The sequence below is a fragment of the Alosa pseudoharengus genome, unplaced genomic scaffold (assembly GCF_046254945.1).
Source record: "Alosa pseudoharengus isolate Yale_2024_CS ecotype anadromous, Long Island Sound unplaced genomic scaffold, YU_APseudo_1.1 YU_APseudo_1.1_scf_13, whole genome shotgun sequence".
Taxonomy (NCBI): Eukaryota; Metazoa; Chordata; class Actinopteri; order Clupeiformes; family Clupeidae; genus Alosa; species Alosa pseudoharengus.
In genome coordinates, this window is record NW_027468598.1 from 3795307 (window position 1) to 3939485 (window position 144179).

The 144179-nt window shown below is 39.5% G+C and overlaps 2 protein-coding genes and 4 long non-coding RNA genes across 8 annotated transcripts; 4 read left to right on the forward strand and 2 right to left on the reverse strand.

Moving 5' to 3' along the window:
• The first annotated feature begins 18914 nt into the window (after positions 1 to 18914).
• Positions 18915 to 19808, forward strand: LOC143122203 (olfactory receptor 10A5-like). The gene has a single exon (XM_076283060.1). It carries the CDS (start codon positions 18915 to 18917, stop codon positions 19806 to 19808), a length of 894 nt encoding a protein of 297 aa, XP_076139175.1.
• A 10591-nt stretch (positions 19809 to 30399) lies between these two features.
• LOC143121040 (uncharacterized) lies at positions 30400 to 31278 on the forward strand. The gene is made up of 3 exons (XR_012986379.1): positions 30400 to 30468; positions 30570 to 30694; positions 30856 to 31278. It is a non-coding gene; the product is annotated as an uncharacterized LOC143121040 (long non-coding RNA).
• A 3428-nt stretch (positions 31279 to 34706) lies between these two features.
• Positions 34707 to 41139, forward strand: LOC143121041 (uncharacterized). Of its 2 annotated transcripts, none has more exons than XR_012986380.1 (4): positions 34707 to 34786; positions 40207 to 40378; positions 40630 to 40717; positions 40954 to 41139. It is a non-coding gene; the product is annotated as an uncharacterized LOC143121041 (long non-coding RNA). The 2 variants fall into 2 exon arrangements; XR_012986381.1 differs by lacking the exon at positions 34707 to 34786 and adding an exon at positions 39213 to 39428.
• Positions 41140 to 41223: 84 nt separating this feature from the next.
• Positions 41224 to 42256, forward strand: LOC143121042 (uncharacterized). The gene is made up of 3 exons (XR_012986382.1): positions 41224 to 41416; positions 41730 to 41803; positions 41922 to 42256. It is a non-coding gene; the product is annotated as an uncharacterized LOC143121042 (long non-coding RNA).
• Positions 42257 to 46522: 4266 nt separating this feature from the next.
• Positions 46523 to 50526, reverse strand: LOC143121476 (uncharacterized). The gene is made up of 3 exons (XR_012986495.1): positions 48453 to 50526; positions 47714 to 47777; positions 46523 to 47295 (listed from the first exon to the last, which is right to left on the reverse strand). It is a non-coding gene; the product is annotated as an uncharacterized LOC143121476 (long non-coding RNA).
• A 5736-nt stretch (positions 50527 to 56262) lies between these two features.
• Positions 56263 to 115788, reverse strand: LOC143121477 (delta(14)-sterol reductase TM7SF2). 2 transcript variants are annotated; one of them, XM_076281842.1, is made up of 12 exons: positions 115742 to 115788; positions 92767 to 92824; positions 92545 to 92656; positions 92252 to 92439; positions 90903 to 90957; positions 89201 to 89395; positions 89005 to 89105; positions 88782 to 88901; positions 87731 to 87899; positions 87513 to 87593; positions 87297 to 87419; positions 56263 to 56658 (listed from the first exon to the last, which is right to left on the reverse strand). In XM_076281842.1, exons 2-12 carry the CDS (start codon positions 92791 to 92793, stop codon positions 56498 to 56500), a joined length of 1332 nt encoding a protein of 443 aa, XP_076137957.1. In that variant the 5' UTR covers positions 92794 to 92824; positions 115742 to 115788; the 3' UTR covers positions 56263 to 56497. The 2 variants fall into 2 exon arrangements, with proteins under 2 accessions (XP_076137957.1, XP_076137958.1); XM_076281843.1 differs by lacking the exon at positions 115742 to 115788 and adding an exon at positions 114567 to 114664.
• Between the last annotated feature and the right edge of the window lie 28391 nt (positions 115789 to 144179).

Sequence of the window (144179 nt, forward strand, 5' to 3'; positions counted from 1 at the left end):
ATGAGTTTTCCTGAATAAATACACACACACACACACACACACACACACATATATATATATATATATATATATATATATATGTTGGGCAAAGTCTAAATTCTAAGTAAAACTAACTTAAGTTATACAAAATGTATTTGCAAATGGCCCCATGTATTAATGTAACGCAAGTACTAACTATTATGTGAATTTTCTTATGTTGTTATGTTACTTTCTCTACTTTTATTTCCTTGCTATTCTGGAATTGCTTCCGTTTCTGAATAGATTAAATGTTGATCCAACAACTTTAATGAAATGGAAAACGTCACAGAAGAGTTTATGTTTGTGCTTAACGGTCTGAATGAGACAGCTACTAAGAAACATATCTACTTTGGCTTTGTGCTGACCGCTTACCTGTTTACTGTTTTTGTTAATTCAACCTTGATCCTTACCATTTTCTTGGAAAAAGTGTTTCATGAACCAAAATATTTACAGATAAATTGGTGTAAAATGACAATATCTTTCTCTAGGATAACATTTTGTACTAAGGGAAAATATGAAGTGAAATGCTTGTGTATATATAAATGTTAAATGTTGGACTTAAAGCTACCTTGTGTAAAAACTTCTCCCATCTAGCGGTGAAATTCTGTATGACAACCAACTGATTACTTTCTAGCCCCTCCCATTCCGAGCGTATTTTAACTCCTACGGTGGCAAGGTTAACATGGCTTCCAGTACGACTTTGTCCAGTATTCCTTCCAGTGATGAGGTTACTTTAGAAAACAATTACACGTTGCATTTAATTATATAGCCAGTAAACATGTTGGTTATGACCTCTAAAGTGAATAACAGTTTTACGTTTTCGTTATTTTGGTAGGCTACTATTTCATTGCTAGCATCAGCTATCAGGTTCCCAAACGAATGCATGCTAGTGTTAGTACAGTATCAGTGCTATCGTTATTATTTTGTATGTAGTCTACGAGATTAATAGTGTAAGACAATGTTTACAGCGTAGCCTAGCCTACTAGCTGCTATTTTTCTCAGTGAGCAGAGTCAGAGATCTGTCGATGTTACGGAGGTGCGAGGGAAAGGTAAAGAACAGGCCAAAAGAGCCGGTGGCAGAGGATCGGTGAGACCTCCTAGGCAAAGAAAAAGTAAGACTCTCCAAATATGACGAGGAGAGAGTGGAAGAACAAAGACAAAGTCAGAATTTTTTTTTTTTTCCTTCTTTAATTTGTTTATTGTTTTTCCAAGTACAAATATAAACAAACGTGATACTGAAATGTGGTATATATCTATGGCACAACAGGGAAAAAAAAAAAATCAAGAAATTGAATTAAGAAGTTATACCACACATTGTTGTATGAAAACAATGATACACAGAACCCCCCACCCACCCATACATACATACATACATATATTTACCACAAAAAAAAAACACAATTAAAATAATAATAAAAAAAAAATAATAATAATAAAAAAATAAATAAATAAAATAAAAACACACAAAGCCTGCATTCTACAGAGAAATGTCACTACAGTGGTTTGTCTGTTATCTATTTAATTAAACAGTGTGTACCCAGCTCTAGTCCGTCACAGAGGAAAGGTTCAAATTGTCTATGTAATGAGAAAGACAACCCCATGTTTTATAGAACCTGCAGGTAGAGCCCTTGATGGTATGTCCTATTTTTTCTAACTTCATAAAAGAAAGGATATCTTTAATCAAGGAGCTGAATGAGGGGGCATTTGGAGACTTCCACCTCAGCAAGATTAAACGTCTTGCCACAAGTGTGATGAATGCAACGAAGTCAGCTTTATATGAAGAGAGGGGTACTGTAGGAGGGAGAACACCAAACAAAGCAGTAAAAGGAGAGGGAGAAATTGTCACTTCCAAGACATCTGATAGGATTTCAAAGACCTTGGACCAGTACTCATATAGATTTGGACAAAACCAGAGTGTATGTGCCAAGGATGCAGGTGATGAGTGACACCGCTCACATGTGGGGTCAACATCTGGGAAAAACTGGCTTAATTTGACCTTAGTCCAATGGATACGGTGTACAATCTTGCATTGGATCAGGCCATGTTTAGCGCATATTGATGAAGAATGTACGCGGTGTAAAATTGAGTCCCATAGTTCGTTTGAAATCTCATCCCCCAGGTCCCCCTCCCATTGAGTTTTAATTAAGTTGAGACTTATTGGTCGAAAGGTGTACATGGGTCAATGACGTGACGTGCAGATTTTCGTGTCCGAGTGCACTAATTTGGTTTAAAATATTTTTTAATGATTTATAATAAGCATTATTTTATTCTATAAAACCTGTTTAATTTGAACATATTTCCAGTTTGTCATAAAAATGATACATATTTTATGTTTTGCCATCTCAAACCCTCAAAATGTCAGGTGGCGCAACCGTCCGAGCAAGTTAACACTATGTAAAATGCATTATATATGTAATTTTAAATATCAATTAATATAATATTAATATGGTGGCATAATTTTATATTGAAAACCTTTCAAATAATCAAAGTTTAATAGTTACATTGTTCTTAAATTGTTTGGAATATTGAAAGCAACTTTGTCCGGAAATGTGCATATCTGAAATGTCAGGGCGGCGCAACCGCATTCATACAACTTTTATTTTGAATTGAAGAGAGAGATGAGTTAACAGGATATTGCATCATCAAAAGGACCCCAAGTGACCTTTACTGATGAGTGAAAGGTTTGTAAATCTCTCTCAAATATTGATAAAAATAGCTGTTTTTTCTTCATAGTTAGACTTGTACAGTTTCACATGTCAGGTGGTACAACCAATGTAAAGCTGTGAAAAAGTTATTTTAATCTAAAACTCTTTATTGTTTTGTAAAAATGAATGAATGAACTAGCTAGCAAAGTCAAAAGGTTATATAGGTGTCCAAGTAGATGCCTGAATAATTGGGAATTAGTAGCAATGTCAGGCAGCGCAACCAGTAAGTCAGGTGGCACAACCAGAAGAAATGTCCTTTCTTGATGAAATAAACATGTTAACCTGATATATACTATTGAATATTTTAAAAAATATTAATTAAATGTACATTAATAGTAACTATATACATTAAATATATTTATATTATTACATTTTTTAAATATCCTTTTCAATGATTTTAGATGCCACTATCAAGCAAAGAAAAAGCAGCACGCTACAGGCAGCGCATTAAAAATGATCCAGCTGCAAGAGAAAGATATCTTGCAAGAAGGAAAGAAAGGTAATACATGTAGATAAGCCAGTTTTTGTGTAGTTGTTATTTTGTACAGCAGTCAGTCAGACTTAACATTAGAACATTTCAGTTAACCTTAGTTTTTGTTTTTATAGTTATCAAAAGAGGAAGAGAGAGGGAAAATGTGTGAAGCCTCCAATTAGCCAGCTGTCTAGAGCAGAACAGGATAAAGTGAGGAAACAGTGGAAGGAAGATCAGAGAAAGAACAGGGAAAGGAAAAGGGCTATGGAGGAAATCTTGAATTTTACACCAGAGTCACTGGATACAACTCCCATAGCAGTAACACCTGAGTCAGTGGATCCCCCGCCAATAGCACAACTTCAGCCTGACCCCCCTAACATTCATGCAGAGAACAGTTTAGATGATCAGCAACCAAGAGCATCTTCCACACCAATGAGAGCAAGCAGCTTTAGATGGAAAAGAGAGAGAGCAAAGTTGCGCCGTGATATGAACAAGATGAAAAGGGAAATGGAGGCTGCCAGACAAGAAACAGAAAAATTTAGAAAACGCCTAGAAAGATTAAGACAGAACAGAGCTAGGAGTCAGGAAAATGTTAAATCTACAAAAAGGGGTGCAAAAAAACTGGCTCTACAAAGGAAAGAAACAGTTGTGGAGTTCCTCTGTCGTGATGAGAACAGTCGTTTGCTGCCAGGGAAAAAAGATACAGTGACAAAGAACAAAAACAAACAGCAACGCCGTGTTCTTGTTAAACCCCTAGCGGAACTCCATATCTCATATAATTCTGAAATGGAGAAGTCCCGCATGCTCTCTTACAGACAATTCGTCAGATATTGTCCTTTCTATGTGACTCAGCCAAAAGCATCTGACAGGAATACATGTGCCTGCATGGACCATGAAAATGTGAAACTGTTGTCTGAAAAACTGCAGCAGAAAGGTCTTCTGAAAACATCTAGTGTTTCTAAGCTGTTGTCTGCAATTGTATGTGATCCAGACAACAAGGCCTGTATGTACAGAATCTGTGCAAAATGCTGCTATACTGAGGTTGAAGTTTCACAACCCCAGACAGAGGAGATGATGGTGTGGTCTCAGTGGGTGAGAAAACCGGTCACAGAGGAGCAAAGGACATTCATGAACTTTGTGAGAGAGACACAACATGGTACATCATCTGAAATGTTGGAGCTTTTCAACCGAAAGCTTGATGGTCTTGCAAAGCACCATTTTAATTGGCTCCACCAGGCCAAAGAGTGCAGGGCATCCTTAGAGATGATGAGATAGTTGTGCATGTTGATTTTGCAGAAAATTTCGGCTGCAAACTCAACAGGGAAGTGCAGGCTTTCCACTTTGGAGGAAACAGAAGGCAGGCCACTGTACACTCCTGTGTTGCCTACTCCTCAGGTGGAGTGCAATCCTTTGCCACTATCTCTGGGTCCCTCCGGCACGATGAGAGAGCTGTGTGGGCCCACCTTGAGCCTGTGATTAAAGATATTATGGACAATCGCAACCCACGTCCTACTACTCTCCATGTGATGAGCGATGGACCGGTCACCCAGTACCGTAATAAAAAGAACTTTTACCTGCTGAGCACCATCCCCTTCCTATCAGGATTCAAGCAGGTCACTTGGAACTTTTCTGAGAAGTCTCACGGGAAAGGTGCACCAGACGGGGTTGGGGGTGCTGTTAAAAGGATGGCTGACTCTTCTGTCAACATGGGAGTAGACATTCAAACCCCAGAGGAGTTCTACCAATTTTTGAAGGAGAGACAGGAATCAAGTGCAATTAAGTTTTTCTGGGTGTGTGAGGAGGACATCAGGAAGTATGATGAGTCTGTCCCTGAAGTTGTGCCCCTGGTAAAGGGAACTATGGGCATACACCAGATCCTGTCAACTGAACCAGGGACAATTCTACATCGAGAGCTGTCCTGTTTCTGTAGCAGGCCTGACATCTGCCAATGCTACAAACCCACCATGATAAGCTTTCCAGCGAGCAGTGCCGAGGCAAGTGTAAATGTTCAACAGGGTCTTACTGGAAAATTTGTCTTGGTAAGGTATGAGGAACAGCCATTTGTGGGGCAGGTTATTCAGGTGTTTGATGAAGAGCTAGAGGTCAGCTGCATGCAGCAGTTTGGCTCCAAGAATGCATTCACTTGGCCCCATCCTGCAGATGTTACCTTATATTACCACACTGATGTCATAAAGGTAATATCCGAACCAGAGCCACTTAATTCAAGGCACACGCGTCTTACCAATGCCGACTGGGACTGCTTTAGTAGGCCCGCCTAACATGAATCAATTCCATTCATTGGAGCCTGTTCACTTTATAATGAATATGATGTGTCATTTTGTTATGTAATGTTGCTCAAACAGTGTTCTTTCTGATCAGTTTAGTACAGTTTACTTAAATGGAATAACCAGTTTTTATCTGTACCAATTAGTGCTTCATTCAAGCCTATTCAGTTTCTAATGAATATAAAGTGATATTTTGTCATGTAATGTTGCTCACACAATGTTCTTTCTGATCAGTTTAGTACAGTTTACTTAAATGGAATAACCTGTTTTTATCTGTACCAATTAGTGCTTCATTCAAGCCTATTCAGTTTCTAATGAATATGAAGTGATATTTTGCCATGTAATGTTGTTTCTGATCTGTTTAGTTTCTTTAAATAGAATGATAACAAGTTGTTATCTTTACCAATTAATACTTGAATAGACCCAAGACACCTGAGATTGTTTTATTCTGTGAAATAAAAATGAAATTATTCAACATATGTGTTGTTATTATGAATCTTGTCAGACGGCGCAACCGCATCGTCAGGTGGTGCAACCAGGTAAAATACTAATTTAAACCAAGAAATGGGAGATTGAAGTGAACAAATGTTTGGAAATTGTGTTGTAAATAATCATTCTATGCAACAATATACTTTTAAAATGTATAGAGTATTTATTCACATTTTAAATCTAAAGTTTGATGTTGGAAACCCAAAATACCTGCCCCCTACAATAAAGAATCCATAAGTTACTTTTAATACCCAGCTCAACTACAAAATAATAATGTGTTGGGCACTGTAGACACTTTCAGGTATACTTACTAAAATATTTACTTAGGAAAAAAAAAAAGGAAGTGAGTTTTTTTTTCAAGAAACTTTCGGTTGTACCACCTGACATTTTTTTGCTGGTGAAATTGCAAATACAGTCTAAAACTCTATTTAAACCTTGTAAATGTTGTGCAACCATTAAGACTTGTTTAAACACACTCTTCCAACTTCAAATAAATGTATTCTGTCCATTTTTACAGATTTTTAAAAATATATACTTTTTGAAGGCTTATTTGTCATTGACCCACATACTATTATAAATATAAGATATCATTCCTCTAATATTTGGGAGAGGCATAAAGAGGGAGTCAGTAGGGCTGGCAGGTGGTGCGTTAGGAAAATTAGGATATAAGGATCTAACAAGGCTACGTATCTGTACTGCCCTACAAAGGCTAAGAGCAGTATCTGCACTTTTTCAAAAAAAATGTTTTTGCACAAATAAGAAGTACATGATCTGCTCTTCAATCTGTTAAAATTTCATATGGCTACCTAATACATTTCTTAGCTAAATTTACATTTTTAGTTTGCAGTTTGTATAGAAAAGTAGAGTGAAACCAAGGCAAAGTGCAGTATCTGCCCTTACTGCCTTGATTTCACTTGCCATTACTGCATTCTGCCTTTGTTTCACTTGCCCTTACTCTAATAGGGTGTGTGTGTGTGTGTGTGTGTGTGTGTGTGTGTGTGTGTGTGTGTGTGTGTGTGTGCGCGCAGGGACAGACTGGGACTAAAAAAAGGCCCTGGACTTTCTTCTAAAAAGGCACACTACCATTCACACTCACACACACATTAGGTGTCTATCATGATACAGTCTCACAATATTAAATGCCAGTGAAAGTATCATATTCAAAATAGTCAGTCAGCTTTTACAAAAAGTAATTAACATGTACTTTCACAAATATAAGCAGCAGTGTGCAAAGGTGTCAAAGGTTAGGTTTTGGTGTGCAGCAATGCAATATTGCTTGACATGAAAGTCTACAAGAATACCCGATTGATTTTGTTCCATTTTTACATAAATGTTTATAAATGACAGAGTTGCCATTGTTAAGGCATCAAGCAGTATATCTTCACTAAAAATGTAGTAAGTACCTCCTCAATTAATTTTAAAACTGAGTGATTATGATCACTTGCTACACTTACTGCAAAATGTTATTGTATGGCCATGTAAGTATAAGCAGTAATGCAAAGGCAAAGCGCAGTATAGCCTATAAAACTACCAAATTTTGCCTAAATGTCAAAAAACAAAATGTTTAATATCCACCTCACTTTTATCTATCTAATGATACCCCTTGTTGTCGAATATAATTTGATGCTTATACTTGGTGTAAGAAAAACACAAAAAGCTGTTTTTCTCAGTTTGGCATTTTTGCAGATACTGCTCTTAGCCTTTGTAGGGCAGTGTAGGTATCTAAAGAACTGCGGCTTGGTCAATTTATATTTTTCAGACAGTTGTTGGAATGATGCAAATAAGCCATCTATATACAAGTCATTAATTGTCTTGATACCTAACTTAGACCATACCGACCATGCTCCGTCAATCAGGGAGGGTGGAAAAACAGGATTTGTAGTAAGAGGAGAATGGATGGACAGAGTTTTTAGGTTGAAATGTTTTCTAAACTGGTTCCATATTCTCAGTGATGCTTTAACACATACATTTTTAGTATATGGGCACAGAGGGAATCCAAGGGGGGAGTACATTAAGGCCTTCAAAGATGCGGGTTTACAGGACAAGGCTTCCATCTGCAACCATGTGGGGGGTGGACTGAGTATGTCTGAATGCAGCCAGTAATGTAAGGCTCTAATATTGGCTGCCCAATAATAATATTGAAAATTTGGTAATGCCATGCCCCCGAGTTTTTTGGGGCTTTGGAGAAATGATTTGCGAATTCTAGGTGTTTTCCTATTCCAGATGAACTCTGTGACCAAACGGTCAATCTTGTGAAAAAATGTTTGCGGAAGAAAAATTGGGATACTCTGAAAAAGGTAGGAGAATTTAGGAAGGGTGTTCATTTTAACAGAATTGATTCTAGCTGGCAGTGATAGGGGCAGTAAAGACCACCGTTCAAAGTCTTTCTGTATGCGGGACAGCAGACTGGCAAAATTTAATTTGAATAAGTCCTGGAACTTGTCTGTGATCTGTACTCCTAGGTAGGTAAATCTGTGGGTTGCTATCTTAAATGGGAAAGAGTGGGTAGGGTATGCTCTAGCTGCAGCATTTAATGGGAACAACTCACTTTTGCTCAAGTTTAATTTGTAGCCTGATATAGAGCCAAATGTTGCAAGAGATTGAAGTGCTGCAGGTATAGATGTGGACAGGTTTGATATATACAGCAAAAGATTGTCCGCATAAAGCGACACCCTATGTTCTATACCTGATCTAAATACGCCTGTAATTCCCTGATTGGATCTAAGGAGAACAGCCAGTGGTTCAATTGCTATAGCAAATAGAAGAGGGCTCAATGGGCATCCTTGTCTAGTGGAGCGGTGTAGGCAGAAATATTCAGAAAAGTTGTTATTAGTTCTGACTGAGGCCTTTGGGTCAGAATATAATAGTTGAGCCCATGTAATAAATGTATGTCCAAGGCCAAATTTCTGCATTGTGTAAAAGAGGTATGCCCATTCCACCCGGTCAAATGCTTTCTCCGCATCAAGGGAGATCAAGGCTTCAGGGGTACTAGATGAGGGTTGGTTATATATTATATTATAAAGCCGCCTCAGGTTGTAGAATGAATACCTATTTCTAATAAATCCTGTCTGATCTGAGGATATGATGGTCGGCAGTATAGGGTCTAAGCGGAGCGCTAATAATTTAGAAAGTAACTTTAAATCCACATTCAACAAACTAATAGGTCTATAAGAAGCACAGTCCAAAGGGTCTTTATTCTTTTTAAGAATTAAAGATATGGTGGCTTGAGTGAGAGTTGATGGAAGGGTATGCTTTGTATATGATTCATTATACATATCGACCAGTAAGGGAGCCAATAGTGGAAAAAAAATTCTGTAAAACTCTATGGGGTAACCATCAGGTCCTGGACACTTTCCAGACTGCATTGAGGCCATAGCAGTCCCAAGTTCTACTACAGACAAAGGCTGATCCAATCGGCTAGCGGCCCCCTCATCCACCTTTGGGATGTCCAGTGAATCAAAAAAAAGGTCAAAGGCGGTATGATCGGGAGGGTGTTCAGATGCATATAACGAGCTGTAGTAGTCCTTAAAGTGATCATTAATTTGTTTTGGATCTGTTGTCGTACCTAGAGGGGTCCTAATTTGAAGAATCTGGTGAGAGGAGGATTCCTGTTTGAGTTGGTGTGCAAGCAGACGACCTGCCATATCCCCCTGTTCATAATACTTATACCTAGGTCTGAGTAGCAGTTCTTCCTCTGTCTGCGTAGAACAAATGTTAAAGTTTGCTTGAAGGGCCAGGCGTTCTTTATATAGATCAGGGGAGGGGTTGGCTGCATATATTACATCAAGTTGACCAATTTTCTGCATCAGGCTAGACAATTCTTCCTCCCTCATCTTCCTTTCAAACGCATTGTATGAAATAATGCTCCCTCTGAGATATGCTTTCAATGCCTCCCATAGAGTTGATGCAGATATATCAGGAGTTTTATTAACTCTATAAAGGTGTTGATCTGATTGGAGATGAATTGGATAAAGTCATCACTAGATAGTAGGCGAGTGTTAAAGCGCCAAGGTGGCCGTGTTGAATGAAGCCCATCAAAACCTATTGTCAAGAAGATTGGCGCGTGGTCGGATATTACTATGGGATTATATGTCACGGACTGAACTGAAGGTAATAAATTGTTATTTATTAAAAAATAATCAATGCGTGTGAATGTTTGATGGACATTAGAGAAAAAAGAGTATTGTTTACTGTTTGGGTGTAGAAAACGCCATGGATCAGATATGTTGAATTCCTCCATGAAGGATTGAATTGCTTTTGCAGATTTGGATGGAGAGTGAGCTTTGGTTGATGATCGATCAAGGGTTGGGTTGATCCAGCAATTAAAGTCCCCCCCAAGTATGAGAGAATGTGTTGCAATGTCTGTGAGCTTGGAAAAAAAAGTTCTGAAAAAATTATAGTCATCCCAATTAGGTGCATAAATATTTGCAAGAATAATTGGAATACTATGAATTTTCCCAGTTACAACAATATATCTCCCATTTGGATCAGCTAGGACATTAGAACAAATGAAGGGGACTGATTTATGTATGAGGATAGCTGTACCCCTGGCTTTGGCCTGAAATGTTGAGTGATATATTTTACCTATCCAATTCTTTCTCAACCTAGCGTGATCCACAACCTTTAGATGTGTCTCTTGCAAATAAATTATATGTGCCTCTAATTTACGAAGATGGCTCAAGACTTTGTTACGTTTAACTGGTGCATTTAATCCCCTGCAATTCCAGCTGACAAAATTCAACTTATTCCTATGAGACTGCGACATGCACTGTTTGATAAAGAGTCTGAGTCACGTTAACTACTGTGAATTGTAAACACGGACGAAAAGCTATTTTAGCAGGCATAATGATCGACAAATACATACAACATAAAAATTGAAAAAGTAGATTACAAGACAAAACACATTTATCCCTTGCTAAAGCGTCCGTTGAACAGGACGCGCGCATATTCCCTTTTAACATTGACGAACAGTCTGAAATAGCACCGTTGCTCATTCAAGAGAGCCGCCGACGTGCTACCAGAAACTAGTGACTTAGCCTAAATTAACAGTATAAGAGCGGCAAATACAAATAATATAACATCAGCTCAAAGTGCAGACTATTAGGTTACCCAGATAGCAAAGGGGCGTTGAATCCACGTTTGTTTGAAGCGGCGGAGGTTGATTCAACGTGGATTCAACGCCCCTGTGCTATCAGGGTATTTCAAAAAACAGAGTAGACAGACCAAGAATGGCCAGAAAACGAGGCAAATCAACATGTCGCTAAGCTATCTGGAGATGGAAAGAGAAGGGAAAATAGCAAGGACGCTCAAGCTTAGCAGTCCATCAGTAGGCTAGCCCAAATAGACAGTCAATTTACTTGGCCACCGTTAGCTCACCGCATCTGTATCCTGAAGTTAGGCTGGTGTACTACCCGCAGGTGTTATGTTCTTGATGAAATCCACTGCTGCAGAGGGGTCTTCGAATTTGTGCAGTGTTCCATCGGGCAACGTAATTTTCAGCAGGGCAGGGAACAACAACCTGAACTTCACTCCTTTGATAGGACGAAGGAGACGCTTCGCCTCCCCGAACTGTGCACGTTTCTTGGCCACAGCAGTTGTGTAGTCAGGGAAGATCGAGACTCTTTTCTCTTGATAACTTAGGGGGAAAGCCTCTTCGGCCCTGCGTAGAATCCGGTCCCGATCCTGGTAGTAGTGTAGGCGAATGAATAACGGTCTGGGTGGTTTGTCCTTACCGGGCTTCTCGCGCAAACTACGGTGGGCTCTGTCCAGGATAGGTTTTTGGTCAAGACTCAGAATGTCCTGCAAAAGCCCAGAGGCAAATTCGGTCGGATTAGAGCCCTCCACGTCTTCCAGTATCCCTATCAGACGAATGTTGTTTCTTCTTGAGCGCCCCTCTAGATCCTCGCACTTAGCATTCAGCTGATCCACCTGCGTTCTCAGAGTCTGTACGATGTTTCCCAACTCATCAAGTGGTCACCTTGCAGGGTGTCCGCGCGGTAGTAAAAGGTAGTAAATAGAATCTACCAAAATTAAGGCCCTTGAAAGGTAGTAAAAGGTAATAAATGCAATTTGACTTGGTAGTAAATTTTTCATCACCACCTCAATATATGAGTTTACATTTTTTGCTTAATATTTGTGTCTACATGTTTTAACTTCATCTTGCCTAATTAAAAAATATATACGTGCTAACAGGACCTGAGTGAGTCGGAGTCGATAGCAATGACGTAGAAGTAAACTGTGTAGAGTTCCGTGGTTGACAGCCAACAAACAACATTTTCGCCTTTTAGCTTCAGTTGATATTACAGGGATACAAACAACACGCTTTTCGGTGTCTCCTTCACGTTGCTTTGGGCGACTTATATGAATCGTGCAGATCCGAAGAGTTTTTTAGGGGCCAGGGATGCAGGGATGCTTTTCGGCGACTCTCGCGTTTTTCACGTCATCTAGGCCCTACCGCAGGCTACCAGAGCTGCGTTTATCATATGGGCCTGCTGGTCTGGTGTCCGGTGTTCCAGTTTAGATGGTGAGCAGTTTAACTGGTGATATTTGCATAAAATCAGTGAATATTCAACAAGACCCTGCCTACTTCTTAATCTGCTCTGCCTCCGATAGTGCAGGTTTATATTAGGCTACATTTGTTCGCAAGTGAGACAATATAATGGATATCGCTGAAAACATCACCAGTGTATGTCTAATACATGTCCGTTTAAGCATTATCCACAAATATGACACATACTAAAAGAATGGAAAAAAATAAAACTAGCGATCTAGCTGGGATTCGAACCACGCATGGACAAGAAAGTTGATTGGATTAGCTTCTAGGTCTATACCACTACACTACGAGCCACTGAAATTGAAGTCAGATTTCTATGTATATATTGAACTGTTAGTCAAAGTTAACACAGGTTAACATAAGTGAGAAATATACGCCCATGTTAACTGGTGCCATCACAATTTAACATGGGCATATGCAAGCCTCAAAACAACAAAATAGGTTCATCTTTGCCTCACATACCAAAACCTAACTGATGTACAACAAACTGGCATGTCCCACTAACACTTTATTCCGTTTTGGGGGTTAATAATATGAAATACGTCAGTCATGTGCAAAAATTATCATAACTTAGTGTCATGTCTCGGTGAAGTTATGCAGTGAGCTGTCTAATGATTTGAAGTGAACACATGAAACTTATTTTCTCCAGTTAAATATTATTTAATTTGTTGGTAATTTGACGACACAAAATGGTTATCATGGTAGCATATATTACAAAACTTTGATGTAGCTAGAGAGTTTGATGACAGATGTTGCTGTTTCAGATTCCCACGTAGCCTAAATTAGAAAATAGTTTAGCCTACTTACTGCTCGTTCAGCAGCCTGTTGCAAAACATTCACTTAGCCTAGATGTTTGCTATAATGAATATCTTGATCGATTGACAAATAAGCTGTCACAAGACAACATAGACCTACATTCATTTAATACGAACACCATGCTATTGCATAGATACAAAATAACCAGTGGTGCAATTGGTTAGCAGGGTGGACTATTACTGCTAGCTTGCTATTTTAGTGAGCAGTTCGAGGCCCAAGTGATCTTCATAATTTTTGCGCATTATAATCACGATGTGTGTTTCTGCACAAAAAATGAGCAACGTCTGATGGGGTCATTTGTTACTGTTTGTGATGCAAAATTACTGAGGCAAAATTAATCTGCATTATTCAAGGCATGCATTCGCTGTGTTTCCTCATGTTATAGGCTATCACCAGTTAACATGGACATCAGGATAGCTAGTAAGCTAGTAGACTAGTCTAATAGACTAATGACAAGCGTTGCTCTCTGTGGCGTAGTGGTGATAGTGCTTACTGCTTGGAACATTTTGCCTCAGTGAGACTCATGTTCGAAACCCAACAAAACCTTCACTAATTTACTTTGACACATTTCCTGTTTGCACAACATTATGCAGACATGCATTATACATAGCGATTCCCGCATGTTTTCGGCAAGATCTTGCTTCATATTCGGTCACGCACTGTAGGCTTGTGAAAATGTGAATCTCCAGCACTGGAAGGGCAGAGGCAGAGCAAAGCATTGTTAACAAGTAGGCAGGGTCTTGTTGAATATTCACGTATTTTATGCAAATATCACAAGTTAACCTGCTCACCATCTAAACTGGAACACCGGTGCTTCTGTCACTCATCTAATAATATTTGTTCATGTAGCAAAGGAGCGGTAGATGTAGGCCTAGGCTAGCCTATCACTCGGATAGCAGCTAAAAAATATATAGGCTACACTCCAACTCTCAAAGTTTACACTAGGCTACTTCAGCTGGAAGTTTTAACAATTGTGGACTTGACTAGTGTAAGCTTTCGTTCAGCTGACGGTAGCGCTGCCATCTGACTGTGATCATCCAGAACCGTGCAATAAAATTCCACCTATCCCATCAGTAACAAAGTTCGAACTAGTCACTGACATAGTAACCGACAACATTTTTTAACGTAACCTAGACCTAGTATCTAATGTTACGGAATTGCAAGAAAACGAGTGAAAACAATTCCTTACTTTTAACCACGCAAGTGCGCGTGTCATTTATTAAAACGGTAGAAAACTGAATCAAAGACGGAACTGTCCATCAACAAAAACAGCATGCAGTTTAAGTCCCGTTATTTAAAGTCCCAGACATTTAAAGGGACAGCGGTCACTCAAGACAGACCTACACCACAACTGAGTGATGAACGTGAAATTCTTTGAATAGCCTACAAAACACTGCATTTAGATGACAACTGCGTGAAGAACCACGCGAATCTAGTTAATGGCGAATTAAGTTTATGGCATTCACATTTAAATCATTCAATAGCCTATGAAAACTTGATCAGTTAAATTGTTCTCATAAAAGGAACAGCAAATTATACAAAATATTCCAAATAGGCTAGTTTTATTGCAGTGACAGAAAACTGCAACATATGAGTTTAAAACCATGTTAAATTTGAAAGCATCTAGCTAGTGACAGGAGGTTTTAGGGGGGGAAAGAAACTCTGTAACCTACTTGATTCCACAGTCAATGTTCAGTATTTGGCCTATAATTTAGCCTATAATATTGGCATTTGAATCCATGAAAACTAACCAAAATCTATCATTTCCTATCGACAACAGACCAGTAACGCATCGAATCGCATTGCTACACATTTTGAAGTATTGAAAATAATCAAATCATTGGCTTAAAGAATCTATATTTTATCAAATTGTGATTAAACTTGATTTACACTCCTAAATGGCATCCTTACCTACCTACCTAACTGTTGTTTTGGGAAGTATTTATCATGCAAGCATCGTGCATCCATGCTGAGTAATGCAATGAAATCATAGTTTTCAATTTTGCATTAAAGCAGTCCACTGATGTGCATGTTTTCACGGACTGCTTTGTGTCAAATGTGCAACAACAATACCATACCAATAATAATGGCTTTATATATCCATATAAATAGATTTCTGGGCCTATCCTTAGACTAGAGTTGTTTCGGTGGTGTTTGTTCTTCATTTTTCACCACACATGTTTGGTGTTTTAGCGTCATTTGTGCCAAGGTTATCATTCACCTTATTAGGGCTAAGGGCTGGTTAGGATAACTCAAGGGCTAGGGTTAAGGTAAGGACAACTGAAACTGAACTCCTCGACACTACAAAAAAACATTGTCATTGACAATGACCATACTTAATGATCACAATTAGAAATTATTAGTGTACCTAATATGTATGATTTATACCTTATAGCAAGTAGTAAGTGGTACCCCCCCCCCCCCCCAAAAAAAAGGGCTGCTGCTTGATGTCGTGTTGGTAGTAAAAAATATTGTGGAGGTAGTAAAAAAGGTAGTAAAAAGTAGTAAATTCAACTCTATGATTCCTGCATATACCCTGTATGGGCCAGGAACGGCAGTCCCTCCTCAACTCCCTCCACCCCCACACCAGCCCTCAACGTGCAGCGAACAGAGGAGCTTTGTAAGTCATGTTTCTTTTTAAATTTAATCTCCTTATCTCATATATTGTATTGTGTAAGCATACTTGGCTTTGGATGCTACATACCATAAACATAAACATATCTGTCTGTTTGATTACAGGTGCTGTGAGGAAAAACATGGTGACACGGTCTGCCACGGACACAGAGGTCACCAAACACGCAATCAGGTGTTTCAATTGGCGGTGGATCGGGCACAGAGGAGATGTGTTCCGCCTCCATCCACACAAATGGAGTAATAGGAGAAATAAGCATTAAACAATCTTTTTATTGAACTTCTTGTCATTCACCAGTTATTCATTTTCTGATATTTTAGCTGTGCATCGCGCAGTATTTCATTGAAGTTGTAGCCTATTAGATAAAATATTTCATGTCTGCACTGATCTAGGCCTATAAAGCACTAAATTAGGTTTTGACCACAAAATGAATGTAAAGTAGCCTAGGCAATGTAGGCTACTTAACAAAAACAGAATAGCTTATAACCTGTAACTTTCCATAAATGTCCATTTTATATTTCCATTGAGTAGTGATCACGTTTGTACAGTAAATTGATGTCTTGACTTAAACCTTTTCTGTTAGGTTTATTGACAGAATTGTTAAGTTAAAAATACGAGGCAATGCAGATTAATCGTAGGCCTATATTGCTGTAGTAGCCTAGGCTAGGCCTAGTGATAGTTTTACTTTTATCCTACAGCCAGAACAGAAGGAATTTTGAAAATGAGATAAACGGGTCCAAAACGGACCCGGGCCAGATGAGCCTTTGAGTCCGTTGCGGGTCCGCGGCGGATGTATGTATCAATTTGCGGATCCCAAACGGACCCGCCCCGGAGGTAACGTTTTAATCGCGGATGCGGAGTGGATGCAGTGCGGAGCCACGGCGGGTCCGCGATCCGCCTTCGTAGCGGATCCGTTCCTGAGAGCATCTGGACTCCGATACGGGTCCGTTTCGCGGGTCCGTTCCGGAAGCCGTCATACCTCCGCGGCGGATCCGCCGCGGAGTCCTTTTGCTGTGTGGGTACCAGTGAGCCGCAGGAGACGCTGCGCTTCAGCTTCACTTCACTACAAGGCATATGAAGTGCGTCCAAATTCATCCATTCTTCTCTGTTGAACTCCTCGAGTAGGCTACTCATCACACATGTGTCACATGAAAGAGCCTTTTCTCAGCTTTTAAACGGTGCTATAGCCACTATTTGCTGTGATAAACAGTTCGCGAGAAAAATTAACTTCAAGAGATTTAATAATTATTCTCTGTGCCCATCTCCACATCCATTCGTCTCGGTGGAATATCGTAGGCCTACACACTCTTTACGCAACACATGACAACCCATATATCAGAATAAACAGCAGACCTTTACCGAACACAAAGGTGTAAAGCATTCCCGTGTATAGTTAGCTGTTCCAGAGTAATCCGGTTTTGAAATAAATTGTAGAAAAATTCAACATGGTCTTTCGGCTTTAAGCATTTCTTAAAACTGAGCTGTGCTTACATCGCCTAGATATCTGTAAATAGGCCTATTAGAGAATATACAGGCAGCTTATGGTTAAGAGTTGTCAATGTAGCCTTAATGATTCTTTTCACAAAATGCTAAGCATGCATGTATTTAAGTTTCTTAAAACTGAGCTGTGCTTAAATGGGTCAAAGCATGATTTCATAACAGACCAAATAGAAGATAAATGTTAAATATAGCCTACATATGTATACATATTAAAATCAGATTATGTGCTACACAGTATAGATCAAGTTGGACAGTAGCACATTTTAATCATGGGTAGTTGGACAGTAGCACATTTTAATCATTGTATATATCTATAGTGGCTGGTGAAAGAGTTGAGTGGCTTTTCCTTTTTTTTTTTCGGGGGAATTAGTGGGTAGTGTCCCCACCAAAGCTCAGACCGAACATAGCAAATAACTCAAGTCGTTATATTGTAGCCTATTTCTGGAGGTTTCTTTGGAAAGTTGAATCCGCAAGTTAAGTGTCTGTAGGCCTTATACTAAGGCTGTGTATTGATGTTGTGACAAACTATGTTGTTGAAAGAATGTGAAATGAATAAATATCAGAACAAGAGGCTTTTGCGCAATAGCCAAAAGATAATGCGCTTTTACTGTAGCCTAGTAGAGTTTGCGAGGTGGAAAACAAGATTAAATAATAGCTTTTAAAATGTCAATTTAAATTGTAGCCTTATATAATGCACTGGTGTGCATTTTAAATCCGAAATAATAAGGAATGTGAGTGAGGAGGCTGCTATTAACTTTAAAGAGTGCATCTACAATTGAAACTATCAGCCTTTGACGCAAATTTAATAGCCATGCCCGGTACAGGATGTGTGCTTTAGTTGACAGCATGGTAACTAGATTTTAATCGGTCAACAGAAGCAGCTGTCCGTTAATGTTCATGCTGATTTTGCAACTGCGAGGTCCATGGCAGGCGCCCCACAGAAATGTTTCATTTTGCGAGTGAGATGCACGATGCCCCCTCTGCGGCGCGTTCGCCCCTAGTTTCAGAGCTATTCTAGGGCCGTGACTGTGGTAAACAAACTATATCCTAATAGAAAACTGATAGCTTTCCTGGTTAAATGGTATAAGCTAGGCCTATTAGCCTACACAACATAAATTGTGCTGGCGACCCAAATAAAATCTCCTGCGACCCACCCGTGGGTCGCGACCCAGTATTTGGGAACCAATGGCCTATTAAAGCACACACGGTTTGCCAGTGGCTATAGCCTATCTAGCCCTTTGGGAAAACTAGTGGGTATAAAAACTGTTTGTTTGTTGCCTTCACCAATAGAGGTCTTCTAATTAATAGGCCTAATACGTTTTTCTCTTGTTGTCTACTTCTCTGAAGAGAGAAGAAGGAACAGTCCATAACAATGGAAAACACTTCCACTTTTAAGTTTTTCATTTTATATGAAGTTCAGGAATTGGGGAGAACAAATAGGGCTATGTATTTTTTCTGGACATTTGTTTTGTACATTGTAATTATTACACTTAATTTAACTTTAATCATAACTGTTGTAGTGGAAAAAAGCCTCCATGATCCTATGTATATTTTCCTTTCTAATTTATGTGTTAATGGACTGTATGGTGCTGTTGGTTTCTACCCAAAATTTCTGTTGGACTTATTCTCAGATATGGCAATGATTTCCTACACACTGTGTGTCACTCAAGCCTTTATAATATATACATCTGCCATGTGTGAAATTGCTATTTTGACAGTGATGGCTTATGACAGATATGTTGCAATATGCAGACCACTACAATACCACAGCATTCTTACTCCCCGAACTGTTTCAAAATTATTGTTACTTGCTTGGTTTTATCCATTCTCAATGGCAGTTATATCACTTGTTCTTTCAGTTAGGATACCTATTTGTGGATCATTCATTGGCAAGTTATTTTGTGACAATCCTTCAATACTGAAACAGGGATGTTATTCAGCTGCCGCAAACCGTGTGTGGAGTATAATTATGCTTGTTGGTCAGAGTATTCAAGCAGTTTTGATTTTTGTTTCATATGCTCAGATTGTGCACATTTGTATAGAATCCAGTGAGGGCAGAACCAAGTTCACTCAAACCTGTTTACCACATATATTGGCAATCTTCATTTCCACCCTTGCTGTGGTGTTTGATCTTTCATATAGTTGGGATGGTTCTGCAAATCTTCCTCCTGATGTACGCAATGCATTGGGGTTACAATTTGTAATCCTCCCTCCTTTTTTAAATCCACTTATTTATGGTTTACAACTCCCTAGGATCCGAGCAAGAGTCTTTGGAAGTTGTGGATGTTCTATGATCAAACCCAAGAAAAGAAAAGTGAGAGGCAGCAGGCCTCCCTGAGCTAATAAATTCAGTTTTATTATTATTTTAGAAATCATCTATACGTTTAAAATTAAGATTTTACTATTCATATTTGTTTCATCAAGCATCAAAGTTTATTATACATTTTAAGTGAATGTTGCATCAAATATACAGTACCCTCCATAATTATTAGCACCTCTGCTAAAGTTGACTAAAACATATATTTACAAATAATCTGTTGGTGATTTATTGTAATCTCACCATGAAAACAATGAGGCAGAATCCAACCTTGAAGGGAAGCAAATTTATTCTGAGAAAAAGGAAAATCTCATAAATAAATAAATATTTGTAACAAAAACAGGTTGCCCACAATTATTGCCCCCCCCCCCCCCCCCCCCTGTTTATAATACCTTCTTAAGCCTCCATTTGACAATAAAACAGCTATTTATATTTTTCTATGACACCCTGTTGGAGAATACAAAGCAAAGGATTTATGACCATTCATCTTTACAAAATCTCCCCAGATGGTCCAGATTCTTAGGTCCACACTTATGCATTCTGCTCTTTCACCCCACTATTTTTCTATGGAGTTTAGATCAGGGGACTGTGATGGCAATGGAAGAAGCTTGATTTTGTGTTCAGTAAACCATTTTTGTTTTGATCTGGACGTTTGCTTTGGTTCATTGACCTGATGAATGAATCATTGTGGGACTACAATATATCAAAAGATTGTTTTGTATACCTGTTTTTAATCAACTTTACCGAGGGTGTCAATGATTATGGAGGGCACTGTATTTATCTGCTGTCCTCTGTAGATGGAAAAATGTTTTATACTTAAGCAATATAGCATGAGTGAGACTGGGATTGGTAATGGGTGACACCCACAGGTGTTGTTCGGCAGTAGCCACGAGGCCGGTGAAGCGCGCTGAGGCCCTGAGCCTCTCTGCTCTCTGTGTCATGTAACTTGAAGGCCAATAGACAGCATCTTGGTCGCCACGTAACCAACATTCCAGATCCCTCTCCAGTGGGTTTTTCGTGTCTTTGTTGATAGACATTGTAAAATAAGGACAGCCGTTTTCATCCTGTTTTACAATGAATGAGTCGGGCTGAAATGATTTACTCATGCCCGAAGTCCGGCACAGCCAATACCTTTGGTTCTAATGGTGGCGTTGCGCCAAGTCGGATTTGGCAATGGTTTTCAAATGAATATCTCTCTTCGTTCGCCTACAAAAAAGCTGCCATCTTTGAGATCCGGTATCTTGCGGTATCCGGTATCTTGCAATCTTAAATTATCCTGTTAAACTCTTGCGGGGACTAAGAAGCCTGAAATGCAGACTTTTTGCTCAACATACTTTTGCCCTCTGCCTTTGAGTGGCTCCTGTGATCTTCGGTATGTTAAGACGGCAAACTTAGATTTTTGCTACCCCAGAGCTAACTTGCAATGCAACTTGCCATAGGTAGTTAGCTTCAATTAACACCAACAGAATCTCCTTATATGGGCAAAGATTGCAGCTTTGGTTCTTTTTTGTTAGCAAACTTCAGAGGTCTATTGGTAATAAATGAGTTCCTCTCCCAGATAGGCTAAATGCAAATAAATGGATAAAGATACACACCAATGCCTCCAGAAGGGGCTGTCTTACCCATGGAGGTATTATATATAATTGGAGAGAGTGACTAAGTCCGGCCCCCATTCATTTCAATGGCCCATGCTAAGCTAGCTACTTCAGCCAAAAAAAGTTTGAAATTGACCGCAGCCATCTTTATGAAAATTGCGTATAATTGGCACTCATTTCCAGCACCAGCTAGACAGAGACAACGTAAGGTACAACGGTGTGTCGTTGATGCAGATTTGATATTCTCATCTTCTCTCAGAGGAAAAATAAGTTGTTCGGCGCTAGCGAAGCGCTTCACCTACTCTCGCTATAGGCACAAATGTATTTCATTGGTTGTGATAACATTTTGGGGATGGTGGTGTAGAAGTTTGCCTCCTGTCTTGAAATCCTATAATGTGATGGTCATATGTGATAACAGCGAGTCAATATTGAGTAAGGATTCACTTTAGGCTATACAAATAATGACCCCTAAATGCTTTTGATTGGCTCTATTAGTCTATTAAGTGCACAATATGTAGGCTATCCAACGAAAATTACTGAAATTAAGTAGACACAGGACTAAGAAACTTTGAATTTGCAGCTTGTTAAACCTAAATTTGCAGGCAGACGAAATGAAGCCAATGCAAATTAATCTTACCGATAGAAGCGCACACCCCTCAGACGTATTGTGGTTCAAGCAACCAGGCATTTCAAGAGTCTGCAACTGCCAGCCTATTGATACCATTTGCACTAGTTTTGCACCAATTTTGGGGGAGCCTGTTTATTTTGTAACCTGGGATAGGCCCCAATACACAGGATCTACACACTTACGATAAGTAGAAGTACACTAAACACTGGTGACAGCTACCTAGTACTTCTGAGGCTATCGAAGTAAATGGATGCAAACAAGAAGGCTGTTACGATCAATAAATATTTTATTTATGTCTGCGTGTCTTGGTGACTTAGATTTATAACAGTGGCAAGGGTACAAAACATGGATGAGAACACAAAAGAAAAGAAACAAACAAACATCATAAGCAAACATTAGGGCTGTCAATCAATTAAAAAAAAAAATCGAATTAATTACATACTCTGTGATTAATTAATCTAAATTAAACGCATATATATAACTTTTGCTGTGAAAGTATTTTAAATATTTAAATTCAAATGAATCATTGAATAATCAGCATTAGTGACAAAGTTCAAAAACTCTTTTATTATTATTTTCACTGTTCAAATAATTGCCATAATAATCTATGATATGACCTAATATGCTGAGGAAATAAATTCAAAAGTGCTTCGGGAAGAAGTTTTTTTTTTCACATACAAGGCATTTCATTGCAGAGGACTTTATTTTCAACACTATTTTTTATCAACACCATCAGGCCGTTTTTTAAAAGTAAATGTTCCAATCAATGATCCAGGCAGCACGTTTTCTTCTCTCTCCTTCATTTTACAGTCTAATTTTTACTGACTAGAATGGCTCGGGGTCAAATGTCATACGGAATCGATTAATCTGCACTAATTTTTTTAATCAGTTATTTTTTCTCAAATAAATTAATCGAAATTAATCAGTTATTTTGACAGCCCTAGTAAACATACATGAGGCAAGGTGCCAATCCCACCAACTGTCCCGTATGTCCAACCTCTTACGTGTATGTGTCACTTAATATTCATTTCTATACAAACCAAGACGGTGGATTCCTAAAGAAACGCAAGCACCCATACCATAAGTGTATCTAAATTTTACCGTGACTCGAAGAGCTGTAAAGTCTTGTAAGGCTGTGTGTGCAAATCCCCTTGGAGCTCCAGTGGAATTTTGAATTGCGACGAGAATTCTCGGGCTAAACGTTGATGTGCCGTGAGAAGGTTGGGAATATGCACCCACCAGCCCAGCACTAAACTCCGAGCGTGGTACACAAAATCGGATATTTCAGGCAGTAAAAGCCCCGGTAAGAACCAAACTAGATTTTGTTCAAATCTACTGCACACACCTAGCCTGGTGTTACCATCCTACGTACTTCCGGCCAAAATTTGATTTCAGCCTCGCACGTAGTCTGGCCCAACAGACAGTATGCGGTTCGCGTACAACCGCGCCAATCAGCGAACAGTTGAGTGATGACGCGGAACTTGCCTGCCGAGTTGCTTGTTGTAGTCCAGCGAAGCTTGTAGTTCAACATTATAGCAACAATGGCGACGGAGGAAGAGACGCTAGAAGCTATCCGCGAAGTTGTCTCAACTCTCGAGGGCATCACTGGAACAAGAGGCTTGTCTTGTCAATTTTATAAATGGCAAGGACGTCGTAAAACTCTCCTTCCAACTGGCTTTGGAAAAAAAGTTTGATTTATCAGATGGTGATTACTAAACCTAAACGCACAAGTGTAGGCTACTACATGCATCACTACTTTTCATGTTTTCAAATAAACGTTTGCTGCTCGTTATTCTCCCCCCTACTCTCAAATTACCTTTACAAAATCAATGCGGCCTACTTAAGGAATGGAATGATAGCTACTAGCCTACCGAGCGGGGCTCAAGGCGAGGCTGTGTGTTTTGACTTGAGCTAGCCGGTTACCAAGCGGGGCTCAAGGAAAGGCTGCTGTGATTGTGCTTGACTGGGACTAGCGGTTACCGAGCTGGGCTCAAGGTAAACCACTCCGTGTTTGTGTTTGACAGAGGCCTGTGGCTGAGCTGGGCTCCAGGCGAGGCTACCGTGCTTGTGGACAGTAACGTTAGCCAGTCACGGAGCATGGCTCAAGGTGAGGCTGCGTTGTTTTATGCCGAACAACTGTTAGTTTAACTGAGCAAGCTCCAGGTTAAATAACACGTAGGTCATCAGTACAATCCAACTTATCCAAGAGTGTAGTCTGAACAGCCCGTGTAGGACGAAGTAAAAGCTCCGTAGCTCCGACGAAGTCACCGGGCTGCGTAGAACAACAATCGTCTGATAAGCGGCGAGAAGAGATAAGAGGAAAACTGGCGTGTGACAAGAGCAGATATAATCTCGGTGACATGACGCTTTTGGTATACAACTCTCGGTCTGTGGCTGGCGCAAGTTAGGGATATATCCACTACTAGTGATGTGCCCAATAAAGCGAGGCTTCGGAGCTTGTGTCGAGCAGAAAGGGGCGTGCCAGATGAAGCCCCGGTTCGAGGCTTGTGTCGTTTCCATAAAAATCATGTGACTGATGACAAACGAGGCCTCGGTTTGTGAGTGTGACGTCTGAAGCTTCGTTTGGGACACACACCCACGTGACTGCTTCGGAATCTGACTCAAAAGCATTGCGCGAACCAGGGCACCCGCTCTAGTGTCGGAATGAGTTGTGTTGTATTGCAAGTCAGGCGAAATTTGTGGGTAGCCCTGTTTTATATAGGATGCTTTCTCTGTTTGGGAATTTACGTTCTTTTCTTTCCGGAAAATGTCCATAATCCATAATATCATGCACATAGAAATAAAGAAGAAATAGCCTAGGCCTAGCCTAAAGCTTTGCCATTTAGAACAATGACATTAAAACGTGTCTGTGTTGCAATCTTGTCTCAACTTCAATCATGTAATTTAAAAGCAATACAGGCTAATAATTTCTATGTAGGCTTAACAATAATGGCTGACATAATATTTTCCTTTTATTGAAAGTTTGATTCATGAAACGTCAATGTCGGGCCATATTGGTTTAATTAGGTGCCTGGTCGTTTCCTTTTCACTCTCGTCCATAGCGTGTTGAGGTTGATAACACTTCGTCCTGGTTCAGAAGCTAAGTAGTGTCTACTGCGGGCGTTAAGTGGATGGTAGACCGATTGGATCATTGACTGGGATAACACATGATTTCACGCCTCCACGGAAATACCAATCTCCACGTGATGGCATTATGTTGCCTAATCGTATTTTATTGTATTGAATTGAGACAAACATAAATGCAAATTTCTTGCAACACTTTTAATGTAATGAATGAGAACATTTCGAAGCTTTGGCATTGTGTTGAACGTTGTAGGCATTCTTTTCAATAGTTCGTGGCTGCGATAATTTATGCAAACCACCAGATGTCGCTGTGTTTTCCTTGTCTTCCATGTTTCGAAGCTTCGGCACATTACTCGGCACATTAGGGAAATGTGTCGAGTAGCGCTCGAGGCTTCATTTACCCATCACTATCCACTACGAAGAGACTGCACTGGCGGTCAGGTAGCCTACATACTAGCCAGCGGTCTGTTTACTACTGAGAGCAGAAGTGGGAAGCGTAATAGCCTGAACTCCGGCGCACAGCATACGTCATTACCAAACGTTGCTGATTGGTTAAGGGAACTCCAATTATTTTAAACCTCGAAATAAGCATCCGCCCATTACGGAGACGGATTCTTACCTAGCGTTCATGGGCTTCGTAAAAACCTTTCTCCGAGTGAAAACATCATCACTCCGCGTCATTCACGTCACGTAATGTGTGAGTCAGAGGTCGGAAACTGGGGCTAGATTTTGCTAACAGAGTTGCCCAGTTAGGGGCTCGTCATCACTTTTGTCGTCACGTTGTAGTTCGTTTGTAGTCCATGTGGCCTTTCATGTCCAACAGTTTTAATGTGAACTTGGGAATTTGCCCTTTTTATCACTTGAAAAGCTGCATATCCTTCTTTCACGAGCATCTTACACTATATTTTAAGCAAATACAGTTGTTTGTTTAGGATTAGTGAGTGTATGTTTTAGCCTTTGTTGTGGCATCCGTGTTTGTCACACATTCGATGGCAAAGCACTTGAACACTTGCTGTCGGAAAAACAAAGTAGCCATGGGGGCGGTCCTTGTCATTCCGAGGTGCTCTGAATGCACCATTATTACTTTGTTCCAGACTGTATGACGAAGAGAATTCGTAGTCACAGGCGGTAAGGGCCAGGCTAGTACACACCAGGGGCGATTCTAGATCTAGAGCTTTGCTGGGGCACAGGCCCCCAACTCCCAGCCTACATAATAAAAAAAAATGTGCGCGCAATATGAAATAAATGGCTAGCCTACGGATAGGCTACAAGCTTCAAAATCATAATTGTCACTGTCATACTGTAGGACCAGCACTCTCCCTCAATTGTTGTAGCAGCCACTATCCAGCAACATTCAAACACATAGGTATAAGTAGGCCTAAACTCACTGCATGAATTTAATAGGCTTTCTTACTAACACAAGGGAAGCTTATTTTTTTGTCAAAATTGAGATATACTTCCCTCCCAGGCAAGGGTATAGTCATCCTGGCAATACTGCAGTTCTTTGTAGCTTAAATAGCCTACTAAAGCCTTCATACTGACTTGGTGATAATTTCCAAATGTAGCCTATAATCAGACTCTGATTCTGTGTAGATTATTATAGGCCAGTGTTTTTCAACCTTTTTTGTGCCACGGCACACTTTTGACACTTAAAATGTCCCACGGCACACTAACATCCTGTGTGAAGAAAAAAATAAACATACCATAGCCTAAAATTTAAAAAAAATACACGATATGGCCTTATTATGGCTTCTATGCAAGACCTGCTCAATAAAACAAGCGCCCTCTGTTTCATTTGTAGGTGACTATATCTATTTTAATTGTTGTTATGAACTGGATATGTGATGATTCTGTGAATACTGGATATGGGGGCCCCGTTGTACAACCACAAATAGTGCAATCATACCATCAATTAGAGCATGTGGTTATAAATTATTTGATGCAACAGTTGCTTTTCTGGACCAGTGAGTGACATTTGGGTAATTTTCTGCGGCACACCTGATGATCTCTCACGGCACACTAGTGTGCCCCGGCACAGTGGTTGAAAAACACTGTATAGGCTACATTTGCAAATGCAGCAAACTTATTTAAGGTTGCCATTAAACCATATATCAAATCACAGCACTGGCTACCAACATAAATGTTAATGTTACCGTTAATGTGGGCAATTATCATACCTCCCTCATCCTCCTCATCTCTCCTCACTGTTCCTCTCCCTCTGCCTCTGTTCAGGAAGAATTTTCTAATGTCCATCTCTGAATAGTTTATCAGAAGGCTATGTTTAGTTTTACAGTAGGACAGCTTCACAAACAGTAGGATACGCTACTTTTACAGGACTCTCTCTCCAGTAGGCTATACGTAAATCATTATTAATTCTCCGCATGTCTGCATGCAGCCTACGCATGGTGTGAGTGTGTGTGTGAGGGAGAGAGCACAAGCTGGTAAACTGTTGCTAAATTTAGGCTACAATGACTAAGCATTGAAAAACAGATACTAATTATGTGGGCAACATTCTCTAACAGCGATCAACTTGTCATTTTTTTCTGTCAAACAAGCTGTGAATTTGTTGTAACATTAAAACAGGGGACGAATTATTCTGCGCTCAAAGTGATGTGATGAGCTCCAGCAGTTTCCACAATACAACGAAACACTCGGCAGAATCATGTGAACGATTTTCATTGGTTGTTGCGTTCAATCTTACCCAGCTACAGAGGTGCTATTTTCTGATTGGCTATTATGGCCCCTTTCTTTTTTTCCTTTTTTATTGTTATTGGCTGGTAAGTGACAGGCTCGACTCATGACTAAAGCACGCACGGAGATGCGCTCATGAATGCCGTTTCCAGCGAGAGCAGCGCTAGACTTTTACTGGGGCACTGGAGACTTTTACTAAGGCACGTGCCCCAGTGAATAAGGTCTAGTGACGCCCCTGGTACACACCTATGGCTACTGAAAAATGTAAGGTTAATTTATCAAATGTTATTTTGAAGTATTAAAAAACATCGTTGTTTTAGATTTTTTGAACAAAATGGTTTGTAATTAGTACTTTTACGATACTTTTGTTCTTTACCACAAAGGCTGGTATAAACCATGTAGGCATTAGGTCAAGTATCCGTAGCTTAATCAAAGTAGGCAGTTGTTTTATTTGTCGTTTTCCAGAAATTCTTTACCAACATGGACACGCGAGGACGTTCGTGACCAACACTAAACTTGTGCATGAGCTGTCATCTACCAATCAGCATGTAAAAACTGGTGCTGAAAGTGGCAATCATGTAACAGCATGTTTTAAAAAATGTCGGCCAAATGCAGTGCTAATTGGCTGAAGCTAAGCCTTCAAATCCTGACCCTCCTGGTTTTACCCATGGAGGTATTAGAACTAGAGAGAGTGATGAAGTACCAGCCCCATTCATGGGGCACATTTCCAGCACCCGCTAGAGTTAACCAGTTTGGTTCTATGCGATCATGGGTTAAATCACTTCAAGACCAGTTCAACCATTCTGAAAGATCTGAAGTGTGTTCTTGGATGTAGCCTACACTCTCAAAAATGATGTGTTAAATAATTACACATTTTTTGTGTTATCACAATTTTAACACAATTTGTGTTATTTTGTGTTGTTACTGTGTTATATTACTGGAATATACTGCCCAACACAAAATGTGTTAAATTATTGGCCAATCCCTGGTGTCCTGGATGAGCCGTTACCCTGAGAGGAGAGGTTCTTTTCTCAGCACTTCATTTTGGCGCACTGGAAGAAGTTGCAAGTGGCACATAGAGTGGAATTAAATGTCTGAATAAAAGGTAAGGTAGACCCATGTCTTCAGACGTATTTGTTATGTTTATTTTAAAGACTGTTGCAACTTGCAATATTGTAAAGGTTAAATGATAATAAAGTCCAGCATCGATTGTTAGCCAAGTAGCTCTAGCAGCTAACGTTAGGTTATTGATTAGCAATCGTTATGCTAGTCCATGTTAAGTCAATCCTGACCTTACATTAACACACTCTGAAAAACACTGGCATACATGTAGAAACTAAAATATTGTAACGTTACGTCATCTCGTATTACTATGTGGGTAAATCCGCATTTTGGGTAGCTGCTAAAGTTTTAGCTATGGACAGCTAACGTTAGCAAGGTTTGTGGGAACTGGTATGACCTTGTAGCTAGTGCTAACAAGGTATTAAATGCTAACGGTATGGCTCAGGATGTCAAAACTACAAACTACTATCTACGTTACAAATTACGATAAGTTACAACACTATCTAACTTACTATAACTACTATAAATCATGATAACCACCGTTATTTATTTAGAAGCTGATTTACTTTTACTTGCATAGATAACGGTGACCGTTTTATTCTGAACAATCGGTGGTTAACGTTACAAGCCATAATAGACATAAGGTCAGGTAACGTGAATGTAGTCGTTTTTGTTATAGGCCTATGCAGTTATATCTCTTCTGCTCCACGACATAACATTAGAACATGTTCACAAATAGTCTAGCAAGTTAACAATGATGAATGAACTTAATGCATTTAGAAGCTACCACGCTGCCAAGGGAAAACACATTTGCATTCCGAACGCGACACTAACGTTAGTGAACACGGTTTGATGAAACGATATTGCATGCAGTTAGTAGACCCAGTGTTGAACTAGCTTCTACATCTATGCACAACGTTATGATGATCTTTTATAGTTTATAGAGTGTGTAGTTTGCTTTTTTGGGGTGCAGTTTAAGCAATAATGTGACGCATTAATGAAACAGTAATCAATGCTGCCATTTTGATAATAACCTAAAGTAACATTTCGTTTCTGACCAGTTCGCTAACGTTAGTCACCCAGATTGTGTGTTCTTATTTTGGAAATGCTGAATGATTTAAAAAATAAACAGTATGGAAGTTGAAATAAGTTATGTGTTCACAATATGGTGTGAAATCAAATTTATAATAATCTATTTTGTTGCAGCTACAAGGTTGTGGATTGCTGCTAGACATCCAACGTTGGAGGTTTTTGCAGAGTTTACACGCTTTGTGGACATGCCATATATGGTGAGTGCATATTGTTTTGGGACAATGAAAATAATGAAAGTTGGATGAATTGTCTTTAATCCCTCTGATATCATTCTAATTTTTCAAATGACCTATTTGTAATAAAAATAGTAAAATAAAGATGAAAATAATGATAGTTGGATGAACTGTCTTTAACCCCTTCTGATATCATTCTAATTATTCAAATGACTGTATTTTGTCCATTTATGTACTTTGACACAGAATTTGGAAAGATGTTTCCTGGAAAAGATGCTGTTCATCCGAAAATGGGAGAGAATGTCTACAAGTGAACCTGCAGCTGCCTTGCCACCAGTTCCTGAGCATGATTGATGGTAGGAGGAATTATCTCTATTAAGCTTTTGTGCTACAGTGAATGAATGCAATTGATTTTAACAAGAAAGTAAGAGTTTACTAAATTTGTTTGTTTTTATAGTTTCATGTTACAGAGCTCTTCATAAGCTTGTCCATCTGCTGCCCCCCACTGCATCAGGCAGGGGCAAAGGGAACACCAAATGCAGTGTGAAGTCAGCTTCGGGCTACCTTTTGGATATAAAACCGGTAGGCCCCTCCTATAGTAAATGTTTCTTTTGTGTGCTTATAGTACGGAACGCCTATATCTGGTATAATGTAAAATGAGTATTGTCAATTTGTAAATGGTTTGAAACCCTGCACATGTCTAATGACTTGTTTATGTTCTTGTTCTTTCTTTAAAATAACAGACTGGAACCAGCATTTCCAGTGTGCTGAACAATCCTCCTGATAGATCAGTAGAACATCGCCAGCCCCACTTGGTGTGCATTGCAGATCCCTCCGCCTCCGCCCAATACATCATTGTTGCAGAAAACGACAAACTTGCCATTCCTCTTAAGGAAAACGGTTTGAGAAGTTATGCACATTTCACCAGAAAGTGAAAATCAAAATGTTTTTCTTAAGGATACTTGTTACAAAGTTTTTCCATAACCATTTCCATGCAATTGCTGTCCAGAGAACAGAGGACTTTAAACTAATTAGTATAAGAGATTTAATTGATTTTAGACCAATACATTTGATATTTTTTAACAATGATATTTTTGTAAACCCTCGTTATGAACTTGTGTAATGTTTATGTGTACAATATTTGTAATAAATAATACATAATTTCACATTAGGCTGTCAGGAATTCATCTTTATTGCACACACTATTTGGTTTAAATAATTTCATAATTGTCTTATCTGCTAAGATCCATAAATATACTAAAAATATAAATAAAACGGCAACATGCACTTCATTATGCTGTGATTGAATTGACATTGTTGTTTATTATTGCTATTATCCTTCTAATAGTCTGACCAACATCTTAATTTGCTCCCTGTTAAATTTAAGTATTATATTGTCTTGTATTTGTATGTGGCTTTGGACAAAAGCATAACCATAACCAAATGAAAGTAACAATAACCAAATTGACACAAATTGTGTCAACTATAACACACAGGTGTGTTAAAATATAAACACAGTAACTGTGTTAACCATTACCAAATTGTGTCAACTATAACACACAGGTGTGTTAAAATATCAACACAGTAACTGTGTTACATGGGTTTAACACAAAAAATAACACAACATGTGTTGTCCTTACCTAAACACATTGATGTGTTAAAAATGTGTTGTTTCCAACACATCCTTTTTGAGAGTGTACACAACTGAAAGGCTGGTAGTGATACCAGTTAGGTAGAAACATCCAATGCCATTATTGACAATTTAGTCAGCTGTTTAGTCTTGGACAACCTGGGGCCTCATGTACAAAGCTTGCTACACACAAAAATGCTGCGAACGCCACTTCTCACGATCACGTCCGGATGTATAAAGACTGACTTGAATGTGAGAATGTGCGGTCCTCCAAGCAAACTTCATGTCTGGCGTATGCACATTTCCAATGTGTATCGTCAGTTGGTGACACTTAGAGGCAATGCAGCGCAACAACATTGATCGCGAGTCTAGGCCTTTAGCACTGGTTAGCACTCTGGACTTGTAACCGGAGGGTTGCCGGTTCGAGGCCCCGACCAGTGGGCCGCGGCTGAAGGGCCTTGAGCAAGGCACCTAAGATTCTCACTGCTCCCTGAGCGCCGCCGTTAAAGCAGGCAGCTCACTGCGCCGGGATTAGTGTGTGCTTCACCTCACTGTGTGTTCACTGTATGCTGTTTGTGTTTCACTAATTCACCGATTGGGTTAAATGCAGAGACCAAATTTCCCTCACGGGATCAAAAAAGTATATATACTTATATACTTATATAAGCTATTTCCCTTAGTGTGATTGACTGCATAGGGGTGGGTCGCGAAATCTGTAGTGTTTAGATTGGATATGTGCAGCAAACAAGTGACTCTCTTACTCTTCCATTGACTTCCATTGTATTAAAAGAGCACCACATGTGGTGTAAAGTGGTACTGCAGATAAAGTACAAATTCAGTGGATTTATAGACAATATTTGTAAAAAATCTTATCTCAATGAAGAAACTCAGCAACAAGCCGAAATTTTGGGCAGATGATCCTCACATACAGAACGATATATGGTAAAATTTAAAAAAATCCTGTTAACTGTCCACGTGGTGAAATGAGAATATGAAAACAGGCTTTTTGAAAATCAAGCCCAATTTAATAAAAATGCTCTGACAATATGATAATGTTAACAACCAAAGTTAATGCATGGACATGACCTTATAATCCATACATGAGTGGGAAAAAAATCTGATGAATTTGTGTCACATACTTTTTGAATGACAAGCCCTCAAAGGTGGTGATGTTTTTTCACATAATGAATTTATAGCCATTTTCAGAGCTTACACCAAGATACACCTGATTTGATTGGATTGTTTAATTCAACAGGAAAATGTACTTCTATTCACATAGTTTCACTAATGTGTGTGAAATACCAAAAGAGCCAATAATGTTGAAAGTTGAACAAAAAGGATTGTTCACCACGATGCTTAAAATGACTTGAAACTTCAAAGGGCTGTAGTTTTGGAACCATTAGTGATACAGATATACTATTTAAGATTTATGCATAGGTTTGGTCTACAAACACCTGTGATTTTTTTCAGATTTTTTGGGAGAGGGTGACCTGCCAGCCACTGGGTGATTTGACACGGAATGACCCTATATAGAACTGGACAGTGTGGCTGCATTCTGCAGTGTTCTATGGCAGTGGTTCTCAACCCCCTAACCAGCGCACAAGAATTACCGCTATACGCTTCAACCACGACTCCATCGTTTGAGTTTTGACAGTGATTGACAGGTGATGGCAGGTGGCATGTGACAGGTTGGGTCGAACCATCCTGGTATGGGGGGGACTCTGGGTTTTTAGGATAATGAAATTGAATAGCCTGCTGAAATATTAAATTAATTTTATAAACTTATATTTTCCTGAAATATTTATTAAATAATTGTTTTTAAAGTATTTTTAAATAAATGTATATTTTAATTTTTTCATGTTTTAGTACTAGCATTGATTTTATTTTGATTTTTAAAGAATTAAAATATAAAAAGCGTATTATAAAAATTATTATATTTTTACATGTATCTCACCACAGCAAGCACACAGCTTTACGTGCATTTCATGTGTGTGTAGGGCAGACTGTCCTGAATATGGCAATATCATTGCCATGGTGGAGGGATTCTCTGGTGCTGAGCAATTTACAGACATATGTGGTGTGCGCCTTACAAAAATAAATGAAATGTTTTATTTAGTGATTAAAAATGACCTTTCTGCGCTCCATATCTGTGACAGAACTGATCTGACCTGACTTGACCCGAGTTTAGCCTGTGGTGTGCCTATGGTGTCTGCACCTATGATTCTCTACAACTTTTTACTGCATTGCCATGAACAAAGCAAAGGCAAAAAAGGTGTTTTTTGTCGAAGAAATTGGGATGCAATGTGAGCTTTGAATTGGATGCCATGCAGGAATTTGCTAGGATCTCAAAACCGGATTATGAACATTATTTGGCATAGAGAAACACACAATAGCGTTGGATTATAAACATGCTTTGCCACAAAAGCAGACAAAAACGTGAGGTAAGTCGAGCTATATGAAGTTATTATTTTGCTGCCACTTCGTCTGTTTTATAACCCAGAAGGATGTACTTGGTATCAAATGATAGCCCTGTGTCTCCTCTTTCATCTGACATGCATGGCATATCTATGCGATCACAGGTCCGCGAGTAATTCAATCTCATTGGAAAGCCCCACATCTGCTGAACAGTTGTGGAGCAATGTAACAGAGAAGAAAGGGTGTGTTTTTTGACGCACTTTGCGTCAATCGGGTTCTAAGGGTTAAAATCTCACGTACCCCCTGGAGTGCCTTCACGTACCCCCAGGGGTACGCGTACCCCCATTTGAGAACCACTGTTCTATGGAATTTAAGCCGCCGAGGCGACGCCATCTTGGAAAATTTAGAGCTAATTTGAAGTGCGGTTGCGCAACAGAAGTTGAAGCATGCGCAGTGAAGAGGAGTCGCGGTCAGGCACGCCCCTTGTCAAGTGAAATCTGCCCCCTACTCCTTTCCACAACGCAGGTCGACCATGAGGTCGACTCGGCGCCGAAGGCTAGCTGGCTGGATGAATTTTGCGGCTGTGAGTTAGCTAAACAGTACAACAATCTTTGGTTTGTTCTTGTCTGGTAAGTGTTGCATATCAACGGAAAAGTTTTTTTGTCTATTGTTGTTTTTAAATACGTCTAAGAGGGCTTATTATGTTGATTATAGACTGTGACAATTTAGTATGGTGAATACTAATGAGCTAACAACAGAAATACGGACAGCGAATTACATGCTAACGTTAGCAGCTACATTAATGTTACCGTCAACGGTAGGCTAAGTTAGTCGTTGAAGTGAAGATTAGCACACAGCTCCCGTAACAGTCGATGCATGATTTACTCGGTTTTATTAGTTTTTGCTGTTTTCAAATATCTCAATCTTAATGTATGCCATCTCAACATGGAGTAACCATTGACTGTACATGGGGATTACTAACACTAGACAGTCAGTACAGTTATGATGTGATAAAGCAACGTAAGTTAACGTTAACGTAATGTGAAGCATTGACCTTATCAACCTGTCATGTCAATGTGCCAGCGTTGCAATTCTTAACGTTAACGACAAAGACATCTCCGTTAGAGCTACTTCTGTGATGGTAGGTCGGTAGCATAGACTGTAAAAAATAGAACGGTAGGTCGGTAGTTGTAGACCGCATAAGTAAATGATCGATAAATGAAACGCCTGCATTTAACACTACGCCAAGAACCAGTCACTTCCCAGCGATACCAGTGAACATTTGAGAAAGAAACACCTTAGTTTGTCATCTAACGTCCATGATCAGTCATACTGATAACGTTATTTTTCATGCTGACGCAAGTTAATAACATTCACACCGCATATTTAAATGTGTAGTTAACATTAGGTAGGTATCCTGGGCTATTGGCTCAATTGTTAGCCCGCTCGCCTCCCGATCCAAGGTGCTGTTGTTCACGGGTTCGAGTCCGGGCATGTTCAGGGCTGAATCGCGCAGGTTCAACACAACGCAGGTTACATACACATCACTTTTTTCTATTTTCTTTATTGATGTTACCCAAACTTCAACTTTCTGTATGCCCCTGAACTCACACAAATTGTAAATGGCAATGCCCCATTTAACCAGTGGTGTAGTCTAGTTAGCTGCACGGGCGGTCTTAACATAGAGGCATAGGTAGGCGGCTGCTTGGGGCCCCCTACCAGTAGTCTTTGTAGGGGGGCCCCCAACCAACCTAAAAAAAATAAAAATAAAAAAATAAAAACCCCTTATCATCATGAACGCTTCAAAATTGTAATAATATTCTTAAGAAATACTTAAAGGAATACGCCACCCCTAGGTGAAATTGGGTCTCTCCCCGCAGTCCCTAGAGTTGGATGAGTGAGCCAAAGCGTTTTATAGCCGACCCAGCCATTGTCCTAATCTAGAAACGGCCCGGTTAGCTTTAGCTTAGCGTAGTCGCTGTAATCCGGCGCTGCCAGCTAGCATGTCGTTGCAAAAGTGAATCAAATAACTCAAGATTTTTTATAATTATTTCTCGTAACCTGTACATTCACATCGAGTACAAATATCAATGCAAATTAACACGAAGGGATTTACTAGACCAATTTAGATTTGGAACTATTTTCGGGCATAGCACCGGCAAAGCACCGCTGCCAGGCGCAAAGACATCACGCAGCATCTGTAAACCCTCAACTTCCGGCAATACACCAGCATGACTAGCTGCTACCAAGTTCTCTGCTACTAGGCTGACACTGACAGGTGGGCTTTCTCTAAGAGTTCTAATGCCGATGAATATGGAAGATTACACGATAGACGAAGATGATGACTTCGACTACCAAGATCCAAGACCCTACCTTTTCGAACCTGAGTTCACTGAAGAGGAGTTGCGAGCTTTGGATCTGTGAAGAGAGGACGTTACGACTGGTCAAGGCGAGTCGGATGAGCGAACGAGAGCAAACACGAACAGGTGGTGTGAGTGTGGAGTGTGCCAACCCATGCCGACTGATAGGTAACGGTAAAAGGTAAAGTCGTCATATTGTCAATAGGGTGAAACGGCAGCCTAATGAAGTTATACAATAAAACTGGAAGCGACAATGTGAGTCAGACTAACGTTTCAGTTATAACGTTAGCAACGTACAACCTAAAGAAGGATAGAAATTATACTTACAGGCATGGATGATGAACACTGTTCTGCCTCTGTACTGAAAATGGATGGGACGGCCGTATCCTTCAGATGTAACAGCATTTTTCTCGTAGCATAGGCCTACTGCATTTTGTCTTTGTAGTCCTCCGGTTTGAAATGCTCCTCGCAAACACGATACTGATTGATTATATCCACTGGAGTTGTTGCAGGAATGCCGAGGGCAGCAAGCCAAAGATTTCTTCGTTCCACTGGGTTTGGAATTCTGTGAAACATTATGTTCGTGTCCTCTGCTTGTTACCGCAGCCCTTCACACAGCAAGTAGGCATTTTTCACCAGTAGATGTGAAACCAAAGTCCATCGGTGAAACTAACTTCAAAATACTAACACTGGTGTATTGCGTGAAGTTGAGGGTTTTCAGATGCTGCGTGATGTCTTTGCGCCTGGCAGCGGTGCTTTGCTGGTGCTATGCCTGAAAATAGTTCCAAATCTAAATTGGTCTAGTAAATCCCTTCGTGTTAATTTGCATTGATATTTGTACTCGATGTGAATGTACAGGTTACGAGAAATAATTATAAAAAATCTTGAGTTATTTGATTCACTTTTGCAACGACATGCTAGCTGGCAGCGCCGGATTACAGCGACTACGCTAAGCTAAAGCTAACCGGGCCGTTTCTAGATTAGGACAATGGCTGGGTCGGCTATAAAACGCTTTGGCTCACTCATCCAACTCTAGGGACTGCGGGGAGAGACCCAATTTCACCTAGGGGTGGCGTATTCCTTTAAAACATTGACGTAGTAGTTAAAATGTCCAATTAATGGTTATGTCCCTACACATAGGCCTACATCCCCTACTTCCACAATGAAATGGACTAGTCTGTACGGAGCCCCAGATATGTCATGGGAAAAAAAAATAATAAGTTGTGGCCACGAAATAGCAATTCGTTCCCACAAAATAATAAGTTGTGCCCACGAAATAGCAATTCGTTCCCACAAAGTACTAATTTGTGGCCACGAAATATTAATTAGTTCCCACGAAATAGGTAATTTGTGGCCACGAAATATTAATTCGTTCCCACGAAATAGTAATTTGTGGCAACGAAATAGGTAAGCCTATAGGCTGTGCACTGGACAGCTGAATGAGCAAATTAAGCGCAACTCCTCAAACAGGAACAGTCGCTGTTACACAATGGACAGGGATAGCATGGTAGAGTGCAGAGTCACAGACTAGAGCCAGGTCGCTGCACCGGCGTAGGTACGACTTGAACGTGTCTCTCTCGTTTGCGTTTTTTTATAAGGCGGCCGTGAACATTTCCATTAAAACATGCATCAGATAGCTGGAGGTGAATCTTCATCCCCCCCCCTCCTCACTCTCACTTTTTCCCCATCCTCGTCTCATCTCACGCCTTCTTCCCACACACCCATCACTGTTCCATTTCTTTGTTATTATTTGCATACGCCGCGCGCTGATGAAATCATATCTCGGGCACTTCTATCTTTTGTAAAACGTCGCGTCGCAGAGGTGCACTGACCCGAGGACCTGTGCCGAGATAGATGGACAGTCAGGAGCAACGCCAAGGCTGATGGAGAACCGGGACAAATTAAACACTTTTTAATGAAACATAATTTACAAAGACATTGTAAAACACTGAAAGTTAATATTTTGTCACTAGCAACCTACATCTGTCCTCTGTCAAATACAGTTGCATTTACAGCTCTGAACAAAACCGTTCAAGAGTTATTTAAGGAGAAGTCGAACGTGCCGAAGTCACAGAAGTCGATGTTTCATTCGTCCCTCCTGGCTGGGACAAATGAAACAGCATGGGGGACGAATGAAACATACAGCTTACACTATGTAAACTTCCCACAACTTCAATATTTTACAACATACCATGAATGGTACTTCAAGTACACTCTCAGAAAAAAAGGTACGCAGGGGTACAAGTATTAAACCTTCAGGTACCAAATTGTTCCTTTCAGTTTGTTGTACCTTGAAAGATACAGGACTGAACCTCTGTGATACAATGTTGTACCTTTCAAAGTACAAGATTTGTGAAAGTACATGTTTGTACCATATGATTTTGTACCCATGAACTAGAGCTATTAGTCATGCGTCAGCCAATCAGATCGCCAGTCCTGCTAGAACTCTCGACCTCGCCAAAAATAAAAACATGGAGGATGATTCTGAGAAATGGTAGAGGATTATACATTTATTTAAAAAGTTGGGCTAGATTATGATTTTGTTTTGAAAATGAGATGAGAAATATGGATTGAATAGTCTAAAAATCCTGTTTTTACAACAAACAAATTTGTCAGGAGTGAGGTTGACGATGTGTGTACTGTACCAGCTAATAAGTTAGCAAGCTATCGTCAGCGGTCATCAGTCAACGCAACGGACAGTGCTGCGTACTGCAGGCGCCGTAGCGTCGGCACGGGCGTCAGTGTTTGGAGTGTTCCATAAAGATTTTAACGGTCGGTGCCGTGGGTCGGGCTGAGCTGAGGCAGGGAATCTGAATGATGTCTCTTGCTGCGCTGACAACCGAAGACCTTCTGCAGCAACTTTCTAAAGGTGGATTGGACGTAACCGTAAATGAGAGAAAAAAATTCATAGGTGACTAAAGTAGCTTTTTTAATAATTGTCAATAGCGTTAAACTTTTAACAGGACTTCGTGTGGTATAATATCTATCTAGCTAACGTTACTAGATGGAACCTAGAAGCTAGGACGAGCTGCTAAGGTCTCTTAGCTCCCTGTCAATCTGATTTATGCATGCATTAAGTAACATTACTTAGTGCTTTGGTGACATTTTAGCGGATTTGGGATCATGTCAAGTGTTAATTTAAGCCAATGTTAGAGCTAGCTAGTTGGCTAGGTAATCAGTCGTGGTCAATGGTAGAAAAGTTATAGCTAACTTGGGAAGCTATAGCGCTACATTGGCTACCAGGCTGGTTAGCTAGCTGACGCCACATGCTTTTGGTAGAATTAACGTCAACTTCCCAGGCTTTATGTAACGTTAGTTTCCTGTTTTGGCTCTGAGAAAGATGTTGAAATAACTGCTATACAATACAAACGGTAACACAATGGCAATATAGCTGCTAATATTGTTTAGTTAAACATCAGTCATACATTGAGAACTTATGATTGCATTTGTATAACTTAGTGTTGGTAGCATCAAGGCCGTTTCAGTTCATCAGTTAGCCAGCCACGTGGTTGGTGAAGGCTAGCGCTGACCTTGCTGACTTGATGGTTTAAGTTCAATGGTGAATTAATGGTAATTTTTCACAGGTTAGTTTAGGTTCTGTTCGTGCAAGGGATGTGAGTTTGTAGTGTCTAACTAGTTATATTAAATGCTGTTTTGTTTTTGAAATTGTTTTGTTTTTTCTTTTTCAGAATATGAAGTGGATGGGGAAACTGTTAATGGTGGCCTGACGAACCTTATGATTTCCCAGCTCTTTGAGGGGTTCTTCAAAAAGCAAGTAGCAGTAAAGTTCATCAACCTGATCTCTCAGCCGAAAACAGAAATTTGCGATGTTGCAGCTCCTGCTTCAATGTCTGAATCAAGGTGGGTTTTTAACTTTTTTATCTTTGGATTCTTTGCAACAGACTGGATTTCAATAAACATATTAACTGTAGAGAGCAATAATTGTGTCTAACTATGGTGTGGTGTATTTACAAGCCTTGCACATGCAAAATGGTGCCCTTTTTTGCTGTAAACACCCTTTTTTTGGTTTTGTTTGAATGCAGGTATTTGGATGTATGCAGTATGATCTAATAACTTTGTGCAATTGTAAACATTTTAAATGAATTTGTTAGGTATCCTTCCGGTGAAGATTATGTGAAGGCTGCCAAGGCACTTGTTGCCAAATACCCTTTCTTGAAGGACGTGGAGGGGAATGGATATGTAAGTGTTTGACATTGAAGTGCTTTAGGAATGCTTTCAATATATTCTGATGTTTTCTGTTACTATTCAATAGTCTGTTGTCACTGTGCTACTAATGAAATGATATGTTTATGTTTACGGTATATATATATATATATATATATATATATATATATATATATATATATATACTTGCAACAAAATATCATCTTGTCATGCAATGTAAAGTAACCCTTGACAATCATTGTTTTGCATAGCATACGTTGCACATGTCATTAAAAAGGAAGTTCAAAACTGAACGATCACCTCTTGGTGAAGAACAGGTCAAACAGTTCAAAGCGAAATTTGGTCATCGCAAGGGCAAGTCCAAACAGACACCAAGCCAGATAACATGTGAAAGAAGATGCGAAATGGTAGGCCTCCTGTGGTACAACAGTATTTGCAGCAGTGGTAGGACTCTAGGTTATAGAGCATCCCAGTAATGTGTGTGTTTGTGTGTTTGTGAACTTGTACACAATAGGATCGATCATGAGTCTGAAGGTCCTGTTGGCGAAGATGCAGTCTCAAATGATGCCCATGTAAAAGTCTCAACCAGATAGTGCCATTGTGGAGGAAAAAATGAGGCGCACATTTCTCTGGAGAAGATGCGAGTTGCTACAGGGTGGAATGTCAGCTGTTAAAGCCGCCAACAAGTATCCCTTCCTGAAAACACCTTTTGGGGTATGTTTGAAATAGTTTGGTCCTTCATACACTGTGCCCTATAACAACTCTTTTGTAGTTCACTTTAGAAGTGTTAAATATCTGAAAAGGAAAAGACCAAAAAGAGTAAATAACATATAAGGAATGCATTAATAGTAATATTTGAAAAAGATCGAAAATTGAATCGAATCGTGACTTTAAAATCGAAAATTACATCGAATCGAGGATTTGGAGAATCGTGACACCCCTAAAAGTAACCTCTTGTCATATTGTGTGATATGTTTGCCATTGTTAATCCATTGTATTTATACCTCTTCTCGTTTGTAAAACCTAGAATTCTGAGCTGCCTTGGTGCTCTTACCAACCATCTTCAGAGAAAAACTTGAGCACTACATTTCACTGAATGATGTAAGTTTTACCATTCATCTTCATTTCCGAACTTTCAGTTGTACAAAGTTAATATGAAATTCCAAAAGGAGAACATTTTCTTTACTCATTTTAGTTGTGTTGTGTTTTGTCTGTTTAGGGAGATCCAGCTACACCTTATCCGACTGCAGATGCCTGGCACATCAAACTGGAGACAGGTTTTCAGCGAGCGGCGACTCCCTGCAACTATCAAGGTGGATGGAACGGAAGTCTGCACTCTCCACTCTCTCGCTCTCTCCACACACTCTCTCTCTCCACACACTCTCTCTCCACTCTCGCTCTCCACACTCTCTCGCTCTCCACACTCTCTCTCTCTATACACTCTCTCTATACTCTCTCTCTCTCCACTCTCTCTATACTCTCTCTCTCTCCACTCTCTTTATACACTCTCTCTCTCTCCACTCTCTCCACACTCTCTCTCTCTCCACTCTCTCTATACACACTCTCTCTCTCTCCACTCTCTCTATACACTCTCTCTCTCTCTCCACTCTCTCTCCACACTCTCCTCTCTCTCTCTCTCTCTACACTCTCTTTCCTCTCTCTGTACACACACTCTCTCTCTCTTTCTTTCTTTCTCTCTCTCTCTCCCCACACACACACACCAGCCCTACTGTATCAAACAAAATTAAACTTGTTGTAAGTAAACTTGCAAAATGTATGTCTTAATGTCGTAAGTGGCCAGAATGCATCTGATTTAAAAAAAAAAAAAAAGCTCTCTGTCTGTACCCTGTGATGAAATCAGATTTACTGTTTTGTATTTTTATACAATAAATCTGTTTTTTTAAAGAAAGTGTTGTTTTTATTATTTATTTACAGTATGTCCAGTAAGGGAACATATAAGTACCTTTAAAGGTACAAATCCACTTGTCTAAGGGAACTTATAGGTACCTTTAAAGGTACAAATGGACTTGTCTCTGTGGTGGTACCTTAATGGTACAAATACTGTACCCTCAATGATGATACAAACCTGTACCATAGAGAAAAGGTACAAAATAGTTCCTGAAGGTACAGATGGGACCATTGAAGGTACAAAACATGAGGGTACAAATATGTGCCCCTTTTGTAAGGTACTGCTCTGTACCCTCTAAAGGTACTGCCACAGAGACAAGCGTTTGTACCTTTTAAGGTACTGAGCGGTACCATTTTTTCCGAGAGTGTATGTGTTATTTCAGATAGATTGCTGCTGGGCTATATGTCTTGGTTCATGTCTGTTAACAACTCATTGCCGTCATGGTGATGCGCGTATTTCGCGGTTATGGAAATAGCATGCACTATGCCATTAATATAGCTAGAATAATGCATGTTTCAAATTATATAATGTTTCTATAGTACAAAATGTTATTTCACTCTGTTTTTATGTGGTTAAAGCCACCACACATCCAAATAAGTGCCCTTCATGACCCACAGGCCGTCAGTCTCCATAGGTTAACATGGCAAAACTCGACCCCCTACCTGATAGCCCCAAATATATTTGCATCTTTCTAAAACTGCTTTTCCATGTCTCACCTGCATAAAATATAGTATAAACACAGATACGTGTGCATTGACTTAGAATAAGGTTTACTGCCTGGTCGGGACAAATGAAATAGGTGTTTCAATCGTCCCCCCATAGACATTTAGCATTATAGGCTGTTTTGCATCCATTACAAACAAACATGCAATGTGAACGTCTGGGATTGGGGAGAGCACTAAATGCTCTACTGAATAAGCATGAAGTCAAACCTTTAAATGAAAACACTCTTTAATAATCAAAAAAAATAAACCGCTAATGAAGTAAACTTGTGACCATCAGAAATAGTTTATCGCCTGTAACTCTGTGATAACAGGACGTAACAAGATGGCATTTGGCTGAGCAACGGAGGTTAATATGCTCTATGTTTTGTCCAAATGATGTCTGTCTATCATCGTTGCACTCGGAGAAAACCGGAATGTTTCATTCGTCCCCCGTTTCAATCGTCCCGGTTGTACCCTACTGCAAACCAGAGAATTGAGAGCTGGTGGGGAGTGATGAGAAAAGACACGAGGCTTCTACTGGCGCTCGATTTGCTCACCCAGCAGTGCACGTTAGACTATACATATTTCGTGGCCACATATTACTAATTTGTGGGTACGAATTAATATTTCGTGGCCACAAATTACCTATTTCGTGGGAACGAATTAATATTTCGTGGCCACAAATGAGTACTTTGTGGGAACGAATTGCTATTTTTGCTTATTTATTTTTTTTTCCCCATGACATATCCGGGGCTCCGTAAGTCTGTAACGTGCGAAAGATAAACACAAAGGACGACTGGGAAAGTGTTGACAATTTAGCGACTCTGTCGCTAGATTAAGTTTTGGCCATCCCTAGCGAGAAAAATGGCATCTAGCGACTAGCGACAAATTTGCTTATTTCTTCCAACGATGGCAAACTCTGTTTCGTTGTTGAAACGTCAGAAAATCTCCCCTCTCATGCCTGTTTCGTTAGTGAATTAGGCCTACATCGCGAATTCGCCAAAAGCGTTAGCTACCCCACGATAATAAAAGTTACGACTGGCTTATGTGGTATCAGCCCATGTTATTACACGGAAGTAGATGTTCTATATAAATCTTAACAGCTCAGAAAACTTCACTGGAAGGTTCAGCAAAAACGAGACGAGAGCAATGACATGATGACAGGGAAACAGGGACACGCTTGCCAGCATCGTTCAACAAGCACATTGAACAAAGGAAAGTAGGCTACAACTTCATTCACAAAGTAGATAGTTCAAAATCGAGCATACAAGTAAAAAAAAGTAGAAACTTAAGCCTTGTTTAGGCTATGTAGCATGTTGTCAATGCAGGACAGACTGTTGGCTGGAGTAGCCTAAAAAAAAACAATTCTGTCCGCCTGTCCGAGTGACATTTAAGTCTATATAGCCTAAACATATATCCCAAATATAGCCATTGCCTACAATTGTGTAGGCTACCCTATGGTGAAATTATAATCAGATGTCATGCAGTGCAAAGCAGATGCAGCAGCTGGGAATAGGTTGGAAATGACTGCATTTTTTTTACAGAAATGTAAAGTGTAGACCTACCAATTAATATATAAGTATTAAAACAAAAAAATGATTTCTAGAAGTTGCCTATGAGTAGGAGAAAAGCAAACAGGCGTAAAGGGGAATTAAAGGGCCATCACAAGGGTTTTTTAGGTGGTGGTGGGGGGGTCGAGTTCTCTGTTGTGCTTTTGTGACTATTAGTTTGTGTAGTGCTACACTTTGTGTGTTCTCTGCTTTCCATCTTCATTTTGGAGTAAAGAAGTGTATGCAGGGTTTAAAGGTCTCATCTCATCGTTTTTTCATTAATTTTGCAGTGGTCTGTAGTATTGATGAATGCCCTGTGAGCCGGTTTTGGTGAAAAAAATGCTGTCCTGCGTCTGTTTCATGTTGTTCTAGTTTGGTGGGGAAGGTGGGCGGGGAGGAACGATTGGATTTTGCCTCTAGTCATGAATATTAATGACATGCTAATGAATTCACCTCTGATTGGCTAACAGTACTGTGACGCTTCCTTCAGTGCGTCCTCATCCGATTCTGCCTGTGCTATGCTCCATATTCAACTTTACAGTGCTAAAACCTGGCTAAAACTCGAGTCAAAACTGTTGCACAAAATGTCTTCGGAGATACAACTTCATGTGTTTGATCCTAGTATTCGAGTAGGAAGAAGAACCGCTTCCTGATCGTTTGTCGGTGAACGTTGGTTTAATAGAATGGTAACTTGCCTGTCAGCTTAAAATTTCTCCTTAAAGAGGTAACGTTAGCAGCTAAACGTTTGTGACAATCGTCATCTTGCTTTCAAGTAATAAACAGTTGGAAACGTTTTAAAATAAAGACCTATTTCTTTACACAGTCAAAAGTCTTTGCAATTTTCCTAGTAGATATTTTACTTCACAACACAGGTAAGCACCCTAAATGCAGTTCAGCCACTGACCTAGCCTGCTAATGCTATCGGAATAGATAGTTATGGTTTGAATTCCATGATACTATCATTGAAAGACCACTTGGTCATAGCCCAATATATATATAGATCTAAATGCAAACACACCTACCTAGCTATATTTTGCTGGAATTGTACCAGAATGCCTACAGAAGCAGAGAATGTGTGCTGCATGACTTCTCCGGTAATGAGAACTATGGCTTTGATAGCCTGACATTGGCAGAGGTTAGCCTACTCAAGTTGTTTTCTGTCACGTATGACAGAAAAAGTAGCCTACTATAGGAATCTTATAGTATTTTGGGACTAAATATTACAGTAATCTTATAGGAATACTATAGTATTTGGACATACTATAGGTACTATAAGACTACTATAGAAAAACTATAGCGGTTACAGAATATTATAGTTATTAGTAGTACTTCTACAGTATGTCCCAATTATTCCTATAAGATTACTTTAATATTTTGTCCCAAATACTATAAGATTCCTATACTACTTTTTCGTAAGGGGATTGCTCATGTGGTTAGAAAAATGGGCAACACCCGTACCCCTGTTGTCTGTATGACCCTGTACCCAGGATTAGAACCAGTCTGCCTTAGCATAATGTACTCCCTTCAAAATGCACTAAACATTCGACTATGACGACTATGGCCCTCTGTGAGACAGAAGATATGAAAGGTAAGATAAACCTTTAGCTTAAAAGGGACAAAAACTGATGAAACTCCTAAAACAAATATACAAAACAGGTCAATTTTCAATAAATAACTTTATTATATTTACATACAGCAGTGGTACTCAAAAGTGTGGTCCGCAAGCTCTCAAGTGTTCCACAAGTAGATGTGGTAAAATATAATAGATGAGTTGTTTGCAATATTGAACCAACTTGTATTTAAATCCAAACAGTTCTGCAACACTGATGTTTAAATCATATGAATCCTCTGACACCATAAGCAAGGTGCAAAGACAATAATCAAGGTGGTTCAGTGAGAAGGCCTATTGTGTAATATACTGTTGAAGTAGGTCTACTGGTTTTTTTTTTTTTTGCTAGGTGGTCCGTGAAACACTGACAAATAGTAATATTGCAGTCTATTAAAATAATGCAAACACAAAACAAGAACATCCAAACTATGCACAGAATTAACAATGTCCTCTTTTTGCCAGACGATGCAGACATCTGGCCTACAGATCCTTTGTAAAATGGTGCTGGGATTATTTAGGCAAAAAGGTCTGTTGTTGTTTCGGCTTGTATTGTCCTGGGGATCCGAAGGGACAACACACAAAACACATTCGTTGGCTGTGATGATTCTATTACATTGCTCTTTGATTGCGCTGGGCCATAGGTGTTATTGTGGAGATGTCGCTTTCATCCTCCTCCTCCTCTTGATCAACCCGAGGTCTTGTAGCTGGCCTTGGATGAACAGGCTTGATGGCAGTAGAGGTAGCAGGCCCCCATGCCCATGGTGTATCCGAAGTGCTTGTATCAATACTCATACTTTTCATGAAGTATTCTGTTTGGGTACCTAAAGTAAATAAATGTGTATTACTGTCAAGTTACAAGATACTAATAGTACACAGGACACTCACTATCTCACACAAAACTGTACTGGCACAATGGAAACAAAAATATTTTAGTGACTGGTAAGGTGTATGATGTACTAAGTAGCACACCCACAAGAAGACATTCGGTAATATCAATTCTATCTGTTATGCAATTCATGGGTTTCATCAGGTCCATTTACACAGGTGTATTAATCAAGCACCATGCAGTCTGCATTCATAATCGAGGTGCTTGATTTTATACACCTGTGGAAAATGACCTGAAGAAACCCATGAATTGACTTTCCCAAACATTGACGAGCACATAAGAACCTGTATTAGCCTACTAGAAAAAGACTTCTAGAAACTAACTAGCACAACAATAAAAGTTAGATCACAAACCTTTGCTTAACGTGATGACCTAATGTAGGCTAGAAAGCTGTGTAGCCTGACATGAGGATGTGCTCTGGAAGACATACAAAACACTAAGTAAACAGCAACAAAACATCATTGTAGGCCTACAAAGGTCAATGTAATAATGGCAAGAATACATAAATTAGACTGAAGTGTAAATACCCGAGCTCTATAGTGATAGCAACCTAATAGTGCACGGGTATTGTGTTTTTGATTTTCCCTGTTTAGACTAGAACAATACCCGTACTTAATTGAGCATAATATATTGTTGCTAATATTATTATTTGTGGTTTAACGCTTAGGTTAGAAGATTATAGGTTCAACAAGCTAAATCTCGAGTAGTGTGGTCAGTTTCTTATGAGTGTAGCTACACCAGGCACGTAACTGAAGCATTCCATTCGCGTTATGTAGCCTACTGCAACAATTAGCTTCCAATAGGCCTAATCAATGGAAGTAGCTACACCTGGCGTGTTAGTGGCCTGTAGGCTATGTTCGGGAAAATAGACCATTCCTCTAATGGATTTTACCAGAGCCCTTCCTATTAGACATTCTCTGATTTTACACGTCGCGAACAGAACACTTCAGTTACGTGCCTGGTGTAGCTTCCTGTAATATAGGCTAGCCTAAGCCTAGCTTGTAGCCTACCCTTTTCATGCATGCTAACGTGAAGAATATGAACATGCTATTTTGTAACAGACGTTAGGTGGAAAAGTTTGTTTGTACTTACAGCCTGTGAGCCTGGTGGTCGATCGTCATGACGGTACAGAACCAGGTTTTCAGAACATCGATGCAAAACCACTTTCTAACTGTAGGCAGTGAGTGTGGTCGAAATGATTGGAACACAGAACTAATGTTGCACTACTTCGGTGGTGGTGTTCCAACGATAAATCCGAACCATTTCTTCCTCAACTCTTGTTTCTAAGGCAAGACATGCAACATTGATGTGTTATTGCCACAAATAACACAGGCACGATTTTTTTCGCCATGTTAGCAACTTGCTGTTAGCTCCTACTAGCTGCAGAGAGACAATCCCCTAGCCGCAAAATCTTCCAGTCTTCCTGTAGGCGGTCACAAGCCAAGGTGGGCGAGGCCATGAATAATCAGTTTCCCTTCGGCGTCATTGGGAAGGGCTCGTTCTGATTCGCTTGTTTTTCTGTGTATTTTCTTTCATTGGTTAATGCGGGCAATGGGGGTAGAAGATCATTTTCACGTGCAGCATGCATATGCAACTTGGAGTGAGCTATAGTATTTCGAAAGTAACAAGTATTAAACGGTTTCTCAGTGAATGAGACCTTTAAAGGGGTAGGGTTTTTTCTCCTCTCAAACCGTTACTTTCCCGTAGATTAGCTTTACCTGCCTATCCACCATTCAGCCGGTAGTTTACATTTTTTTCATTCTCTTTTAAAGATCGGATTGGGGGGCCCCATACATACCTTCGCCTTGGGCCCCCAATTTGCTAAATCCGCCACTGGTTAGCTGTAGTGGTGGGTATACTGTGAGCAACCCCAAATGTTATTAAATACGTATCCTTGGCTATTTTAAATGGGTACACTGAGATGATGATGCTTTTTAAATGGGTTTACTGTGCAGTCCTGTGTATCACGTAGACTATACCACTGCATTTACCGGTAACTGCTTTGGTATTTAAAAGTCAGAGGCCATTGCTTAGTATTTAACAGTAATATCAGAATAATTATTGTTTGATACTAAATCAATATTGAATGTTCTTTTGTTTGATATATCATTCAGAATGCTGCAACACGACTGGTCCTCAATCAGCCAAAGAGGACACATTGTAACTCCTCCTAGTTACTCTCCATTGGCTCCCTACAGTAGCCAGAATTAACTTTAAATCTCTCACTTTGGCCTATAGGACACTGACTGGATCTGCTCCTTGTTATTTTAATTCAATGATCAAGATGTACATTCCCAACCGCCCACTGCGGTCTTCTGATGAGCGTCTGTTGTGTCGACCAGTTTTAAACGCTAGGTCAAATTCAAGACTCTTTTCCTCAGTGGTTCAATGTTGGTGGAATGATTTGCCCAGTGCTCTTCGTTCTTATGATAGTTTTTGGTCTTTTAAGCACTTATGCGTTATGGTTTGTATGCAGTAGTACTGTTTTATTTTCATTAGGCTGTTGATTCATTTGACATTGTGCATTATTGATATTCTCCTTGATGTGGTCTTACCATGTTATTGTATTATTGATTGAATGGGCATTATTACAGTGCATGAAAATGCACTGTATTCTTCCTAGGCTTCTTATTACAGTGCATGAAAATGCACTGTACTGTTATTCCAAGGCTTTTTAGAGTGCGTTATCCGAATTCTTCTTATTATAGTGCATGAAAATGCACTATACTGTTCTTCCTAGGCTTCTTTTTACAGTGCATGAAAATGCACTGTACTGTTCTTCCTAGGCTTCTTATTCTTATTCTTCCTTCTAACGCACTTAATGCAGCTTCAACCGTTTAACGTAGAAACTTCATTCAAACTATGTTACGTAGGTCTTACTTAGGACATAGGTGCTTTGTATTTTTCAGCTTTGTAACTTTTATACTTTTTAAACTATTAATTAAAAACTGTTCAAAATGTCCCCATAGACTTAACATGGGCTGATGACATCACAATAGAGCCGTTGAGCAATTAGAATCCTATGGCAGGTGTTCGGGCCACCTGGATCTCAACTGCCATTCTCAGGCTTTAAGCATACAAACTGGCCCTATTAAGACTACACATCCTGTTCAACTGCTTCCTCTGCCAAAAACTGTCCTCACTACAATATTTCACTGCTAAACAATTTAAGCCTTTAAACTACTGAACTGTAGCTAGTTAGCTAAGTTAGCTAAGTAACATGGTTAGCATAGTTAGCATGCTAGCATGTAAGCATGCTAGTTAGCATTTTTAGCAAAACTGCTAAAAATGGTTAGCTAAGTAACATGGTTAGCATAGTTAGCATGCTAGCATGTTAGTTAGCATTTTTAGCAAAACTGCTAAAAATGATTAGCTAAGTTAGCTAAGTCACATGGTTAGCATAGTTAGCATGCTAACATGTTAGCATGCTAGTTAGCATTTTTAGCAAAACTACTAAAAATGATTAGCTAAGTTAGCTAAGTCACATGGTTAGCATAGTTAGCATGCTAGTTAGCATTTTTTAAAACTGCTAAAAATAATTAGCTAAGTCACATGGTTAGCATAGTTAGCATGCTAACATGTTAACATGCTAGTTAGCATAGTTAGCATAACTGTTAAAAATGATTAGCTAGGTTAGCTAAGTCATATGGTTAGCATAGTTAACATTTTAACATTGTTAGCATGTTAGTTAGCATAGTTACCTGGTTAACATTATTATCTTTGTTAACATAGTTAGCATAACTACTAGCAAACATTGGAGCCATTCCAACTGTTAGTTATCGTCAACTATCTGCCTAAATAATTTAACCATTTCAATTATCAACCTATTTAACTGTTCAGTCATTCCAACTATAGTAAACCCTATCTACCAAGCAAATAATTTAACCATATGAACTCATCATATTTTTGCATTTTCATGCACTGTATTTCCTTCAGGAAATGCTTTTCTAGTTCTTATTTTTCTTCTTCTAACGCAGTTAATGCAGCTTCAACCATTTAACGTAGAAACTTCATTCAAACTTTGTTACGTAGGTCTTACTTATGACATCCGGGCTTTGTATTTTTCATCTTTCTAACTTTTATACTTTTTAAACTATTAATTATTAACTTTTAAAAAATCCCCATTGACTTAACATTGGGCCTTTATGACATCATAGCAATTCGAATCTTCTGCCAGGTGTTGCGGCCACCTGCATCAACTGTCAGTTTCTCAGGCTTTAAGCATAGTCTCATTCTATTAAGACTACACATCATGTTCAACTGTTTCCTCTGTCCACAACTGTTTCAAAATAAAAGTCCTCGCTACAATAATTCCCTATTAAATAATTTAACCATTTAAACTATCCACCTATTTAACTGTTCAGTCATTCCAACTATATTAAACCTCATCTAGGCTACCTATTTCAGTCAATCCAACTATATTAAACCTCATCTGCCTAGCAAATAATTTAACCTTTTAAACTGTCCACCTATTTAACTGTTCAGTCATTCCAACTATATTAAACCTCATCTACCTAGTTCAGTCATTCCAACTATATTAAACCTCTTCTACCTAGCAAATCATTTAACCTTTTACACTATCCACCTATTTAACTGTTCAGTCATTCCAATTATATTAAACCTCATCTACCTAGTTCAGTCATTCCAACTATATTAAACCTCATCTACCTAGCAAATAATTTAACCTTTTACACTATCCACCTATTTAACTGTCCAGTCATTCCAACTATATTAAACCTCATCTAGGCTACCTAGTTCAGTCATTCCAACTATATTAAACCTTATATACCTAGTTCAGTCATTCCAACTATATTAAACCTCATCTACCTAGCAAATAATTTAACCTTTTACACTATCCACCTATTTAACTGTTCAGTCATTCCAACTATATTAAACCTCATCTACCTAGTTCAGTCATTCCAACTATATTAAACCTCTTCTACCTAGCAAATCATTTAACCTTTTACACTATCCACCTATTTAACTGTTCAGTCATTCCAATTATATTAAACCTCATCTACCTAGTTCAGTCATTCCAACTATATTAAACCTCATCTACCTAGCAAATAATTTAACCTTTTACACTATCCACCTATTTAACTGTCCAGTCATTCCAACTATATTAAACCTCATCTAGGCTACCTAGTTCAGTCATTCCAACTATATTAAACCTTATCTACCTAGTTCAGTCATTCCAACTATATTAAACCTCATCTACCTAGCAAATAATTTAACCTTTTACACTATCCACCTATTTAACTGTCCAGTCATTCCAACTATATTAAACCTCATCTAGGCTACCTAGTTCAGTCATTCCAACTATATTAAACCTTATCTACCTAGTTCAGTCATTCCAACTATATTAAACCTCATCTACCTAGCAAATAATTTAACCTTTTACACTATCCACCTATTTAACTGTCCAGTCATTCCAACTATATTAAACCTCATCTAGGCTACCTAGTTCAGTCATTCCAACTATATTAAACCTTATATACCTAGTTCAGTCATTCCAACTATATTAAACCTCATCTACCTAGCAAATAATTTAACCTTTTACACTATCCACCTATTTAACTGTTCAGCCATTCCAACTATATTAAACCTCATCTACCTAGTTCAGTCATTCCAACTATATTAAACCTCTTCTACCTAGCAAATCATTTAACCTTTTACACTATCCACCTATTTAACTGTTCAGTCATTCCAATTATATTAAACCTCATCTACCTAGTTCAGTCATTCCAACTATATTAAACCTCATCTACCTAGCAAATAATTTAACCTTTTACACTATCCACCTATTTAACTGTCCAGTCATTCCAACTATATTAAACCTCATCTAGGCTACCTAGTTCAGTCATTCCAACTATATTAAACCTTATCTACCTAGTTCAGTCATTCCAACTATATTAAACCTCATCTACCTAGCAAATAATTTAACCTTTTACACTATCCACCTATTTAACTGTCCAGTCATTCCAACTATATTAAACCTCATCTAGGCTACCTAGTTCAGTCATTCCAACTATATTAAACCTTATCTACCTAGTTCAGTCATTCCAACTATATTAAACCTCATCATGTTGGTTACCAATTAGCACATCATCTGTTTTAACAATATATTTCACACCATATGTTTAGCATTTTCATGCACTAGTAATTCCCTGGAATTGCTTTTTCTAGTTACTTATTATTGCTTTCCCCCCCTCATTTTCATTGTTTATTTTATTAGGCTTTTGATTGATCCCTGTTTTAAGTATTATATTGTTTTGTATTTGTATGTCGCTTTGGAGCGTTACCATAACCATCATCATCATAATGTGGTATTTTCTTGTGCACTTGAAACAAAGAATAAAAATAAGTTTCTTTAAATGTAGTACCACTTTAACACATCACACACTGAACAGCAAAGTAGCTTCCTGATTATGTGTAAAATGTTTACAGAGTATCCTGATGTAGTAGGTCCATGTTCTCATATTTTTACAGGTGACATGAAGGCTGCAATATTACATTTTTGATTTATCTCTGGTGAAAGACTAGCAAGCCTGTGGTATTATTCAAAACCTGCGCAGATCAACTTGCTCCTGTATTCACGAAATATTCAACCTCTCTTTGGCTCAGTCAACTGTACCAACATGTTTTAAAAGATAAACAATTGTTCCTGTTCCTATAGCCATGAAGTGCTTTGAGAGGTTGGTCAAAAATTACATCTGCTCATCATTGCCCCTAAATCTAGATCCCTTGCAGTTTGCATACCGGACTAATAGATCTACTGATGATGCCATCAATTGTATACTGCATACTGCATTAACCCACCTTGATGACAGGGCAGGGAATTATGTGAGAATGCTGTTTATAGATTTTAGCTCAGCATTTAATACAATCAAACCTGTATTACTACTCACAGTTGGAAGATCTTGGACTGAATTCATCTCTGTGTAAATGGATTTTTAACTTCCTGAATGGTAGACCCCAGGCCGTGCGGGTGGGTAGTCTCTTCATCCCTTACTCTCAATACAGGAGCACCACAGGTATGTGTTTTAAGTCCATTGTTGTATTCCCTCTACACATATGATTGTACAGCAGTACATGATTCTAACATCATTATCAAGTTTGCTGATGACACAGCAGTAGTTGGCCTCATTTCAAAGAACAATGAGCAGGCTTACTTGAGTGAAGTAGACATGTTATCTAACTGGTGCCAGGAAAACAACCTCCTCCTGAATGTTACGAAGACCAGGGAGAGGTTTATAGATTTCAGGCGTATCAACCACTTATGATCAATGACTCTCAAGTGGAAAGGGTAGAGAGTTTTAAATATCTTGGAGTCCATATTACTGAAGACCTGACAAGCACATTAATTCTCTGGTGAAAAAGGGTCATCAGCGTCTTTTCCACCTCAGACGCCTCAAGTACTTTAAGCTACCTCAACAACTACTGAATAACTTTTACAGAACCACCATTGAAAGTGTTATCACTGGGAGTATAACATCTTGGTATGGAAATAGCACTGAGCTAGACCGTAAAGCTCTAAAGAGAGTAGTGAGATCAGCTGAACGTACCACCAGAAGTGCCCTACCCAACCTACAGGAAATTTACATAAGGAGATGTCAGTCGAGAACAAGGAAAATTATCAGGGATCCCAGTCACCCCAACAACTGCCTCTTCTCTATCCTACGGTCTGGAAAACCTTACCGCTGCATGAAGTCCAACACGGAGAGAATGCGGAAAAGTTTTTACCCCCAGGCTATCAGGATTCTAAATAAGGATTGTAGCAGGAGCACCAGCATAGCCTAAACACTTTGCACTTTTCTTTCTTTCTTTTTCTCCCTTTATATATATATATATATATATATATCCTTTGCACAGTCTTGGAGTCAGTGGAACAAGCATTTCACTGCATTTATAGGCTACCTGTATAATGTATGTGACAAATAAACAATTGAATTGAAAACGTAATATTACGTTTTTGGCACTCAATGAGTTCATTTGATAATTTCAATTATTACACTTTGGAGCAGGTTCGAGTATGAATGGATCTACAAATGAGTTTTCATTGTTATTAATATTGCGGGATAGGCCGTTTTGTCTTGGCAGAGGTCTACGCTCTTCTAGCCTTCTAGTTAGCATATTAAAATGAGTATGATTGAGGGAGGAGAGAGGGTGGAGTTTAATGCTCGTGCATGTACGCTTAATTTCATGTTAATTGGGATGTACAAAGAAAAGCTGCGCGGAATGCTGCGTACGCTACTTTTCAGGTTTGAACGTACGCAATGTTTTAGTATGAAATCCACGCAAGTCTTTGTACATGAGGCCCCTGGTCTCGTTAGAGAAATGTTCCCCTGGGAACTTTTTCACAGACCCAGCCAAACATACCACCAGGTACGTTTCTGAGGTGCAAACTGCACAGCTGGGGTTTTATTTTACTTAGCGAGAAATAGGCACTGGTTTGGTTTGGTAAACAAAGAATACTTCTGGGGCCTGTACTACGAAGCGGGGTTACTGGCTTATCTGGGTAACTTCGAGAGTAACTTGATCATGTGTGGCGTAACTTCCCGATTAACCCGTACTACGAAAGGTGGATAGGTTTTAACCGAGGCCATGGCAATTTACGCTGGTTGTTAAGGGTTGTTTTAAGGACATGTTTGTGCATGCCCGTAGGCAGCCACTCTGAAGCAGTAAAGGCGATTCAAAACGAGTCACAGACAGGACCAACCATGAAAATGTTGGTGTCCACCACTAGTTCATCCAAAACAAACCAGAAAAGGGACTCAAAGTGCTAAATACGGGAATTATCCTTTAAGGTCCTGCATTATTTTTTGGCTGTCAGTAACATACAGTGAAGAAGGATCATTTTGACAGATGGCAAGAATTAAAAATGAAAGAACGACACTGTACATTATCACTCATGGTAATTTATTGTCAGCTTGTCAGGAATTTGGACCTTGACATTTTAGTTGAGTTTGCCAATAGCAACACATGGAAGAAATGGAGAGAAAAGGGCAGAAAGCTTTAAAGTTTACAGAAAGCTTGACCACTACCAAACTAAAAGTGCTGCAAATTTGAACACACCTGACGTTGGCAAGGGGCCCATCAAATATTCAGGCATGACTATTTTTAACAATAAAATATCTTCAGTATATGTAAGGAAGCAGTTGGTATGGCACACACCGACAGTACTCCTGCCATGCTTCACCATGTTTTTCTTGACATGCCTCCTCATTTTCATTGGCTCTCTCTCTCAGAATGTTTGTGCAGAGGACAGCTGGTATGTAAGGTAAAACACTTGAAAATCCTAAGGGACACATCAAAATGTAAAATAATCAAAACCAATGCACATAATCTTTTCATGAAAAGAAGTGAGGATCAAGCCTGGAGGTGGAGATGGAAGACAAAAAACCTTGGCTGATGATGGAATGGAGAATACTACAGTAGGATGCAGTTCTCTTTCAGTCAAATATACAATATTATAATTGACAGATATTAATATATTATATCAATATGATATTGATATATACTGAAAACTACTTCTGAAAACAGAAAACAATCTGAATTTCTGATCATTTATTCATGACATGACATGACATATTTTTGCCATGACGAGATTAAACTCGACAAGTCGACTTTAAACTTGAAATTTCGAGAATAATGTTGAAATATCATTTGAACTTTAAAGGAGAATTCCGGTGTGATATTGACCTAAAGTGTATTGAAACATGATACCGAGTGGAACGTATGTCTCATAGCCCATCTCGGCTTGTCCCCTGTACTCCAAAATCTGGCGCTAGTTAGCCGATGCTACCAACAGCTTTTTCAATTGTGGTGCTTCGACATCGGGCTAGCCATGCAAATAAATCACTGTCTAACCAAGCTAGATAGAGAGATATAGTATAGAGAGATAGAAGGTTGGGCTTGTGGAACTATAGGCTACATGGTCCTCGCTTTAGATTGGGGGGCTGCAAAATTTACTACAAATAGGTAAGAAAGGTCTTATAAGCGTATTAGTTATCCACCTTTTTGTCTTATACACCATTAACAAGCATTAACAAGCTGCTTGTTAACACTTACAACTGTTAACAAATATGCTTGTAAGTAACCTAAAAGGCTGCTTATTAACACTTACAAGCTGCATGTTAACAGTTAGTTAATGTTATTAAATGATAACAACAGTTAACTAACTGTTAGTAATGAATTGTTAACTGCTTATTATGCACTGTTAATACCTAATAAGCACATGTTATTCTAAAGCGTTACCAAAACAACTAAAGTAAAACAAAAGGCCAATAATTTACACTATTAGTGTAAATTATTATTTTTTAAAGAAATTCTGCCAATTTGAACTTGAAGTATTGTTAAATGGTGCATTGTCACTTTAAGAGACAGCCAGCTGTTGCTCACAAAGGATAAGGCTGATCCAACTCTAGCCTTATTTGCCACATTTGCCACATTATCAGCACAATATTAAGCTATTAATATTAGGATTTTCAGGAAATGGAAACATGTAATGAGTTGTTGCTAGCGTGACATTTCTGTTTGCAGTTTGCCATTAAAAGTTCAGTATGAGCATGGTAGCCACCTCTATCTTAATGGAATAGGTTATCTTTCAATCGGCATATTAGCAAACGCTCCAAACACAGATGTCACACTTTAAATCCCACCTGTTGCTTTTCACCATCCACTTATTTAACTACTGTCGCATCCCTTGACATGCCATCTCATTTTCCCTCTTTCTTTTTCTATGTTTAGCCCCTGACAGCTTTTTTTGCTGTATCCATCTTTTTCCATAGACGAAAACTCACTACTCGTACCTGCTCACTCAGCGCTCACGGTGCCCCCACTACCTTTTCTATTCAAAATTCTATGATGGAATCTTATGAGATAGGGCGCCTACTCTAGCCTGTTAGTCCTCTAAAATGTTATTTAACATTGAGGAAATGCAGAAATGATTTAGAAACGTACAACAGTAGCTACATATAGAATATACCAAATATATTATTATTATTTTTTTTTTTTTTACCATCGCTTTGGCGCCCCCACGGTGCGGCGCCCCTATGCGCCGCATATAGCGCATACCCACTTTTTGCGCCACTGGAGCCCACTATAGTCTCTCCTGTGACATGGAGGTGCGCAAATAGTTTTTGATAGCCTATTCAACTTCGAAAAGTTTCGTTCACCCGATGCCAGCCACTGACCGCAATTTTTAAAGTTCGGGAAGGTTCGTTCAATCTTTTTAAGTTTTAAGTGCAGTAGCTAGGGCCTATTTGTCCCCTTTTGAATTATATCTCAAGCCTATTATGAGGTAGGCTACAGTGCGTTATGCCCGTGCTCTGAAAGAAAAAACTTCGGGATAGATTTTTATAGATGGTTATGAGGAGCAACTGCATTGGGACGTTAGGCCTAAACCTTTTCCATATGCGTCAGTGAAGGAGATTGAAGAAACATGCTGTCACGTCAGGTAATCTAAAGGTTCTTAGTGATTATGAGGAACAATATGAGAGAAATTTGGTGATCACTGATCGTTGCTTTAGGACATTAAGCCACGTTAAGCTTTTTGCTTAGGTTATATAGCCTAGGCGTTAATGAAGAATAAACGCTTAATGCATCTTTTGCCAGGTGCGAGGCCCGCAGATGCGAGGCCGACGGCCCAAATTTTGATGTTTTCATGAATACAAATGTTGGGTGACCCTCCCTCCTAGAATGAAAAAAATGGGTGACCCTCCCCTCAACAAAGAATAAAAAGACATGACCCTCCCCTATTTTCCTCCGGTGCCGAACGGTCCCTTAGCTAGTCGTCTTCTATGCGTCCTTGCTTTCACAATTGTGAATGATTAAAGTAAGATGTGATAAGTATGATTTGCATATGTGTTTTGCCAGGCTTTATATCAACAAATAATCAATTTTTATGATATTTCATATATTTTTCTTCATATTTTTGCATTAATGTCACTAGGAAGCATACCAGTAGAAACATATATATCTGTGTAAGTGGGGTAGTCTGAAATACTCTATGGTTAATGTATGTAGAAATAGTTTACTTTAGAATAGGCTACGTTATAATTTTGGCCCAAAGTTGGAAACCATGCAGCAATTTGTTGCAATTTCGAAACCAGATTTCTGGGGAACTGCTTATTTTACAGAGATATTTTCAGAAATATGATAAAATGTCATGTAAATTCAATGATAATTTCCTCACGAAACCTTATCACAGCAACTTGGCGCTAATATCATTGGAAAGCAATGTGATATCGGTGTGACGAGTACTCTGTGAGAAATGTAGACTAGTTGAACCCAGACTTGAGATTTTACGGGGACACAGTAAACTTAATTATTTAGTTATCCAATGAATGGGGTGTTGCTAAGCTGTAGCCGTAATGTTAGCCTAGCCTTCTGCCTACCCAGATAGCAAAATCAGATAGAGGTCCGCTGGTGGTATGCCGCCGGTGGCGTGCCACTTGTGGTCCGCCGTTGGACCACCATCTCTTTAAATTTAACTTGTCATGACCAGTGATGCCAGTAACGCGTTACTTAGTAACGCGAGTCTATTTTTACCACTTTTTTCAGTAACGAGTAATCTAACGCGCTACTATTTACAAACCAGTAATCAGATTAAAGTTACTTATCTAAGTTACTGTGCGTTACTATTTTTGTCATTTTCCTTAATAAAAAGATATATTCTTTGCTTTCTTCTTGTCTTGGGGATTAATGTCATGTAGGCTATGCTCACGTTTTCAGCATGAGGACAATTCACGTGCAGCGAAACAAACGTAAACAACAATGGAGGGAGAGAGAGAGATGCACATTTCATCAGTCATTACTTTGAGTTTGTGTCAGCTAAACATGACAACATTAAGGTACATTGTACATTCTGTGCTGGCGACAAAGTGCTGTCTAGCTAGACATCCCAAGTCTCCCGAAGTTTTGGGAGTCTCCCACATATTCCTGACGCCCGCAAATTACATAAAATCTCCCGGAACCTAGAGCGAACAAGGGCGCGCAAGCCAGACCGGACTTCAAATCAAAGATTCTAGAATCTTTGCTTCAAATCGCGTGTGCATAGCTTAATGCGCACACAACGGAGAGGGAGAGAGAGAGGAGTGGTGCGTTTGTGCCTGAAGCGCATCCAAGACAGAGAGCATCCTGGTCTGTTTTGCTAAATCAACCAATCAGTTTTCAGTGTAAGTGCTTATATCTCTTTTCTCCCAAACATAATTAATCAGTTCAGTCAGTGTATCTAGGAACAGAAGCGTCATGGCAGCGTCAGTGCCCCTCAAAAAGTTAGATTTAAGACCCATTTCACATCAGACTACACAAAAGTGTACCCATTGTCTCAAAAGATTAAAACATAATGATAATCTTGCACACTGCACTGTTTGTAACAGCAACTTTAGCATTGCTCACGGCGGGTTAAATGATTGCAAAAGACTTGTTGAGGTGAGTTTAACAAGTGTAATTTCATTTGCATATTACTCAGGCCTATAGGCTACAAGATGGCTAGTTGCCAAGGCTACATGAAAAAACATCTACATATTTTACTATAACAATTTCTATCAATAGGCCTTCCTTATTTGGTGTACTTAGACACATCTAGAACAAACAAACAGAACAAACATCTGAATTTCAGTATCTAAGTAGGTTAGGTTGGGATGTCTGCTATACATTGCTGTTAAAATGCACTTCCAGTATAGTGAGTATTGGCAAAACCAGTTATCATTTTTTTGTTGAGGCGTTGGGGGTGTTGTCGGCAGCTGCTGAAAGTAACTAATAAAGTAACTTGTAATCTAACTTAGTTACTTTTAAAATCAAGTAATCAGTAAAGTAACTAAGTTACTTTTTAAAGGAGTAATCAGTAATCAGTAATCAGATTACTTTTTCAAGGTAACTGTGGCAACACTGGTCATGACTCATGAATATTAAGAAAAGTTAATAAAATGATATATGGAGTATAACTGAACACTTGGTCTCTTGCTATCCGGGTATAGGCTATTTGGGGGGAGGTGATACAAAATGCAGCAGCAAGGGTTTTCACAAAACTAAAAGAACTAGCAGTACTCCAGTATGCTACTGCTTGTTTATAAATCAGCAAATGGAGCAGGACCTAAATACCAATCAGACATGCTTCAGCAGTACACACCCAGTGTTGGGCAAGTTACTTAAAAAACGTAATGTACTATGCATTACTTATTACTGTAATTTCAAAGTAATTTGTTACATTATAATATTACTGTCTCTGAATTGTAAGGCATTACACTACTATTGCATTACTTTTAAGTTACTTTCACCAAAATATCTAGAAATATGGATTTGCCATTCTAAATGCAGTTTATCACGCTCAATGCAGCTTGCTCTTCCAATGGAGGGAGATGTGGTATAGCATAATGACTGAGCTAGGCTTAAGGCAACAGTAGAATGCAATAGGCGCAGTGCTCATAATGCAATACAAGGAACAATCATAGTCAGAATTTTGTTAAAAACTGACAAAAGGTCAAAGTCTGGTAAATTGTGATAGAAATACTATTTTTAAGGCCTAGGCTTACTCATTAAAATCAATAGAGAGCCTACTATATTGTAAATCAAAGCTTAAAGGAACCGTATGTAAGATTGTGGCCAAAACGGGTACTACAATCACTTTCAAATTACTGTAGAGCGGTGTATCCCCTTCCCCTCCCCTCTGACTGGCAGAGTTGGCAACCGGATGACGAAACACTACTGACTTTGTGCTTAGTAGATAGGTGGAGGGTGGCGCATTAGGCCCAAACACAACATGACAACATCAACATCAGTTGAGGGCTGCAACTTCACTTTTTAAATGACAATATCCTGGCCAGACTACTGCTGTCAGTGATATAAGTATTTGAAATGAACATGATTTCTTAATGTCTAGTGACATATCAGGGCAATTTTATGATTAATTGAAATACAATTTTTACATACGGTTCCTTTAATAAAGACATGTCAAGATGGTGGCCTGCTGGTCATTTCGGTGCCCTAAGTGAGTGGCTTTGAGTGAGTGACATTTAAATGATAACTCAAACACCTAACGTAAAATAAAAGGCCTATTATTTACAGACCATTACTGTGTATTTTTAAACATTACTTTCTGAAGAAATGCTGTTTTACTTATAAATGGTGCACTGTCACTTTAAGGGCATTGATCTTTACGTTGTCATAATGCCCTTTTGCCAGCTCTTGTTTACAAGCCTTATTTGTTTGAGTTACATTGATAGCACAATATTAACAATAATATGCACAATGTTTAGTTGTTTTAAGCAACCTTCACTGCTTTGGAAATGGAAGTATGCAATGACATGTTGCTTCACATTTCGTTTTGCGAATACAAGTGAATTATGAGCCTGGTATCCACCTAGCTATCTGAATGGAATGCGTTTCAGTCGACTCAGCATATCATGTGCTTCATGTAGCCTAAATGCTTGGAAAACGAATGATTGAAGACCCACCAATTCTAGTACTAGTTGGTGATAGAGAGAACCCAAAAGGTATCCAACTTGCATGTAACATCGTGTTAGTGCATTTTGACATTGTAAACGTTATTGATGAAGAGTGAAACGCAGTTTGCAGTAAAGCTACTGTTCATTGGTTACGTTTGGGTGCCCCCTCTGTCCTTTGGTGCCCAAGCAGCGGTGGCACTGCCAGGCTACACAATCTTTTTCTGCATTTCTATCCCTTTATTCTCTTCAATTTAAGTTCACAGCACAAAGCTGACATGCACAACAGCATAGTTTGTGATCAAGAATCAAAAAGATTAGCGTGGCACTACTTTAGATGTTTCATTAATTTACTTGTGCTATTTCGCGAGCTGAGAGATCTTTCGGTTTCGCACACAAAGTGCACTAATTATTATGTACTTCATAGCCTTGTCTCTGACAAGCTGAAAATAATGAGCGTAGGCTTATGTCCATCCCGCAAATAGAGTCCGCCTGCGAGTCTGCTGCAGCCACAGTCATATTCAACCAGTAGGCTATCAGGAGATAACGTTCTACTATTTTGCGCGGATTTTTTCTCCTCTGTTGTTCTCGCGTGGTGTTTGCGAATATGTATCAAAACAAAACAAGCGCTTAATTTTGGGTTAAACTGCATTGTAACGCGCGTTACTGAAGTTTGTACCGAGTAAATATTACCCAATTTTTTTTTGTAATGCCTTACATTACCGCGTTACCGCAAACAGCAATATATTATAGTAATTACATTACTTTTGTAACGCATTACTCCCAACACTGTACACACCCTCTAGACCTCTCAAGTCTCGGGAGAAAAACCTGTTCGTAACTGTTAGAACTAACCATGGTGAAGCAGGTTTTAGCTGTTATGCTTTTCAGCTCTGTTTTAAATCAAGAACTGTTCTCATATGCCTTCTACTAACTGCATTGAGTTCTGTATCTGTCTTAATTATTCCATCTTGTGTCTTTTATGTTTCCTTGTAGAGCCCGGCCGATATAAGGCATTTCCCAAACTATCGGTATCAGCATTTATAATGGCCGATAAATGAATATTTTAAAAATAAAATAAAAACGGACGAAACACCCTTCAACCATGTCATGAGTGTTGGCATTGTATAGTTTGTCCACCAGAGGGCACTCTACACCGTCCAGCCAGAGTCGGGCAGAGAGAACCAGTTATCCGCGAGTGAGATCATCAGTGAAGTGTATAGAGTGTCCCAGTGACGCCACTTCTATTTGCCTCCATGGGACCTATCTTTCAAAAAATGTTGAACGCGTCTATGGCGAAAAATAAATGATTTTCTGGTCCCGGTTGACTTGTGCCTTGAATTACCCATATGATGTTTGTCAATTTTAAAGACAATTTTTCATGTAAAGACATTTGCAGTTTGTTTCGTAACTATTGAATTACAACATTGTGAAAGATCATAATTCCAACGACTACAAACCCATCAGTCGCGCTAGTGACGTTAGCTCATTCACAGCCACACTAGATTGTACAAGCATACCAGCAACAGATCTTAATTGGGCTTTCCTTGCCGATGAAAATACCATGAGTCAGAGGATTAAACACATCAGGTAAGTTGTATTCGTCCATAGACTGTACATTAGATACTGTTAAGTGATATAGCAGGCAGCAAGATGCAACTGTTAACTAGCATAACAGCTAGCATGCTAATCTTATCGTTTCATTACGTTGGTGACGTACATCGCTCGAGACGAGAGATGTAGTCCACTGAGCGGATTCGCACAAAACCAACATAACTTTTGAAGTCTATCGAACAACAGTACTTTCTTGACGTGAAAAATTATCTTTTAAATTCACACACATCATATGTGAAATTCGTGGCACAATTCAAACTGGACCAAAAAATAATTGTTATCTCTCCATTAACTCCCGTTCATATTTTTTTGAAAGACAGGTCCCTTGTAGCGGAAGTAAAACGGAAGTCACTGGGACACTCTATTCATGGTGATTTGGTCACGAGACATACATTGCTTGAAATAACAATTATTTTCTTGTAATTATTAAGTCTTAGTTCAAAGTTATATTTATGAAGCTTACTAAGTCTTTTAATACTGGTAACTTTGATTTGGTTGTTGTTGTTATTATGTTTTTGTTCAAAAGACTAAGTTTCATATCTTAAGTTTCTATTTTTATACATTTTATTTATCAGAACTTTAATATATTTCGATGTTCCTCTGTTCCACTGTGACAATATTATTTAAAAATAAACAAGTTTGTTTTTGAAATGCATTATCATATTATTTTAGTCAATACTCATAAATAACTACAAATAACTAATGTTAGGAAAATCTGTTAATGTTTTGTTGCGCGTTTCTGAAAAAATATATATATATCGGCCGATATATCGGATTTTTAAATCAACAAATATTTGCATCGGTATCGGCCTTCAAAATCCTTTATCGGTCGGGCTCTATTTCCTTGTTAATTAGGGCCCGAGCACCGAAGGGCGCAAGGCCCTATTGTTTTTGTAAGGATTATTAGAGTGCATGAAAATGCACTCTACTGTTATCTGAATTATTCTTATTACAGTGCATGAAAATGCACTGTACTGTTCTTCCTAGGCAACTTCTTATTACAGTGCATGAATATGCACTGTACTGTTATTCCTAGGCAACTTCTTATTACAGTGCATGAAAATGCACTGTACTGTTTTTCCTAGGCAACTTCTTCTTATTATTCCGCTTACCACTTTTTCCGTACGCTATTTATCTTGAACAGTTTAACTTAGAAACTTCATTCAAACTTTGTAACGTAGGTATTCAAACGGACAAAGCTGCTATGTCTTTTCAACTTTGAAACTTTTATACTTTTTAAACTATTAAAGAAAAACTTTTTAAAAATCCCCATAGACTTAACATTGCCGATTGTGACATCATAATACGGCCGTTAAGCAATTAGAATCCTATGGCAGGTGTTCAGGCCACCTGCAGCCTCAGGCTTTAAGCATATAATCTGGGTCAATTAAGACTACACATCCTATTCAACTGTTTCCTCTGCCCAAAACTGTTTCAAAATAAAAGTCCTCACTACAATAATCCACTGTTAAACAATGTAACCCATTAAACTACTGAACTTTTTACATTCAACTTTTAAACGGTCTACTTTTAAACTATCATTAAACTATGTATCTATTAAACTAGCTGTCTATCAACAACTTTTAAACTATCTGCATTCAACTTTTAAACTTTTAAACTATATACATTCACTAGCTGTCTATCAACAACTTTTAACTTGTCATCAACTATGTCAACACTTTTCATCAACTATGACTCCTACCCACTGTAGCTAGTTAGCATGGTTAGCAAAGTTAGCATGTTAGCATTGCTAACATTGTTAGCATTTTTAACAAAACTGCTAAAAATGATTAGCTAGGTTAGCTAAGTAACATGGTTAGCATAATTAGCATGCTAGCATGTTAGTTAGCATAGTTAGCATAACTGCTAAAAATGATTAGCTAAGTTAGCTAAGTAACTTGGTTAACATAGTTAGCATGCTAGCATTGCTAACATATTTAGCATGTTTAGCAAAACTGCTAGAAAATGTTAGTTAAGTTAGCTAAGTAGCATGGCATTGCTATCTCTGCTATAAAACATTAGCTAAGTAGCATGGTTAGCAGAATTAAAAATCTTAGTATAACTACTATCAAACATTAGAGCCGTTCCAACTTTCAGTTATCGTCAAATATCTACCTATACACAGCCATTAAACTATTTGAATATCAACATTCATTAAACTGCTAGAAAACGTTAGCTAAGTAGCATGGTTAACAGGTTAGCATTGCTAGCACTGCTATAAAACATTAGCTAAGTAGCATGGTTAGCATAGTTAAAAATCTTAGCAATAACTGCTAGCAAACATTAGAGCCATTCCAACTTTCAGTTATCTACCTATACACAGCCATTAAACTATTTGAATATCAACATTCATTCAACTTCCAGTCTGTCAACAACTTTTAAACTATTTACCTTCAACTTTTAAACGGTCTACTTTTAAACTATCATTAAACTATCTATTAAACTAGCTGTCTATCAACAACTTTTAAACTATCTACATTCAGCTTTTAAACAGTCTACTTTTAAACTATCAACTTTTATTAAGCTATGCAACCACCATGTCTATCCTAGCATCACCGTAGTAACCATCTCTGTATTATCTGTTTTAACTATATATGATATTTTACATCACAACTTAACATTTTCATGCACTGGTAATTCCTTGGAATTGCATTTCTAGTTATTATTATTCTTCTAACGCTTTTTGTGCGTTTAATACAGCTTCAACCGTTTAACTTAGAAACTTAATTCAAACTGCGTTGCGTAGGTCATACTTATGTGACTTCAGCTATGTATTTTTCAACTTTGTAACTTTTATACTTTTTAAACTATTAATTAAAAACTACAAAAATTTCCCCATTGACTTAACATTAGATTATGACATCACAATAGAGCAATTAGAATCCCATGCCAGGTGTTCAGGCCACCTGCAGCCACTGTCTCAGGCTGTCTCAGGCTTTAAGCATACAATATGGCTGTATTAAGACTACAGACCCTGTTCAACTGCTTCCTGTGCCCACAACTGTTTCAAAATAAAAGTCCCTTCAAACTATCCAACTTTTTAACTGTTCAACTACTGTCAACTGTTCAACTGTTGTAACTGTCAGTCAACTATGACTCCCATCAACTGTATCCTCTGCCTTCAACTTTTTCAAAATAAAAGTCCTCACTAGCTAGTTAGCATCATTAACATTGTTAGCATTGTTAGCATAATTATCATTTTAGCATAACTACTAAAAATTATTAGCTAAGTTAGCTGAGTCACATGGTTAGCATAGTTAACATCGTTAGCATGCTAGCATTTTTTAGCAAAGCTGCTACAAATGATTAGCTAAGTAACATGGTTAACACTGTTAACATGTTAACAATGTTAGCATCATTAGCATTTTAGCATAACTACTAAAAATGATTAGCTAAGTTAGCTAAGTCACATGGTTAGCATGTTAGCATTGTTAAAAAAATTTGCAAAACTGCTAGAAAACATGAGCTAAGTTAGCTAAGTAACTTTGTTAGCATAATTAACATTGTTAACATAGTTAGCATAACTGCTAACAAACATTAGAGCCATTCCAACTGTCAGTTATCCTCAACTATCTACCTATATAGAGCCTTTAAACTATTTGTCTATCAATATGCATTAAACTATCAGTCTATCAACAACTTTTAAACTATCTACATTTCATTTTTAGACTTTCAACATTCATGAAACTATGTGTATCAACATCCATTAAACTATCTGTCTATTAACAACTTTTTAACTATCTACATTCAACTTTTAAACTGTCTACTTCTAAACTATCAACTTTTATTAAGCTATGCTGTCTGTCCTAGCTTCATTTTCATGCACTCGTAATTCCCTGGAATTACATTCTCTAGTTATTAGGGCCCGAGCACCGAAGGGCGCAAGGCCCTATTGTTTTTGTAAGGATTATTATTAGGGCCCGAGCACCGAACGGCACAAGGCCCTATTGTTTTTGTAAGGATTATTATTATTATTAGGGCCCGAGCACCGAAGGGCGCAAGGCCCTATTGTTTTTGTAAGGATTATTATTATTATTATTATTCATTATTCTACTTTTTTGCTTTCCTGTTTTTGAAGTGGTTAACATTGCCAAAAATTCTTGAAATGTGGCACACACGTCAAGTGTCACGCATCGCAGTTATGTACAAGAGTTTGACTCCGGGCGTGGCCCAGGGTCTCGCTAGCGCCCCCTTAGGTGACTGATCTCGTGGTTGGCATATATTTTGAGGTGGTTAACATGAACGAAAAGTCTTGAAATTTGACACACACATCAGGTGTCACACAAAGCAGCTAGGTACAAAAGCTTGGCCCCGGGCATGGCCCAGGGACTCGCTAGCGCCCCCTTACGCCTCCTTAGGTGACTGATCCCGTGGTTGGCATATAATTTCAGCTACACACACCAAATTTGGTAGGTGTCTGTATCTCTCCAAGATGAACAACTTTCCTATGTACAATGCATTAGCCACGCCCAACAGGAAGTGAGATATTTGGGATTTTGTGCAGACTAATGTGATGAAATATGTGCTGAATTGTGATCCCAAAAGAGGTGCTTCCCATGGGTGAAAACGCATGAAATTTGGCACACACATCAAGTGATACAGTGAATAGACAGGGATAAAAGCTTGGCACCGGGCGTTGGCCAGGAACTCCATAGCGCCCCCTTATGTCACTGTGACTTGTGGTTGGCATATAGTTTTATATACACACACCAAATTTGGTGGGTGTATGTAACTCCCAAAACCAAACAACTTTTGTATAAACATGTCATTAGCCACGCCCACAGGAAGTGAGGTAATTGAGATTTTGTGCATTGTGGACATGATCAATTTTAACGTACTCCTCCTACACGGTTGATCCGATTCATGTCAAAGTTGGTATACATGATGCCGAGATGTTCCTGATTATAAATTGTGAAGTTTTTTTTTGATATGTTGTAATTTGACGAAATGGCGAAATTATTAATTTTAATACCCTTCCACATAAACAAAAAATGTGTCATAATTCACCATGCATGGCTTGAAATGTTTTAAATTTCACAGGTCATTGAAGACCATGTTAATGATAATATTCACATGCCCATAATGCATGTTTGGCATAGCGCCACCAACTGGCAGCAGAAAGAATGACATTTACACTGATGTCACATGATCAATTTGAACATACTCCTCCTAGACGGTTTGTCAGATTCATTTGAAATTTGGCGAATATTATGCCAAGATGTCGCTGATGTTAAATTGTGAAGGGATTTTTGATAACTTATATATTTGATATGATTTTAATATCTCACCACATAAACAGGAAATGTGTCATAAATCACAGTGCATTGAATGAATGGTCTGAAACTTCTCAGGTTAATAGATATCATGATTATGATGATATCCAGACACCCAATGGGCCTGCCTGACATAGCGCCACCACCTGGCCAAGCAGGAAATGTGCCAGAAATGGACAATGCCTTAAGTGATTGATCTGAAACTTTATAAAATATCAGACATCATTATTGTGATGATACTCACATTCGTAATTCACAGGCCTAGCATAGCGCCACCATCTGGCCAAGCAGGAAATGTGCCAGAAATGCTCTATGCTTTGAATAAATGGTCTGACACTTCTCATGGTAATAGATATTACGATTATGATGATATCCAGACACCCAATGGGCCTGCCTGGCATAGCGCCACCACCTGGTCAAGCAGGAAATGTGCCAGAAAATGGACAATGCCTTAAGTGATTGATCTGTTTACGAAAAATTTGGATATCATTATTGTGATGATATTCACATGTGTAATTTCCATGCCTAACATAGCGCCACCATCTGGACAACCAAAAAGTGTATCAGAAATGTTCTTTGCTTAAAATGAATGGTCTGAAATTTCTCAGGTTAATATATATTATGATTATGATGACACCCAATGGGCCTGCCTTGCATTTCGCCCCCACCTGGCCAAGCAAGTACATGTGGCAGAAAATAAAATACAAAAACAAATAGCACACGCATCAAATATGTACATTTCACAAACGCACCACGTCGGTGCTTTGTTGGATTCCGACATGTCACGGGTTGCGGCCCGCAGGTGCTCGGGCCCGCCATTGCCGCTTGCGGCTATATTTCATTATTGTTATTCTACTTTTTTGCTTTCCTGTTTTTGAGTGCCCCCTTAGGTGACTGATCCCGTGGTTGGCAAATATTTAGAAGTGGTTAACATAATCAAAAAGTCTTGAAATTTGGCACACACATCAGGTGTCACACAAAGCAGCTAGGTAAAAAAGCTTGGCCCCGGGTATGGCCCATAGACTCGCTAGCGCCCCCTTACGCCCCCTTAGATGACTGCTCCCGTGGTGGGCATATACTTTCAGCTACAAACACCAAATTTGGTAGGTGTGTGTATCTCCCCAAGATGAACAACTTTCGTATGTACAATGCATTAGCCACGCCCACAGGAAGTGAGGTAATTGAGATTTTGTGCGTTGTGGACATGATACATTTTAACGTACTCCTCCTAGACGGTTGATCCGATTCATGTCAAAGTTGGTATACATGATGCCGAGATGTTCCTGATTATAATTTGTGAAGGTTTTTTTTTATATGTTGTAATTTGACGAAATGGCGAAATTATTAATTTTAATACCCTTCCACATAAACAATAAATGTGTCATAATTCACCATGCATGGCTTGAAATGTTTTAAATTTCACAGGTCATGGAAGGCCATGTTAATGATAATATTCACATGCCCATAATGCATGTTTGGCATAGCGCCACCAACTGGCAACAGAAAGAATGACAATTATACTGATGCCATATGATCAATTTGAACATACTCCTCCTAGACGGTTTGTCAGATTCATTTGAAATTTGGCAAATATTATGCCAAGATGTCGCTGATGTTAAATTGTGAAGGGATTTTTGATAAATTATATATTTGATATGATTTTAATATCTCACCACATAAACAGTAAATGTGTCATAAATCACAGTGCATTGAATGAATGGTCTGAAACTTCTCAGGTTAATAGATATCATGATTATGATGATATCCAGACACCCAATGGGCCTGCTTGACATAGCGCCACCACCTGGCCAAACAGGAAATGTGCCAGAAATGGACAATGCCTTAAGTGATTGATCTGAAACTTTATAAAATATCAGACATCATTATTGTGATGATATTCACATTCGTAATTCACAGGCCTAGCATAGCGACACCATCTGGCCAAGCAGGAAATGTGCCAGAAATGCTCTATGCTTTGAATAAATGGTCTGAAACTTCTCATGTTAATAGATATTATAATTATGATGATATCCAGACACCCAATGGGCCTGCCTGGCATAGCGCCACCACCTGGTCAAGCAGGAAATGTGCCAGAAATGGACAATGCCTTAAGTGATTGATCTGAAAGTTTATAAAATATCAGATATCATTATTGTGATGATATTCACATTCGTAATTCACAGACCTAGCATAGCGCCACCATCTGGCCAAGCAGGAAATGTGCTAGAAATGCTCTATGCTTTGAATAAATGGTCTGAAACTTCTCATGTTAATAGATATTATGATTATGATGATATCCAGACACCCAATGGGCCTGCCTGGCATAGCACCACCACCTGGTCAAGCGAGTAAATGTGGCAGAAAATAAAATACAAAAGCAAATAGCCCACGCATCAAAAATGTACATTTCACAAACGCACCACGTCGGTGCTTTGTTGGATTCCGACATGTCACAGGTTGCAGCCCGCAGGTGCTCGGGCCCGCCATTGCCGCTTGCGGCTATATTTAGGGCCCGAGCACCGAAGGGCGCAAGGCCCTATTGTTTTTGTAAGGATTATTATTAGGGCCCGAGCACCGAAGGGCGCAAGGCCCTATTGTTTTTGTAAGGATTATTATTATTAGGGCCCGAGCACCGAAGGGCGCAAGGCCCTATTGTTTTTGTAAGGATTATTATTAGGGCCCGAGCACCGAAGGGCGCAAGGCCCTATTGTTTTTGTAAGGATTATTTAGGACCCGAGCACCGAAGGGCGCAAGGCCCTATTGTTTTTGTAAGGATTATTAGGGCCCGAGCACCGAAGGGCGCAAGGCCCTATTGTTTTTGTAAGGATTATTATTATTATTATTATTATTATTATTATTATTATTATTTATTATTGTTATTCTACTTTTTTGCTTTCCTGTTTTTGAGGTGGTTAACATGGTCAAAAATTCTTGAAATTTGGCACACACGTCAGGTGTCACGCAACGCAGTTAGGTACAAGAGCTTGACCCCGGGCGTGGCCCAGGGACTCGCTAGCGCCCCCTTAGGTGACTGATCCCGTGGTTGGCAAATATTTTGAGGTGGTTAACGTAATCGAAAAGTCTTGAAATTTGGCACACACATCAGGTGTCACACAAAGCAGCTAGGTAAAAAAGCTTGGCCCCGCGCATGGCCCAGAGACTCGCCAGCGCCCCCTTACGCCCCCTTAGATGACTGATCCCGTGGTGGGCATATACTTTCAGCTACACACACCAAATTTGGTAGGTGTTTGTATCTCCCCAAGATGAACGACTTTCGTATGTACAATGCATTAGCCACGCCCAACAGGAAGTGAGGTATTTGGGATTTTGTGCAGACTAATATGTGATGAAATATGTGATGAATCATGATGCCAAAGGAGGTGCTTCCCATGGGTGAAAACGCATGAAATTTGGCACACACATCAAGTGATACAGTGAATAGACAGGGATAAAAGCTTGGCACCGGGCGTTGCCCAGGAACTCCATAGCGCCCCCTTATGTCACTGTGACTTGTGGTTGGCATATAGTTTTAGATACACACACCAAATTTGGTGGGTGTATGTAACTCCCAAAAACAAACAACTTTTGTATTAACATGCCATTAGCCACGCCCACAGGAAGTGAGGTAATTGAGATTTTGTGCGTTGTGGACATGATCAATTTTAACGTACTCCTCCTAGACGGTTGATCCGATTCATGTCAAAGTTGGTATACATGACGCCGAGATGTTCCTGATTATAAATTGTGAAGCCTTTTTTTGATATGTTGTAATTTGACGAAATGGCGAAATTGTTCATTTTAATACCCTTCCACATAAGCAATGAATGTGTCATAATTCACCATGCATGGCTTGAAATGTTTTACATTTCACAGGTCATTGAAGACCATGTTAATGATAATATTTACATGCCCATAATTCATGTTTGGCATAGCGCCACCAACTGGCAAAAGAAAGAATGGCAATTACGCTGATGTCACATGATCAATTTGAACATACTGCTCCTAGACGGTTTGTCAGATTCATGTGAAATTTGGCAAACATTATGCCAAGATGTCGCTGATGTTAAATTGTGAAGGGATTTTTGATATGTTAAATATTTGATATGATTTTAATATCTCACCACACGAAAAGGAAATGTGTCATAAATCACAGTTCATTGAATGAATGGTCTGAAACTTCTCAGGTTAATAGATATCATGATTATGATGATATTCAGACACCCAATGAGCCTGCCTGGCATAGCGCCACCACCTGGCCAAGCAGGAAATGTGTCAGAAATGCTCTATGCTTTGAATAAATGGTCTGAAACTTCTCAGGTTAATAGATATTATGATTATGATGATATCCAGACACCCAATGGGCCTGCCTGGCATAGCGCCACCACCTGGTCAAGCAGGAAATGTGCCAGAAATGGACAATGCCTTAAGTGATTGATCTGAAAGATTACACAAATTTTGGATATCATTATTGTGATGATATTCACATGTCTAATTTCCATGCCTAACATAGCGCCACCATCTGGCCATCCAAAAAGTGTATCAGAAATGTTCTTTGCTTAAAATGAATGGTCTGAAATTTCTCAGGTTAATATATATTATGATTATGATGACAACCAATGGGCCTGCCTTGCATTGCGCCCCCACCTGGCCAAGCAAGTACATGTGGCAGAAAATAAAGTACAAAAACAAATAGCACACGTATCAAATATGTACATTTCACAAATGCACCACGTCGGTTCTTTGTTGGATTCCGACATGTCACGGGTTGCGGCCCGCAGGTGCTCGGGCCCGCCATTTCCCGCTTGCGGCTATATTTAGGGCCCGAGCACCGAAGGGCGCAAGGCCCTATTGTTTTTGTAAGGATTATTATTAGGGCCCGAGCACCGAAGGGCGCAAGGCCCTATTGTTTTTGTAAGGATTATTTATTATTATTATTATTATTATTATTATTATTATTATTATTATTGTTATTCCACTTTTTTGCTTTCCTGTTTTTGAGGTGGTTAACATGGTCGAAATCTCTTGAAATTTGGCACACACGTCAGGTGTCACGCATCGCAGTTAGGTACAAGAGCTTGACCCAGGGTGTGGCCCAGGGACTCGCTAGCGCCCCCTTAGGTGACTGATTCCGTGGTTGGCATATATTTTGAGGTGGTTAACATGGTCGAAAACACATGAAATTTAGCACACACATCAAGTGGTACAGTGAATAGACAGGGATAAAAGCTTGGCACCGGGCGTTGCCCAGGAACTCCATAGCGCCCCCTTACGTCACAGTGACTTGTGGTTGGCATATAGTTTTAGATACACACACCAAATTTGGTGGGTGTATGTAACTCCCAAAAACAAACAACTTTTGTATTAACATGCCATTAGCCACGCCCACAGGAAGTGAGGTAATTGAGATTTTGTGCGTTGTGGACATGATTCATTTTAACGTACTCCTCCTAGACGGTTGATCCGATTCATGTCAAAGTTGGTATACATGACGCCGAGATGTTCCTGATTCTAAATTGTGAAGCCTTTTTTTGATATGTTGTAATTTGACAAAATGGCGAAATTGTTAATTTTAATACCGTTCCACACAAACAATAAATGTGTCATAATTCACCATGCATGGCTTGAAATGTTTTAAATTTCACAGGTCATTGAAGACCATGTTAATGATAATATTCACATGCCCATAATGCATGTTTGGCATAGCGCCACCAACTGGCAACAGAAAGAATGGCAATTATGCTGATTTCACATGATCAATTTGAACATACTCCTCCTAGACGGTTTGTCAGATTCATTTGAAAATTGGCAAACATTATGCCAAGATGTTGCTGATGTTAAATTGTGAATGGATTTTTGAATGTTGTAATATATTTGATATGATTTTAATATCTCACCACATAAACAGGAAATGTGTCATAAATCACAGTGCATTGAATGAATGGTCTGAAACTTCTCAGGTTAATAGATATCATGATTATGATGATATCCAGACACCCAATGGGCCTGCCTGGCATAGCGCCACCACCTGGCCAAGCAGGAAATGTGCCAGAAATGGAAAATGCCTTAAGTGATTGATCTGAAACTTTATTAAATATTGGATATCATTATTGTGAGAATATTCACATGCGTAATTCACAGGCCTAGCATAGCGCCACCATCTGGCCAAGCAGGAAATGTGCCAGAAATGCTCTATGCTTTGAATAAATGGTCTGAAACTTCTCAGGTTAATAGATATTATGATTATGATGATATCCAGACACCCAATGGGCCTGCCTGGCATAGCGCCACCACCTGGTCAAGCAGGAAATCTGCCAGAAATGGACAATGCCGTAAGTGATTGGTCTGAAAGTTTACAAACATTTTGGATATCATTATTGTGATGATATTCACATGGGTAATTTCAATGCCTAACATAGCGCCACCATCTGGCCAACCAACAAGTGTATCAGAAATGTTCTTTGCTTAAAATGAATGGTCTGAAATTTCTCAGGTTAATATATATTATGATGATGACACCCAATGGGCCTGCCTGTCATAGCGCCACCACCTGGCCAAGCAAGTACTTGTGGCAGAAAATAAAATACAAAAACAAGTAGCACACGAATCAAATATTTACATTTCACAAATGCACCATGTCGGTGCTTTGTTGGATTCCGACATGTAACGGGTTGCGGCCCGCAGGTGCTCGGGCCCGCCATTGCCGCTTGCGGCTATATTTATTATTATTATTGTTATTTCACTTTTTTGCTTTCCTGTTTTTGAGGTGGTTAACATGGTCGAAACCTCTTGAAATTTGGCACACACGTCAGGTGTCATGCATCGCAGTTAGGCACAAGAGCTTGACCCCGGGCGTGGCCCAGGGACTCGCTAGCGCCTCCTTAGGTGACTGATCTCGTGGTTGGCAAATATTTTGAGGTGGTTAACATAGTCGAAAACGCATGAAATTTAGCACACACATCAAGTAGTACAGTGAATAGACAGGGATAAAAGCTTGGCACCGGGCGTTGCCCAGGAACTCCATAGCGCCCCCTTACGTCACAGTGACTTGTGGTTGGCATATAGTTTTAGATACACACACCAAATTTGGTGGGTGTATGTAACTCCCAAAAACAACCAACTTTTGTATTAACATGCCATTAGCCACGCCCACAGGAAGTGAGGTAATTGAGATTTTGTGCGTTGTGGACATGATCAATTTTAACGTACTCCTCCTAGACGGTTGCTCCGATTCATGTCAAAGTTGGTATACATGATGCCGAGATGTTCCTGATTATAAATTGTGAAGTTTTTTTTTGATATGTTGTAATTTGACGAAATGGCGAAATTATTCATTTTAATACCCTTCCACATAAACAATAAATGTGTCATAATTCACCATGCATGGCTTGAAATGTTTTAAATTTCACAGGTCATTCATATTTGACATAGCGCCACCACCTGGCAACAGAAAGAATGGCAATTACACTGATGTCACATGATCAATTTTAACATACTCCTCCTAGACGGTTTGTCACATTCATTTGAAATTTGGCAAATATGATGCCAAGATGTTGCTGATGTTAAATTGCGAAGGAATTTTTGATATGTTGTAATATGTCATGATTTTAATATCTCACCACATAAACAGGAAATGTGTCATAAAGTCACAGTGCATTGAATGAATGGTCTGAAACTTCTCAGGTTACTAGATATTAGGATTATGATGATATTCAGACACCCAATGGGCCTGCCTGGCATAGCGCCACCACCTGGCCAAGTAGGAAATGTGCCAGAAATGGACAATGCCTTAAGTGACTGATCTGAAACTTTATAAAATATTGGACATCATTATTGTGATGATATTCACACATATAATTCATATGCCTAGCATAGCGCCACCATCTGGCCAAACAGGAAATATGCCAGAAATGCTCTATGCTTTGAATGACAGTTTTGAAACTTCTCAGGTTAATAGATATTATAATTATAGTGATATCCAGAGACCCTATGGGCTTGCCTGTCATAGCGCCACCACCTGTCCAAGCAGGAAAATGTGCCAGAAATTGGTAATGCCTATATTGGTTGATCTGAAACTTTGCAAAATATTGGATATCATTATTGTGATGATATTCACATGTGTAATTCAAATGCCTAATATAGCGCCACCATCTGGCCAAAAAGTGTATCAGAAATGTTCTTTGCTTAAAATGAATGGTCTGAAATTTCTCAGGTTAATATATATTATGATGATGATGACACCCAATGGGCCTGCCTTGCATTGCGCCCCCACCTGGCCAAGCAAGTACATGTGGCAGAAAATAAAATACAAAAACATATAGAACACGCATCAAATATGTACATTTCACAAACGCACCACGTCGGTGCTTTGTTGGATTCCGACATGTCACGGGTTGCGGCCCGCAGGTGCTCGGGCCCGCCATTGCCGCTTGCGGCTATATTTATTATTATTATTATTATTATATTAACTTTGTCTCAGAGCGTTTTCCTTTTTTGAGGTGGTTAACATGGTCGAAAACGCTTGAAATTTGGCACACATATCAGGTGTCACGCAAAGCAGTTAGGTACAAGAGCTTGGCCCCGGGCGTGGCCCAGGGACTCAGTAGCGCCCCCTTAGGTGATTGAGGCAGTGGTTGGCACATACTTTCAGCTAGACGCATCAAATTTGGTAGGTGTGTGTATCTCCCCAAGATGAACAACTTTCGTATGTACAATGTATTAGCCACGCCTAACAGGAAGTGAGGTATTTGGGATTTTGTGCGGACTAAAATGTGATGAATTGTGATGCCAAAAGAGGTTCTTCCCATCGGTGAAAACGCATGAAATTTGGCACACACGTCAAGAGGTACCATGAATACACAGGGGAAAAGCCTTGGCACTGGGCTTGGCCCAGGAACTCCATAGCGCCCCCTTATGTCACTGTGACTTGTGGTTGGCATATAGTTTTAGATACACACACCAAATTTGGTGGGTGTGTGTAACTCCCAAAAACAATCGACTTTTGCATTAACATGCCATTAGCCACGCCCACAGGAAGTGAGGTAATTGGAATTTTGTGCATTGTGGACATGATCAATTTTAACATACTCCTCCTAGACCGTTGATCTGATTCATGTGAAAGTTGGTATACATGATGCCAATATGCTTCTGATTCTAAATTGTGAAGCTTTTTTTGATATGTTGTAATTTGACGAAATGGCAAAACTATGAATTTTAATATCCTTCCACATAAACAATAAATGTGTCTTAATTCACCATGCATGGCTTGACATTTTTAAATTTCACAGGTCTTTGAATACCATGGGAGTGATGATATTGACATGCCTATAATGCATATTTGGCATAGCGCCACCACCTGGCAACAGAAAGAATGGCAATTACACTAATGTCACATGATCAATTTTAACATACTCCTCCTAGACGGTTTGTCACATTCATTTGAAATTTGGCAAATATGATGCCAAGATGTTGCTGATGTTAAATTGCGAAGGGATTTTTGATATGTTGTAATATGTCATGATTTTAATATCTCACCACATAAACAGGAAATGTGTCATAAAGTCACAGTGCATTGAATGAATGGTCTGAAACTTCTCAGGTTACTAGATATTAGGATTATGATGATATTCAGACACCCAATGGGCCTGCCTGGCATAGCGCCACCACCTGGCCAAGTAGGAAATGTGCCAGAAATGGACAATGCCTTAAGTGACTGATCTGAAACTTTATAAAATATTGGATATCATTATTGTGATGATATTCACACATATAATTCATATGCCTAGCATAGCGCCACCATCTGGCCAAACAGGAAATATGCCAGAAATGCTCTATGCTTTGAATGACAGTTTTGAAACTTCTCAGGTTAATAGATATTATAATTATAATGATATCCAGAGACCCTATGGGCTTGCCTGTCATAGCGCCACCACCTGGCCAAGCAGGAAAATGTGCCAGAAATTGGTAATGCCTATATTGGTTGATCTGAAACTTTGCAAAATATTGGATATCATTATTGTGATGATATTCACATGTGTAATTCAAATGCCTAATATAGCGCCACCATCTGGCCAAAAAGTGTATCAGAAATGTTCTTTGCTTAAAATGAATGGTCTGAAATTTCTCAGGTTAATATATATTATGATGATGATGACACCCAATGGGCCTGCCTTGCATTGCGCCCCCACCTGGCCAAGCAAGTACATGTGGCAGAAAATAAAATACAAACACATATAGAACACGCATCAAATATGTAAATTACACAAACGCACCACGTCAGTGCTTTGTTGGATTCCGACATGTCACGGGTTGCGGCCCGCAGGTGCTCGGGCCCGCCATTGCCGCTTGCGGCTACATTATTAGGGCCCGAGCACCGAAGGGCGCAAGGCCCTATTGTTTTTGTAAGGATTATTATTATTATTATTATTATTATTATATTAACTTTGTCTCAGAGCGTTTTCCTTTTTTGAGGTGGTTAACATGGTCGAAAACGCTTGAAATTTGGCACACATATCAGGTGTCACGCAAAGCAGTTAGGTACAAGAGCTTGGCCCTGGGCGTGGCCCAGGGACTCAGTAGCGCCCCCTTAGGTGATTGAGGCAGTGGTTGGCACATACTTTCAGCTAGACGCATCAAATTCGGTAGGTATGTGTATCTCCCCAAGATGAACAACTTTCGTATGTACAATGCATTAGCCACGCCCAACAGGAAGTGAGGTATTTGGGATTTTGTGCGGACTAAAATGTGATGAATTGTGATGGCAGAAGACGTTCTTCCCATCGGTGAAAACGCATGAAATTTGGCACACACGTCAAGAGGTACCATGAATACACAGGGGAAAAGCCTTGGCACTGGGCTTGGCCCAGGAACTCCATAGCGCCTCCTTATGTCACTGTGACTTGTGGTTGGAATATAGTTTTAGATACACACACCAAATTTGGTGGGTGTGTGTAACTCCCAAAAACAATCAACTTTTGTATTAACATGCCATTAGCCACGCCCACAGGAAGTGAGGTAATTGGGATTTTGTGCATTGTGGACATGATCAATTTTAACGTACTCCTCCTAGACGATTGATCCGATTCATGTGAAAGTTGGTATACATGATGCCAATATGCTTCTGATTCTAAATTGTGAAGCTTTTTTTGATATGTTGTAATTTGACAAAATGGCGAAACTATGAATTTTAATACCCTTCCACGTTAACAATAAATGTGTCTTAATTCACCATGCATGGCTTGAAATGTTTTAAATTTCACAGGTCTTTGAATACCATGGTAGTGATGATATTCACATGCCCATAATGTATATTTGGCATAGCGCCACCACCTGGCAACAGAAAGAATGGCAATTACATTGATGTTACATGATCAATTTTAACATACTCCTCCTAGACGGTTTGCCGGATTCATGTGAAATTTGGCTAACATTATGCCAAGATGTTGCTGATGTTAAATTGCGAAGGGATTTTTGATATGTTGTAATATGTCATGATTTTAATATCTCACCATATAAACTGGAAATTTGTCATATAATCACAGTGCATTGAATGAATGGTCTGAATCTTCTCAGGTTAATAGATATTATGATTATGATGATATCCAGACACCCAATGGGCCTGCCTGACATAGCGCCACCACCTGGCCAAGTAGGAAATGTGCCAGAAATGGACAATGCCTTAAGTGATTGATCTGAAACTTTATAAAATATTGGATATCATTATTGTGATGATATTCACACATATAATTCACATGCCTAGCATAGCGCCACCATCTGGCCAAACAGGAAATATGCCAGAAATGCTCTATGCTTTGAATGAATGGTCTGAAACTTCTCAGGTTAATAGATATTATAATTATGATGATATCCAGACACCCAATGGGCCTGCCTGGCATAGCGCCACCACCTGGCCAAGCAGGAGATTTGCCAGAAATGGACAATGCCTTAAGTGATCGATCTGAAACGTTATAAAATATTGGATATCATTATTGTGATGATATTCACATGCGTAATTCACAGGCCTAGCATAGCGCCACCTTCTGGCCAAGCAGGAAATGTGTCAGAAATGCTCTATGCTTTGAATAAATGGTCTGAAACTTCTAATGTTAATAGATATTATAATTATGATGATATCCAGACACCCAATGGGCCGGCCTGGCATAGCGCCACCACCTGGTCAAGCAGGAAATGTGCCAGAAAATGGACAATGCCTTAAGTGATTAATCTGAAAGTTTACAAAAAAATTGGATATCATTATTGTGATGATATTCACATGTGTAATTTGCATGCCTAACATAGCGCCACCATCTGGCCAACCAAAAAGTGTATCAGAAATGTTCTTTGCTTAAAATGAATGGTCTGAAATTTCTCAGGTTAATATATACTATGATTATGATGACACCCAATGGGCCTGCCTTGCATTATGCCCCCACCTGGCCAAGCGAGTAAATGTGGCAGAAAATAAAATACAAAAACAAATAGCACACGCATCAAATATGTACATTTCACAAATGCACCACGTCGGTTCTTTGTTGGATTCCGACATGTCAAGGGTTGCGGCCCGCAGGTGCTCGGGCCCGCCATTGCCGCTTGCGGCTATATTTATTATTATTATTATTATTATATTAACTTTGTCTCAGAGCGTTTTCCTTTTTTGAGGTGGTTAACATGGTCGAAAACGCTTGAAATTTGGCACACATATCAGGTGTCACGCAAAGCAGTTAGGTACAAGAGCTTGGCCCTGGGCGTGGCCCAGGGACTCAGTAGCGCCCCCTTAGGTGATTGAGGCAGTGGTTGGCACATACTTTCAGCTAGACGCATCAAATTCGGTAGGTATGTGTATCTCCCCAAGATGAACAACTTTCGTATGTACAATGCATTAGCCACGCCCAACAGGAAGTGAGGTATTTGGGATTTTGTGCGGACTAAAATGTGATGAATTGTGATGGCAGAAGACGTTCTTCCCATCGGTGAAAACGCATGAAATTTGGCACACACGTCAAGAGGTACCATGAATACACAGGGGAAAAGCCTTGGCACTGGGCTTGGCCCAGGAACTCCATAGCGCCTCCTTATGTCACTGTGACTTGTGGTTGGAATATAGTTTTAGATACACACACCAAATTTGGTGGGTGTGTGTAACTCCCAAAAACAATCAACTTTTGTATTAACATGCCATTAGCCACGCCCACAGGAAGTGAGGTAATTGGGATTTTGTGCATTGTGGACATGATCAATTTTAACGTACTCCTCCTAGACGATTGATCCGATTCATGTGAAAGTTGGTATACATGATGCCAATATGCTTCTGATTCTAAATTGTGAAGCTTTTTTTGATATGTTGTAATTTGACGAAATGGCGAAACTATGAATTTTAATACCCTTCCACGTTAACAATAAATGTGTCTTAATTCACCATGCATGGCTTGAAATGTTTTAAATTTCACAGGTCTTTGAATACCATGGTAGTGATGATATTCACATGCCCATAATGTATATTTGGCATAGCGCCACCACCTGGCAACAGAAAGAATGGCAATTACATTGATGTTACATGATCAATTTTAACATACTCCTCCTAGACGGTTTGCCGGATTCATGTGAAATTTGGCTAACATTATGCCAAGATGTTGCTGATGTTAAATTTGCTGAGGGATTTTTGATATGTTGTAATATGTCATGATTTTAATATCTCACCATATAAACTGGAAATGTGTCATATAATCACAGTGCATTGAATGAATGGTCTGAAACTTCTCAGGTTAATAGATATTATGATTATGATGATATCCAGACACCCAATGGGCCTGCCTGACATAGCGCCACCCCCTGGCCAAGTAGGAAATGTGCCAGAAATGGACAATGCCTTAAGTGATTGATCTGAAACTTTATAAAATATTGGATATCATTAGTGTGATGATATTCACACATATAATTCATATGCCTAGCATAGCGCCACCATCTGGCCAAACAGGAAATATGCCAGAAATGCTCTATGCTTTGAATGAATGGTCTGAAACTTCTCAGGTTAATAGATATTATAATTATGATGATATCCAGACACCCTATGGGCCTGCCTGGCATAGCGCCACCACCTGGCCAAGCAGGAAAATGTGCCAGAAATTGGTAATGCCTTTATTGGTTGATCTGAAACTTTACAAAATATTGGATATCATTATTGTGATGATATTCACATGTGTAATTCACATGCCTAATATAGCGCCACCATCTGGCCAAAAAGTGTATCAAAAATGTTCTTTGCTTAAAATGAATAATCTGAAATTTCTCAGGTTAATATATATTATGATTATGATGACACACAATGGGCCTGCCTTGCATATTGCCCCACCTGGCCAAGCAAGTAAATGTGCCAGAAAATAACATGCAAAAACAAATAACACACATATCAAATATGTACATTTTACAAATGCACCACGTCGGTGCTTTGTTGGATTCTGAAATGTCATGGGTTGCGGCCCGCAGGTGCTCGGGCCCGCCATTGCCGCTTGCGGCTATATTTAGGGCCCGAGCACCCGAAGGGCGCAAGGCCCTATTGTTTTTGTAAGGATTATTATTATTATTATTATTGTTATTTCACTTTTTTGCTTTCCTGTTTTTGAGGTGGTTAACATGGTCGAAACCTCTTGAAATTTGGCACACACGTCAGGTGTCATGCATCGCAGTTAGGTACAAGAGCTTGACCCCGGGCGTGGCCCAGGGACTCGCTAGCGCCTCCTTAAGTGACTGATCTCGTGGTTGGCAAATATTTTGAGGTGGTTAACATAGTCGAAAACGCATGAAATTTAGCACACACATCAAGTGGTACAGTGAATAGACAGGGATAAAAGCTTGGCACCGGGCGTTGCCCAGGAACTCCATAGCGCCCCCTTACGTCACAGTGACTTGTGGTTGGCATATAGTTTTAGATACACACACCAAATTTGGTGGGTGTATGTAACTCCCAAAAACAAACAACTTTTGTATTAACATGCCATTAGCCACACCCACAGGAAGTGAGGTAATTGAGATTTTGTGCGTTGTGGACATGATCAATTTTAACGTACTCCTCCTAGACGGTTGATCCGATTCATGTCAAAGTTGGTATACATGATGCCGAGATGTTCCTGATTATAAATTGTGAAGTTTTTTTTTGATATGTTGTAATTTGACGAAATGGCGAAATTATTAATTTTAATACCCTTCCACATAAACAATAAATGTGTCATAATTCACCATGCATGGCTTGAAATGTTTTAAATTTCACAGGTCATTGAAGACCATGTTAATGGTAATATTCACATGCCCATAATGCATGTTTGGCATAGCGCCACCAACTGGCAACAGAAAGAATGACAATTATACTGATGTCACTTGATCAATTTGAACATACTCCTCCTAGACGGTTTTGCAGATTCATTTGAAATTTGGCAAACATTATGCCAAGATGTCGCTGATGTTGAATTGTGAATGGATTTTGGAATGTTGTAATATATTTGATATGATTTTAATATCTCACCACATAAACAGGAAATGTGTCATAAATCACAGTGCATTGAATGAATGGTCTGAAACTTCTCAGGTTAATAGTGTAATGATTATGATGATATCCAGACCCCCAATGGGCCTGCCTGGCATAGCGCCACCACCTGGCCATGCAGGAAATGTGCCAGAAATGGACAATGCCTTAAGTGATTGATCTGAAAGTTTACAAACATTTTGGATATCATTATTGTGATGATATTCACATGTGTAAATTCCATGCCTAACATAGCGCCACGATCTGGCCATCCAAAAAGTGTATCAGAAATGTTCTTTGCTTAAAATGAATGGTCTGAAATTTCTCAGGTTAATATATATTATGATTATGATGACAACCAATGGGCCTGCCTTGCATTGCGCCCCCACCTGGCCAAACGAGTAAATGTGGCAGAAAATAAAATACAAAAACAAATAGCACACGCATCAAATATGTACATTTCACAAACGCACTACGTCGGTGCTTTGTTGAATTCCGACATGTCACGGGTTGCGGCCCGCAGGTGCTCGGGCCCGCCATTGCCGCTTGCGGCTATATTTTATTATTGTTATTCTACTTTTTTGCTTTCCTGTTTTTGAGGTGGTTAACATGGTCGAAAACTCTTGAAATTTGGCACACACGTCAGGTGTCACGCATCGCAGTTAGGTACAAGAGCTTGACCCCGGGCGTGGCCCAGGGACTCGCTAGCGCCCCCTTAGGTGACTGATCCCGTGGTTGGCAAATATTTTGAGGTGGTTAACATAATCGAAAAGTCTTGAAATTTGGCACACACATCAAGTGTCACACAAAGCAGCTAGGTAAAAAAGCTTGGCCCCGGGTATGGCCCAGAGGCTCGCTAGCGCCCCCTTACGCCCCCTTAGATGACTGATCCTGTGGTGGGCATATACTTTCAGCTACACACACCAAATTTGGTAGGTGTCTGTATCTCCCCAAGATGAACAACTTTCGTATGTACAATGCATTAGCCACGCCCAACAGGAAGTGAGGTATTTGGGATTTTGTGCAGACTAATATGTGATGAAATATGTAATGAATCATGATGCCAAAAGAGGTGCTTCCCATGGGTGAAAACGCATGAAATTTGGCACACACATCAAGTGATACAGTGAATAGACAGGGATAAAAGCTTAGCACCGGGCGTTGCCCAGGAACTCCATAGCGCCCCCTTATGTCACTGTGACTTGTGGTTGGCATATAGTTTTAGATACACACACCAAATTTGGTGGGTGTATGTAACTCCCAAAAACAAACAACTTTTGTATTAACATGCCATTAGCCACGCCCACAAGAAGTGAGGTAATTGGGATTTTGTGCATTGTGGACATGATCAATTTTAACGTACTCCTCCTAGACGATTGATCCGATTCATGTGAAAGTTGGTATACATGATGCCAATATGCTTCTGATTCTAAATTGTGAAGCTTTTTTTGATATGTTGTAATTTGACGAAATGGCGAAACTATGAATTTTAATACCCTTCCACGTTAACAATAAATGTGTCTTAATTCACCATGCATGACTTGAAATATTTTACATTTCACAGGTCTTTGAATACCATGGTAGTGATGATATTCACATGCCCATAATGTATATTTGGCATAGCGCCACCACCTGGCAACAGAAAGAATGGCAATTACATTGATGTTACATGATCAATTTTAACATACTCCTCCTAGACGGACATTATTTTACCTTGTGTGTTTTATGTTTTCTTTTTTTTATGATCTTTAATTTTTTTAAACTATTTTTTGACTGTTGCGCTTCTATGCTTTTATCTGCTATTACTTTTTGGCTATGTTTATGTAAAGCTAATTGAATGACCTCTGTGTATGAAATTCACTGTACAGTATAAATAAAGTTGACTTGACTTGACATGGGTATCATGAACATGCCCCCAAAGTTTAGCAGTGTAAAGTAACCACATTTAAAAAGTAGAAAGGATAAACATATATGTATATGTATACATATGAATACTTATTGCAAGGCCAACCAATTATACAATAATACTGGCACCAAAATATAAGTAAAGTGAAAAAGGAGAGTAACCAATATAACCCTCCACAAATCTTACCACAAGGAAGAGTCCACGCCCAAGTCATCAGAATATCACCAAGATAGTTTGGGTGACGAACCCATCCAAACCAGCCAGACACTAACAGATTCTGCCCAGTGGGACTTGAAATAGTTTTCAGACCTACAGTTGATTCAGAATAAAATAATAACATGATGAAAGATGGCATACTACCAAAATTGGTATATATATATATACATATAGTATAGTATTTACTTGAAATAGCAGGATCACTGGGGTCTTTCCGGAAACGACCCTTTTGATCATTGGAAAAATGATAAATGACCAAACCTACACCTATTTAGAAATAGATATAGACATAAATAGATATAGTTAATAGAAATAAAACTATTATAAACATTTCTATTTTGCACATTTTCGGATATAGCTGTATTCCAAGGATAAAGTAGATAAGGTGTTATGTACACAAGTACCATAGAGAAGACAAATGAGAATGCCAGTGGGGATATTGATCTGTAAAGGCCTATGGAAAAGGAAGAATGCAGGAGTGCTTGAACAAAAGGGAAGGTAAATGTATTCTCCGTGGATCATGAGGAAGCCAATACCCTCATTTGTGAATTCCCTGGTGGGCAAAACTGAGGCCTGCGTGAGATGCAACACAAAATATGAAAATATGGTCTTTAATGCATTGTCAACATCCTCGTTTTAAGCAGACATAGAATGGAAAACCTCTTTTACCTTGGCTTTCTTGAATAAGGTGTCGATACTAGCTAAGCGTGAATGGCACTAGGTATCTGATACAATGGGGCATTTTATTCCCCAGCCTTGAGGAGACATAGCACTTACAGAATCCCCCATAGACATGTGTGGGGACAGTTTGTAACGACAAGCAGTTGCCTACACATATCCTGCCTCCTTCCTGTTATGTAACCATGGAAATGGCATGATGGGCGTTTTGCCTTCTGTTTACTTCCCTATCACAATGGTAATGACCCTTATCACGAATGTTGGTGCATACGCAGTGAGCAAGTTAAAAATGATGTCTTTTTAGCCTTATTTTAGCTTGTTAGTCTGAAATAACTGCCTGGAGATGTTACCTGAGTGGCAAGACCTGCCTATGAAGACTTTTTGAAAAGACTTGCTAGAGGACTTTTTGACAAACCAAATTTGTATACCTTCTACGTGAGAACAATGCAAAATACTGTTCATGTCATCTTATAACAAACAATGTGTGAAGGAGGGAAGTATAGTTGTTTGACAAAGATCTGATACAACTAAGAGAACTTCTCTATTTTGATATGTGTACCTTTACTCAGCTGAGGCTTCTGCAAAATTCCAGAATTGAATTTGGCTCTTAAATTCCAATTCAATTCTTGAATTTCACTTGCATTTCAATTGAGGTAGCAAACAGGAAGCAGAGTTGCAATTCGAATTGTGCACAACCCTGTAATACTCAGGCAGATTACTTTAAGAGGAAAAAGGTAAACAAGCAATCGAAGCCTTTGTTTATTTCAATTTACCAACCTCGTCTATAAAGAACTCCACTATGTAAAGAAGTTGAAAGATCACCACGAGAAGCATAGGGAGAGAAACTAGTCCGTCTCTTTCAATCTCAGCCAATAGATAACATATCATTACTATTCCCTGCACATGTAACAAGATAAAATGGTTAATTAGATTATGAGGAATGACATAAAATTCAAGGTCATTTCTGTATGTGTCATTGTGCAATAATGCTCCAATTTACCCATCCCATAAATCCAATTCTGACCATGAAAAACTGTTTCATGTCAATGCCAGCAATCCGAGGGCTAATCTCCTTACCAAGAGAAAAGTCTCGAAGCAGTCCTGTGAGAAAATAAAAAGGAGACTACAGAAAAAACATTTCATGAAAATATAAAAACATCTCCTAAATGGAATGCTGTAAAAGAAAATTCACTGACCAGTTTTCGTGTGAATTTCATTTGATGTTTGCTGTTTACATGAGTGCAGATATACAACTATAGCCATGAGTAAAGAGACCACGCAACAGGCATACATGAGAGAATAGACTCTGTTTATGATCAGACATGCCTGGAACACACAACCACTCCACATCCCCACCAGGACAGCTGAGCTCACAACAAATGCATGCAAACCTGTTGGAGAAAATAGAAAATACATTCAATCATACAAACCTCAATAGCCAAATATAATAATGTGTGTCGGAAAAACATCAGTTTTAATCTATTAAAGGACAACAGGACAAAGGAAAATAGATCTCTGTTTCTCAAGATTACTGAGTACTGTCGGTATGAAAAAATCGGTGCTACCTAGCTCAAGTTGCTGCAGCTGACAGCTAGAGCAGCCAGGCAGCTACAGTGCTACACTCTGGGGGCATCTTTAAGATCAGGTAGGTAGGTAGATAGCACTGACCCCCCCCCCCCTTTTCCCTTTCATACCGACATTACTTGGTAACCTCGAGAAACAGAGATTTATGTGAAAAATAGTCTGAATTCTCCTTTGAGAGTCATTAGGCTTTAGGGGTGTGAATCTCTCATGTAAAAGACGATACGATTCGCATCTAGATACATGGGCACGATTCGATACAAGAAAAGATACATGTTCATAAAAAACGATTCAGTACGATTCGATGCGATTCGATGCAGTTCAAGAATGGAAAGCATTCTGAAAGATTTTTTATCATTTGCTCAAGGTGCACATTAATTTTATATGATCAGTTATCATGGTCATGGTTGTCAATTAGGCAAAAAAATGTGTGAATATGATTATCTAAACTGAGGTTTGTTTCATATACTGTACTGTATTAAAATGAAAAAAGAATAGTCTACATTTCAGTCAAACACAGCAGCCAAATACAACATATTTTTTATAGACTTTATAGATTTTATAGTTAGCCTATATCTGATTGTTTTCATGGAGCTGTAGCCTTGTTGAGGTAAGACAATACCGAAATAAAATAAAACAGTGCTTAAGACACTCTTGGCCTTTTCTCATATAGCCTACAAGAATAAAACAGGCCTACATATCAATGAACTCTCTGGGTTTATTTTGTTTCAACGGTAGACCTAATGCAGAAACCTATGATTCCACAAGTCTGAGTGAATATGAACAAAATAATTGGCTAATAATTTGTGCATCGTTTTAGCAAAAGGTCAAATTATTATTTAACATTAAGGAAATCCCTTCATCAAACGTAAGGCTATACTATACAGACTAGCGTTGCTGTTTAGTGTTTAATTTCGCGCTGGATTTTGAAAAACAAAAGAGTAAAAACTGTACAACAAACGACCGAGTGCGAGTTGTCACGTGCTTAAGTTGCAGTAGATGTATGGGTAATGAGGTCATTTGACAACTTTGGGCAATGAATGTAGCCAAAAACGAACTGCATTACCCACAATTCCGTGCCACGTATAGTTTCAAAACCGGACGTGGGATGAACGCGCTGCTTGGAACGTAAATGAGAGTCTGAGCGAGCAGAAAAGGTTGTGAACCGATTCGTAACAAGTAAATCGATATAACGACCAGTTCATTTCAGTTTTATTCCGATACGGGGCTTCACGTATCGATGTAGCCGTATCTTACACATTAAAAACGGATACGTATCGGTTAATCTTTACACCCCTATTAGGCTTAAATACTTACTGTTGCAATTGTATTTTAAGACCTTTCCATTGCTACCCTTTCCACCAAGTTCTACCTACAAAACAAAGACACATTATAGTTGTCTTTTATTGATGTCATGAGAGAGGAACAGCATATTGATTACCTAAGATTACTATTTATTCCTTGTGATTTGTGATTTTTGCTAAATGAGGACACACATTCACAATTTCAAATATAGAAATAGTGTTGTGCACACTTCACATGGTTGTGATAAATGTAAACATACATGCACAGTGTTTTTCTCCTTTAAAGAACCAAGGTTACAGCAGTACATTCTCTTTATTACAGTGCATGAAAATGCACTGTACTGTTATCATTAGGCTTCTTATTACCGCGCTGGTGAAGTAAATTTGTGTCAACGATTCCCAGGATACTGAAAGACCAGGCTGCATGAAACTTAGTGGGCATGTAGCCCCACAAGGATGACACAGAACCATTGTTTTTCGTTTTGATCCGTCGCCCACCCGCCGCACCGGGCCCCTCGAAAGAAGGGTAGGCCAGACACCGTTTTGAATAGCTCGAGAACCGTAAGGTCTAGCATGATCAACTTTTTTTTGTATGTTGGGTCTCAAGGGGCCATGTCAACCCATCCTATATCCACTCATTTGAGGTATAGCACCACCTAGTTAAAACTGAAAAAGCAAAAACGAGGCATTGCAATCGCAGATATCTTTGGCTGATATGTTTGAAACTGCACAAAATTTGAAGGGTAGGATCATGTTCCAAGGGTAGGATTAATGCATGCCAAGTTTCGTGGAAAAATTATATAGGCTTTAGGTCTATATATTTTTTTTTTGGTCAGCTCAGTCAGAGAGGGCAAACGTGCAGTTTAAGCTATATATTTTACCATTGCCATAGCAAATTGAACTTTACGTTTGTGGCATTGTATTGGAACTATGATAAAATTATCATAGAGGTTCAAATAGCATTGGGTTTTGTCGGTTCCTGTGCGTAGCCTACTGGCAGCGCTCTGTGTGTGTGTGTGTGTGTGTGTTTATGTGATAGCACTACATCAGGTAATTGCTTGTAGACATAAAAATGTACACTGCATGCCTAAGGTATTGGGTTTTTGGCAACGCTCTCTCTTCACATTTCAGTCGCACCCTGACCGTTTTAAATCTGGTGCCGGGTCTGATTTAATTTAACATAATTAGAGAGCATACAATATTGAGAAGCATTGTTCCGTGTATTGGTGTTGCATTAATCCCATATACTGTACATCGTTTGGCCATCCTTTTCAACTCTAAGAATTACTATGTATCTGTGAGCTCTTCCCGAAAATCTTGCACAGTGTACCTTAAGCAGACTTCAATTATTCAGTGACTTACTGGGCCAAATGGTAAATAGTAGAGAGTTCCCTGCAGTACAGTATATATGAGAACTACAAACAGTATTGTCCAGTCCCACAATGGCATGTTTGTGTCACCCAACAGGGCCCAGGGCTCAGACGGACGGCGACAGCCTTCGTACAACAGTGTTAGTGTTGGTGTCATCAGGGTGCACACTCTAATTATGCCTGTGAAAACATTGGAGAGATAGATGTTGTAGCCCAGTAGACAGACAGACAGTAGGGTTGCCATGGTATACCAACATCATGGTCTACTGTGGTGGAAGCTCTCACGGAAAGTGCTCCATGTGTCGTCCTGCTGCACCTTCTTACTGCATTTTCCATCACTGCATTTGTTGTGTTGTTCCTCATTTCTGGCGCAGTGTGTTGCAGCACTTCCATTAAGCTGACAGGGGAGATTGAGTAGTTTGTAGATGATGGTTATGTGCAGTTTAACAATTGTGTTCAAATTTTAGTGAGTGTGTGTGAGAGGGAAAGAAACAGAGCATGTCTCACCTGCTTTAAATGTGTGTGTTCACTCATCTTGTACTGTTCGGTTCAACCTTGGTTTAACCTTGACAGCAGAATGAGACATTTAGCACTTTTTTATCTTTTATGTCATACTGTACCTCTTTCAATCCTTGCAACGCTGGGCTCCGTTTCCATGTTTGTATGTACAGTCAATTTACCACTCTGCCTTACTTGTGAACAGTGTTGTTAAGTTATTGGAAATTAGTAATTAGTTACAGTTACTAGTTACTTCTTTCAAAAGTAATTGAATTACTTTACCAATTACTGTATATCAAAAGTAATTAGTTAATAGAAAAAGTAACTTTTGAGTTACTTTTGTCTGCTTTTAAAATGTCATGGGGAACAGTACTGAAGTCACACACACAATAAACATAATTTTTAGACCTATTTACTGTAGTCTCAACCCTTCAAATCAAACAGTAGCCTTGTACATGAGTTCTCAAACTTTTCTAACCCCAAACATTCTACATGAAGGCCCCCCTGACCTTGTTTTAAGCCACCCTCACCATATGGTTTGATAAATATACTGCCTACTACCAGCCTACTACTACTAGTATGCTAGTACCACTAGGCCTAATATGCACGGTGGTGCACTGACTCCTCTTCAGTTTCCCCACAGTGACATGACTCAGTGCAGTGCTTAACCTGTTGTTACTCTTCAGGCTACCACTTGGGGTTTAAGAGATGGAAACAAAAGGGAAATGCTTTTAAAATGTCCATTTAAATTGTAGCCTAAACTGTTGCATGTTTTACATCAGAAATAAGGAAGAATGTGAGGAGACTGCTATTAACTGTAAAGAATGCATCTGCAATGGAAACACGAAACACAATTGTGGGAAACACTGCTAAGGTCAGGCGATGTTAGATCAGAAGCAGCATATGTGCATCTGTCATCTTGTCTGCTGAAGTCGTTCATTTTTCACACAAGATAACCAGAGTAACGCAAGTAACAAACCCATTTAAATTCAGTAATTGTAACTGTGTTACTTGATTAAAAAAATGACTTTGTTACATGCTTGTTACCGCTAAAAGTAGTGGAATTACAGTAACATGTTACTTTATAATGTGTTACTCCCAACACTGCTTGTAAAGCACTTTGGGTCAACTCCTGTTGTTTTTAAATGTGCTTTATAAACAAAGAGACTTGACTTGAATTACTTTCACCCCCACCCCTCATGAAAATGATGCATACAATTCTTTACATTTTTCTATGAATGACAGAAATCAAGTGATATTTGTGCACCAGTCTACCTATCTTTAAAGCATTTACAGTGCAGATGAAATACTTTCTGAAAGTCAGTCAGTACATTTGTCTTTCAGTTGAATCACACAGTACAACACAAACGGCATTGGATATCACACCCTTATGTGTCTGGCTAAAGACACCTCTATTTATGCATAAAAGGCAGATGATGTATGGTGAGGTATGGAAGCCACATCTAAAGTTGACTGGTATTTAGCAGATGGCTTTATCATAAGTGACACAGACTCAAAACGGTGGGTTTGGACCCAGGCCAACCTTTTGTCAGTTACGTTACCACTGCTCCACCACACCCATACATACCTATGCTCAGCGGCCTATATTCATGCCTACATTTAGACATTTGCCATTCAGCACATTACCAGGTACAGCTCGTATTAGAGGAGGCTTCTATAAGACTACAGGTGAAGCAGTGCTTCACCAAAAAAAAGTAAAAAACAAAACACAAAAAAATATTATAATAATCCCAATTTTACTCCTTTGAAACAGAAATACAGTCACTAACACAAGCTTTTTTCCTGAAATCAATCAATGTAAGTGAAATAGTCCAGATGACAGAAGGTGAATCCGGAAATGTTGAGTACACCAAAGTTTTATGATAGAAATATACATTATGGGTCCCCAGCATGCAGAAACTGCCGGATGCTAATTTGCATAATGTTGGGCAATTTGTGTTAAGCTAATTAGCATAAATGAGCATAATCACCTATATTGATCATATTATATAGGAGCTGCTTGGCCAAAATGGACAATGTTAGTATGTTTTTAGGGGTTAGATGCTGAGTCCATATCTGACATTTTCAAGATTCCAAATCACTATTTAAACATGGTTTGGTCACGTTCTTACTTTCATTAAGCTGATTAAGCTGAGTTTTTGGGGGCGATTTAGACAGATTTTTTTAGACGGAGGATAAAAATGTTCAGTGTTCAGGAATAATTTGGATCCTCAAGTTATTTCTGAATTCCACAATAATTTTGGAAATTGCTATTCACTGGCCCGCTGCTGTGACTCACAATTGAATAACAAAGGGAAGAACTAGCCTCTACTACTCCTCACTGTCCTCATCCATTGTCCTGTCGTCATCTTCTCCAGACTCTTCATCCCTGTCCTTCTGCTCTTTTTGCTGTGTAAATATATTGCAACATGTAACATCACTGCCTTTGCAGAAACAATAATTACTACAGGCCAGGCCTGCAGCTGCACAGCTGCACTGTCCAGATACATGTATACACAGTTTTAACCCAGCTTTGCATTTACAGCTGATAACATCTAACAAATCAGGAGGAGCAACAGGACTTGAATCGAGGGTGGGCGAGTTCCTCTCCTCTCTTCATCCCTGTCTTCTTACTCCATTCAAACGCGGTGATATCCACAGCCGGTGGATCAGGACAGTCTGCTGCTTTCCAAAGCAGCACCTGTAGGGTACGTTTTCCATGGAGGAGCAAGTTGCGTTCTGTAGGAGACAGTGTCTTCAGTGCTGGAGGAGCCGGGAGTGGGAGACCTCACCGCCAGGGATGGATTACTGCACGGGCCTACTGGGCCCAGTCCCAGGGGCCCAAGGGGTCAGGGGGCCCTTAAGCCCAAGCCTTTGCATGAAATCGTTGCCTCAATATCAACACATCAGGATGTAGGCTATGAATCTGATTGAATTTAGTATTGGCCATCCCCAAAATGCACCAGAATACAGGAAATCACATCAAACAAATTAAAACATTTCTGAGGGAGGACCCCCAAACCCCCCTTCCACATGTGACAATTAGTGGGGGGCCCTTAATACATCTGGGCCCAGGGGCCCGAAAGTTCATAATCTGTCCATGCTCACCGCTAGGTGGAGGCCCAAGCAAGAGGATCCGAAGAGAGCCCTTGTAAGGGGTACTAAAAAGCTTACAGAGGCCTTCAGTAGAAGCCGCGGGAGGAGACCAGCTGTCGCCTGGGCCTGGCTACAGGAGGAGTGCTTGCCTGAAGAGTGTCTCCATGCAGTGGCCACGGCGGAGAAGGACTTCATGCGACCGGGAGAGCGGCCTGAGGAAGCGGCCTTGGAAGATGAGGTGGTGACGCCGGCCTGGGCGCTGACTTCACCGCGAGGAGCCCCTGCCCCCGCAGGGCGGCTTTAGGCTGGAGTTGGCGGTGGCCCTGGCTGCGGAGCAGGTGGAGCGGCAAGGAGGTGGTGCCTTGAGGCACGACGGTTGGGCAGCTTCGGCGGAAGGGCCCTCTGAAAAACTGAACTGTAAGCCTTTGGGTGCGTGTGGGAGGCACCATGCTGTGCAGGTGCCTATTCGAGTTGGCCTGTTCGCCGGCGCTTTTTAGAAAAATAAGGCGGGGAAAAAAAGTTGGTTGTGTGAAATCCGATGGCACGAGCCAGATAGAAGGTCTAGGCCTTGGCGCGACCGTGGTGGAGTGGAGCGGCCGGGAGCAGCGGAGGACAGCTCTGCGACAAGGCAGCAGAGGAGGGACGCCAACGTCGGTAGCTGTAGCCTGATTGCGCAAAGTGGTCCGGCTGCGATGGAGCTGGAGTCTGCCGCCCCAACTGGTGAGACGACGGAGCGTAGCATCGGAGTTACGGTGCTCAGTGCCGGGGAGTCTGTGGCAGTGGAGGCTAGGCCGCGCCAGGTGTTGGAGGAACGCCGTGGTTAGGGATGTAACGGTATGAAAATTTAACCTCACGGTTATAGTGACCAAAATGATCGCGGTTTTCGGTATTATTATGGTATTTTTAAAAGTGTGTTCAATATGTTTAGAAAGCACTGATAGGCCTACATAAGGTGATAGTTTAAATAGTTAAAATAGTTTAAAAAAGTGTCCCGTTGTGCTTATCGCTTAACTTACCCTACCATGACTTGGAGGTTGCTATTACTGTTATTTGGATCCAATGAGTGAGACCAGGCTTGGAATTTCACCATTCTGGGGGCAAGGCCACTTGGCCTTCAGTTGGGCATATTTGGTGGAGGGCACAAAGACCACATAGGCTATAAAAATTATCAAAGTTGTATAGCCTATTCACTGCAGTAGACCTGACATGACATAGAACTGCAAATCATCTGATCATCTAGGCTAATATTTACAGATATCTAGGCTATATTTAACATTTATTATGACCGCCGCGCAGTGAAGCGGCGGTCATAGGTTTAGTCAGAATATTATTTTTTTTTTTTTTTTCGCATGCCCAAATTTCCATCAATGAGTCCCGGGACACTGAAAGACCGGGGTACACGAAACTTGGTGGGCATGTAACCCCACATGGATAGCATGGAACCATCGTTTTTCGTTTTGATCTGTAGCCCCCCCGCTGGACTGGACCCCCCGAAAGGAGGGTAGGGCAGACACATTTTCTGTGAATATCTCGAAAACCGTAGGGTTTAGGAGGACCATTTTTTTTTTGTATGTTGATCTCAAGGGGCCATGTCAACCCATTCCATAACCACTCATTTCATGTATAGCGCCACCTAGTTAAACACAAAAAAGTAAAAATGAGGTGTTGTAATTGAAGGTATCTGTGACCTAACATAGTCAAAACTGCACGAAATTGGAAGTGTAGGATCATTATGACACCCTCTGTATGCACGCCAAATTTTGTGGAATTCCGTTAATGGGGGGCCACACAATAAATTAATTTATGTTACTATACACCAGGGGTATTCAATTAATCTTCAGCGAGGTCCAGTTACGGAAAATTTCCTCAAGCAAAGGTCCGGAGCATCATAATGTTTAACGTGCGTGTTTAGGATATGTATATGTATGTATGTATAATATTAGGATGGATGGATGGAGCCTAGTTCTAGATAGATAGATACTTTATTGATCCCCAAGGGGAAATTCCAGAAATAGAAGATTGTAGGCCTAGGCCTAATGTTTAATGTGAAATAAAATAAGTAGCCTAAAAGGCAACATTCGAAATGAGGAGAAATAAGGCAATATAAGAGTAGCCTAATTGGGGAGAAAAACTGAGTAGCCTTAGCCTGGTCCTTACCGCCTGTGACTACGTTTCTCTTCGTCATACACCATACGTGCGAGGCTGAAATCAAATTTTGGCCGGAAGTACGTAGGATGGTAACACCAGGCTAGAGTAGCCTTGGCTATTTTTAAGATCTTAACGTGAACTTAAAATAACATTTGAGCTGAGACAAGGATGGATATTCCACAGCTGGTTCCTTGAACCCATTAATCAGCAAGTTTAATTTTTTGTTTTTTTAGGTTGACCCGAAATCCTGGAAACCCAGGAATATCACGCTGTTGGGCAGTGAATGCATGTAAGCTTAACTAGATTGTGGTGGATCAATCATATTGCCTTCTTAAATCGTAAACTATTCTGTGGTCTCAGTTCACTGTTGAATGGGCCTAGCCTACCCTATGCATGCTCAAAATATATGCTTTGTCTAGTAGAGGTGCTTCAAATTGGCGCTTAAAATCGCCTGTCTCAGAATATATATAGAAGAGGTCCAGGGCAATTCCGCGCAAAACTGTCACATCATATTTAGTTGGCGTTAACATGACAGTTTTGCGTGGTATTGCCCCCGTATCGTTATATAAAGCTCGGTTCTCGCTGTCTAGCTTTCTCCTCTTTGAGCAATCGATGATTTGAAAATAACTTACTTATCGTTAACTTAGATATCCATCTAATTGTTTTAGTGCTGCCACTAACGACTAATTTTCTAACGACTAATCTTTCGACTAATTTTTCGATTATTCGACTAATCTAAACGACTATTTTTTTTTAAATCAAGTGTTTGTTATTTTGTTGTGTACGTTTTATTTTGAACTCAACTAAAGGGAAAACGTAAAATATATATCACCCTACTTTTTTTAGAAACAGTATTACTGTAAGTAAACTGTTCAAAAACATTATGTATTGAAAAAAAAAACACCCATTTAAAATGCTACCTTCAGATCTACAGTAATGTCAGACCTTTGATAGACTTTATTTGTATGCCAGTGTTGCCATCGACATAGACAACTTCTTTGACCTGAGGCCCGGTCATGGCATACTTTGGGGTCATAGGGCCCACCTACATGAACCCACCCCCCATCAAATTATCATTATATCACATCAAAATTATTATTGTTATGCTATATTGTTATACATGCACTTCAAAGCAGCCAGTGTTTAAAGTGCTAACATTGTTCACAAAAAGTTTGAAAACATGCACATCAGAGGACTGCTTTACTAATGTAAAATATAATTAGAATAGTTCCATTGCTTTTGCATGGTTGCATGATAAATACTTCTCAAAACAACAGCAATTATATGGGTGTCATCGTTTTGGGATGTTTCCCTCATGCAAGCATCATATACTGGTAGGCAAATGGAAAGACATATTTAATTATGCCACAAGCTTTTGGCCACGTTATTCAAATTTGACTATACAATACTCTAGATAGTGTATTATAGTCTGTGCTCTGTTTTTATGGAAGTTGCATAAATCCACATTGTTCTATTAAATGTAGTTTCATAATTAAATAGCTTTCCAATAGGTTGAATTGGAGATTTGCTACCAACGTTATCAAGTGGTTTCAGTTTCTCTCGCGCATTGAATGAACGCTCATACCACCATTTAATTGTATGCCTCTATGTTTGATGACACCAAATTAGCAAGTAATTCATACTGATTGCAGAAAAGTTTGTTTTCTTTTTCTGTCGGTCCGCGGTTCCTTGATCAATTGCGCAGCAAATTATCAGACGAAGCCCCGGGAATAATTTCACTCCGCGGCTCCGGACCAGCCATAGACATATACACTAGATGTCGCCTTGACTACTGCTGTTCATTGGAACGAATGCGTCAATCGAGACGCCATCTTGCTTCAGTGATCCACTCCTCTATAATGCATTAGCGTCAATCTGGGCAAAGATCTAGCGAAAATAAAATCACCATAAATCGTCAAAATCTCAAGCAATTATCTAGTTTTTTGGGTTGTTCCAACTGACAGGCATGTATTTATGGTTGAGTCTAGAGAAAACTAAGCTTAAGACGATAATAAAGATACATTTTACCCGTCTAGCCCCATAGACTCCCATTCATTCTGCACTAGCTAGCGGCGGCCCCTAGAGGAACAATGAGTAAACTGAAACCAGGTTCGATACAATGAAAGTAAACAGGCTCTTCTAGACAGGCTCTGGTTGAGGCCACATACCCCTCGTCTCGTTTACTCATGTAGATCTGTAGAACATTTACCTCTGCTACTACATAGGCTACGCCAGTCGTTACTTTTATAATCATGGGTCAGTGCCATGGGCAAACGAGATGTAGCTGAATTCATAAATGACAAAGCCATGAGAAAGGTGATTTTCTTACGTTTCAACAACAAAGAAGCCGATCTGCCATCATTGTGAGAAGTTCCCAAATTTGTCGCTAATCGCTAAAAAGGTTTTCTATCGCTGGGGATGGCCAAACGTCGCTAAATAGGTAACGCTGACAATACAGGAGAACTAGTTTAGCGCTTCAGATCCCTGTACAAAGATGGCGGCGGTGTTGACGCATGCTGAGAAGCAGAAGGCGACATCTAGTGTATATATCTATGCGGACCAGCAATGTCCACGTTACGGCCGGTGCTGGTCCGCGTGGCCCATAGTTTGAGAAACGCTGGACTTTGAAAGGCGACAGGAGTTGAGGACTTTGCAAATGAGCCTAACATCAGCATGTTCAAAACAAGTAAGCTACAGGCACTTTGCGCGTCTTACCACATAGGTTACTTCACTTTATCAGTTGGCTTGAACGCTAACAAAATATGCGTCGTGACTTATTGACCATGGGAAATGACGCGCACCTTGATTGTTGATATCACGGGCGGCGGCATATTCGGTTTAACGTTTTTTTGTATGAATGAATTACAGTAATGACACGCCGTTGCGTTGTCAACGTGAGACACTTCACTTCATTTATTTCAATTTCCACAATAGGCTACTATATTAGTCAGAGTCTGGACTAGCGTAACTAGCTTAGCTCCCCCCACTTAGCTCTGCCTAATAATTAATTGCGCTGAAATCAGGTAGGCACGCAGCTTTGCTGCTGGCGTTAACACTTGCGTGCATAGTGGGGTTTAAAACATGCCAACGTCTAAGTAGCCTGTTTAACATCCAAAGACAGTCATTGTACTTTTCAAGAGTTAATAACATAGAGTTAATATAACATTACAGCCGTGTGAGACCAAAAATAAATAGGCGGTCAATAGTAAAAAAATTGCCGTCGACTAATTTTCATGGTCGATTAGGTCGACTAAGTCGACTAATCGCGGCAGCACTAAATTGTTTCTCGTCCCGTCTCCTCTCGCTCGTTTCAGGCTATCAGTCTCTTCTCCATAGTAGGCTACTTTACTCACTGACTCGACTTTATCAGAATTCACAGATTTCACTGGCTGAGTATAGCAGCAAGCGAAATGATGGTTCCTGAAGCTCCTGAAGTAAATGCTGTTATCCTAACCAACGAAACATTTAGCGCAGCTTTGAAATCTTACGTGAAAATCTAAATTAGGCTATTATGGTCTGGGTCCGGATAGGATCATGTCACGGTCCGGACTCGGACCGCGGTCCGCCATTTGGTGATGGCTGCTATACACCAACTGGCCTGTAGGTGGCCGGAGACAGTTTTCTGTGACTATCTCGAGAACCGTAGGGCCTAGGAGGTCCACCTTTTTTATGTATGTTGGTCTTAAGGGGGCATGTCAACCCATCCCATTACCACTTATTTCATGTATAGCGCCACCTAGTTAAAAATGAAAAAGCAAAAAATTAGGTGTTTTCATCACAATATCTCTGGCTGACAAGGTCAAAACTGCACGAAATTAAAAGTGTAGGATCATTATGACACCCTCCGAATGCATGCCAAGTTTTGTGTACTTTCGTTCATGGGGGGCCTTACAATAAAATAATTTATGTGTACATTTAGTGACGTACACCAACAAGGATTCCCGGGACACTGAAAGACCGGGGTACACATAACTTGGTGGGCATGTACTTCCACATGGATAGCATGGAACCGTCATTTTTCGTTTTGATCTGTAGCCCCCCAGCTGGACTGGACCCCCCGAAAGGAGGGTAGGGCAGACACAGTTCTCTGTGAATATCTTGAGAACTGTAGGGCCTAGGATGACCATTTTTTTCCGTATGTTTGCCTCCAGGGGTCATGTTAACCCATTTCATGTGCACACATGTGCACAAACAGATACACACAAACACACATACATTCATAGTAATCATACGTATGACACATACTCACACAGCAGACATATGTACGCTTGCATGCACAGGCACATACGCAGGCACACACACAAGCACGCACACACACACACACACACACACCCACACACACTCACACACACACACCCACACACATAACATAAACATAACACAAACAATCAAGAATTTCTCAGAATTATGAACAGGCAAGATGGAGGTGGGGTTGTATAAAATTAATTTTACATGTGAAATCTATGAACTAATCATGTTTTGGTACTTGTTGTCTAGCAGATACCAGTGAGAATTCAGTGTGGATAATGCAATTTAGTGAGACAGTTAGAATCATATAGGCCTTTCAGCGTGATTTCTTTTTGTGGAAAAAATGTGCTGGACTGGGCGGCGGTCATATTTTGTACCGCTCTGTGGTACATATAGTTTTATATTTGGCCTGTTATGAAATCATGTATTGAACAATTTAAGCACAGTTCAGCTTTAAGAAACTCAAATAGCCTAGATGCATGCTTAGCATTTTGTGATCTACTTTCACAAACTCTTAGTCAGCTGTCCTCTGATTTACCGATATCTAGGCGATATTTGTAACATTTATTTTGTATTTGGCCCGTTATGAAATCATGTGGAACAATTTAAACACATTGTAAAACTTAAAGCCCAAATTTGGAGACATCCATGCATGTCGAAATTTACTGCAAATTCAAAACTGGATTACTCTGGAACGGTAGCCTGGCGAGCCAGACCCACATTATAATGTAGGGTCTGGGCACTCACCGTTCGCAGTGCTCAGTCCGAGGGTCGGGATAATCAGTTGTCTTTCAAATTCCCTCTGCACGCAATAGGACGCAATAGGATATTTGTTTTCAAGTAGCAGGGAATTCAAGCCAAACCGTTGCAACTCTGCCATCAATCATTATGTTAAGCCCAACAAACGACTCTATACACGATTTCAATGCCAGATTTAGTTTCGATTTCTAGAGCTCACAAGTCAACGGAGAGTTGCTAGACTAGCCCTGGCAGCAAATGTAATTTGCTGCCGCTAGGGGCGCGTCTAGATTTCTAGGCTACTGGAACGGCTAACTGTACAGGGGACTGCTTTACACCTTTGTGTTTGGTAAGGTCTGCTGTTTATTCTGATATGGTTTGTCATGTGTTAAACGAAAGGTTTGTGAAGTATTGCACCGAGAGGAATGGGTAGGGAGATGGACGAAAACCTTCAGTAGAATTTATGATTAAATTTAATTATATTATTTACTTTTCTCGCGAACCGTTCACCACAGCAATTCGCGGCTAACATCGTTTAAAAGCTGAGAAAAAGCTCTTTCATATGATACTTGTGATGTCTGTGTGATGAGTATGCTACTTTGCGAGTAGTTCAACTGAGAGAATAGGTGAATTTAGACGCACTTTCTTTCTTGCACTGTCACTTTCTCCACTGCGTAAAAGACTAAATTAATTTGCGCTGTGAATGCTAAGATTATTTTGACAGGCCAAAGGCTAAATAAAAATCGCTATTAGTAGGACGCAAAGCAGAATATTGAAAGAAGGGCACCAAGGCCACCGTGGCCTGTAAACCTCTGATTTTCAAAGGGACATCACGGCCAACGCAAGGGGCAACGACGTGGCCGCCGTGAAATTCCTACCCTGAGTGAGACCAAAGTAAGTGTTCGAAATAAAACTTTAGGCTATGTGTTCTTCTGATAACGTGAGTGGAATGGATTTAATGTGGACGCGAACATAAAAAGACGCAGAGTGGCTAAATGATACAGTGCAAGTTTTGCGGTGAAAATGTTCTGCCTTTTAAAATCAATCCAAACCTAATCCAAATCGCAGTTAAATCCTCAATTAGACAACAGAATCAGTAGGGTACCAATTTTGCTTCATTGTACCAGGCCTACTGTATGTCAAAAGCAGGCTCGGATGAAGCTGGGAAGGATTAAACACACAGTTTCCACACCGTGGTAATCAACCGTGATAATTGATATTTCAAAAGAAAACGGTAATTGTTATCATCAACATTTTTATCACGGTTTATCATTATACCGGTAATCGTTACATCCCTAGTCGTGGTGGTGCACACTGCGAAAGTGCGACCTGACGGCGTTCGCTGAAGGGAGCTGGGGACGAGCGGCGATGGCCAGGTGACTGCCAGCACGCCCGCATTGGGCCACTGGTGGTTGTGGTTCCCCGGAGTGAGTAGGGCTCTTGCGGTGTGTGCACCCCACCTGCTGTGTGACAGTGTCAGAGACTTTGCTGGACTGAATGTGGGAATGCCTGCGCCGAGGACTGCAATGGCTTGTTGGGGGAGCTGTGTAACGTCAGTGTGCTGGACTGTGCTTAAGATTCCCACGATGTTTCGCGCTGGGGATTCTGGGAGAACTTTGGGGTTGTTATTGTGTGTGCTTGTGCCTGTATGGTGTGGCTACGTCCAACCCTATGTGTGTTAGGTGCGAGTGTTCTTGACTTCCCTAGCGTGTGCTATGTTCTGTGCCTATGTCCCTGCTCCCGACCTTTAATAAAGCTTTTGATTAGACAACGCTGTCTCATCAATCGTTACACTATTAAATCTGCTTAGCATCATTAGCATGCTGCACATATTTGTTAAAGCTCTTGCATTCAAGTTGAATGATCATCTCAATACCAATGTTTCCCAAAAGGGCTTGTCCCAAGGAGAACAGTAGGGGAGAGCCGGGACACTTTTTAATTAAACGTAATTTACAAAGCGATCGTACCAAACTGAAAGCTAATATTTGGTCACTAGTAAGCTACATCTGTCCTCTGTCAAATACAAATGCATTTTCAGCTTTGAACAAAACCGTTCAGGAATTATTACAGCAAAAGTGGGACGTGCGTTTTGTTTCATTCGTCCCTCCTGGTCGGGACAGTTGAAACAGCATAAGGGGACGAATGAAACATACAGTTTAAGCCATATAAACGTCCCACATCTTCAAAATGTTACTACATATCATGAATGGTACTCCCAAAAGGTGTTATTTTAGATAGATTGTTGCAGGGCTATACGTCTTCGTGCATGTCTGTTAACAATTCATTGCCATCATCGTGAAGCGTGTATGAAGCGGTTTTTGAAATATCATGTCCTGTGGATGATTCTGCCATGTTTATAGCTAGAATGGTAAGCTTTCCCATTTATATCATGTTTATATTGTTGAAAATGTCGTTTCACTAGGTTTTTACGTGGGTTAGGCCACTGCACATCCAAATAAGTAGGCTTAACGACCCATCGGCCGTCAGTCTCCATAGGATAACATGGGAAAACTAAACCCCCTACCTGGTGGGCCCAAATGTATTTTCATCTTCCTAAAACTGTTTTTCCATGTCTCACCTCCATAGATGATTGTTTAAACACAATATATTTGTGCATTTAATTAAAATACATGCAAGTACAGCCTGTTCGGGACGATTGAAACACTTGTTTCAATCGTCCCGCATACAAAAATGTGATATATGGCAATATATGAACATATATGTCAAATAACAGGGACTTATAATTTTTCTTATATGGACATATATGTGATTCAAATATTTATGTCAAACATATATTCAAAGCTATATATCCATACATGCATACAAAATATTTTAATTTCCCATATAAGATGCTATATTATCTTCATATACTAGATCCAATTATTTGTTTTCCAAATATATGGAGAAGTTTATGTGTGAATATGTGACAGACTTATATGTAGTCTCTATGTATGGTGGCATACATATCCATACACTAGATTCCACTACTTATTTTCTAAATATATGGAGAACTTTATGTGTGAATATGTGGCAGACATATTTGTAGTCTCCATATATGGTGGCATACATATCCATACACTAGATTACATTACTTATTTTCCAAATGGAGAACAGTGTGAATATATTTCTTTATGTCTTGGCGTCACAGATATGGTGTCGACTATGCTGCCTTATGTGTCAATGTTTTGTGTGGAGTGCTTTGGGTTGCACTATGTGCATGAAAAATGTGTGAGGCCAAAGCTACTTTAAATGACACTCATTCACACAGAGCACCTTAGAGCACCTTACCATACCTTACTATGCACAGAGAATCACAGGCTCAGTCCCTGCCTCAGTCAGCGCCTCTGATTTATTAATCACCACTATGTGGATACTGTTTTTAGAATTGATTTAGATTAAGTGTTAGTTAGTATAATTTGTATTTTTGTAATTTGTATTTTAGTATATTTTTATATATTGTATTAAGTGTTAGTATAATTTGTATTTTAGTATATTTAGCATATTCTTTATCTTCTACTGTCCTTACTGCTTAGTTGTGTTTTTATATTATATACTTTAATTACTCTTTCTGCTGTTAAATAATGTGTTTGTGTTGTATGTATGCTGCTGAGACCTTGAATTTCCCCTGGGGATCAATAAAGTATCTATCTATCTTATCGCATCTTGATATGCGAATGCTCACACAGCAATACCCATCCCCCACCCTGGACTGACAATTGAACTCCAACCACGGTGACTTTCAACCGTCACTTTTTGTCATGCATCCGACTGTGTAAGCTGTACAAACTCTGCTGTCATCATATCCAAGGTAAGAAAGCCTTTAGTAAACGGGAATTAGTTAGAAAATATTGTTTTTATAATGTAATGTTAACCAAATCCGTTTGTTAACAGTCTAACCATCATGTTAGAATTAGCTAACGTTAATGTTATCAATTACATAGATATATATACTGACTAGATGTCGCCTTCTGCTTCTCAGCATGCGTCAACACCGCCGCCATCTTGGAGCGGGGATCTGAAGCTCTAAACTAGTTCTCCCGTATTGTCAGTGTTACCTATTTAGCGACGCCTGGCCATCCCCAGCGATAGAAAACCTATTTAGCGATTAACAACAAAATTGGGAACTTCTCACAATGATGGCAAACTCGGTTTCATTGTTGAAACGTCAGAAAATCACCTTTCTCATGGCTTTTTCATTTGTGAATTAAGCTACATCTCGTTCGCCCAAAGCATTGACCCATGATTTTAAAAGTAACGACTGGCCTATGTAGTAGCAGACCATGTTAAAGCACGGAAGTAAATGTTCTACAGATCTACAGCAACTTCTGGTGAGATTACAACTTACATGAGTCAACGAGACGAGAGGTATGTGGCCTCAACCAGAGCCTGTCTACGGAGATCCTGCATACTTTCATTGTATCGAACCTGGTTGCAGTTCACTCATTGTTCCTCTAGGGGCCGCCGCTAGCTAGTGCAGAATGGGAGTCTATGGGGTTAGACGGGTAAAATGTATCTTTATTATCGTCAAAAGCTTAGTTTTCTCTAGACTCGACCATAAACACATGCCTGTCAGTTGGAACAACCCAAAAAACTAGATAGTTGTTTGAGATTTTGACGATTTATAGTGATTTTATTTTCGTTAGATCTTTGCCTAGATTGACGCTAATGCATTATAGAGGAGTGGATCACCGCGGCAAGATGGCGTCTCGATTGACGCATTCGTTCCAATGAACAGCAGTAGTCAAGGCGACATCTAGTCAGTATATATATCTATGATCAATTAGCTATCGATAACGTTAGCGAGCTAATATTGCTAACGTTAGCGATGTTAGCTGTTAATGTTAACTTTTCCATTAACTAACTTTACCATTATGTGGAATATCTAGAATGGCAGTTAACATCATATCCAACAACAAGCCTGTCTGAGATGTCGTTATGAATATAAGTTTTAGTTTGAATGAAATATCAGGTGTGAGTAAGTTAGCTAACCTAGCTATAGCAGCTAACTTATATTTAAAGTGGCTGCTAATAACCATGCAGGCTAACGTGAATGTTAGTAGGCCTAAATGGATCTTTAGTTTGTGAAGGGTAGTGTTAAGCCATCCTTACAACAGAAGACTTTGAAGATTTGGGAAAGATTCTTGAAAGATAGTCTTTTGAGTAAAGCTTGAATGGGGGGCATTAGTTAAAAGACTCCATTCTTTCAAGAATCTTCCCCAAATCTTGTCAAAGTATTCTGATGTATGGATCATTAGGCTACATGTTCTTCAATCTCATAGCCCTTATTTAAGCTTATTTGTGCCAAGGTGTGTGTTTATTAAAGATGCATGTGAAGGTTGTAGTGCTTCAGTGATGGTCTTTTCGGGTTGTGTGTTTTACAGCATATTAATCTTCTCTGTTCCCTGTTTGCAGGTGGTGATTTGTGAGGACTGCTGCCCTGAGAACACTGAGTGCATCATATGCCAAATCAATGTGTGCCACTTCCATAAAGGGGAAAAAAGTTTCTACCTGGAGAGTGTACTCACTGTTTGTGTGGAAAAACTAAACTTTAATAAAAGGTTAAACAAATATTTTGTGTGTTTTCTTTGGAACATCAACAATGTTATATTTATGAAATATACATATATTGTGACATATTTCTATAAATGTGACATAGCAGAACATTACATATATTTTGCAATATATTTACCTTATATGAGTGCAAATATATGTCCATAGACATATATTTGCAATATATTGGTATCCCTAGTATGCTTTGTAATATATTTGTATATCTGGGAAAATATATGTGACATATATAAAAACGGCCAATTTTGCTATATTTTGAAATATATTTGACATGTATGTGTATATATGTGACTTATATGTGTGAGGCATACATTGACATATACATAATATATGTGATTTACATATATTGCCATATATCACATTTTTGTATGGGCGACACAGACATATGACACTATAGCTTGTTTTGCTTTCCATGTAAACAAGCATGCGATATGAAATGCTGGGATTGTGGAGAACACTAAATGGTGTACTGAATAAGCATTAAGTCGAAACTTTAAGTGAAAAACACTGATTAATAATCGAAAAAATTTAACCGCTAATGAAGTTTACTTTTGCACATCAAAACTCGTTTATCGCCTGTAACTCCGTGATAAAATGACATAGCAGAAAGATATTTGGCTGATAGAAGGAGGTTAACATGCTCTATGTTTTGACCAAAGGACGTCTGTCTATCATCATTACACTCGGAAAAAACTGGATTGTTTCATTTGTCCCGTGTTTCAATCGTCCCGGCTCTCCCCTATTACCTTAAACACACACGAGGAAACTGAACAGTCCAATCAGTAGACTATGATAAGCTAGCCAACTATGCTACTTTGTTTACAATATTTCCAGGCTTCAACCAGACAGCTGAATGTGGTGGAGTTGTAATAGAAATAGTAGGCCTAAGCTATAAAGGCTAATATGCATAAAGTGTGCTGTCATAAATATCAGACATTCAGTATTCAGGATATAAGATAATACAGATATATTATATTATAATCCTCTGGTGTTCTAAGGTAGGCTATTGAAATGTCTAGCCACCCCCCAAAAAAAAAAATCAAACCGTGGGTCAAAAATCGCGATACAAATCGAATTGATAGGTTGGTGTATCGTTACAGCCCTACTGTATATCGCTACAGCCCTATCCTCCAAAAAATCTGTCTAAATTGGACCAAAAAAGCAAAATCAGCTAAATGAGAGTAAAAACGTGACCAAACCATGTTTAAATAGTGATTTTGAATCTTGAAAATGTCTGATATGGACTCAGCATCTCCAGTAAAAACCCCTAAAAACATACTAACATTGTCCATTTTGGCCAAGCAGCTCTTATAATATGATCAATATAGGTGATTATGCTAATTTATGCTAATTAGCTCAATTACACAAATTGCCCAACATATGCAAATTAGCATCCGGCAGTTTCTGCATGCTGGGAACCCATACTATATATTTTCATCATAAAACTTTGGTGTACTCAACATTTCCGGGTCCTCAATGGGGCTCTATGGGCTGTCAACAGGACTAAAACCCCAGGCGGCTCGTGGATTTTTTCCGTTTCAATTGATCCTTATGGCAGATAAGTCCCACCCGTGAAGCAGTGACCGATTGGGCAGAATTTCACACTTCCTGCCGTTGAATTTGATGCAACACTCTGGCCAATCACTGTCTCAATTAGCTTGCCATCACTTTTCAGTTGCCTTCAGTGACCTTACTACTAGAGTTTAGATAAATTGGGCAACTCATTTACATAGTTTGTTTTACATTAATTTTGTAAAGTACATTGGATTTTTTCCTGTGTAGGGGAGAACGTTTTATTTAGGAGTATTGTGTGTAGCTCTGTGTTTTCTAACATCAGCTAGGGGGGAAAGCTTGCTAGCGGTCTCCCCACCACGGGCTCTGGCTAACGTTAGTGACTCGCTAAGTCCTAGAAAGATAGATTCGACGGAAGTTTCAGGCGATGAGCATCGTTGACATAGAGATCGTTGACCGCAACTTACAGGATTCTTTACAGTTTTTTGAAATGAAGACCTATGAGTGAATGCAGAGGGGAGACCAAGTAGAGGGAGAGCAGATAGCTATCAAAGCTATCAAATGTTCAGAAAAAGTCCTGTTGGCAAATTTGAGGAAAAGTCGGTAAAGGGGCTATTTCACACAATTTGAGGGTGCTGAATTCAAATATGTTGTTTACCAAGCTCAATTTTGAGTTTTAAGCTTGCTAATTAGCATAATTCACATACTTTTTGGTTTTGCCATCCGATATCATAGGAATTGCAAAAAAGAAGGCATTAATATACTCTTTATGTATCAGATATGTTGTAGGACAGGACAGGAATTACCTCAATGACACTCAAGAAGCAAATGAAAATAAGCTACAACCAAAATATAAATTGAAATAATAGCTAAAATGCAGTATGACGTTTAGAAACAAAATAGATTCCTTGATAATAAATTGATAGAATAGTAGGTGACTGCTCATTTTTCTGTAGAAACTACTTTGTCACTAACTATTATGAACAGTTGTCAGTCTTTACAGAGGATTTACACTGTATTTTTTTTTACTGTAAAGGCGACTGTGCTTGCCTAGTTAAAACATCTCACTGGTGCTCTTTCCTATCATTCAAATTCCAGCCATGCAGAAAAATGGAAGAGTGTGCATGTTTGAGGAGGGGTGAAGAGTGCTATGGAGATTGCATTATTTGCAAAAAATGTATGGTTATGGGATTTTGCAGACGCCTTTGTCCAAAGCGACACACAAATACAAAAACAACATACTGTAATATTTAAAATATAACAGGGAACAGATAGAATGTTTGTCAAACTATAATAAGGAGGATAGCAATAATAAACAACAATGTCAATTCAATCAATAGCCTAATAAAATAAGCAATGAAAATTAGGGGAAAAGCAATAATAAACAATAATGTCCATTAAATCAATAATATAAAAAACAATGACATGGTAAGACTATATTAAGGAGAATATCAATAATAAACAATAATGTCTAATTAATCAACAGCCTAATGGAAATAAAACAATATTATAGAAACCATAATACAGCCATCACCAAATGGCGGACCGCGGTCCGAGTCCGGACCGTGACGTGATCCTATCCGGACCCAGACCATAATAGCCTAATTTAGATTTTCACGTAAGATTTTCAAAGCTGCGCTAAATGTTTCGTTGGTTAGGATAACAGCATTTACTTCAGGAGCTTCAGGAACCATCATTTCGCTTGCTGCTATACTCAGCCAGTTAATTCGGTGAATTCTGATAAAGTCGAGTCAGTGAGTAAAGTAGTCTACTTTACTTAATGGAGAAGAGACTGATAGCCTGAAACGAGCGAGAGGAGACGGGACGAGAAACAATTAGATGGATATCTAAGTTAACGATAAGTAAGTTATTTTCAAATCATCGATTGCTCAAAGAGGAGAAAGCTAGACAGCGAGAACCGAGCTTTATATAACGATACGGGGGCAATACCACGCAAAACTTTACTTTGACGTTAACGCCAACTAAATATGATGTGACAGTTTTGCGCGGAATTGCCCTGGACCTCTTCTATATATATTCTGAGACAGGCGATTTTAAGCGCCAATTTGAAACACCTCTACTAGACAAAGCATATATTTTGAGCATGCATAGGGTAGGCTAGGCCCATTCAACAGTGAACTGAGACCACAGAATATTTTTTACGATTTAAGAAGGCAATATGCCTGGGTTTCCAGGATTTCGGGTCAACCTAAAAAAACAAAAAATTAAACTTGCTGATTAATGGGTTCAAGGAACCAGCTGTGGAATATCCATCCTTGTCTCAGCTCAAATTTTTTTTTAAGTTCACCTTAAGATCTTAAAAATAGCCAAGGCTACTCAGTTTTTCTCCCCAATTAGGCTACTCTTACAGTATATTGCCTTATTTCTCCTCATTTCGAATGTTGCCTTTTAGGCTACTTATTTTATTTCACATTAAACATTAGGCCTACAATCTTCTATTTCTGGAATTTCCCCTTGGGGATCAATAAAGTATCTATCTATCTACAACTAGGCTCCATCCATCCATCCTAATATTATACATACATACATATACATATCCTAAACACGCACGTTAAACATTATGATGCTCCGGACCTTTGCTTGAGGAAATTTTCCGTAACTGGACCTCGCTGAAGATTAATTGAATACCCCTGCCATAATACATAAGAAGCACTTAAAGAATTAAGTGCATGTTGAACAGGAATGTCTTTAGACCCCTCTTAAACAACCCAAAACTAAAAGGAACGGAGACCACTGGGCAACTCATTCCACCAACATGGAACCACTGAGGAAAAGTGTCTTGAATTAGACCTAGTGTTTATGACTGGTCGACATAACAGACAGTCATCAGAAGACCGCAGTGGGCGGTTGGGGATGTATGCCTTGATTATTGAATTAAAATAACTTGGAGCAGATCCAGTCAGTGTCCTATAGGCCAAAGTGAGAGATTTAAATTTAATTCTGTAGGGAGCCAATGGAGAGTAACTAGGAGAGGAGTTACATGTGTCCTCTTTGGCTGATTGAAGACCAGGCGTGCTCCAGCATTCTGAATCAGCTGTAATGATCTTATTACACAATGCCTAAGTTACGTGACGATCTAGTTGGGGTCAGTAAAGTTGAGTCAAGCTGAATGTTAATCTGTTGGGGAATAGCTGTTTTAGCTGGAAACACCAAAACAATTTAGACGAGATATCCTTTATATCCATATCCATAGCATAAAGTGCAACAAAAAGAAACATTCTCCAGTGCATCATTACTGCATATGATGCTGAAAGGGAAGTGGACCTAGGACAAATCCTTAGCTATGAACTGATTAATGTCCCTGTACTGTAGCTATTGCAGGTAGCGATGGTTATTAGTGAAGTGGAAATAAGTCTATACTCACTCAAGTGCTGTCTAGCAATGTGGAATGTCCAGTAGTGATCACTGCAAAAACTGCTCATTCAACATTGATAATAGATCTAGTTATGTCTTTAGGACACCCATCTGACTGCAGCACATTTAAGAAGTATGCAGGAAAGTTTGTAAGAAACTTTTGTATTGTTATTTGGTATTTGTTATGTGGGAGAAAATCATGTTAACTATCAAAGAAATAGATCTAATGTAGAAATCCACATAGATATTGCAACAGATAATGGTGTAGGCCTATCTGATGATGACCTGAGTGGTTGAAACATACTTATTAAATTACACTGGGGGCAAAGAAGACTATCTTCACTTTTTTCCCTTTGCAACTGTCAAAGAAATCCCATAAACACAGGAAGGCCTGGGGTAGCCTACATCAGATGGCCTAAAGATTAGGCTCTTCTGCATAGCATCAAGTGATTTGCATGCAGTAATTTGAACACTGACCTTGATCTAGCCTACTTTGGCTATTTAAAGGTAATTTATTGCCAAAACACCACACAATATAATTGAGCTATAACAAACAATAAAGAACTTAATCACACACAAACTACTATTTTACTGACTACAAAAATAATAATGAAGGAAGTTTAAAGCCCAGAATTGACCAAAAGTGTACCAAATTGCACAATACACAAATGACTCAATACACTTGGAGGAGGCCTGCATCCTTTCTTTTCCAGATATTTTAGGATTTTGATATTGTTTCAGTATCGAGTATCAACATATTTATGGCAGGTATTGTATCGAAGTCATAATTTTGATATTGTGACAACACTATGCCAGAGCCACTCTGTTTTCTAGATGTTGAGGATCGGAGGAGTTAAAGAAGCCCTATGCAAGTCTGGTTATTCCTTCGCTGTTTCTGGGTTTTCGCCTGATTTAGGATCGCATTTTTCACGACATAGCTCCCCCTGCAGCTTCGGTAGCAAGTGACTGCTACGCTAAACCCCCACTAGCTAGCGAGCTAGCCATCAAGAAACCAAGCTAAACACATACAGGGCTCACAATAAAACGGTCGAGCAAACACATTGTTCAAGAGACTATCAAACCACATTACAAAAACGAAGTTCACCCAAGGGTAGGCTACTTACAATTTCAACAGCAACAAAGCCAAGTCGGAGTCCATTTTGCAGTCTTCTTAGAAACTACAATCTGACTACATTTTCGAGGCCTTCCTCCGAGTCACATCCGGATTTCTTCGGTCCAGGACCAGAAAGTTGCATATTCGGTTTTAGATAGATAGATACTTTATTGATCCTCAAGGGGGTTTTCCGCGGAGAAGCACTAGGGGGAGACGAAGCACCCACCAAACGAGCCAAAAAGTGTTGTAGAACCATCAGAACGACTCTCAACCTGCATAATTAAGGTCATTTTTGCTAAAATTGTTGCATAGGGCTTCTTTAATCAGACACGGGTGCATCTCAAAAAAATATTATATAGTGGAAAAGTCCATTGCCCTGCCCAGACAGAGAGATTAAAGGCTCAGAAAACCATTGTTGGTATTTTGACTTAACTAGCTGATTAGCTCTTCTCAGGTTGACATATCTATATTATAAATTATCTATTCTAATATTTTGAGATACTAGATTTTTTTTAATTTCCATTAGCTGTAAACTGTAATCATCAAGATTAGAATAATCAAGATTTAAACAAAAAGGCTTGAAATATTTCACTTCAATCAATCTAGATCATTTGAAAGTTTCACTTTTTGAAATAATTACTTGAAAAATAACGTTTCCATGATTTTAATTTTTTTAGATGCATTGCAAACTGTGTAATGACTCTTTAGTGAACATCTGATATATCCTGCACAACAATCTTCATCTATAGGGAAGAGTATTTGTCTTGCCAAATGATAAAAATACGGGTGAAAATAAAAAAATACTCTTCTGAAAAGTCATATTTATAACCACTATATATTTCAAAATGAATGCAAAATTATAGTGAAGGCAAGGGGAAATTTGATTGGCTGCTATTACATCCATGTGGACATTTTTGAAGATGAAACCATTTAGTGGTGGGTAGCCTATAGGCTTACCATTACGATATACAGTAGGGAGTAGTGAATAGAATACTGGGGAATTTCAGCTTTCCACTTAGCACCAGAAATTTGTTTGTGTGGCCTAAAAGGCTTGTCTATTGCATATTTTCTGACAAACAAATTCTATGAGAAAGATTGGCATGTCATTTTAAATTGAATGTAATGTTACCATTACTGTTTCATATAATACAAAGGAATGCTGTGAAATTGATATCAATCTCTTACCTGTTGCCAACTGGTTTGGGAAGTTACAGAGATACGCTAAGAACTCTTGTGGAACATCTATTTATATGTCGCATTCATGTAAGAGGCTGGTTCATTTTCTAGCATTGCACCAACATGCACTTATGCAATACTTTCAGCTGATTGCAGTTTCCTAGTAAGCTAGATATGCTGAAATTCAACGGATTTGAAAATGACACACCACCCCCCTCAACGTATCTGAATTTAGCACTTGTGTGACTTCCAGCAGGGAACAGTGAAATTAAATTTAAATGAAAGATTTCAGATGTAAAACCCTCGAAATCTGTCTGTGCACTTTTCTTTTAAGTGAGCTTTTTTTTTATCAGTGGTATTTAGCGGGTTTTGAACCAAAATTATTTGATTGACGTATACTATGTGTGGAGAGCATTTACTGACCATCGTTATCTTTTTTTTGACGGAGGTGGTGGCTAGAGGATTTTGCATCTGAACTCTTCAATTGGTGCATTGAATTGTTTCAGAAGTGCAGCAAATATTGTAAACAAAGGTTTTAAAAGCTGGAACTAGTAGCGGCAGTTTGTCCTGCAAGTTGAGAAATTAGTTGATATGTGGCGGAAAGAAGTAGTTCTACAAACAGTTTCAGAGATTAAAACGTTTACATTATAACAGGAAATGAACACAACGCAAGTGGCAACAGTGGAATAAGCGGGATAATGGACTTCACGCCGTTCAACTACACAAAGTTAATACACTCCGCCTTGTGTCTGGCCATTTTACCATCTAGAATGCAGTGGCGGCTGCTGGTCTTTCAAAGAGGGAAAGCTAATTTTTGGCCTACATCATAAAAATTGTCCATTTATTTATACGTAAATTCTGCCCTACGTCCCTTTTCAAGAAAATGCTCTGTGACCCTGTCGTATCAACTAGCCATCTTTTCCAGTGACTCAGTGTTCTCTCAATGGCCAGCAGAGTGGGTGTAGGACTTTAGCGGCTTTAAACAATAGAGGCTCCTTTCTACACCTGCCGATGTAGCTCCAATTGTTGCCACTAATGACAACAGTTTGTAAAGCCGAGGCATTGCACTGTCCAACTCCATGTATTTAGCATAGATGTGATTCTTCCGGAAAAATCTGAATTTCTCGTAAATCGTGCAGATTTTTTTTTTTGGGGGGGGGGGTAGGACCACCAGTGAACCCAACTTAACTCACATAACAACAGCAAGCCGCTAACGCCATGTCTCTGGAGTGAAACACCCGCCCCTCACCAATCAACTCACTTAGGCAAGCAAGGCACGAAGGCGGTTAGATTGGATACACCTGCCCACCAATTAACTCACGTGAGCATTCGATAGCAAGGATACTAGCAAAGATTGTTAAGGCGGAGCAAGATATTTCATCAGGAGCCACTTCCGGGAACCCGGATCGTACGAGGGGGGGTCAAAATCCCCCTTTATGCAGAGCAGAGGCAGCGACTGCTCCATTGAAGTCTATGGGCATAGCTCAGAATTTCACCACATATGCTAAGGTCTTGGTTCTATAGAGTTTCGTGCACATTTTCATGATCCTCAAACTCTTCTGTACATTTTTAGCATTTTTGAACATTCCAGTCCGGAGAAAATCGACCTTATATCAGGTGTGCGCCGGTTATTAATGCCGTTTCTGTTGGCCGGTTGCAACGTACGCTCATCAATACGTCATCGACACGCCTCTTTATGCAGACAGGATTCGATCCCCATTTCGCGCCCATAGACATGAACTACGACGAAGTATCTTGCTCCGCCTTAACAATCTTTGATACTAGGCTGTTACTGTACGTTACTGACGACCAGAGAACAACACATTTGGCACAACTAGGGATGGGCATCATTAAGAAATTATCGATATCGATGCCATTGTCGAGTCTGCTTGTCGATACGATTCCTTATCGATTCCCATATCGATTCCTGTACCGTTTGCTGAACACTTATAGGACGGCTTTGAGAGCTGTTGGCTTTGAATGTCTAATTTAAAGTGGTTTTAGAGAATGAATATCAAGTGTGCAATAACAATACAGAAGTTAAATACTTTAACATTTCTAAAAAAGTATACATTTGTAAAACAAAGCTTTGTATTGGAATCGTTAGTGGAACCGTTAACGTTTGGATGTGTACGATTCCGATGGATCGGAACATTTGGAACCGGTTCCTTACCGATACCTGGAACCCATTCCCAAGCCTAGGCACAACCACTTTTGAAGCGGATTGTCATCTCATTTTCTCGTCTCTTCAGTTCAAGAAGATTAACATTTGGAAGATTTAGGTAAAACTGTTTTCATGTATTTGTTAGATGCATGTGTACTCGTTGTCAGGTCATTTTAATTTACGTTAGTTAATATCAATGTTTGCCGTGGTGTCAAGTCAAACATTTCTGAGCTAACGTTAGCTAATTATGATAGTCAATGCTATTAGCTAGCATGCCAGGCAAGGACATCTAACAAGCTTTGTTGAAAACGGCACCTATAGTGAGGTTATAGACATATGTTCTCTTGAAAGTGTTTGCTTCCGAGTAGGATCGGGAAAGGCTTTTTTTCTGTTATGAGATGTTTGGGCAGCCGTGGCCTACTGGTTAGCACTTCGGAGGGTTGCCGGTTCGAACCCCGACCAGTAGGCACGGCTGAAGTGCCCTTGAGCAAGGCACCTAACACTCTCACTCTCACACCCTCACTGCTCCCCGAGTGCCGCTGTTGATGCAGGCAGCTCACTGCGCCGGGATTAGTGTGTGCTTTACCTCACTGTGTGTACACTGTGTGCTGTGTGTGTTTCACTAATTCACGGATTGGGATAAATGCAGAGACCAAATTTCCCTTACGGGATCAAAAGAGTATATATACTTATACTTATGTAACGTTTACCACAGATTACGTTAGCGTAGCTGTTGTTAGCCTAGCCGTTCGCATGAGAGGGGTGCTTAGATTAATGTTGTGATGACCTTGTTCCACTGACACCATTATTCAAGTAAAGTATTAATGCATTAGATAGACCTAACGATGATGTATTTTTTCATTAAGGCTTTCCTCCTGTATTACATGTGTTATTTCCCGAAGCCATCTAAGGATGTTGGAAAATGTTTACGTTGGATAAAGTTATGCGGAAGACCACATCAACAGCTGAACGTCAACAAACTAAGAAACCATGGCACAGATAAACATTTCTATTATATGTTTGCTCAAAGGTAAGTCGTTTCAATTCTAAATCGATGTAGGACAGATTATTACAGTGCATGAAAATGCACTGTACTGTTCTTCCTAGGCATTTTATTCTTATTCTTCCACTAACGCATTTAATGCAGCTTCAACCGTTTAACGTAGAAACTTAATTCAAAGTATGTTACGTAGGTCTTACTTAGGACATGGGGGCTTTGTATTTTTCATCTTTGTAACTTTTATACTTTTTAAACTATTAATTAAAAACTATTCAAAATTTCCCCATAGACTTAACATGGGCTGATGACATCATAATAGAGCACTTAAGCAACTAGAAAAGCATTTCCTGAAGGAAATACAGTGCATGAAAATGCAAAAATATGATGAGTTTATTTGGTTAAATTATTTGCTTGGTAGATAAGATTTAATATAGTTGGAATGACTGAACAGTTAAATAGGTTGATAATTTAAATGGTTAAATTATTTAGGTAGATAGTTGACGATAACTAACAGTTAGAATGGCTCCAATGTTTGCTAGCAGTTATGCTAACTATGTTAACAAAGATAATAATGCTAACCAAGTTACTATGCTAACTAGCATGCTAACAATGTTAAAATGCTAACTATACTAACCATGTGACTTAGCTAACCTAGCTAATCATTTTTAGCAGTTATGCTAACTATGCTAACTAACATGTTAACTATGCTAACCATGTGACTTAGCTAACCTAGTAAATCATTTTTAGCAGTTTTGTTAAAAATGCTAACAATGATAGCAATGTTAACATGCTAACTATGCTAACCATGCTAACTAGCTACAGTGGGTAGGAGTCATGGTTGATGACAAGTAACAGTTACAATGGCTGAACAGTTAAAAAGTTCAGTAGTTTAAAGGGTTAAATTGTTTAACAGTGAAATATTGTAGTGAGGACTTTTATTTTGAAACCGTTTTTGGCAGAGGAAGCAGTTGAATAGGGTGTGTAGTCTTAATAGGGCCAGTTTGTATGCTTAACCCTTTCGTGCCCGTGCCGAACATTCCATTTTTGGTGCTGGATGACCTCCTCACACAAAAAACCTTATTTCTTGAGTATAATACATACCATCAATGGGATACATATAATATAATATAATACATATAATACATACCATTGTAATCAGAAGGATCAGTTCTATGAAATGATGTAAAATACATATGGTAATTTTGATATAGTAATGAACAGTATTTGAAAATCCTCTCCAAATGTATATCTGGAATTTGTCACAATTTTATTTCATTCACATAAAAATGAATTTTCATCATATTTGTCTACAAGATAGATAAAAATATAGAGTGTATGAAATGTTCAGCAAGTTGTGGGCTATTTAACAAAAAAGACTGTATTGGAATATCATTAACCTTTCAAAAGTTATGATAATTTTAGTGATCAGTGTAAAAAATGCAGGAAACGGGATTTAGAATGTTGACAGAATTCACATTCACTTTCTCACCAACAACATAAAAGTATGCATAAAAACTAATAATCAAGTCAGAAACAATGGTTTAGATGTATTTGGTCTATAAGAATAAACCATTTATTTGTATATAAGCAAATGCTACAGTCAATAAGAATGACATTAAAAAAAAAAAACATACTGTACACTGTAAAAAATAACATTACATCTTACTGCAGTAAAACAAGTATACTTTACTTACTAAAGGCTGACCTAGTGTTCTTACTAGAGTAACATTAGTAATGTGCCGAACTTGCATCAATGGGGTCTAAAACTTGAGATACACGAGTAAGCTTCACAACTCAGACCTGAGTAAACTGGACTCACGCAGTGCACACGCGTCAGCAGAGGGAGCATTCTGGATTCCACAGCCAACGGTCGGCAGTGTTATGGTGTGGCTGACTTTTGGGATGGGAGTGTAACACAGCTTCACCAGTGACTTGCTCTGTCCGGTAAGTTTACAGTATGTATTAATGTGTCAAATGTTTACAGTATAGGTTGAAATAACAGCATTTGTGCAAAACTGTACATTCGGTTTCATTAACAGCTGGGGTAATGTTAAGTTTAACTTGCGAAGTGGCCGATATATGCGCTAGCTGCTAACAGTTTGCAGCTAACTGATAGCAGCTATGCGAGTTAACATTGCCTCAGACCATGCAGAGCAGAAAACAAATATTCTAGGTATTCAAGCCCTTTGATATTTTTTGTTATCGAAGTTATGAGGAAGTGGTAGCGCCTGGGGTCTAGAACTAGGCTGTATAAATTTGCCAATAGCAGTTGTCTTCATGAGCTCTTAATGAAGTTTAGTTCTAACGTTTCTCATGAGAAACGCTTGCTAGCATGCTAAGTTGATTCAAAACGTGTATAGATTAAACTGTGTATGGTTTACGTCGATATTCCTACTGTATTGATAAAACAATTAGGATAATTGGACTCATAACCTTACTGACTGAGAAAGCCATGGTCTTTTATCTAAAATCTTTCGTTGTGATTTAGCAAGAGGACTTAGGTTGCAGTGTGTGGAATTTAAACGAATGTGCCGTTATTGAGGTGCAAAATGGCGTCATATAATTCCAACGTATGATTGACATTTTAAATTCTATTGTGATAAATGTACTAGGCCTGAAGCAATAGAGAAAATTCAGTTGGCAAGTCATAATATTTTTAGCTTAACAGTATTAATTAGGTCTCTGGAGAAATAATTTAAATGAACATTTAATGTGATAAACTTAATCAGCTGTTTTAGTTAAACATGGCCAATAGATGCATATTGATAATAATTTTGCCCTCTTTTTCTTTTTGCAGTTGGAAAACTGAAAATGCAGAGCAATGAACTGGACATGTAAGTTGTGCTTGTTTGGATGTGAAGTCAGAGGTCAGTTGCTCAAACACTACAGATTGAAACATGGAGGTTACGCCAGAATACGACTGAAAAAAACTGCAGAGGGTGGTGAAAACTGGCCAACGCATCACCGGTTCCTCACTCCCCTCCATCAAGGCCATCCAGGGCAAGTGATGCTTGCGTAAGGCGCGCAGCATCATCAAAGACTGTTCTCACCTCAACCACAGACTGTTCACCCCACTCCCCTCTGGGAGGCGTTACAGGTCTCTCTGCACCCGAACCAGCAGGTTCAGAGGAAGCTTCTTCCCTGCGGCTGTCACCCTACTGAACTCTAGCTCTGCATCCCGGTGACAACCAACCAACTAAGCCCCCGCCCGATGCCTCCTTGCCTGTGCCTGTTGAGGTGTCCACCATGACCATGGAAACCTTGACGGGGGACACCCACCCCCGCGGACAATTGCACTACTCTATCCCACCCATAGTGTTCTATTTATTTACAAATGTACATACTGTAATTACACTTATACATGGCATTTTCTACTGCTCTTCATACTATTCATCCTGCACATACACATATTTTTACTACTGTTATAATGTTACTGTTTCTGCACTACAGTACTGTTACCACACTGCACATAGCTGTATACTGTACATATATGTCTATATGGTTCATACCAAATATCCATATTTATTCTGCTAATACACTGCACATATTTATACCTAATTTATATTACTCTAAACCACCTTCTGTAAACCAACTGTATACTACTGTTTACACCGCATATTTCTTATCCTGTCTATGCACCACCTGTCTTTATATATCACATTGCATTTTTCTGCTTTTTTTGCACTTCTAGTTAGACGCAAACTGCATTTTGTTGTCTTTGTACTTGTACTCTGCAAAATGACAATAAAGTTATCTAATCTAATAGTGCCAACTATTTGTGTACATTCTGCAAGTAAACTTTACTATCCAACATAAAGTACCCTTTACAACTCAAAGTAAGGGTAACTCATTTAACAGTAGTAAATACAACTTTTTTTTCAAGTAAGCTTTACTCAAGGGCATGAAGTAAACTTTACTAGTTGGAAGTAAGTAACCAGAACTTTAAAGTCTTAAGTAAGGATAACTTCTTCTAAGTAAGCATTACTTGTAGACATCAAGTACACATAACTTGGAAGAGAAAAGTTTTGTTTACTTAACTTATTTAAGGCAACGAGTTTCCACCCTTTTTTCAAGTAACCATTACTTATTATTTTTTACAGTGTACCTTACCAGTAATACAGGAAGTAAGTATACTGTATTCATTGAAGACCATATCGGAAAAGAGACATAAAATACATTTGATTCAACAAATACAACTTCCTTATATAAATCAGTATAATATGAAAATTATATACATATATAAAATGTATTATTATTCATGAAAAGCTAGGAATACAATCAACATCACTCAAAACTCAATGTGTTCTAAACATTTGAAAGTGGATTACATACTTAGAACAAGCCTGTAGAGAATAAACACATACACACATATACACACAAACTCATACCCACACACACACACTTACAGAGGAGGATAGGGAAAGGTGGGGTGGGGAACCTGAAGGTTGAACACAGAAGAGCTATGACTCATTACTAAATGCATCCCCTTTTGCAGAATGCCAAATCTGACAGCAATTTGTTTATCAATAAAACAAATTCGCCTACCGTTACACTCCAGGGCCATACAAGCTACTTTAGTTTTATTATGTACGTTTTTTATAACAAGCTCCTGCTGTACAGGAATATGTACTTGATGGAAAGACGACAGAGTAGTAGTTGGAGCAGCTGAAGGTGAGGCTGAAATTTCGGAATTTAGGAAATGCCTACCAGCTGTTGTGATAGATTTCCTCCAAATTCTTTCTGGTTGTAGCTACCAAACCTTGGTTCAACACCAGATTCTGCATTGCATTGTCAAACTTGAAATAACAAGAAGCTACTGAAAACGGCAATGTCAATGGAGAAAAAGTGCTTTCTGGTATTCTGCGTTTTTTGGAGTACACAATATGTATTCATCATTTGGTCAATGTCCCCTGATCCCTGCCAAGACTTGGTTCCCCAGTAGCAATGGATATTAGGGAGGGAAGTGAACCCCATGTAAATGATCAATCCCAGAAACCTGTGAAACTCTTCTGGGGTCTTTGTCCCATGCCCCTGCACTGTTTGCATACGACGGCCTACTAAGCACAAGCTCCCATTCCTTCCGGTTGGTAAAACCACATATGCCTGGGACAACAATGTGAGTAAAAAAGAACATAACAAGTCTATTTCACACAGTGTTTTAGTCTGCACCATCCTACGCACGGCACATAAATCTATACCTTCTTCCTCCATCCCCTCATGGTCTTCAGCATTTTGAGCGCAAGCTCATGAGCAGTCAGCTACCTCTTCAGGCTTGCGAGAATGTCTGTGTAGGTCTTGTCATCCTCCATCTGAAACAAGAGCGAAATCATACAAAGATATCATACATTTATTAATGTAAAAAATAAAATCACAAAACTACAGATTTGTGCATGTATGCACACAAAAGAAGAGGTAGCCTAAACTATTGAAGCATCCTCAGAATATACTCAAAATATTTCTAAGTAGGCCTATGAAAAGTCATTGTATTACACATGGGTTTAGCTACCCTAAATCTGATTGCCTGGCTGGCATCAAGATAAAGACAGATAACATTTCACCTAGTAACAAACTGCTGAAATGCAATAATGACATTTCTGACAGAATATGTGATTTCACATCATGTTTTCTATAACTACATATTGAGAGGAGTTGTGCTTCATCTATTTCAAGTCATGCCATCTTAGAAAATGTTGAGACAAGCACGTCTGATGTTTGTCGTTTAGAAGTTAGCAAGCTAAAATAGTTCACTACAGACTGCACTACAGATAACAACCGGAGGAAAGGCAATAAGTTAATCACATTTCTGAATATGTGATTTCACATTTTATTTTCTACAACTACATACTGAGAGGAGTAAAAATATCGCTCAACTTATTTCATGTCAGAACGTAACACAACTTGAAACGCGGCGCCCATTGATTTATTCAGCTTTGGTTTGCTATACTGTCTTACCAATATAATGCTTACCTAACAAGCAAATTGGTACTAGAAAACAAACTTACCTACAGGTTATATATAACAGGTTTTTAAATGAAACTGTCAAATGAAAATAACTGACATCAAAAGCAAACGATAATATTGCAAGCAGTTCAGAATTATACAGTTAGCTAAAGTTACGTGACGATGCACTAGCCCCCTGCTAAGCCATAATGTTGACGCTGATGAGAAAGCATATTACTGTCAAATAACATGATTTAAGGACTTCATATTAAGATAAACCATAACTAGAACCGATGTAAAAACAATATTACCTCAGTTTATCCAGCTGTGTGGTTTCCAGTCGAGGTAAACTCCAACTTAAGTGCAGGTGGCATCCAGCTGTCCACGTCAAATGCACTGACTCAAGTGAAAATATTTTTTCAGGACTCCAAATATCCAAAACATTTCGCGCCATAAACCCCTTAACCAATCATATCAAATTGAAGCTTATGTTGTCAGCATTACGGGGAAGATTTCAGAAATAAAATCAGTCATTGGACAGCTGAGATATTAGACGATTGGCCATCGTTACTTTTGTAACGAAATTAGAACGGTTGGGCTCGTAAGGGTTAAAGCCTGAGAATGGCAGTTGGGACAGGTGGCCTGAACACCTGCCATAGGATTCTAATTGCTGTGATGTCATAAAGGGCAATGTTAAGTCAATGGGGACATTTTGATAGTTTTTAATTAATAGTTTAAAAAGTATAAAAGTTACAAAGTTGAAAAATACAAAGCCCACATGTCCTAATTAAGACCTACGTGTCAATGTTTGAATGAAGTTTCTACGTTAAACGGTTGAAGCTGCATTAACTGCGTTAGAAGAAGAACTAGAAATGCAATTCCAAGGAATTACCAGTGCATGAAAATGCTAAAGTTGTGATGTAAAATATCATTTATAGTTAAAACAGATAATACAGAGATGGTTACTACGGTGATGCTAGGATAAACATGGTGGTTGCATAGCTTAATAAAAGTTGATAGTTTAAAAGTAGACTGTTTAAAAGCTGAATGTAGATAGTTTAAACGTTGTTGATAGACAGCTAGTTTAATAGATAGTTTAATGATAGTTTAAAAGTAGACCGTTTAAAAGTTGAAGGTAAACAGTTTAAAAGTTGTTGACAGACTGGAAGTTGAATGAATGTTGATATTCAAATAGTTTAATGGCTGTGTATAGGTAGATATTTGACGATAACTGAAAGTTGGAATGGCTCTAATGTTTGCTAGCAGTTATGCTAAGATTTTTAACTATGCTAACCATGCTACTTAGCTAATGTTTTATAGCAGTGCTAGCAATGCTAACCTGCTAACCATGTTACTTAGCTAACGTTTTCTAGCAGTTTAATGAATGTTGATATTCAAATAGTTTAATGGCTGTGTATAGGTAGATATTTGACGATAACTGAAAGTTGGAATGGATCTAATGTTTGCTAGTAGTTATGCTAAGATTTTTAATTCTGCTAACCATGCTACTTAGCTAATGTTTTATAGTAGTGCTAGCAATGCTAACATGCTAACCATGTTACTTAGCTAACTTAACTAACATTTTCTAGCAGTTTTGTTAAACATGCTAGCAATGCTAACTATGTTAACCATATGACTTAGCTAACCAAGCTTATCATTTTTAGTATTTATGCTAACTATGCTAACTAGCATGCTAACAATGGTAGCATGCTAACTATGTTAACCATGTTACTTAGCTAACCTAGCTAATCATTTTTAGTAGTTTTGTTAAAAATGCTAATAATGTTAGCAATGCTAACATTCTAACTTTGCTAACCATGCTAACTAGCTACAGTGGGTAGGAGTCATAGTTGATGAAAATTGTTGACATAGTTGATGACAAGTTAAAAGTTATTGATAGACAGCTAGTGAATGTATATAGTTGAAAAGTTGAAAAGTTGAATGTAGATAGTTTAAAAGTTGTTGATAGACAGCTAGTTTAATAGATAGATAGTTTAATGATAGTTTAAAAGTAGACCGTTTAAAAGTTGAATGTAAAAAGTTCAGTAGTTTAATGGGTTACATTGTTCAACAGTGGATTATTGTAGTGAGGACTTTTATTTCGAAACAGTTTTGGGCAGAGGAAACAGTTGAATAGGATGTGTAGTCTTAATTGACCCAGATTTTATGCTTAAAGCCTGAGGCTGCAGGTGGCCTGAACACCTGCCATAGGATTCTAATTGCTTAACGGCCGTATTATGATGTCAGAATCGGCAATGTTAAGTCTATGGGGATTTTTAAAAAGTTTTTCTTTAATAGTTTAAAAAGTATAAAAGTTTCAAAGTTGAAAAGACATAGCAGCTTGGTCCGTTTGAATACCTACGTTACAAAGTTTGAATGAAGTTAAACTGTTCAAGAGAAATAGCGTACGGAAAAAGTGGTAAGCGGAATAATAATGAGAAGAAGTTGTTGCCTAGGAAGAACAGTACAGTGCATTTTCATGCACTATAATAATAACTAGAAAAGCTTTTCCTGAAGGAAATACAGTGCATGAAAATGCAACAAATATGATGTAAAATATCATACAGAGTAAAAACAAACTATATTGGTTGCTAGGTAGATGAGGTTTAATATAGTTGGAATGACTGAACAGTTAAATAGGTGGATAGTTTATATAGTTAAATGATTTACTTGGTAGATAAGGTTTAATATAGTTGGAATGATTGAACGGTTAAATAGGTGGATAATTTAAATGGTTAACTTATTTAGGTAGATAATTGACGATAACTGACAGTTGGAATGGCTCTAATGTTTGCTAGTAGTTATGCTAACTATGTTATCAAAGATAATAATGTTAACCAAGTTACTTAACTTAGCTAATGTTTTTCATTTTTAGTAGTTATGCTAACTATTCTAACTAGCATGCTAACATGATAACTATGTTAACCATGTTACTTAGCTAACCTAGCTAATCATTTTTAGCAGTTATGTTAACTATGATAACTAGCATGTTAGCATGCTAACTATGCTAACCATGTTACTTAGCTAACTTAGCTAATCATTTTTAACAGTTTTACTTAAAAAATGTTAACTAGCATGCTAACTATGTTACTTAGCTAATCATTTTTAGCACTTTTATTTAAAATGCTAACTAACATGTTAACTATGTTAACCATGTTACTTAGCTAATAATTTTTAGTAGTTTTGCTAAAAATGCTACTTAGCTAACTTAGCTAATCATTTTAACAGTTTTGCTAACTAGCATGCTAACTATGCTAACCATGTTACTTAGCTAACTTAGCTAATTATTTTTAGTAGTTTTGCTAAAAATGTTAACAATGTTAGCAATGCTAACATGCCAACTATGTTAACCATGCTAACTAGCTACAGTGGGTAGGAGTCATAGTTGATGACAAGTAACAGTTACAATGGCTGAACAGTTAAAAAGTTCAATAGTTTAAAGGGTTAAATTGTTTAACAGTGAAATATTGTAGTGAGGACTTTTATTTTGAAACAGTTTTTGGCAGTTGAACAGGATGTGTAGTCTTAATAGGGCCAGTTTGTATGCTTAAAGCCTGAGACTGGCAGTTGATGCAGGTGGCCCGAACACCTGCCATAGGATTCTAATTGCTGTGATGTCATAAAGGGCAATGTTAAGTCAATGGGAAAATTTTAATAGTTTAAAAAGTATAAAAGTTACAAAGATGAAAAATACAAAGCCCACATGTCCTAATTAAGACCTACGCGGCCGCGGCAATGTTTGAATGAAGTTTCTACGTTAAACGGTTGAAGCTGCATTAACTGCGTTAGAAGAAGAATAATAATCAGAAGAACTAGAAAAGCATTTCCTGAAGGAAATACAGTGCATGAAAATGCAAAAAATATGTAAAATATCATACAGAGTAAAAACAAACTATATTGGTAGATGAGGTTTATTATAGTTGGAGTGACTGAACAGTTAAATAGGTGGATAGTTTATATGGTTAAATGATTTGCTTGGTAGATAAGGTTTAATATAGTTGGAATGATTGAACGGTTAAATAGGTGGATAATACTTAACTTAGTTAACTTAGCTAATGTTTTCATTTTTAGTAGTTATGCTAACTAGCATGTTAGCAATGCTAACATGCTAACTATGTTAACCATGTGACTTAGCTAACCTAGCTAATCATTTTTAGCAGTTTTGCTAACTATGCTAACTAGCATGCTAACCATTTTACTTAGCTAACTTAGCTAATCATTTTTAACAGTTTTGCTAAAAATGTTAACTAGCATGTTAACATGCTAGCATGCTAACTATGCTAACCATGAGACTTAGCTAATCATTTTTAGCAGTTTTGCTAAAAATGCTAATTAGCATGTTAACATGCTAGCATGGTAACTATGCTAACCATGTGACTTAGCTAACTTAGCTAATCTTTTTTAGCAGTTTTGTTAAAAATGCTAACTAGCATGCTAACATGCTAGCATGCTAACTATGCTAACCATGCTAACTAGCTACAGTGGGTAGGAGTCATAGTTGATGACAAGTAACAGTTACAATGGCTGAACAGTTAAAAAAGTTCAGTAGTTTAAAGGGTTAAATTGTTTAACAGTGAAATATTGTAGTGAGGACTTTTATTTTGAAACAGTTTTTGGCAGAGGAAGCAGTTGGACAGGATGTGTAGTCTTAATAGGGCCAGTTTGTATGCTTAAAGCCTGAAAGTGGCAGTTGATCCAGGTGGCCCGAACACCTGCCATAGGATTCTAATTGCTGTGATGTCATAAAGGGCAATGTTAAGTCAATGGGGAAATTTTGATAGTTTTTAATTAATAGTTTAAAAAGTATAAAAGTTACAAAGATGAAAAATACATAGCACTCTTATCCCAAGTAAGACCTACGTAACAAAGTTTGAATGCAGTTTCTACGTTAAACGGTTGAAGCTGCATTAAACGCGTTAGCGGAAGAATAAGAAGCCTAGGAAGAACAGTACAGTGCATTTTCATGCACTGTAATAATAAAATGCCTAGGAAGAACAGTACAGTGCATTTTCATGCACTATAACTAGAAAACGCAATTCCAGGGAATTACCAGTGCATGAAAATGCAAAACATATGGTGCGAAATATATTGTTAAAACAGATGATGTGCTAATTGGCAACCAACATGATGAGGTTTAATATAGTTGAAATGACTGAACTAGGTAGATGAGGTTTAATATAGTTGGAATGACTGAACTAGGTAGATGAGGTTTAATATAGTTGGAATGACTGAACGGTTAAATAGGTGGATAGTGTAAAAGGTTAAATTATTTGCTAGGTAGATGAGGTTTAATATAGTTGGAATGACTGAACTAGGTAGATGAGGTTTAATATAGTTGGACTGACTGAACAGTCAAATAGGTGGATAGTGTAAAAGGTTAGCCTGAGAAACTGATAGGGTGCAGGTGGCCTGGCCACCTGGCCTAGGATTCTAATTGCTTAACGGCAGTCTTAATAGAGCCATATTGTATGCTTAAAGCCTGAGACAGAGTATATAGTTTAAAAGTTAAATGTAGATAGTGTAATGGATGTTGATAGACAGAAAGTTGAATGGATGTTGATAGGCAGATTGTTTAATGGATGTTGATGGATAGTTTAATGGGTGGATGAGTGAATGGTTTGAAGAGGATGAATGGATAGAAAGTTGGATGAAATGTGTCTTATATCCTTGTAGAATGTAGAGACACAGAGAGAGTTGGTCTAGTTCAGTAGAAAGCAGTTGATACAGGTGCAAATCAAGTTAATTAGTCCATTGTGATGTCATCAGCCCATGTTAAGTCTATGGGGAAATTTTGAGTAGTTTTTAATTAATAGTTTAAAAAGTATAAAAGTTACAAAGATGAAAAATACATAGCACCCATGTCCTAAGTAAGACTAGTTGAACTAGCTACAGTAGGTAGGAGTCATAGTTGATGACAAGTACCAGTTACAATGGCTGAACAGTTAAAAAGTTCAGTAGTTTAAAGTTTTAAATTGTTTAACAGTGAAATTTTGTAGTGAGGACTTTTATTTTGAAACAGTTTTTGGCAGAGGAAGCAGTTGAACAGGATGTGTAGTCTTAATAGGGCCAGTTTGTATGCTTAAAGCCTGAGACTGGCAGTTGATCCAGGTGGCCTGAACACCTGCCATAGGATTCTAATTGCTGTGATGTCATAAAGGCCCAATGTTAAGTCAATGGGGAAATTTGGAATAGTTTTTAATTAATAGTTTAAAAAGCATAAAAGTTACAAAGATGAAAAATACATAGCACCCATGTCCTAAGTAAGACCTACGTAACATAGTTTGAATGAAGTTTCTACGTTAAACAGTTGAAGCTGCATTAAGTGCGTTAGAAGAAGAAGAACTAGAAAAGCATTTCCTGAAGGAAATACAGTGCATGAAAATGCAAAAAATATGATGTTAAATATCATACAGAGTAAAAACAAACTATATTGGTTGCTAGGTAGATAAGGTTTAATATAGTTGGAATGACTGAACAGTTAAATAGGTGGATAGTTTATATAGTTAAATGATTTGCTTGGTAGATAAGGTTTAATATAGTTGGAATGATTGAACGGTTAAATAGGTGGATAATTTAAATGGTTAAATTATTTAGGTAGATAATTGACGATAACTGACAGTTGGAATGGCTCTAATGTTTGCTAGCAGTTATGCTAACTATGTTATCAAAGATAATAATGTTAACCAAGTTACTTAACTTAGTTTAACTTAGCTAATGTTTTCATTTTTAGTAGTTATGCTAACTATTCTAACTAGCATGCTAACTATGTTAACCATGTTACTTAGCTAACCTAGCTAATCATTGTTAGCAGTTATGCTAACTATGATAACTAGCATGTTAACTATGCTAACCATGTTACTTAGCTAATCATTTTTAGCAGTTTTGCTAAAAATGCTAACTAACATGCTAGCATGCTAACTATGCTAACCATGTTACTTAGCTAACTTAGCTAATCTTTAGTAAGACGCGTGGGTAAAAATACCTGAAACGTTTCATTATTAAGAAAAATAAAAAAGCGCGATCACTACTTTTTTCGTTTTTTTTGTACTAAGGGCCGTTGATTGTTGATGACGCACGACGGTCCTTAGCGCTGAACTAAAAAGAACACATCAGAGGCGTTTGCGGGCATTTCGAAAAACACTCTTCTACAGTTCATCGTCGGATCCACTTAGAGAGCTAAAATGCCACATTGTGTGGCTGTTGGTTGTGATGCCCATTTGAAGTCAAATGAGGGAGGTGAATTGACCTTCCACTGTGTAGTGATATGTGAATGTATGGGCCACCGTAGTGGCACCCCTGTGATGTCATACGTACACGTTGAAATAAACCGGCAGTTCAATGAGTGCAACCTATATGTTAGTCACACGTATTGTCTCCGCACATGACATGGTGTCAGAAGTGACCGATTTACCAACCGATAAGTGAGAATGGCAAAGTTAGGACCTCCTGAGAAGTTCGATTTCACCCGTCCTGGTGAATGGCCGATGTGGCGCCGTCGTTTTGATCGTTATCGAGTGGCAACGAAACTGGACCGTGACAGTGGCGAAGTACAGGTGAACACGCTTCTCTATGCGATGGGAAAGGATGCAGAGGCTATCTACGAGTCGTTTGTATTTGACACCCTTGAAGACGACGATGAAGTAAGGCCTGAAATGAACTATGACATAGTGATTGAAAAGTTTCACGAGCACTTTGTGTCGAAGAGAAATGTGATACACGAGCGGGCGTGCTTTCATAAGCGTGTTCAAAAGCCCGGTGAGCCTGTAGAAGCTTTTATCAGAAGCTTGTATGAGTTAGCACAGTACTGCGAGTTTGGGAGGAACAAAGACGAGCAAATCAGGGATAGGCTCGTGATTGGCATCTCTGACACAGAAGTTTCAGAGAAGTTGCAGTTAGAGCCAGAACTGTCGCTGGAGAAAGCTATTCAAATAACTCTTCAGAGTGAACAAATTAAACAGCAAAATGTGACCTTGCGTGCCGACTGCTCAGTGGATGCTATGAGACAGAGAAGATGGCAATCCAATGGAAGGGATGGCGGGAAAGATAGGTCGCAGTGGCAGAAAAGAGACGACAGCTGTGAGTTTGCTTGTTCGCGTTGCAACAGACGGCATGGGAACACACGCCCCTGCCCAGCTAAAAATAAGAGATGCAACAAATGCAACAAATTAGGACACTTCCAAGCTGTTTGCCAAAATAAAACACTAAAAGAAGTGAACGTCATGTCTGACAGTATAGACTCAGAGTACAGTGAAGATGCCTTTTTTGTTGCTGCTGTGATGGAGATGAAGCCAGACGTGATTGAGCAGCCAGACCCTGAAAATTAGTGGCTCATTTTGTTGGATGTGAATGGTAGTACCGTGGACTTTAAAATAGACACTGGTGCAGATATCACAGTAATGTCACAGACTGCTTTCAATAGACTAGCACAGCGCCCGCGATTGGTCATGACTGGGCCAAAACCTCGCATTACTAGTCCAGGAGGAGAGGTACAATGTGTAGGCAGGTTCCTTGCTACAAGTTTATACAAGGGACAGCGTTATAAGTACTGGGTGACTGTCATAAAGGGGGCGTACTCTCATAATCTGCTGGGACGCAGTGTTGCCAAGCGAATGGGCCTGGTGATGAAAGTCAATGCCATTGCAGCTGATCTCCTAGGTGATGTGTTTGGGGACATCGGACTGTTCAAGTGTGAGCCAGTGAAGATCGAGTTGAAGCCTGATGCGGAGCCCTACTCCCTGACGACGCCGCGTCGCATCCCCTTTCCGCTACTTCCAAAAGTTGAAGCTGAATTAAGGCGCATGCTGTCTCTGGGCATAATTGAGGAGGTCACAGACCCCACGGATTGGTGTGCCCTGATGGTTCCTGTCGAGAAGAAAAACAAAGATCAAGTAAGAGTGTGTGTAGACTTAAAACGTCTGAACAAAGCCGTACGCCGCGAGAGGTACATTTTGCCCACTCTTGAAAATATTCTCCACACTTGACGCGTCATGCGGATTCTGGCAAATCCCGTTGGAGGAGAATAGTCGCAAACTGACAACATTTATTACTCCCATTGGGAGGTTCTGTTTCCGAAGGCTCCCTTTCGGAATAACGTCAGCTCCAGAAATTTTTCAAAGACAGGTGTCCACACTGCTAAAGGACCACGAAGGGGTTGTCGTTGTGATGGACGATATCCTGGTGTATGGAGCCACGACCGAAGAGCATGATCGTTGCCTGAATGCAGTTTTAAAAACTATTAAAGACAGTGGACTGAAACTGAACAAGGCCAAATGTCACATTGGCAAGTCAGAGATTGAGTATTTTGGCCACTTCATCGGTGCAGATGGCCTGAGGCCTGACCCAAGCAAGGTGAAGGCAATCGCCCAAATGGCCAGACCAACAAGCGTTGAGGAACTACGTCAGGTCCTGGGGCTCATCAACTACGTCGGGAGATTCCTGCCAGATCTCTCCACAAAGTTACATCCGATCACTGATCTCCTGAAGAGGGCAAAGGACTGGGTCTGGAGTGAAGCACAAGAAAGAGCGTTTGAGTGTGTCAAAGCCATGCTGGTGTCAGCCCCTGCTCTGGTATACTACGAAGCCAACAGAAAGACTGTTGTAAGTACAGACGCGAGCAGCTATGGCCTAGGGACTGCGCTAATGCAAGAACATGAGGGTGAATGGAAGCCAGTGGCATTCTGTTCTCGTACTTTGTCAGAGGCCGAGAAAAGGTACTCACAAATTGAAAAGGAGTGCCTGGCGTGTGTGTGGGCCTGCGAGAGGTTTGCTCGCTACGTACAAGGCATGGACAGTTTTCACGTGCACACAGACCACAAACCTCTTGTGCCACTTATTAATACTTACGACTTAGACAAGGCTCCTCCCAGGTGTCAGAGGCTTCTCATGCGTCTTCTTCGTTTCAATGTGGTGGCCGAGCACATCCCGGGAAGCAGCTTGTCATTGCCGACACGCTGTCCAGACAGCCTTTGTCTGAGGTGAGTGATGGGGAGCTGGAGCACGAGGTACAGGCCTATGTGGAATCAGTTGTTGACAATGCCCCAGTCTCATGGCAAAGACTCAGAGAGATCCGCATGGCTACTCGGCATGACAGCGAGCTGCCACAGATCATAGCCTTTATCAGGAATGGATGGCCACCCAAGTCACGGGTGCTTCCGTCTCTACAGCCTTATTTTTCTGCTAGGGCTCACCTCTCCGAAATAGATGGGCTAGTGCTTTATCAGGATAGGATCATCATTCCAGCAGTGCTAAGATCTGCCATGCTGGAGCGGATCCATGAAGGACACCACGGCCTAACCAGGTGCCGTGCGCGAGCAAGGATGTCAGTTTGGTGGCCACGCATCAGTGGTGAGATAACACAGAAAGTCTCGACATGCCGATTCTGCATTGAAAACAGACCCACTCAGCGGCGTGAGCCACTACTCACCACAGCCCTACCAGAGGGCCCATGGCAGCGCGTTGCAGCGGACCTCTGCGAACTGGAGAAACAGAATTACCTAGTAGTCACGGACTATTACTCAAGAGACCTCGAAATAGCTCATCTTTCCTCCACATCAAGTGTTCAAGTTATTAATAGGCTCAAAGGCATGTTCGTGAGATGGGGAATACCACTTGAACTGGTGAGTGACAACGGCACACAGTTAACATCTGGGGAGTTCAAAGACTTCAGTGAGAAGTATGGCTTTGTCCACACCACAAGCCCCCACTATCCCCAGGCGAACGGTGCTGCAGAACGGGCTGTTCAGACGGCCAAGCACATCCTGAAACAGCCCGATCCACATCTTGCTCTGTTATGTTACAGAGCTACCCCCAGTGCAGCGACCGGTGTGAGCCCAGCTCAGCTCATGACTGGGAGACGTATCAGAACTACACTTCCCATGTGGGAAGAGAAGCTACAGCCTGCCCCTGTTGATAGACAGCTGGTTCAGGAAAGAGATGCACAGGCGAAGTCATCCTACCAGTTCTACTATGACCGCCGCCACTCCGCATGTCCACTTCCACCACTCCGTCAGGGTCAAGATTGATGGGGAGAAGGGGTGGGAAAACTCCTGCCAAAGTCATTGGCCGGTGCAAAGAGCCCCGGTCTTATCTGGTGAAGATGGACAGCGGTGCAGTGCTGCATCGCAATCGCCGTCACCTACAGGCTGTGCCAGAGGCTTCAGATCTGCCTGACCAACAGGAGCTGCAGGCCGAGAGACCTACACCACTGCCAAGTGAGCAGCCAGTCCTGCCCTCAGAGACAAGCCACCAGACCAGACAGCTCCAGACCGCGCCATGGAGAATGCATCCCCACATACACCAACGCACGGTGGGCTACAGGTGACTTCCAGAGGCCGTGAGGTTAGACTCCCGTACAGGTATAGAGACACTTAGTTCAGGCCTGCCGTTTTACGCTTGTTTGAAAAAAAAAAATAGGTGGGTTTTGGTGTGAAAGGACACAGTTTGTACATGTTACTAAGTTGACAGTATTGATATTGTTATTGATTGATCGTTTCGACTGTTTTCTGCTGACATACAGTTATTATAAATGATCCTCTCTTGGGTTATGACATGGAACTGTGGGAAAAGACTGTATGGCTGTTGCCGAAGTAAAACACCCATGGACTGTTCGAACTGTTGAGAGTAATAGGAGCAGCAACTATCGAGGGCAGAATAATCCCTACGTTGCTGTGGATGGCGGGCAGTCTACCCCAAAATCCTAGTTATTGTGGTTTCACTATGTTTTTGGAAATTATACCAGTTCTGTGTAATTCAAGAGATTCCTCAACAACTTAAGGGGGGGAAATGTAGTGATATGTGAATGTATGGGCCACCGTAGTGGCACCCCTGTGATGTCATACGTACATGTTGAAATAAACCGGCAGTTCGATGAGTGCAACCTATATGGTAGTCACGCGTATTGTCTCCACACATGACACACTGTTTTCCTAGTTCTGATGCAAAGAGAAGAAAACAATGGGAAGATGCTTGTGGGCGAGTGAAACTCCCCAATTACCCGCGGCTCTGTTCTCGACACTTTAGCCCGGATTCATTTGAGGATTTTGATCGCCGACAGCTGATGAACGAGCTCATGGGGGTTCGTGGTTACAGGCGAGTACTTAAAGCTAATGCAATACCCACGATTTTTCCTCACAAGAATGCTAAACGTCCGCGTATTTCGAGTTTAAATCGTGAACAGAAACGGCTACGGCAAGAGATGCTGGATAGCATGCTAAGTAACGTTAGCGCTTGTGTCCCGGCTCGTGCAGAGGAAACCATGGACTGTGTCGAACCAGAGAACCATGAACTTGTCGAGGCTGTAGTGGAAAATAAATGCGTCCAGTGTTCTCCAATTAAAGTTGATGCAGCGACTCAGACGGATTTCGGGCTATACCAATTGGATGCAGCTGTACAGTGGCCAGCTGACGCGCACTACGAGGTGGCGACCGACCATAGTTGTTATGCGCATAAACAGGAGTTGGTAGTGGAGGATGACTACTCTCAAGATCTGTTCTTATCAGATAATGAACCCAGCGACCTGTCTCAGTCACAGCGTAGTTTATTTGATCCGGATTACACTGCAAGTGCATCAGAGTCCTCTCAAAGCACACAGGGCTCACGACCTTCAATTAATTCTCCTGATGAAGGAATTAGCACGAGAATTTTTCTAGTTTTTGAGGAGCAGTTAAAGCAATTGCTTTAACATTGTTCTAAGTGTGGCTACCCTATTGTCCCAGAAGATATGAGAGAGCTACACAATGATGGATCCCAATTGGCATTAGAACTCACATGCATTAATGGCTGCAGTTACAGATGGCAAAGTCAGCCTCCTGGAAAAAACTGCAAAGGGATGAGAAACCTGCTCTTATCAGCATCAGTCTTCTTCAGTGGGATCCATTTCGCTAAATTTGAGCGCTTCTGTCACAATATCTGAAGCTGAAGACAATAAGTGCTGACACAAATGCAACACTGAGGAAGAGGTACGTGTTTCCTGTGATTGAGAAGACATGGTATAAAGAGCAGAGTACTGTGTTAACCACAATGACGAACCAGCAAGAAGTTGTGCTCTGTGGAGATGGCCGGTGTGACTCTCCTGGTCACTCAGCTAAATACTGTACGTACACCTTTATGGATGCACTGAGTGAAAAGGTGGTGGACTTTAAAGTTGTAAGTTGCACCCAAGTGTCAAGCCACCCTCAAATTGTGAAAGAAATGAGGGTAAACAATCCTGAAAAACATCATCAATTTGACCCATGGCATGTGGCCAAAGGCCTATCAAAAAAATTAGCGAAGGCAGCAAAGACAAAGGAATGTGAAGGCCTGGCAGAGATGTTCCCCGCATCCCCGATGCTACGGCAGGAGAAGCCAGGGAAGAGGACGAGCGTTCCTGGAAAGGTCGAGAAATCTGCCGAAAATTTAACTTTGCCCAGTGTCGCCAATCCTCCTGCCGTTACCTCCACAATTGCAGCTACTGCGCAGGCGCCCATGCCAAGTCAGTCTGTTCCGCACTCAAGAACATAAATAAAAAGTTTAAAAAGTACCTCTCTACTCCAATCATTGTTCCTGCTCTCCTTTCAGAACTTCAGTCCAATCCAAATAGGGAATTTTGTGACTATTTGACTTCGGGGTTGACGCATGGGTTCCATCCAGGTGTTTTAGCAAGACCTACAGAGTCTTTCGTTTGTAAAAACCTACAATCTGCCGTCAAAGATCCGGAGGTAGTCACCTCACTCCTAAGCAAAGAGGTCGAATCTGGTTTTATGATCGGTCCGTTCACCAAGCCTCCATTCCCAGTCTACAGGATCAACCCCATAGGCGTAGCTACGCGCAAATACTCAGGGAAAAAGAGACTTATCATCGACCTTTCAGCTCCGCACAATAGTACCACTCCCAGCATTAACAGTTTGATTCCACTAGAAGAGTTCTCGCTGCACTACCACTCCGTCGACGACGCTATCGCTCTGATTAAAAAGGCAGGTAGACGTTGCCGGCTAGCTAAAGCGGACATCACCTCAGCCTTCAAAGTCATGCCCATTGATCTCGAATTCTGGCACCTCTTCGGAGTCAAATGGCATAGGAGATACTATTTTGCAGTTCGCCTCACCTTTGGCTGCCTCAGCAGTCCCAAAATTTGTGATACGCTATCAGAAGCCCTGTGCTGGATTCTCCTAAATAATTATAAGCTCCCATTTCTCGTTCATCTTCTGGATGACTTTCTCGTAGTTATCCCCCATTCCTACCCACCGGCCCTAGGCATTTCTACGCTAATTGACGTATTCAACAAACTGGGAGTCCCACTCTCAGAAGAGAAGACGTGCGGTCCCTTATCCAGACTCGAATTCCTCGGCATCATTTCAGATACCGAAGAATTCTCTTCATCTCTCCCTAAAGAGAAAAAAGACAGAATCTCTTTACTGCTGAACGAGTTTATAACCTCACCATCTCACACCAAACAAGAAGTTCTCTCCCTTCTAGGCCACCTCAATTTCGCCATGCGAATCATTCCCCAGGGCCGCCCTTTCATCTCGCATCTCCTAAACTGCGCCTCAGCAACCCCATCTCTCGAAGACGTAGTATCTCTAGATGCCCAGTGCCTGGCCGATCTCAAACTCTGGAGGATGTTTTTAGATGAATGGAATGGTCTGTGCATGTTCTACGACGACTGCCAATCATCTCCAGAAGACCTCCAGTTGTACACAGACGCAGCCCCCTCAATAGGCTTCGGAGGCTTTTTCAAAGGGCGCTGGTTTGCATCCACGTGGCCACTAGAGTTCAGAGAGCTAATAACTGAAAACGAATCGTCAGCCGTGTTCGAACTCTACCCCGTAGTCATTGCGGCCCTTCTCTGGGGGAAGGAGTGGACCTCCAAGAGCGTGCTAATCCACAGCGACAACGAAGCCGTAGTGCACGTCATTAATAACTCGCGCTCAAAATCGCCTGCGCTTTCCCCTCTTATTAGGCGTCTAATCTGGATAGCAGCCAGCTACCAGTTTATTATAAGAGCCGCGCACGTCCCCAGTTGCCACAATGAAATTGCTGACTCTCTCTCTCGTCTTAATTTCCAGAGATTCAGAAGCTTGGCTCCAGAGGCGGACCCGTACCCTACTCCACTCCCCAGCTTTTTGGAGACCATCTTCCTATAAACCACCCCCTCAGCTATCTTCAGCCCATCACGGCCGACCTAGCCCTCCAAGCCCTCGCACCCAGGACCATGCAGTCCTACTGGACTGCTTGGTCGTGCTTCAAACAGTTCCATGCAAAGCACTCACTACCATTTCCCAGTTTCGATGCAGTCACCATATCATCATTTATCACCTACGCCCACACTTCGGGATCAAAGTCTCTTCCATTAGAGCAGTGGTCCCCAAACTTTTTCTTCCGAGGGCCAGCTTACTATGCCTGGCTGTAAGAGAGGGCCAGAGACTCGGAGTATATCAGTAACCATAAATAGATTAGTGCTGTGAACAACAACAGTCTACCTTAGTTGAATATTCCATTAGATTTAATCTATAGGCTTTTGCAATTTAATACCATTGTTAGCTGTGTTTATATTGCCATCATGCCATATCAGTGTAAAATGTAACTCAAATTAAATAATACTAATAACATTTGAACAAATAAAAATTATTATCCCAGAAAGTCCCAGAAAAATGACTTGAATATAAGTTAGTTAGTTATTAACAATTCATTGATAAACTTTTAGAATACTTTGAGCACTGATGCAGTCAGCATAGGCCTCTTACATTGTTTGCAGATAGGCCTACATTTCATTCCGTTTTTGATGGCAAACGCGAAACAGCGCCAAAACAACCACCAGTGGACAAAAAGAGTATTACATGTGTACTGTTAAGACTCGCCATAGAGAATGAATGGGGGAAATTGCGGAGGTTATAGTTTGACGATGTCGTACTCCCGTGGGGGCCGGTTGCTATATACCACGGACATGTTTTGGGGGGCCACCCAAAATGAGGTGGCGGGCCGTATCCGGCCCGGGGGCCGTAGTTTGGGGACCACTGGACTAGCATGATTTTTAAGAGTGTCTGGAATCTGTGGCGAGTGATGGGTAGCCCTTCGTCTGACACGAAGAGCGGGCTAGTAGACGAAGCTTGAGCTGACCGATATGAGATGTAGTGAGATAGGTATTGGAAAGGCTGAAGATCTGAGGCGGAGTTAAAAATGAATATGGAGTGTCCTTTTCGGAACTGATCGGTTTTACGGTGTTTGACCGAGGTGAAGTTAGTTTGATATTTGATATTCGGATATTCGACAGATATTCAAAAAAAAAAATATGCGGCCGGTTTCACCCCGTGTTTGCAGACAATGTACAAACAGATGACCTGTCTACTTGCTCCCAGCCGACCTTAGGGACCGTCTAAAAAGTACCTTCTGAATTACCTTCATAGTCTTTTTTGTCAATAGCTTTGACATCATGTGACCTAGTGACTCCAAACCAATTAAAAATAGTTATCCTATATGGGACTCATCAGACACACCTCTTTTTATAGAAACTATATGCACACAGTATTTTATATGAATATTTTAAAGAAAATACCTTATTTCCCATAAGGAATGGTCTCCTTTTTTTCAATACCTCCCAAGCCATGTGACCTAGTGACTCCAAACCAATGCAGAATAGTTATCCTATATGGGACTCATCGGGCACACCTCTTTTTATGGTCACGGTGTGCACACTGTATTTTATATGAATATTTTGTAAAAAAAAATACATTATTTCCTATATGAATGGTCCTCTTTTTTCAATACCTCCCAGGTCATGTGACCTAGTGACTCCAAACCAATGCAGAATAGTTATCCTATATGGGACTCATCGGGCACACCTCTTTTTATAGTCACTGTATGCACACTGTATTTTATATGAATATTTTAAAGAAAATACATTATTTACCATAAGAAACGGTCTCCTTTTTTTCAATACCTCCCAAGCCATGTGACCTAGTGACTCCAAACCAATGCAGAATAGTTATCCTATATGGGACTCATCGGGCACACTTCTTTTTATAGTCACTGTATGCACACTGTATTTTATATGAATTTTTTAAAGAAAATACATTATTTCATATAAGAAAAAGACTCCTTTTTTTCAATACCTCCCAAGCCATGCGACCTAGTGACTCCAAAGCAATGCAGAATAGTTATCCTTTATGGGACTCATCGGGCACACCTCTTTTTATGGTCACTGTATGCACACTGTATTTTACATTAATATTTTAAAGAAAATACATTATTTCATAAGAAACGGCCCCTTTTTTTTCAATACCTCCCAAGCCATGTGACCTAGTGACTCCAAACCAATGCAGAATAGTTATCCTATATGGGACTCATCGGGCACACCTCTTTTTATGGTCACTGTATGCACACTGTATTTTACATTAATATTTTAAAGAAAATACATTATTTCATATAAGAAACAGTCTCCTTTTTTTCAATACCTCCCAGGTCATGTGACCTAGTGACTCCAAACCAATGCAGAATTGTTATCCTATATGGGACTCATTGGGCACACCTATTTTTATGGTCACTGTATGCACACTGTATTTTATATGAATATTTTGTAAAAAAAAATACATTATTTCCTATATGAATGGTCCTCTTTTTTCAATACCTCCCAAGTCATGTGACCTAGTGACTCCAAACCAATGCAGAATAGTTATCCTATATGGGACTCATCGGGCACACCTCTTTTTATAGTCACTGTATGCACACTGTATTTTATATGAATATTTTAAAGAAAATACATTATTTACCATAAGAAACGGTCTCCTTTTTTTCAATACCTCCCAAGCCATGCGACCTAGAGACTCCAAACCAATGCAGAATTGTTATCCTATATGGGACTCATCGGGCACACCTCTTTCTATAACCATTGAATGCACAATCTATTTTATTTTAATATTTTAAAGAAAATACATTATTTCATATAAGAAACGGCCCCTTTTTTCAATACCTCCCAAGCCATGTGACCTAGTGACTCCAAACCAATGCAGAATAGTTATCCTATATGGGACTCATCAGACACACCTCTTTTTATGATCGATCACTATATGCACACTGTATTTTACATTAATATTTTAAAGAAAATACATTATTTCATATAAGAAACAGTCTCCTTTTTTCAATACCTCCCAGGTCATGTGACCTTGTGACTCCAAACCAATGTAGAATTGTTACCCTATATGGGACTCATCAGACACACCTCTTTTTATGATCACTATATGCACACTGTATTTTACATTAATATTTTAAAGAAAATACATTATTTCATATAAGAAACAGTCTCCTTTTTTCAATACCTCCCAGGTCATGTGACCTTGTGACTCCAAACCAATGTAGAATTGTTATCCTATATGGGACTCATCAGACACACCTCTTTTTATGATCACTATATGCACACTGTATTTTATATTAATATTTTAAAGAAAATACATTATTTCATATAAGAAACAGTCTCCTTTTTTTCAATACCTCCCAGGTCATGTAACCTAGTGACTCCAAACCAATGCAGAATTGTTATCCTATATGGGACTCATCGGGCACACCTCTTTCTATAACCATTGAATGCACAATCTATTTTATTTTAATATTTTAAAGAAAATACATTATTTCATATAAGAAACGGCCCCTTTTTTCAATACCTCCCAAGCCATGTGACCTAGTGACTCCAAACCAATGCAGAATAGTTATCCTATATGGGACTCATCGGGCACACCTATTTTTATGATCACTGTATGCACACTGTATTTTACATTAATATTTTAAAGAAAATACATTATTTCATATAAGAAACAGTCTCCTTTTTTCAATACCTCCCAGGTCATGTGACCTTGTGACTCCAAACCAATGTAGAATTGTTATCCTATATGGGACTCATCAGACACACCTCTTTTTATGATCACTATATGCACACTGTATTTTACATTAATATTTTAAAGAAAATACATTATTTCATATAAGAAACAGTCTCCTTTTTTCAATACCTCCCAGGTCATGTGACCTTGTGACTCCAAACCAATGTAGAATTGTTATCCTATATGGGACTCATCAGACACACCTCTTTTTATGATCACTATATGCACACTGTATTTTATATTAATATTTTAAAGAAAATACATTATTTCATATAAGAAACAGTCTCCTTTTTTTCAATACCTCCCAGGTCATGTAACCTAGTGACTCCAAACCAATGCAGAATTGTTATCCTATATGTGACTCATCGGGCACACCTCTTTCTATAACCATTGAATGCACAATCTATTTTATTTTAATATTTTAAAGAAAATACATTGTTTCCTATAAGGAAGGGTCTCCTTTTTCAATACCCCCCCCCCCCCCCCAAGGTGTCTGAAGTG

Bases quoted from the DNA above. Each gene is read 5' to 3' on its own strand.
- LOC143122203 (XM_076283060.1), top strand. From the start codon at position 18,915: ATGTATTTTTTCTGGACATTTGTTTTGTACATTGTAATTATTACACTT.
- LOC143121477 (XM_076281842.1), bottom strand. From the start codon at position 92,793: ATGAGTGAACACACACATTTAAAGCAG. The intron at 88,902-89,004 runs GTAAATTGGAGC...TTACATGTGCAG, and splicing joins GAATTGGATTTATGGGATGG to GGAATAGTAATGATATGTTA. The intron at 56,659-87,296 runs GTAAGATTTGTG...TGTGTCCCTTAG, and splicing joins GGCGTGGACTCTTCCTTGTG to GATTTTCAAGTGTTTTACCT.